The following is a 143137-nucleotide window of genomic DNA, read 5'->3' on the forward strand; positions in this document are numbered from 1 at the left end:
GCACTGGACACGAACGATGCCCTTTCCCGTGAGAAACAAAAGTCACCAGGCCAGGTTCCTGATGTCAGTTTGCAGGAGGCGCTTGGCACTGTCAAACCAGCCACAGTTGCCTGTGGTGGTACTTTCCATCTGGGAGGTATCTTCAACAGTGCGGAATTTCAGCAGGCAGCCAGCCACTCTGGGCCACCCGTCCATGGATAGGAACGAAAGGCTTTCCCCAGAGAAACAAAACTCACCCGGCCAGGTTCCTGATGTCAGTTTGCAGGAGGCACTTGGCACTGTCAAACCAGCCACAGTTGCCTGTGGGGGCACTTTTCATCTGGGAGGCATCCCGATCCATGCGGAATTTCAGCAGGCAGCCGGCCACTCCGGGCCACCAGGCCCTGGACAAGAACCACGGCTTTTCCCTAGGGAAACAAAAGTCACCCGGCCAGGTTCCTGAGGTCAGTTTGCAGGAGGCACTTGGCACTGTCAAACCAGCCACAGGTGCCTGTGGGGGCACCTTGCATCTCGGCGGCATCCTGATCCATGCCGAATTCCAGCAGGCAGCCGGCCACTCCAGGCCATTAGACCTTGGACACGTACAATGTCCTTTCCCCAGAGAAATAAAAGTCACCAGGCCAGGTTCCTGATGTCAGTTTGCAGGAGGCACTTGGCACTGTCAAACCAGCCACAGTTGCCTGTGGGGGCTCCTTTCATCTGGGAGTTATCCGCATCCGTGCGGAATTTCAACAGGCAGCCGGCCACTCCAGGCCACCTGGCCTTGGAGTGGAGCGATGGCTTTTCCCCAGAGAAACAAAAGTCACCCGGCCAGGTTCCTGATGTCAGTTTGCAGGAGGCACTTGGCACTGTCAAACCAGCCACAGTTGCCTGTGGGGGCTCCTTTCATCTGGGAGTTATCCGCATCCGTGCGGAATTTCAACAGGCAGCCGGCCACTCCAGGCCACCTGGCCTTGGAGTGGAGCGATGGCTTTTCCCCAGAGAAACAAAAGTCACCCGGCCAGGTTCCTGATGTCAGTTTGCAGGAGGCACTTGGCACTGTCAAACCAGCCACACGCACCTGTATGGGCACCTTGCATCTGGGAGGTATCCTCATCTGTGCGGAAGTTCAGCAGGCTGCCGGCCACACCAGGCCACCGGGCAATGGACATGAACGATGCCCTTTCCCGTGAGAAACAAAAGTCACCAGGCCAGGTTCCTGATGTCAGTTTGCAGGAGGCGCTTGGCACTGTCAAACCAGCCACAGTTGCCTGTGGTGGTACTTTCCATCTGGGAGGTATCTTCAACAGTGCGGAATTTCAGCAGGCAGCCAGCCACTCTGGGCCACCCGTCCATGGATAGGAACGAAAGGCTTTCCCCAGAGAAACAAAACTCACCCGGCCAGGTTCCTGATGTCAGTTTGCAGGAGGCACTTGGCACTGTCAAACCAGCCACAGGTGCCTGTGGGGGCACTTTTCATCTGGGAGGCATCCTGATCCATGCGGAATTTCAGCAGGCAGCCGGCCACTCCGGGCCACTGGGCTCTGAACAAGAATGATGGCCTTTCCCCAGAGAAACAAAACTCACAAGGCCAGGTTCCTGATGTCAGTTTGCAGGAGGCACTTGGCACTGTCAAACCAGCCACAGTTGCCTGTGGTGGCACCTTACATCTGGGAGGTATCCTGCTCCGTGTGGAATTTCAGCAGGCAGCAGGCAAGTACGGGCCACCGGGCCCTGGACATGAACCATGGCCTTTCCCCAGAGAAAGAAAATCACCAGGCCAGGTTCCTGATGTCAGTTTGCAGGAAGCACTTGGCACTGTCAAACCAGCCACAGTTGCCTGTGGGGGCACTTTTCATCTGGGAGGCATCCCGATCCATGCGGAATTTCAGCAGGCAGCCGGCCACTCCGGGCCACCAGGCCCTGGACAAGAACCACGGCTTTTCCCTAGGGAAACAAAAGTCACCCGGCCAGGTTCCTGATGTCAGTTTGCAGGAGGCACTTGGCACTGTCAAACCAGCCACAGTTGGCTGTGGGGGCACTTTCCATCGGGGAGGCATCCCGATCCATGCGGAATTTCAGCAGGCAGCCGGGCACTCCAGGCCGCAAGGCCCTGGACATGAATCATGGTCTTTCCCCAGAGAAAGGAAAGTCACAAGGCCAGGTTCCTGATGTCATTTTGCAGGAGGCACATGGCACTGTCAAACCAGCCACAGGTGGCTGTGGGGGCACCTTGCATCTCGGCGGCATCCTGATCCATGCCGAATTCCAGCAGGCAGCCGGCCACTCCGGGCCATTAGACCTTGGACACGTACAATGGCCTTTCCCCAGAGAAATAAAAGTCACCAGGCCAGGTTCCTGATGTCAGTTTGCAGGAGGCACTTGGCACTGTCAAACCAGCCACAGTTGCCTGTGGGGGCTCCTTTCATCTGGGAGTTATCCGCATCCGTGCGGAATTTCAACAGGCAGCCGGCCACTCCAGGCCACCTGGCCTTGGAGTGGAGCGATGGCTTTTCCCTAGAGAAACAAAAGTCACCCGGCCAGGTTCCTGATGTCAGTTTGCAGGAGGCACTTGGCACTGTCAAACCAGCCACAGTTACCTGTATGGGCACCTTGCATCTGGGCGGTATCCTCATCTGTGCGGAAGTTCAGCAGGCTGCCGGCCACACCAGGCCACCGGGCACTGGACACGAACGATGCCCTTTCCCGTGAGAAACAAAAGTCACCAGGCCAGGTTCCTGATGTCAGTTTGCAGGAGGCGCTTGGCACTGTCAAACCAGCCACAGTTGCCTGTGGTGGTACTTTCCATCTGGGAGGTATCTTCAACAGTGCGGAATTTCAGCAGGCAGCCAGCCACTCTGGGCCACCCGTCCATGGATAGGAACGAAAGGCTTTCCCCAGAGAAACAAAACTCACCCGGCCAGGTTCCTGATGTCAGTTTGCAGGAGGCACTTGGCACTGTCAAACCAGCCACAGGTGCCTGTGGGGGCACTTTTCATCTGGGAGGCATCCCGATCCATGCGGAATTTCAGCAGGCAGCCGGCCACTCCGGGCCACCAGGCCCTGGACAAGAACCACGGCTTTTCCCTAGGGAAACAAAAGTCACCCGGCCAGGTTCCTGAGGTCAGTTTGCAGGAGGCACTTGGCACTGTCAAACCAGCCACAGGTGCCTGTGGGGGCATCTTGCATCTCGGCGGCATCCTGATCCATGCCGAATTCCAGCAGGCAGCCGGCCACTCCAGGCCATTAGACCTTGGACACGTACAATGGCCTTTCCCCAGAGAAATAAAAGTCACCAGGCCAGGTTCCTGATGTCAGTTTGCAGGAGGCACTTGGCACTGTCAAACCAGCCACAGTTGCCTGTGGGGGCTCCTTTCATCTGGGAGTTATCCGCATCCGTGCGGAATTTCAACAGGCAGCCGGCCACTCCAGGCCACCTGGCCTTGGAGTGGAGCGATGGCTTTTCCCCAGAGAAACAAAAGTCACCTGGCCAGGTTCCTGATGTCAGTTTGCAGGAGGCACTTGGCACTGTCAAACCAGCCACACACACCTGTATGGGCACCTTGCATCTGGGAGGTATCCTCATCTGTGCGGAAGTTCAGCAGGCTGCCGGCCACAGCAGGCCACCGGGCAATGGACATGAACGATGCCCTTTCCCGTGAGAAACAAAAGTCACCAGGCCAGGTTCCTGATGTCAGTTTGCAGGAGGCGCTTGGCACTGTCAAACCAGCCACAGTTGCCTGTGGTGGTACTTTCCATCTGGGAGGTATCTTCAACAGTGCGGAATTTCAGCAGGCAGCCAGCCACTCTGGGCCACCCGTCCATGGATAGGAACGAAAGGCTTTCCCCAGAGAAACAAAACTCACCCGGCCAGGTTCCTGATGTCAGTTTGCAGGAGGCACTTGGCACTGTCAAACCAGCCACAGGTGCCTGTGGGGGCACTTTTCATCTGGGAGGCATCCTGATCCATGCGGAATTTCAGCAGGCAGCCGGCCACTCCGGGCCACTGGGCTCTGAACAAGAATGATGGCCTTTCCCCAGAGAAACAAAACTCACAAGGCCAGGTTCCTGATGTCAGTTTGCAGGAGGCACTTGGCACTCTCAAACCAGCCAGAGTTGCCTGTGGTGGCACCTTACATCTGGGAGGTATCCTGATCCGTGTGGAATTTCAGCAGGCAGCAGGCAAGTACGGGCCACCGGGCCCTGGACATGAACCATGGCCTTTCCCCTGAGAAAGAAAATCACCAGGCCAGGTTTCTGATGTCAGTTTGCAGGAAGCACTTGGCACTGTCAAACCAGCCACAGTTGCCTCTGGGGGCACCTTTCATCTCGGCGGCATCCTGGTCCGTGCAGAATTTCAGCAGGGGGCCGGCCAATCAGGACACCAGGCTCAGGATATGAACCATGGCCTTTCCCCAGAGAAACAAAAGTCACCAGGCCAGGTTCCTGATGTCAGTTTGCAGGAGGCACTTGGCACTGTCAAACCAGCCACAGGTGCCTGTGGGGCACCTTGCATCTCGGAGGTATCCTGAACCGTGCGGAATTTCAGCAGGCAGCCGGCCACTTTGGGCCACAGTTTGTAGGATATGAACCATGGCCTTTCCCCAGAGAAACAAAAGTCACCAGGTCAGGTTCCTGATGTCAGTGTGCAGGAGGCACTTGGCACTGTCAAACCAGCCACAGTTGCCTGTGGGGGCACCTTGCATCTCGGCGGCATCCTGATCCATGCCGAATTCCAGCAGGCAGCCGGCCACTCCGGGCCACCAGGCCCTGGACAAGAACCACGGCTTTTCCCTAGGGAAACAAAAGTCACCCGGCCAGGTTCCTGATGTCAGTTTGCAGGAGGCACTTGGCACTGTCAAACCAGCCACAGTTGGCTGTGGGGGCACTTTCCATCTGGGAGGCATCCCGATCCATGCGGAATTTCAGCAGGCAGCCGGGCACTCCAGGCCGCAAGGCCCTGGACATGAATCATGGTCTTTCCCCAGAGAAAGGAAAGTCACAAGGCCAGGTTCCTGATGTCATTTTGCAGGAGGCACATGGCACTGTCAAACCAGCCACAGGTGCCTGTGGGGGCACCTTGCATCTCGGCGGCATCCTGATCCATGCCGAATTCCAGCAGGCAGCCGGCCACTCCGGGCCATTAGACCTTGGACACGTACAATGGCCTTTCCCCAGAGAAATAAAAGTCACCAGGCCAGGTTCCTGATGTCAGTTTGCAGGAGGCACTTGGCACTGTCAAACCAGCCACAGTTGCCTGTGGGGGCTCCTTTCATCTGGGAGTTATCCGCATCCGTGCGGAATTTCAACAGGCAGCCGGCCACTCCAGGCCACCTGGCCTTGGAGTGGAGCGATGGCTTTTCCCCAGAGAAACAAAAGTCACCCGGCCAGGTTCCTGATGTCAGTTTGCAGGAGGCACTTGGCACTGTCAAACCAGCCACACGCACCTGTATGGGCACCTTGCATCTGGGCGGTATCCTCATCTGTGCGGAAGTTCAGCAGGCTGCCGGCCACACCAGGCCACCGGGCACTGGACACGAACGATGCCCTTTCCCGTGAGAAACAAAAGTCACCAGGCCAGGTTCCTGATGTCAGTTTGCAGGAGGCGCTTGGCACTGTCAAACCAGCCACAGTTGCCTGTGGTGGTACTTTCCATCTGGGAGGTATCTTCAACAGTGCGGAATTTCAGCAGGCAGCCAGCCACTCTGGGCCACCCGTCCATGGATAGGAACGAAAGGCTTTCCCCAGAGAAACAAAACTCACCCGGCCAGGTTCCTGATGTCAGTTTGCAGGAGGCACTTAGCACTGTCAAACCAGCCACAGGTGCCTGTGGGGGCACTTTTCATCTGGGAGGCATCCCGATCCATGCGGAATTTCAGCAGGCAGCCGGCCACTCCGGGCCACCAGGCCCTGGACAAGAACCACGGCTTTTCCCTAGGGAAACAAAAGTCACCCGGCCAGGTTCCTGAGGTCAGTTTGCAGGAGGCACTTGGCACTGTCAAACCAGCCACAGGTGCCTGTGGGGGCATCTTGCATCTCGGCGGCATCCTGATCCATGCCGAATTCCAGCAGGCAGCCGGCCACTCCAGGCCATTAGACCTTGGACACGTACAATGGCCTTTCCCCAGAGAAATAAAAGTCACCAGGCCAGGTTCCTGATGTCAGTTTGCAGGAGGCACTTGGCACTGTCAAACCAGCCACAGTTGCCTGTGGGGGCTCCTTTCATCTGGGAGTTATCCGCATCCGTGCGGAATTTCAACAGGCAGCCGGCCACTCCAGGCCACCTGGCCTTGGAGTGGAGCGATGGCTTTTCCCCAGAGAAACAAAAGTCACCCGGCCAGGTTCCTGATGTCAGTTTGCAGGAGGCACTTGGCACTGTCAAACCAGCCACACACACCTGTATGGGCACCTTGCATCTGGGAGGTATCCTCATCTGTGCGGAAGTTCAGCAGGCTGCCGGCCACAGCAGGCCACCGGGCAATGGACATGAACGATGCCCTTTCCCGTGAGAAACAAAAGTCACCAGGCCAGGTTCCTGATGTCAGTTTGCAGGAGGCGCTTGGCACTGTCAAACCAGCCACAGTTGCCTGTGGTGGTACTTTCCATCTGGGAGGTATCTTCAACAGTGCGGAATTTCAGCAGGCAGCCAGCCACTCTGGGCCACCCGTCCATGGATAGGAACGAAAGGCTTTCCCCAGAGAAACAAAAGTCACCCGGCCAGGTTCCTGATGTCAGTTTGCAGGAGGCACTTGGCACTGTCAAACCAGCCACAGGTGCCTGTGGGGGCACTTTTCATCTGGGAGGCATCCCGATCCATGCGGAATTTCAGCAGGCAGCCGGCCACTCCGGTCCACTGGGCTCTGAACAAGAATGATGGCCTTTCCCCAGAGAAACAAAACTCACAAGGCCAGGTTCCTGATGTCAGTTTGCAGGAGGCACTTGGCACTGTCAAACCAGCCACAGTTGCCTGTGGTGGCACCTTACATCTGGGAGGTATCCTGCTCCGTGTGGAATTTCAGCAGGCAGCAGGCAAGTACGGGCCACCGGGCCCTGGACATGAACCATGGCCTTTCCCCTGAGAAAGAAAATCACCAGGCCAGGTTCCTGATGTCAGTTTGCAGGAAGCACTTGGCACTGTCAAACCAGCCACAGTTGCCTGTGGGGGCACTTTTCATCTGGGAGGCATCCCGATCCATGCGGAATTTCAGCAGGCAGCCGGCCACTCCGGGCCACCAGGCCCTGGACAAGAACCACGGCTTTTCCCTAGGGAAACAAAAGTCACCCGGCCAGGTTCCTGATGTCAGTTTGCAGGAGGCACTTGGCACTGTCAAACCAGCCACAGTTGGCTGTGGGGGCACTTTCCATCTGGGAGGCATCCCGATCCATGCGGAATTTCAGCAGGCAGCCGGGCACTCCAGGCCGCAAGGCCCTGGACATGAATCATGGTCTTTCCCCAGAGAAAGGAAAGTCACAAGGCCAGGTTCCTGATGTCATTTTGCAGGAGGCACATGGCACTGTCAAACCAGCCACAGGTGCCTGTGGGGGCACCTTGCATCTCGGCGGCATCCTGATCCATGCCGAATTCCAGCAGGCAGCCGGCCACTCCGGGCCATTAGACCTTGGACACGTACAATGGCCTTTCCCCAGAGAAATAAAAGTCACCAGGCCAGGTTCCTGATGTCAGTTTGCAGGAGGCACTTGGCACTGTCAAACCAGCCACAGTTGCCTGTGGGGGCTCCTTTCATCTGGGAGTTATCCGCATCCGTGCGGAATTTCAACAGGCAGCCGGCCACTCCAGGCCACCTGGCCTTGGAGTGGAGCGATGGCTTTTCCCCAGAGAAACAAAAGTCACCCGGCCAGGTTCCTGATGTCAGTTTGCAGGAGGCACTTGGCACTGTCAAACCAGCCACACGCACCTGTATGGGCACCTTGCATCTGGGAGGTATCCTCATCTGTGCGGAAGTTCAGCAGGCTGCCGGCCACACCAGGCCACCGGGCAATGGACATGAACGATGCCCTTTCCCGTGAGAAACAAAAGTCACCAGGCCAGGTTCCTGATGTCAGTTTGCAGGAGGCGCTTGGCACTGTCAAACCAGCCACAGTTGCCTGTGGTGGTACTTTCCATCTGGGAGGTATCTTCAACAGTGCGGAATTTCAGCAGGCAGCCAGCCACTCTGGGCCACCCGTCCATGGATAGGAACGAAAGGCTTTCCCCAGAGAAACAAAACTCACCCGGCCAGGTTCCTGATGTCAGTTTGCAGGAGGCACTTGGCACTGTCAAACCAGCCACAGGTGCCTGTGGGGGCACTTTTCATCTGGGAGGCATCCTGATCCATGCGGAATTTCAGCAGGCAGCCGGCCACTCCGGGCCACTGGGCTCTGAACAAGAATGATGGCCTTTCCCCAGAGAAACAAAACTCACAAGGCCAGGTTCCTGATGTCAGTTTGCAGGAGGCACTTGGCACTGTCAAACCAGCCACAGTTGCCTGTGGTGGCACCTTACATCTGGGAGGTATCCTGATCCGTGTGGAATTTCAGCAGGCAGCAGGCAAGTACGGGCCACCGGGCCCTGGACATGAACCATGGCCTTTCCCCTGAGAAAGAAAATCACCAGGCCAGGTTTCTGATGTCAGTTTGCAGGAAGCACTTGGCACTGTCAAACCAGCCACAGTTGCCTCTGGGGGCACCTTTCATCTCGGCGGCATCCTGGTCCGTGCAGAATTTCAGCAGGGGGCCGGCCACTCAGGACACCAGGCTCAGGATATGAACCATGGCCTTTCCCCAGAGAAACAAAAGTCACCAGGCCAGGTTCCTGATGTCAGTTTGCAGGAGGCACTTGGCACTGTCAAACCAGCCACAGTTGCCTGTGGGGGCACCTTTCATCTCGGCGGCATCCTGGTCCGTGCAGAATTTCAGCAGGGGGCCGGCCACTCAGGACACCAGGCTCAGGATATGAACCATGGCCTTTCCCCAGAGAAACAAAAGTCACCAGGCCAGGTTCCTGATGTCAGTTTGCAGGAGGCACTTGGCACTGTCAAACCAGCCACAGGTGCCTGTGGGGCACCTTGCATCTCGGAGGTATCCTGATCCGTGCGGAATTTCAGCAGTCAGCCGGCCACTTTGGGCCACAGTTTGTAGGATATGAACCATGGCCTTTCCCCAGAGAAACAAAAGTCACCAGGTCAGGTTCCTGATGTCAGTGTGCAGGAGGCACTTGGCACTGTCAAACCAGCCACAGTTGCCTGTGGGGGCACCTTGCATCTCGGCGGCATCCTGATCCATGCCGAATTCCAGCAGGCAGCCGGCCACTCCGGGCCATTAGACCTTGGACACGTACAATGGCCTTTCCCCAGAGAAATAAAAGTCACCAGGCCAGGTTCCTGATGTCAGTTTGCAGGAGGCACTTGGCACTGTCAAACCAGCCACAGTTGCCTGTGGGGGCTCCTTTCATCTGGGAGTTATCCGCATCCGTGCGGAATTTCAACAGGCAGCCGGCCACTCCAGGCCACCTGGCCCTGGAGTGGAGCGATGGCTTTTCCCCAGAGAAACAAAAGTCACCCGGCCAGGTTCCTGATGTCAGTTTGCAGGAGGCACTTGGCACTGTCAAACCAGCCACACGCACCTGTATGGGCACCTTGCATCTGGGCGGTATCCTCATCTGTGCGGAAGTTCAGCAGGCTGCCGGCCACACCAGGCCACCGGGCACTGGACATGAACGATGCCCTTTCCCGTGAGAAACAAAAGTCACCAGGCCAGGTTCCTGATGTCAGTTTGCAGGAGGCGCTTGGCACTGTCAAACCAGCCACAGTTGCCTGTGGTGGTACTTTCCATCTGGGAGGTATCTTCAACAGTGCGGAATTTCAGCAGGCAGCCAGCCACTCTGGGCCACCCGTCCATGGATAGGAACGAAAGGCTTTCCCCTGAGAAACAAAAGACACCAGGCCAGGTTCCTGATGTCAGTTTGCAGGAGGCACTTGGCACTGTCAAACCAGCCACAGTTGGCTGTGGGGGCACTTTCCATCTGGGAGGCATCCCGATCCATGCGGAATTTCAGCAGGCAGCCGGGCACTCCAGGCCGCAAGGCCCTGGACATGAATCATGGTCTTTCCCCAGAGAAAGGAAAGTCACAAGGCCAGGTTCCTGATGTCATTTTGCAGGAGGCACATGGCACTGTCAAACCAGCCACAGGTGCCTGTGGGGGCACCTTGCATCTCGGCGGCATCCTGATCCATGCCGAATTCCAGCAGGCAGCCGGCCACTCCGGGCCATTAGACCTTGGACACGTACAATGGCCTTTCCCCAGAGAAATAAAAGTCACCAGGCCAGGTTCCTGATGTCAGTTTGCAGGAGGCACTTGGCACTGTCAAACCAGCCACAGTTGCCTGTGGGCGCACTTTTCATCTGGGAGTTATCCGCATCCGTGCGGAATTTCAACAGGCAGCCGGCCACTCCAGGCCACCTGGCCTTGGAGTGGAGCGATGGCTTTTCCCCAGAGAAACAAAAGTCACCCGGCCAGGTTCCTGATGTCAGTTTGCAGGAGGCACTTGGCACTGTCAAACCAGCCACACGCACCTGTATGGGCACCTTGCATCTGGGAGGTATCCTCATCTGTGCGGAAGTTCAGCAGGCTGCCGGCCACACCAGGCCACCGGGCAATGGACATGAACGATGCCCTTTCCCGTGAGAAACAAAAGTCACCAGGCCAGGTTCCTGATGTCAGTTTGCAGGAGGCGCTTGGCACTGTCAAACCAGCCACAGTTGCCTGTGGTGGTACTTTCCATCTGGGAGGTATCTTCAACAGTGCGGAATTTCAGCAGGCAGCCAGCCACTCTGGGCCACCCGTCCATGGATAGGAACGAAAGGCTTTCCCCAGAGAAACAAAACTCACCCGGCCAGGTTCCTGATGTCAGTTTGCAGGAGGCACTTGGCACTGTCAAACCAGCCACAGGTGCCTGTGGGGGCACTTTTCATCTGGGAGGCATCCTGATCCATGCGGAATTTCAGCAGGCAGCCGGCCACTCCGGGCCACTGGGCTCTGAACAAGAATGATGGCCTTTCCCCTGAGAAACAAAACTCACAAGGCCAGGTTCCTGATGTCAGTTTGCAGGAGGCACTTGGCACTGTCAAACCAGCCACAGTTGCCTGTGGTGGCACCTTACATCTGGGAGGTATCCTGATCCGTGTGGAATTTCAGCAGGCAGCAGGCAAGTACGGGCCACCGGGCCCTGGACATGAACCATGGCCTTTCCCCTGAGAAAGAAAATCACCAGGCCAGGTTTCTGATGTCAGTTTGCAGGAAGCACTTGGCACTGTCAAACCAGCCACAGTTGCCTCTGGGGGCACCTTTCATCTCGGCGGCATCCTGGTCCGTGCAGAATTTCAGCAGGGGGCCGGCCACTCAGGACACCAGGCTCAGGATATGAACCATGGCCTTTCCCCAGAGAAACAAAAGTCACCAGGCCAGGTTCCTGATGTCAGTTTGCAGGAGGCACTTGGCACTGTCAAACCAGCCACAGGTGCCTGTGGGGCACCTTGCATCTCGGAGGTATCCTGATCCGTGCGGAATTTCAGCAGTCAGCCGGCCACTTTGGGCCACAGTTTGTAGGATATGAACCATGGCCTTTCCCCAGAGAAACAGAAGTCACCAGGTCAGGTTCCTGATGTCAGTGTGCAGGAGGCACTTGGCACTGTCAAACCAGCCACAGTTGCCTGTGGGGGCACCTTGCATCTCGGCGGCATCCTGATCCATGCCGAATTCCAGCAGGCAGCCGGCCACTCCGGGCCATTAGACCTTGGACACGTACAATGGCCTTTCCCCAGAGAAATAAAAGTCACCAGGCCAGGTTCCTGATGTCAGTTTGCAGGAGGCACTTGGCACTGTCAAACCAGCCACAGTTGCCTGTGGGGGCTCCTTTCATCTGGGAGTTATCCGCATCCGTGCGGAATTTCAACAGGCAGCCGGCCACTCCAGGCCACCTGGCCCTGGAGTGGAGCGATGGCTTTTCCCCAGAGAAACAAAAGTCACCCGGCCAGGTTCCTGATGTCAGTTTGCAGGAGGCACTTGGCACTGTCAAACCAGCCACACGCACCTGTATGGGCACCTTGCATCTGGGCGGTATCCTCATCTGTGCGGAAGTTCAGCAGGCTGCCGGCCACACCAGGCCACCGGGCACTGGACACGAACGATGCCCTTTCCCGTGAGAAACAAAAGTCACCAGGCCAGGTTCCTGATGTCAGTTTGCAGGAGGCGCTTGGCACTGTCAAACCAGCCACAGTTGCCTGTGGTGGAACTTTCCATCTGGGAGGTATCTTCAACAGTGCGGAATTTCAGCAGGCAGCCAGCCACTCTGGGCCACCCGTCCATGGATAGGAACGAAAGGCTTTCCCCTGAGAAACAAAAGACACCAGGCCAGGTTCCTGATGTCAGTTTGCAGGAGGCACTTGGCACTGTCAAACCAGCCACAGGTGCCTGTGGGGGCACTTTTCATCTGGGAGGCATCCCGATCCATGCGGAATTTCAGCAGGCAGCCGGCCACTCCGGGCCACCAGGCCCTGGACAAGAACCACGGCTTTTCCCTAGGGAAACAAAAGTCACCCGGCCAGGTTCCTGATGTCAGTTTGCAGGAGGCACTTGGCACTGTCAAACCAGCCACAGTTGCCTGTGGGGGCACTTTCCATCTGGGAGGCATCCCGATCCATGCGGAATTTCAGCAGGCAGCCGGGCACTCCAGGCCGCAAGGCCCTGGACATGAATCATGGTCTTTCCCCAGAGAAAGGAAAGTCACAAGGCCAGGTTCCTGATGTCATTTTGCAGGAGGCACTTGGCACTGTCAAACCAGCCACAGGTGCCTGTGGGGGCACCTTGCATCTCGGCGGCATCCTGATCCATGCCGAATTCCAGCAGGCAGCCGGCCACTCCGGGCCATTAGACCTTGGACACGTACAATGGCCTTTCCCCAGAGAAATAAAAGTCACCAGGCCAGGTTCCTGATGTCAGTTTGCAGGAGGCACTTGGCACTGTCAAACCAGCCACAGGTGCCTGTGGGGCACCTTGCATCTCGGAGGTATCCTGATCCGTGCGGAATTTCAGCAGTCAGCCGGCCACTTTGGGCCACAGTTTGTAGGATATGAACCATGGCCTTTCCTCAGAGAAACAAAAGTCACCAGGTCAGGTTCCTGATGTCAGTGTGCAGGAGGCACTTGGCACTGTCAAACCAGCCACAGTTGCCTGTGGGGGCTCCTTTCATCTGGGAGTTATCCGCATCCGTGCGGAATTTCAACAGGCAGCCGGCCACTCCAGGCCACCTGGCCTTGGAGTGGAGCGATGGCTTTTCCCTAGGGAAACAAAAGTCACCCGGCCAGGTTCCTGATGTCAGTTTGCAGGAGGCACTTGGCACTGTCAAACCAGCCACACGCACCTGTATGGGCACCTTGCATCTGGGAGGTATCCTCATCTGTGCGGAAGTTCAGCAGGCTGCCGGCCACACCAGGCCACCGGGCAATGGACATGAACGATGCCCTTTCCCCAGAGAAACAAAAGTCACCAGGCCAGGTTCCTGATGTCAGTTTGCAGGAGGCGCTTGGCACTGTCAAACCAGCCACAGTTGCCTGTGGTGGTACTTTCCATCTGGGAGGTATCTTCAACAGTGCGGAATTTCAGCAGGCAGCCAGCCACTCTGGGCCACCCGTCCATGGATAGGAACGAAAGGCTTTCCCCAGAGAAACAAAACTCACCCGGCCAGGTTCCTGATGTCAGTTTGCAGGAGGCACTTGGCACTGTCAAACCAGCCACAGGTGCCTGTGGGGGCACTTTTCATCTGGGAGGCATCCTGATCCATGCGGAATTTCAGCAGGCAGCCGGCCACTCCGGGCCACTGGGCTCTGAACAAGAATGATGGCCTTTCCCCAGAGAAACAAAACTCACAAGGCCAGGTTCCTGATGTCAGTTTGCAGGAGGCACTTGGCACTGTCAAACCAGCCACAGTTGCCTGTGGTGGCACCTTACATCTGGGAGGTATCCTGATCCGTGTGGAATTTCAGCAGGCAGCAGGCAAGTAGGGGCCACCGGGCCCTGGACATGAACCATGGCCTTTCCCCTGAGAAAGAAAATCACCAGGCCAGGTTTCTGATGTCAGTTTGCAGGAAGCACTTGGCACTGTCAAACCAGCCACAGTTGCCTCTGGGGGCACCTTTCATCTCGGCGGCATCCTGGTCCGTGCAGAATTTCAGCAGGGGGCCGGCCACTCAGGACACCAGGCTCAGGATATGAACCATGGCCTTTCCCCAGAGAAACAAAAGTCACCAGGCCAGGTTCCTGATGTCAGTTTGCAGGAGGCACTTGGCACTGTCAAACCAGCCACAGGTGCCTGTGGGGCACCTTGCATCTCGGAGGTATCCTGATCCGTGCGGAATTTCAGCAGTCAGCCGGCCACTTTGGGCCACAGTTTGTAGGATATGAACCATGGCCTTTCCTCAGAGAAACAAAAGTCACCAGGTCAGGTTCCTGATGTCAGTGTGCAGGAGGCACTTGGCACTGTCAAACCAGCCACAGTTGCCTGTGGGGGCACCTTTCATCTCGGCGGCATCCTGGTCCGTGCAGAATTTCAGCAGGGGGCCGGCCACTCAGGACACCAGGCTCAGGATATGAACCATGGCCTTTCCCCAGAGAAACAAAAGTCACCAGGCCAGGTTCCTGATGTCAGTTTGCAGGAGGCACTTGGCACTGTCAAACCAGCCACAGTTGCCTGTGGGGGCTCCTTTCATCTGGGAGTTATCCGCATCCGTGCGGAATTTCAACAGGCAGCCGGCCACTCCAGGCCACCTGGCCTTGGAGTGGAGCGATGGCTTTTCCCTAGGGAAACAAAAGTCACCCGGCCAGGTTCCTGATGTCAGTTTGCAGGAGGCACTTGGCACTGTCAAACCAGCCACACGCACCTGTATGGGCACCTTGCATCTGGGAGGTATCCTCATCTGTGCGGAAGTTCAGCAGGCTGCCGGCCACACCAGGCCACCGGGCAATGGACATGAACGATGCCCTTTCCCCAGAGAAACAAAAGTCACCAGGCCAGGTTCCTGATGTCAGTTTGCAGGAGGCGCTTGGCACTGTCAAACCAGCTACAGTTGCCTGTGGTGGTACTTTCCATCTGGGAGGTATCTTCAACAGTGCGGAATTTCAGCAGGCAGCCAGCCACTCTGGGCCACCCGTCCATGGATAGGAACGAAAGGCTTTCCCCAGAGAAACAAAACTCACCCGGCCAGGTTCCTGATGTCAGTTTGCAGGAGGCACTTGGCACTGTCAAACCAGCCACAGGTGCCTGTGGGGGCACTTTTCATCTGGGAGGCATCCTGATCCATGCGGAATTTCAGCAGGCAGCCGGCCACTCCGGGCCACTGGGCTCTGAACAAGAATGATGGCCTTTCCCCAGAGAAACAAAACTCACAAGGCCAGGTTCCTGATGTCAGTTTGCAGGAGGCACTTGGCACTGTCAAACCAGCCACAGTTGCCTGTGGTGGCACCTTACATCTGGGAGGTATCCTGATCCGTGTGGAATTTCAGCAGGCAGCAGGCAAGTACGGGCCACCGGGCCCTGGACATGAACCATGGCCTTTCCCCTGAGAAAGAAAATCACCAGGCCAGGTTTCTGATGTCAGTTTGCAGGAAGCACTTGGCACTGTCAAACCAGCCACAGTTGCCTCTGGGGGCACCTTTCATCTCGGCGGCATCCTGGTCCGTGCAGAATTTCAGCAGGGGGCCGGCCACTCAGGACACCAGGCTCAGGATATGAACCATGGCCTTTCCCCAGAGAAACAAAAGTCACCAGGCCAGGTTCCTGATGTCAGTTTGCAGGAGGCACTTGGCACTGTCAAACCAGCCACAGGTGCCTGTGGGGCACCTTGCATCTCGGAGGTATCCTGATCCGTGCGGAATTTCAGCAGTCAGCCGGCCACTTTGGGCCACAGTTTGTAGGATATGAACCATGGCCTTTCCTCAGAGAAACAAAAGTCACCAGGTCAGGTTCCTGATGTCAGTGTGCAGGAGGCACTTGGCACTGTCAAACCAGCCACAGTTGCCTGTGGGGGCTCCTTTCATCTGGGAGTTATCCGCATCCGTGCGGAATTTCAACAGGCAGCCGGCCACTCCAGGCCACCTGGCCTTGGAGTGGAGCGATGGCTTTTCCCTAGGGAAACAAAAGTCACCCGGCCAGGTTCCTGATGTCAGTTTGCAGGAGGCACTTGGCACTGTCAAACCAGCCACACGCACCTGTATGGGCACCTTGCATCTGGGAGGTATCCTCATCTGTGCGGAAGTTCAGCAGGCTGCCGGCCACACCAGGCCACTGGGCAATGGACATGAACGATGCCCTTTCCCCAGAGAAACAAAAGTCACCAGGCCAGGTTCCTGATGTCAGTTTGCAGGAGGCGCTTGGCACTGTCAAACCAGCCACAGTTGCCTGTGGTGGTACTTTCCATCTGGGAGGTATCTTCAACAGTGCGGAATTTCAGCAGGCAGCCAGCCACTCTGGGCCACCCGTCCATGGATAGGAACGAAAGGCTTTCCCCAGAGAAACAAAACTCACCCGGCCAGGTTCCTGATGTCAGTTTGCAGGAGGCACTTGGCACTGTCAAACCAGCCACAGGTGCCTGTGGGGGCACTTTTCATCTGGGAGGCATCCTGATCCATGCGGAATTTCAGCAGGCAGCCGGCCACTCCGGGCCACTGGGCTCTGAACAAGAATGATGGCCTTTCCCCAGAGAAACAAAACTCACAAGGCCAGGTTCCTGATGTCAGTTTGCAGGAGGCACTTGGCACTGTCAAACCAGCCACAGTTGCCTGTGGTGGCACCTTACATCTGGGAGGTATCCTGATCCGTGTGGAATTTCAGCAGGCAGCAGGCAAGTACGGGCCACCGGGCCCTGGACATGAACCATGGCCTTTCCCCTGAGAAAGAAAATCACCAGGCCAGGTTTCTGATGTCAGTTTGCAGGAAGCACTTGGCACTGTCAAACCAGCCACAGTTGCCTCTGGGGGCACCTTTCATCTCGGCGGCATCCTGGTCCGTGCAGAATTTCAGCAGGGGGCCGGCCACTCAGGACACCAGGCTCAGGATATGAACCATGGCCTTTCCCCAGAGAAACAAAAGTCACCAGGCCAGGTTCTTGATGTCAGTTTGCAGGAGGCACTTGGCACTGTCAAGCCAGCCACAGGTGCCTGTGGGGCACCTTGCATCTCGGAGGTATCCTGATCCGTGCGGAATTTCAGCAGTCAGCCGGACACTTTGGGCCACAGTTTGTAGGATATGAACCATGGCCTTTCCTCAGAGAAACAAAAGTCACCAGGTCAGGTTCCTGATGTCAGTGTGCAGGAGGCACTTGGCACTGTCAAACCAGCCACAGTTGCCTGTGGGGGCACCTTTCATCTCGGCGGCATCCTGGTCCGTGCAGAATTTCAGCAGGGGGCCGGCCACTCAGGACACCAGGCTCAGGATATGAACCATGGCCTTTCCCCAGAGAAACAAAAGTCACCAGGCCAGGTTCCTGATGTCAGTTTGCAGGAGGCACTTGGCACTGTCAAACCAGCCACAGTTGCCTGTGGGGGCTCCTTTCTTCTGGGAGTTATCCGCATCCGTGCGGAATTTCAACAGGCAGCCGGCCACTCCAGGCCACCTGGCCTTGGAGTGGAGCGATGGCTTTTCCCTAGGGAAACAAAAGTCACCCGGCCAGGTTCCTGATGTCAGTTTGCAGGAGGCACTTGGCACTGTCAAACCAGCCACACGCACCTGTATGGGCACCTTGCATCTGGGAGGTATCCTCATCTGTGCGGAAGTTCAGCAGGCTGCCGGCCACACCAGGCCACCGGGCAATGGACATGAACGATGCCCTTTCCCCAGAGAAACAAAAGTCACCAGGCCAGGTTCCTGATGTCAGTTTGCAGGAGGCGCTTGGCACTGTCAAACCAGCCACAGTTGCCTGTGGTGGTACTTTCCATCTGGGAGGTATCTTCAACAGTGCGGAATTTCAGCAGGCAGCCAGCCACTCTGGGCCACCCGTCCATGGATAGGAACGAAAGGCTTTCCCCAGAGAAACAAAACTCACCCGGCCAGGTTCCTGATGTCAGTTTGCAGGAGGCACTTGGCACTGTCAAACCAGCCACAGGTGCCTGTGGGGGCACTTTTCATCTGGGAGGCATCCTGATCCATGCGGAATTTCAGCAGGCAGCCGGCCACTCCGGGCCACTGGGCTCTGAACAAGAATGATGGCCTTTCCCCAGAGAAACAAAACTCACAAGGCCAGGTTCCTGATGTCAGTTTGCAGGAGGCACTTGGCACTGTCAAACCAGCCACAGTTGCCTGTGGTGGCACCTTACATCTGGGAGGTATCCTGATCCGTGTGGAATTTCAGCAGGCAGCAGGCAAGTACGGGCCACCGGGCCCTGGACATGAACCATGGCCTTTCCCCTGAGAAAGAAAATCACCAGGCCAGGTTTCTGATGTCAGTTTGCAGGAAGCACTTGGCACTGTCAAACCAGCCACAGTTGCCTCTGGGGGCACCTTTCATCTCGGCGGCATCCTGGTCCGTGCAGAATTTCAGCAGGGGGCCGGCCACTCAGGACACCAGGCTCAGGATATGAACCATGGCCTTTCCCCAGAGAAACAAAAGTCACCAGGCCAGGTTCCTGATGTCAGTTTGCAGGAGGCACTTGGCACTGTCAAACCAGCCACAGGTGCCTGTGGGGCACCTTGCATCTCGGAGGTATCCTGATCCGTGCGGAATTTCAGCAGTCAGCCGGCCACTTTGGGCCACAGTTTGTAGGATATGAACCATGGCCTTTCCTCAGAGAAACAAAAGTCACCAGGTCAGGTTCCTGATGTCAGTGTGCAGGAGGCACTTGGCACTGTCAAACCAGCCACAGTTGCCTGTGGGGGCACCTTTCATCTCGGCGGCATCCTGGTCCGTGCAGAATTTCAGCAGGGGGCCGGCCACTCAGGACACCAGGCTCAGGATATGAACCATGGCCTTTCCCCAGAGAAACAAAAGTCACCAGGCCAGGTTCCTGATGTCAGTTTGCAGGAGGCACTTGGCACTGTCAAACCAGCCACAGTTGCCTGTGGGGGCTCCTTTCATCTGGGAGTTATCCGCATCCGTGCGGAATTTCAACAGGCAGCCGGCCACTCCAGGCCACCTGGCCTTGGAGTGGAGCGATGGCTTTTCCCTAGGGAAACAAAAGTCACCCGGCCAGGTTCCTGATGTCAGTTTGCAGGAGGCACTTGGCACTGTCAAACCAGCCACACGCACCTGTATGGGCACCTTGCATCTGGGAGGTATCCTCATCTGTGCGGAAGTTCAGCAGGCTGCCGGCCACACCAGGCCACCGGGCAATGGACATGAACGATGCCCTTTCCCGTGAGAAACAAAAGTCACCAGGCCAGGTTCCTGATGTCAGTTTGCAGGAGGCGCTTGGCACTGTCAAACCAGCCACAGTTGCCTGTGGTGGTACTTTCCATCTGGGAGGTATCTTCAACAGTGCGGAATTTCAGCAGGCAGCCAGCCACTCTGGGCCACCCGTCCATGGATAGGAACGAAAGGCTTTCCCCAGAGAAACAAAACTCACCCGGCCAGGTTCCTGATGTCAGTTTGCAGGAGGCACTTGGCACTGTCAAACCAGCCACAGGTGCCTGTGGGGGCACTTTTCATCTGGGAGGCATCCTGATCCATGCGGAATTTCAGCAGGCAGCCGGCCACTCCGGGCCACTGGGCTCTGAACAAGAATGATGGCCTTTCCCCAGAGAAACAAAACTCACAAGGCCAGGTTCCTGATGTCAGTTTGCAGGAGGCACTTGGCACTGTCAAACCAGCCACAGTTGCCTGTGGTGGCACCTTACATCTGGGAGGTATCCTGATCCGTGTGGAATTTCAGCAGGCAGCAGGCAAGTACGGGCCACCGGGCCCTGGACATGAACCATGGCCTTTCCCCTGAGAAAGAAAATCACCAGGCCAGGTTTCTGATGTCAGTTTGCAGGAAGCACTTGGCACTGTCAAACCAGCCACAGTTGCCTCTGGGGGCACCTTTCATCTCGGCGGCATCCTGGTCCGTGCAGAATTTCAGCAGGGGGCCGGCCACTCAGGACACCAGGCTCAGGATATGAACCATGGCCTTTCCCCAGAGAAACAAAAGTCACCAGGCCAGGTTCCTGATGTCAGTTTGCAGGAGGCACTTGGCACTGTCAAACCAGCCACAGGTGCCTGTGGGGCACCTTGCATCTCGGAGGTATCCTGATCCGTGCGGAATTTCAGCAGTCAGCCGGCCACTTTGGGCCACAGTTTGTAGGATATGAACCATGGCCTTTCCTCAGAGAAACAAAAGTCACCAGGTCAGGTTCCTGATGTCAGTGTGCAGGAGGCACTTGGCACTGTCAAACCAGCCACAGTTGCCTGTGGGGGCTCCTTTCATCTGGGAGTTATCCGCATCCGTGCGGAATTTCAACAGGCAGCCGGCCACTCCAGGCCACCTGGCCTTGGAGTGGAGCGATGGCTTTTCCCTAGGGAAACAAAAGTCACCCGGCCAGGTTCCTGATGTCAGTTTGCAGGAGGCACTTGGCACTGTCAAACCAGCCACACGCACCTGTATGGGCACCTTGCATCTGGGAGGTATCCTCATCTGTGCGGAAGTTCAGCAGGCTGCCGGCCACACCAGGCCACCGGGCAATGGACATGAACGATGCCCTTTCCCCAGAGAAACAAAAGTCACCAGGCCAGGTTCCTGATGTCAGTTTGCAGGAGGCGCTTGGCACTGTCAAACCAGCCACAGTTGCCTGTGGTGGTACTTTCCATCTGGGAGGTATCTTCAACAGTGCGGAATTTCAGCAGGCAGCCAGCCACTCTGGGCCACCCGTCCATGGATAGGAACGAAAGGCTTTCCCCAGAGAAACAAAACTCACAAGGCCAGGTTCCTGATGTCAGTTTGCAGGAGGCACTTGGCACTGTCAAACCAGCCACAGGTGCCTGTGGGGGCACTTTTCATCTGGGAGGCATCCTGATCCATGCGGAATTTCAGCAGGCAGCCGGCCACTCCGGGCCACTGGGCTCTGAACAAGAATGATGGCCTTTCCCCAGAGAAACAAAACTCACAAGGCCAGGTTCCTGATGTCAGTTTGCAGGAGGCACTTGGCACTGTCAAACCAGCCACAGTTGCCTGTGGTGGCACCTTACATCTGGGAGGTATCCTGATCCGTGTGGAATTTCAGCAGGCAGCAGGCAAGTAGGGGCCACCGGGCCCTGGACATGAACCATGGCCTTTCCCCTGAGAAAGAAAATCACCAGGCCAGGTTTCTGATGTCAGTTTGCAGGAAGCACTTGGCACTGTCAAACCAGCCACAGTTGCCTCTGGGGGCACCTTTCATCTCGGCGGCATCCTGGTCCGTGCAGAATTTCAGCAGGGGGCCGGCCACTCAGGACACCAGGCTCAGGATATGAACCATGGCCTTTCCCCAGAGAAACAAAAGTCACCAGGCCAGGTTCCTGATGTCAGTTTGCAGGAGGCACTTGGCACTGTCAAACCAGCCACAGGTGCCTGTGGGGCACCTTGCATCTCGGAGGTATCCTGATCCGTGCGGAATTTCAGCAGTCAGCCGGCCACTTTGGGCCACAGTTTGTAGGATATGAACCATGGCCTTTCCTCAGAGAAACAAAAGTCACCAGGTCAGGTTCCTGATGTCAGTGTGCAGGAGGCACTTGGCACTGTCAAACCAGCCACAGTTGCCTGTGGGGGCACCTTTCATCTCGGCGGCATCCTGGTCCGTGCAGAATTTCAGCAGGGGGCCGGCCACTCAGGACACCAGGCTCAGGATATGAACCATGGCCTTTCCCCAGAGAAACAAAAGTCACCAGGCCAGGTTCCTGATGTCAGTTTGCAGGAGGCACTTGGCACTGTCAAACCAGCCACAGTTGCCTGTGGGGGCTCCTTTCATCTGGGAGTTATCCGCATCCGTGCGGAATTTCAACAGGCAGCCGGCCACTCCAGGCCACCTGGCCTTGGAGTGGAGCGATGGCTTTTCCCTAGGGAAACAAAAGTCACCCGGCCAGGTTCCTGATGTCAGTTTGCAGGAGGCACTTGGCACTGTCAAACCAGCCACACGCACCTGTATGGGCACCTTGCATCTGGGAGGTATCCTCATCTGTGCGGAAGTTCAGCAGGCTGCCGGCCACACCAGGCCACCGGGCAATGGACATGAACGATGCCCTTTCCCCAGAGAAACAAAAGTCACCAGGCCAGGTTCCTGATGTCAGTTTGCAGGAGGCGCTTGGCACTGTCAAACCAGCCACAGTTGCCTGTGGTGGTACTTTCCATCTGGGAGGTATCTTCAACAGTGCGGAATTTCAGCAGGCAGCCAGCCACTCTGGGCCACCCGTCCATGGATAGGAACGAAAGGCTTTCCCCAGAGAAACAAAACTCACCCGGCCAGGTTCCTGATGTCAGTTTGCAGGAGGCACTTGGCACTGTCAAACCAGCCACAGGTGCCTGTGGGGGCACTTTTCATCTGGGAGGCATCCTGATCCATGCGGAATTTCAGCAGGCAGCCGGCCACTCCGGGCCACTGGGCTCTGAACAAGAATGATGGCCTTTCCCCAGAGAAACAAAACTCACAAGGCCAGGTTCCTGATGTCAGTTTGCAGGAGGCACTTGGCACTGTCAAACCAGCCACAGTTGCCTGTGGTGGCACCTTACATCTGGGAGGTATCCTGATCCGTGTGGAATTTCAGCAGGCAGCAGGCAAGTACGGGCCACCGGGCCCTGGACATGAACCATGGCCTTTCCCCTGAGAAAGAAAATCACCAGGCCAGGTTTCTGATGTCAGTTTGCAGGAAGCACTTGGCACTGTCAAACCAGCCACAGTTGCCTCTGGGGGCACCTTTCATCTCGGCGGCATCCTGGTCCGTGCAGAATTTCAGCAGGGGGCCGGCCACTCAGGACACCAGGCTCAGGATATGAACCATGGCCTTTCCCCAGAGAAACAAAAGTCACCAGGCCAGGTTCCTGATGTCAGTTTGCAGGAGGCACTTGGCACTGTCAAACCAGCCACAGGTGCCTGTGGGGCACCTTGCATCTCGGAGGTATCCTGATCCGTGCGGAATTTCAGCAGGCAGCCGGCCACTTTGGGCCACAGTTTGTAGGATATGAACCATGGCCTTTCCTCAGAGAAACAAAAGTCACCAGGTCAGGTTCCTGATGTCAGTGTGCAGGAGGCACTTGGCACTGTCAAACCAGCCACAGTTGCCTGTGGGGGCTCCTTTCATCTGGGAGTTATCCGCATCCGTGCGGAATTTCAACAGGCAGCCGGCCACTCCAGGCCACCTGGCCTTGGAGTGGAGCGATGGCTTTTCCCTAGGGAAACAAAAGTCACCCGGCCAGGTTCCTGATGTCAGTTTGCAGGAGGCACTTGGCACTGTCAAACCAGCCACACGCACCTGTATGGGCACCTTGCATCTGGGAGGTATCCTCATCTGTGCGGAAGTTCAGCAGGCTGCCGGCCACACCAGGCCACCGGGCAATGGACATGAACGATGCCCTTTCCCCAGAGAAACAAAAGTCACCAGGCCAGGTTCCTGATGTCAGTTTGCAGGAGGCGCTTGGCACTGTCAAACCAGCCACAGTTGCCTGTGGTGGTACTTTCCATCTGGGAGGTATCTTCAACAGTGCGGAATTTCAGCAGGCAGCCAGCCACTCTGGGCCACCCGTCCATGGATAGGAACGAAAGGCTTTCCCCAGAGAAACAAAACTCACCCGGCCAGGTTCCTGATGTCAGTTTGCAGGAGGCACTTGGCACTGTCAAACCAGCCACAGGTGCCTGTGGGGGCACTTTTCATCTGGGAGGCATCCTGATCCATGCGGAATTTCAGCAGGCAGCCGGCCACTCCGGGCCACTGGGCTCTGAACAAGAATGATGGCCTTTCCCCAGAGAAACAAAACTCACAAGGCCAGGTTCCTGATGTCAGTTTGCAGGAGGCACTTGGCACTGTCAAACCAGCCACAGTTGCCTGTGGTGGCACCTTACATCTGGGAGGTATCCTGATCCGTGTGGAATTTCAGCAGGCAGCAGGCAAGTACGGGCCACCGGGCCCTGGACATGAACCATGGCCTTTCCCCTGAGAAAGAAAATCACCAGGCCAGGTTTCTGATGTCAGTTTGCAGGAAGCACTTGGCACTGTCAAACCAGCCACAGTTGCCTCTGGGGGCACCTTTCATCTCGGCGGCATCCTGGTCCGTGCAGAATTTCAGCAGGGGGCCGGCCACTCAGGACACCAGGCTCAGGATATGAACCATGGCCTTTCCCCAGAGAAACAAAAGTCACCAGGCCAGGTTCTTGATGTCAGTTTGCAGGAGGCACTTGGCACTGTCAAACCAGCCACAGGTGCCTGTGGGGCACCTTGCATCTCGGAGGTATCCTGATCCGTGCGGAATTTCAGCAGTCAGCCGGACACTTTGGGCCACAGTTTGTAGGATATGAACCATGGCCTTTCCTCAGAGAAACAAAAGTCACCAGGTCAGGTTCCTGATGTCAGTGTGCAGGAGGCACTTGGCACTGTCAAACCAGCCACAGTTGCCTGTGGGGGCACCTTTCATCTCGGCGGCATCCTGGTCCGTGCAGAATTTCAGCAGGGGGCCGGCCACTCAGGACACCAGGCTCAGGATATGAACCATGGCCTTTCCCCAGAGAAACAAAAGTCACCAGGCCAGGTTCCTGATGTCAGTTTGCAGGAGGCACTTGGCACTGTCAAACCAGCCACACGCACCTGTATGGGCACCTTGCATCTGGGAGGTATCCTCATCTGTGCGGAAGTTCAGCAGGCTGCCGGCCACACCAGGCCACCGGGCAATGGACATGAACGATGCCCTTTCCCCAGAGAAACAAAAGTCACCAGGCCAGGTTCCTGATGTCAGTTTGCAGGAGGCGCTTGGCACTGTCAAACCAGCCACAGTTGCCTGTGGTGGTACTTTCCATCTGGGAGGTATCTTCAACAGTGCGGAATTTCAGCAGGCAGCCAGCCACTCTGGGCCACCCGTCCATGGATAGGAACGAAAGGCTTTCCCCAGAGAAACAAAACTCACCCGGCCAGGTTCCTGATGTCAGTTTGCAGGAGGCACTTGGCACTGTCAAACCAGCCACAGGTGCCTGTGGGGGCACTTTTCATCTGGGAGGCATCCTGATCCATGCGGAATTTCAGCAGGCAGCCGGCCACTCCGGGCCACTGGGCTCTGAACAAGAATGATGGCCTTTCCCCAGAGAAACAAAACTCACAAGGCCAGGTTCCTGATGTCAGTTTGCAGGAGGCACTTGGCACTGTCAAACCAGCCACAGTTGCCTGTGGTGGCACCTTACATCTGGGAGGTATCCTGATCCGTGTGGAATTTCAGCAGGCAGCAGGCAAGTACGGGCCACCGGGCCCTGGACATGAACCATGGCCTTTCCCCTGAGAAAGAAAATCACCAGGCCAGGTTTCTGATGTCAGTTTGCAGGAAGCACTTGGCACTGTCAAACCAGCCACAGTTGCCTGTGGGGGCACCTTTCATCTCGGCGGCATCCTGGTCCGTGCAGAATTTCAGCAGGGGGCCGGCCACTCAGGACACCAGGCTCAGGATATGAACCATGGCCTTTCCCCAGAGAAACAAAAGTCACCAGGCCAGGTTCCTGATGTCAGTTTGCAGGAGGCACTTGGCACTGTCAAACCAGCCACAGGTGCCTGTGGGGCACCTTGCATCTCGGAGGTATCCTGATCCGTGCGGAATTTCAGCAGTCAGCCGGCCACTTTGGGCCACAGTTTGTAGGATATGAACCATGGCCTTTCCTCAGAGAAACAAAAGTCACCAGGTCAGGTTCCTGATGTCAGTGTGCAGGAGGCACTTGGCACTGTCAAACCAGCCACAGTTGCCTGTGGGGGCTCCTTTCATCTGGGAGTTATCCGCATCCGTGCGGAATTTCAACAGGCAGCCGGCCACTCCAGGCCACCTGGCCTTGGAGTGGAGCGATGGCTTTTCCCTAGGGAAACAAAAGTCACCCGGCCAGGTTCCTGATGTCAGTTTGCAGGAGGCACTTGGCACTGTCAAACCAGCCACAGGTGCCTGTGGGGGCACTTTTCATCTGGGAGGCATCCTGATCCATGCGGAATTTCAGCAGGCAGCCGGCCACTCCGGGCCACTGGGCTCTGAACAACAATGATGGCCTTTCCCCAGAGAAACAAAACTCACAAGGCCAGGTTCCTGATGTCAGTTTGCAGGAGGCACTTGGCACTGTCAAACCAGCCACAGTTGCCTGTGGTGGCACCTTACATCTGGGAGGTATCCTGATCCGTGTGGAATTTCAGCAGGCAGCAGGCAAGTACGGGCCACCGGGCCCTGGACATGAACCATGGCCTTTCCCCTGAGAAAGAAAATCACCAGGCCAGGTTTCTGATGTCAGTTTGCAGGAAGCACTTGGCACTGTCAAACCAGCCACAGTTGCCTCTGGGGGCACCTTTCATCTCGGCGGCATCCTGGTCCGTGCAGAATTTCAGCAGGGGGCCGGCCACTCAGGACACCAGGCTCAGGATATGAACCATGGCCTTTCCCCAGAGAAACAAAAGTCACCAGGCCAGGTTCTTGATGTCAGTTTGCAGGAGGCACTTGGCACTGTCAAACCAGCCACAGGTGCCTGTGGGGCACCTTGCATCTCGGAGGTATCCTGATCCGTGCGGAATTTCAGCAGTCAGCCGGACACTTTGGGCCACAGTTTGTAGGATATGAACCATGGCCTTTCCTCAGAGAAACAAAAGTCACCAGGTCAGGTTCCTGATGTCAGTGTGCAGGAGGCACTTGGCACTGTCAAACCAGCCACAGTTGCCTGTGGGGGCACCTTTCATCTCGGCGGCATCCTGGTCCGTGCAGAATTTCAGCAGGGGGCCGGCCACTCAGGACACCAGGCTCAGGATATGAACCATGGCCTTTCCCCAGAGAAACAAAAGTCACCAGGCCAGGTTCCTGATGTCAGTTTGCAGGAGGCACTTGGCACTGTCAAACCAGCCACAGTTGCCTGTGGGGGCTCCTTTCTTCTGGGAGTTATCCGCATCCGTGCGGAATTTCAACAGGCAGCCGGCCACTCCAGGCCACCTGGCCTTGGAGTGGAGCGATGGCTTTTCCCTAGGGAAACAAAAGTCACCCGGCCAGGTTCCTGATGTCAGTTTGCAGGAGGCACTTGGCACTGTCAAACCAGCCACACGCACCTGTATGGGCACCTTGCATCTGGGAGGTATCCTCATCTGTGCGGAAGTTCAGCAGGCTGCCGGCCACACCAGGCCACCGGGCAATGGACATGAACGATGCCCTTTCCCCAGAGAAACAAAAGTCACCAGGCCAGGTTCCTGATGTCAGTTTGCAGGAGGCGCTTGGCACTGTCAAACCAGCCACAGTTGCCTGTGGTGGTACTTTCCATCTGGGAGGTATCTTCAACAGTGCGGAATTTCAGCAGGCAGCCAGCCACTCTGGGCCACCCGTCCATGGATAGGAACGAAAGGCTTTCCCCAGAGAAACAAAACTCACCCGGCCAGGTTCCTGATGTCAGTTTGCAGGAGGCACTTGGCACTGTCAAACCAGCCACAGGTGCCTGTGGGGGCACTTTTCATCTGGGAGGCATCCTGATCCATGCGGAATTTCAGCAGGCAGCCGGCCACTCCGGGCCACTGGGCTCTGAACAAGAATGATGGCCTTTCCCCAGAGAAACAAAACTCACAAGGCCAGGTTCCTGATGTCAGTTTGCAGGAGGCACTTGGCACTGTCAAACCAGCCACAGTTGCCTGTGGTGGCACCTTACATCTGGGAGGTATCCTGATCCGTGTGGAATTTCAGCAGGCAGCAGGCAAGTACGGGCCACCGGGCCCTGGACATGAACCATGGCCTTTCCCCTGAGAAAGAAAATCACCAGGCCAGGTTTCTGATGTCAGTTTGCAGGAAGCACTTGGCACTGTCAAACCAGCCACAGTTGCCTCTGGGGGCACCTTTCATCTCGGCGGCATCCTGGTCCGTGCAGAATTTCAGCAGGGGGCCGGCCACTCAGGACACCAGGCTCAGGATATGAACCATGGCCTTTCCCCAGAGAAACAAAAGTCACCAGGCCAGGTTCCTGATGTCAGTTTGCAGGAGGCACTTGGCACTGTCAAACCAGCCACAGGTGCCTGTGGGGCACCTTGCATCTCGGAGGTATCCTGATCCGTGCGGAATTTCAGCAGTCAGCCGGCCACTTTGGGCCACAGTTTGTAGGATATGAACCATGGCCTTTCCTCAGAGAAACAAAAGTCACCAGGTCAGGTTCCTGATGTCAGTGTGCAGGAGGCACTTGGCACTGTCAAACCAGCCACAGTTGCCTGTGGGGGCACCTTTCATCTCGGCGGCATCCTGGTCCGTGCAGAATTTCAGCAGGGGGCCGGCCACTCACGACACCAGGCTCAGGATATGAACCATGGCCTTTCCCCAGAGAAACAAAAGTCACCAGGCCAGGTTCCTGATGTCAGTTTGCAGGAGGCACTTGGCACTGTCAAACCAGCCACAGGTGCCTGTGGGGCACCTTGCATCTCGGAGGTATCCTGATCCGTGCGGAATTTCAGCAGGCAGCCGGCCACTCCGGGCCATTAGACCTTGGACACGTACAATGGCCTTTCCCCAGAGAAATAAAAGTCACCAGGTCAGGTTCCTGATGTCAGTTTGCAGGAGGCACTTGGCACTGTCAAACCAGCCACAGTTGCCTGTGGGGGCTCCTTTCATCTGGGAGTTATCCGCATCCGTGCGGAATTTCAACAGGCAGCCGGCCACTCCAGGCCACCTGGCCTTGGAGTGGAGCGATGGCTTTTCCCTAGGGAAACAAAAGTCACCCGGCCAGGTTCCTGATGTCAGTTTGCAGGAGGCACTTGGCACTGTCAAACCAGCCACACGCACCTGTATGGGCACCTTGCATCTGGGAGGTATCCTCATCTGTGCGGAAGTTCAGCAGGCTGCCGGCCACACCAGGCCACCGGGCAATGGACATGAACGATGCCCTTTCCCGTGAGAAACAAAAGTCACCAGGCCAGGTTCCTGATGTCAGTTTGCAGGAGGCGCTTGGCACTGTCAAACCAGCCACAGTTGCCTGTGGTGGTACTTTCCATCTGGGAGGTATCTTCAACAGTGCGGAATTTCAGCAGGCAGCCAGCCACTCTGGGCCACCCGTCCATGGATAGGAACGAAAGGCTTTCCCCAGAGAAACAAAACTCACCCGGCCAGGTTCCTGATGTCAGTTTGCAGGAGGCACTTGGCACTGTCAAACCAGCCACAGGTGCCTGTGGGGGCACTTTTCATCTGGGAGGCATCCTGATCCATGCGGAATTTCAGCAGGCAGCCGGCCACTCCGGGCCACTGGGCTCTGAACAAGAATGATGGCCTTTCCCCAGAGAAACAAAACTCACAAGGCCAGGTTCCTGATGTCAGTTTGCAGGAGGCACTTGGCACTGTCAAACCAGCCACAGTTGCCTGTGGTGGCACCTTACATCTGGGAGGTATCCTGATCCGTGTGGAATTTCAGCAGGCAGCAGGCAAGTACGGGCCACCGGGCCCTGGACATGAACCATGGCCTTTCCCCTGAGAAAGAAAATCACCAGGCCAGGTTTCTGATGTCAGTTTGCAGGAAGCACTTGGCACTGTCAAACCAGCCACAGTTGCCTCTGGGGGCACCTTTCATCTCGGCGGCATCCTGGTCCGTGCAGAATTTCAGCAGGGGGCCGGCCACTCAGGACACCAGGCTCAGGATATGAACCATGGCCTTTCCCCAGAGAAACAAAAGTCACCAGGCCAGGTTCCTGATGTCAGTTTGCAGGAGGCACTTGGCACTGTCAAACCAGCCACAGGTGCCTGTGGGGCACCTTGCATCTCGGAGGTATCCTGATCCGTGCAGAATTTCAGCAGTCAGCCGGCCACTTTGGGCCACAGTTTGTAGGATATGAACCATGGCCTTTCCCCAGAGAAACAAAAGTCACCAGGTCAGGTTCCTGATGTCAGTGTGCAGGAGGCACTTGGCACTGTCAAACCAGCCACAGTTGCCTGTGGGGGCACCTTGCATCTCGGCGGCATCCTGATCCATGCCGAATTCCAGCAGGCAGCCGGCCACTCCGGGCCATTAGACCTTGGACACGTACAATGGCCTTTCCCCAGAGAAATAAAAGTCACCAGGCCAGGTTCCTGATGTCAGTTTGCAGGAGGCACTTGGCACTGTCAAACCAGCCACAGTTGCCTGTGGGGGCTCCTTTCATCTGGGAGTTATCCGCATCCGTGCGGAATTTCAACAGGCAGCCGGCCACTCCAGGCCACCTGGCCCTGGAGTGGAGCGATGGCTTTTCCCCAGAGAAACAAAAGTCACCCGGCCAGGTTCCTGATGTCAGTTTGCAGGAGGCACTTGGCACTGTCAAACCAGCCACACGCACCTGTATGGGCACCTTGCATCTGGGCGGTATCCTCATCTGTGCGGAAGTTCAGCAGGCTGCCGGCCACACCAGGCCACCGGGCACTGGACATGAACGATGCCCTTTCCCGTGAGAAACAAAAGTCACCAGGCCAGGTTCCTGATGTCAGTTTGCAGGAGGCGCTTGGCACTGTCAAACCAGCCACAGTTGCCTGTGGTGGTACTTTCCATCTGGGAGGTATCTTCAACAGTGCGGAATTTCAGCAGGCAGCCAGCCACTCTGGGCCACCCGTCCATGGATAGGAACGAAAGGCTTTCCCCTGAGAAACAAAAGACACCAGGCCAGGTTCCTGATGTCAGTTTGCAGGAGGCACTTGGCACTGTCAAACCAGCCACAGGTGCCTGTGGGGGCACTTTTCATCTGGGAGGCATCCCGATCCATGCGGAATTTCAGCAGGCAGCCGGCCACTCCGGGCCACCAGGCCCTGGACAAGAACCACGGCTTTTCCCTAGGGAAACAAAAGTCACCCGGCCAGGTTCCTGATGTCAGTTTGCAGGAGGCACTTGGCACTGTCAAACCAGCCACAGTTGGCTGTGGGGGCACTTTCCATCTGGGAGGCATCCCGATCCATGCGGAATTTCAGCAGGCAGCCGGGCACTCCAGGCCGCAAGGCCCTGGACATGAATCATGGTCTTTCCCCAGAGAAAGGAAAGTCACAAGGCCAGGTTCCTGATGTCATTTTGCAGGAGGCACTTGGCACTGTCAAACCAGCCACAGGTGCCTGTGGGGGCACCTTGCATCTCGGCGGCATCCTGATCCATGCCGAATTCCAGCAGGCAGCCGGCCACTCCGGGCCATTAGACCTTGGACACGTACAATGGCTTTTCCCCAGAGAAACAAAAGTCACCCGGCCAGGTTCCTGATGTCAGTTTGCAGGAGGCACTTGGCACTGTCAAACCAGCCACACGCACCTGTATGGGCACCTTGCATCTGGGAGGTATCCTCATCTGTGCGGAAGTTCAGCAGGCTGCCGGCCACACCAGGCCACCGGGCAATGGACATGAACGATGCCCTTTCCCCAGAGAAACAAAAGTCACCAGGCCAGGTTCCTGATGTCAGTTTGCAGGAGGCGCTTGGCACTGTCAAACCAGCCACAGTTGCCTGTGGTGGTACTTTCCATCTGGGAGGTATCTTCAACAGTGCGGAATTTCAGCAGGCAGCCAGCCACTCTGGGCCACCAGTCCATGGATAGGAACGAAAGGCTTTCCCCAGAGAAACAAAAGTCACCCGGCCAGGTTCCTGATGTCAGTTTGCAGGAGGCACTTGGCACTGTCAAACCAGCCACAGGTGCCTGTGGGGGCACTTTTCATCTGGGAGGCATCCTGATCCATGCGGAATTTCAGCAGGCAGCCGGCCACTCCGGGCCACTGGGCTCTGAACAAGAATGATGGCCTTTCCCCAGAGAAACAAAACTCACAAGGCCAGGTTCCTGATGTCAGTTTGCAGGAGGCACTTGGCACTGTCAAACCAGCCACAGTTGCCTGTGGTGGCACCTTACATCTGGGAGGTATCCTGATCCGTGTGGAATTTCAGCAGGCAGCAGGCAAGTACGGGCCACCGGGCCCTGGACATGAACCATGGCCTTTCCCCTGAGAAAGAAAATCACCAGGCCAGGTTTCTGATGTCAGTTTGCAGGAAGCACTTGGCACTGTCAAACCAGCCACAGTTGCCTCTGGGGGCACCTTTCATCTCGGCGGCATCCTGGTCCGTGCAGAATTTCAGCAGGGGGCCGGCCACTCAGGACACCAGGCTCAGGATATGAACCATGGCCTTTCCCCAGAGAAACAAAAGTCACCAGGCCAGGTTCCTGATGTCAGTTTGCAGGAGGCACTTGGCACTGTCAAACCAGCCACAGGTGCCTGTGGGGCACCTTGCATCTCGGAGGTATCCTGATCCGTGCGGAATTTCAGCAGTCAGCCGGCCACTTTGGGCCACAGTTTGTAGGATATGAACCATGGCCTTTCCTCAGAGAAACAAAAGTCACCAGGTCAGGTTCCTGATGTCAGTGTGCAGGAGGCACTTGGCACTGTCAAACCAGCCACAGTTGCCTGTGGGGGCACCTTTCATCTCGGCGGCATCCTGGTCCGTGCAGAATTTCAGCAGGGGGCCGGCCACTCAGGACACCAGGCTCAGGATATGAACCATGGCCTTTCCCCAGAGAAACAAAAGTCACCAGGCCAGGTTCCTGATGTCAGTTTGCAGGAGGCACTTGGCACTGTCAAACCAGCCACAGGTGCCTGTGGGGCACCTTGCATCTCGGAGGTATCCTGATCCATGCGGAATTTCAGCAGGCAGCCGGCCACTCCGGGCCATTAGACCTTGGACACGTACAATGGCCTTTCCCCAGAGAAATAAAAGTCACCAGGCCAGGTTCCTGATGTCAGTTTGCAGGAGGCACTTGGCACTGTCAAACCAGCCACAGGTGCCTGTGGGGCACCTTGCATCTCGGAGGTATCCTGATCCGTGCGGAATTTCAGCAGTCAGCCGGACACTTTGGGCCACAGTTTGTAGGATATGAACCATGGCCTTTCCCCAGAGAAACAAAAGTCACCAGGTCAGGTTCCTGATGTCAGTGTGCAGGAGGCACTTGGCACTGTCAAACCAGCCACAGTTGCCTGTGGGGGCACCTTGCATCTCGGCGGCATCCTGATCCATGCCGAATTCCAGCAGGCAGCCGGCCACTCCGGGCCATTAGACCTTGGACACGTACAATGGCCTTTCCCCAGAGAAATAAAAGTCACCAGGCCAGGTTCCTGATGTCAGTTTGCAGGAGGCACTTGGCACTGTCAAACCAGCCACAGTTGCCTGTGGGGGCTCCTTTCATCTGGGAGTTATCCGCATCCGTGCGGAATTTCAACAGGCAGCCGGCCACTCCAGGCCACCTGGCCCTGGAGTGGAGCGATGGCTTTTCCCCAGAGAAACAAAAGTCACCCGGCCAGGTTCCTGATGTCAGTTTGCAGGAGGCACTTGGCACTGTCAAACCAGCCACACGCACCTGTATGGGCACCTTGCATCTGGGCGGTATCCTCATCTGTGCGGAAGTTCAGCAGGCTGCCGGCCACACCAGGCCACCGGGCACTGGACACGAACGATGCCCTTTCCCGTGAGAAACAAAAGTCACCAGGCCAGGTTCCTGATGTCAGTTTGCAGGAGGCGCTTGGCACTGTCAAACCAGCCACAGTTGCCTGTGGTGGTACTTTCCATCTGGGAGGTATCTTCAACAGTGCGGAATTTCAGCAGGCAGCCAGCCACTCTGGGCCACCCGTCCATGGATAGGAACGAAAGGCTTTCCCCTGAGAAACAAAAGACACCAGGCCAGGTTCCTGATGTCAGTTTGCAGGAGGCACTTGGCACTGTCAAACCAGCCACAGGTGCCTGTGGGGGCACTTTTCATCTGGGAGGCATCCTGATCCATGCCGAATTCCAGCAGGCAGCCGGCCACTCCGGGCCATTAGACCTTGGACACGTACAATGGCCTTTCCCCAGAGAAATAAAAGTCACCAGGCCAGGTTCCTGATGTCAGTTTGCAGGAGGCACTTGGCACTGTCAAACCAGCCACAGTTGCCTGTGGGGGCTCCTTTCATCTGGGAGTTATCCGCATCCGTGCGGAATTTCAACAGGCAGCCGGCCACTCCAGGCCACCTGGCCCTGGAGTGGAGCGATGGCTTTTCCCCAGAGAAACAAAAGTCACCCGGCCAGGTTCCTGATGTCAGTTTGCAGGAGGCACTTGGCACTGTCAAACCAGCCACACGCACCTGTATGGGCACCTTGCATCTGGGAGGTATCCTCATCTGTGCGGAAGTTCAGCAGGCTGCCGGCCACACCAGGCCACCGGGCAATGGACATGAACGATGCCCTTTCCCCAGAGAAACAAAAGTCACCAGGCCAGGTTCCTGATGTCAGTTTGCAGGAGGCGCTTGGCACTGTCAAACCAGCCACAGTTGCCTGTGGTGGTACTTTCCATCTGGGAGGTATCTTCAACAGTGCGGAATTTCAGCAGGCAGCCAGCCACTCTGGGCCACCAGTCCATGGATAGGAACGAAAGGCTTTCCCCAGAGAAACAAAAGTCACCCGGCCAGGTTCCTGATGTCAGTTTGCAGGAGGCACTTGGCACTGTCAAACCAGCCACAGGTGCCTGTGGGGGCACTTTTCATCTGGGAGGCATCCTGATCCATGCGGAATTTCAGCAGGCAGCCGGCCACTCCGGGCCACTGGGCTCTGAACAAGAATGATGGCCTTTCCCCAGAGAAACAAAACTCACAAGGCCAGGTTCCTGATGTCAGTTTGCAGGAGGCACTTGGCACTGTCAAACCAGCCACAGTTGCCTGTGGTGGCACCTTACATCTGGGAGGTATCCTGATCCGTGTGGAATTTCAGCAGGCAGCAGGCAAGTACGGGCCACTGGGCCCTGGACATGAACCATGGCCTTTCCCCTGAGAAAGAAAATCACCAGGCCAGGTTTCTGATGTCAGTTTGCAGGAAGCACTTGGCACTGTCAAACCAGCCACAGTTGCCTCTGGGGGCACCTTTCATCTCGGCGGCATCCTGGTCCGTGCAGAATTTCAGCAGGGGGCCGGCCACTCAGGACACCAGGCTCAGGATATGAACCATGGCCTTTCCCCAGAGAAACAAAAGTCACCAGGCCAGGTTCCTGATGTCAGTTTGCAGGAGGCACTTGGCACTGTCAAACCAGCCACAGTTGCCTGTGGGGGCTCCTTTCATCTGGGAGTTATCCGCATCCGTGCGGAATTTCAACAGGCAGCCGGCCACTCCAGGCCACCTGGCCCTGGAGTGGAGCGATGGCTTTTCCCCAGAGAAACAAAAGTCACCCGGCCAGGTTCCTGATGTCAGTTTGCAGGAGGCACTTGGCACTGTCAAACCAGCCACACGCACCTGTATGGGCACCTTGCATCTGGGCGGTATCCTCATCTGTGCGGAAGTTCAGCAGGCTGCCGGCCACACCAGGCCACCGGGCACTGGACATGAACGATGCCCTTTCCCGTGAGAAACAAAAGTCACCAGGCCAGGTTCCTGATGTCAGTTTGCAGGAGGCGCTTGGCACTGTCAAACCAGCCACAGTTGCCTGTGGTGGTACTTTCCATCTGGGAGGTATCTTCAACAGTGCGGAATTTCAGCAGGCAGCCAGCCACTCTGGGCCACCCGTCCATGGATAGGAACGAAAGGCTTTCCCCTGAGAAACAAAAGACACCAGGCCAGGTTCCTGATGTCAGTTTGCAGGAGGCACTTGGCACTGTCAAACCAGCCACAGGTGCCTGTGGGGGCACTTTTCATCTGGGAGGCATCCCGATCCATGCGGAATTTCAGCAGGCAGCCGGGCACTCCAGGCCGCAAGGCCCTGGACATGAATCATGGTCTTTCCCCAGAGAAAGGAAAGTCACAAGGCCAGGTTCCTGATGTCATTTTGCAGGAGGCACTTGGCACTGTCAAACCAGCCACAGGTGCCTGTGGGGGCACCTTGCATCTCGGCGGCATCCTGATCCATGCCGAATTCCAGCAGGCAGCCGGCCACTCCGGGCCATTAGACCTTGGACACGTACAATGGCCTTTCCCCAGAGAAATAAAAGTCACCAGGCCAGGTTCCTGATGTCAGTTTGCAGGAGGCACTTGGCACTGTCAAACCAGCCACAGTTGCCTGTGGGGGCTCCTTTCATCTGGGAGTTATCCGCATCCGTGCGGAATTTCAACAGGCAGCCGGCCACTCCAGGCCACCTGGCCCTGGAGTGGAGCGATGGCTTTTCCCCAGAGAAACAAAAGTCACCCGGCCAGGTTCCTGATGTCAGTTTGCAGGAGGCACTTGGCACTGTCAAACCAGCCACACGCACCTGTATGGGCACCTTGCATCTGGGAGGTATCCTCATCTGTGCGGAAGTTCAGCAGGCTGCCGGCCACACCAGGCCACCGGGCAATGGACATGAACGATGCCCTTTCCCCAGAGAAACAAAAGTCACCAGGCCAGGTTCCTGATGTCAGTTTGCAGGAGGCGCTTGGCACTGTCAAACCAGCCACAGTTGCCTGTGGTGGTACTTTCCATCTGGGAGGTATCTTCAACAGTGCGGAATTTCAGCAGGCAGCCAGCCACTCTGGGCCACCAGTCCATGGATAGGAACGAAAGGCTTTCCCCAGAGAAACAAAAGTCACCCGGCCAGGTTCCTGATGTCAGTTTGCAGGAGGCACTTGGCACTGTCAAACCAGCCACAGGTGCCTGTGGGGGCACTTTTCATCTGGGAGGCATCCTGATCCATGCGGAATTTCAGCAGGCAGCCGGCCACTCCGGGCCACTGGGCTCTGAACAAGAATGATGGCCTTTCCCCAGAGAAACAAAACTCACAAGGCCAGGTTCCTGATGTCAGTTTGCAGGAGGCACTTGGCACTGTCAAACCAGCCACAGTTGCCTGTGGTGGCACCTTACATCTGGGAGGTATCCTGATCCGTGTGGAATTTCAGCAGGCAGCAGGCAAGTACGGGCCACCGGGCCCTGGACATGAACCATGGCCTTTCCCCTGAGAAAGAAAATCACCAGGCCAGGTTTCTGATGTCAGTTTGCAGGAAGCACTTGGCACTGTCAAACCAGCCACAGTTGCCTCTGGGGGCACCTTTCATCTCGGCGGCATCCTGGTCCGTGCAGAATTTCAGCAGGGGGCCGGCCACTCAGGACACCAGGCTCAGGATATGAACCATGGCCTTTCCCCAGAGAAACAAAAGTCACCAGGCCAGGTTCCTGATGTCAGTTTGCAGGAGGCACTTGGCACTGTCAAACCAGCCACAGGTGCCTGTGGGGCACCTTGCATCTCGGAGGTATCCTGATCCGTGCGGAATTTCAGCAGTCAGCCGGACACTTTCGGCCACAGTTTGTAGGATATGAACCATGGCCTTTCCTCAGAGAAACAAAAGTCACCAGGTCAGGTTCCTGATGTCAGTGTGCAGGAGGCACTTGGCACTGTCAAACCAGCCACAGTTGCCTGTGGGGGCACCTTTCATCTCGGCGGCATCCTGGTCCGTGCAGAATTTCAGCAGGGGGCCGGCCACTCAGGACACCAGGCTCAGGATATGAACCATGGCCTTTCCCCAGAGAAACAAAAGTCACCAGGCCAGGTTCCTGATGTCAGTTTGCAGGAGGCACTTGGCACTGTCAAACCAGCCACAGGTGCCTGTGGGGCACCTTGCATCTCGGAGGTATCCTGATGCGTGCGGAATTTCAGCAGGCAGCCGGCCACTCCGGGCCATTAGACCTTGGACACGTACAATGGCCTTTCCCCAGAGAAATAAAAGTCACCAGGCCAGGTTCCTGATGTCAGTTTGCAGGAGGCACTTGGCACTGTCAAACCAGCCACAGGTGCCTGTGGGGCACCTTGCATCTCGGAGGTATCCTGATCCGTGCGGAATTTCAGCAGGCAGCCGGCCACTCCGGGCCATTAGACCTTGGACACGTACAATGGCCTTTCCCCAGAGAAATAAAAGTCACCAGGTCAGGTTCCTGATGTCAGTTTGCAGGAGGCACTTGGCACTGTCAAACCAGCCACAGTTGCCTGTGGGGGCTCCTTTCATCTGGGAGTTATCCGCATCCGTGCGGAATTTCAACAGGCAGCCGGCCACTCCAGGCCACCTGGCCTTGGAGTGGAGCGATGGCTTTTCCCTAGGGAAACAAAAGTCACCCGGCCAGGTTCCTGATGTCAGTTTGCAGGAGGCACTTGGCACTGTCAAACCAGCCACACGCACCTGTATGGGCACCTTGCATCTGGGAGGTATCCTCATCTGTGCGGAAGTTCAGCAGGCTGCCGGCCACACCAGGCCACCGGGCAATGGACATGAACGATGCCCTTTCCCGTGAGAAACAAAAGTCACCAGGCCAGGTTCCTGATGTCAGTTTGCAGGAGGCGCTTGGCACTGTCAAACCAGCCACAGTTGCCTGTGGTGGTACTTTCCATCTGGGAGGTATCTTCAACAGTGCGGAATTTCAGCAGGCAGCCAGCCACTCTGGGCCACCCGTCCATGGATAGGAACGAAAGGCTTTCCCCAGAGAAACAAAACTCACCCGGCCAGGTTCCTGATGTCAGTTTGCAGGAGGCACTTGGCACTGTCAAACCAGCCACAGGTGCCTGTGGGGGCACTTTTCATCTGGGAGGCATCCTGATCCATGCGGAATTTCAGCAGGCAGCCGGCCACTCCGGGCCACTGGGCTCTGAACAAGAATGATGGCCTTTCCCCAGAGAAACAAAACTCACAAGGCCAGGTTCCTGATGTCAGTTTGCAGGAGGCACTTGGCACTGTCAAACCAGCCACAGTTGCCTGTGGTGGCACCTTACATCTGGGAGGTATCCTGATCCGTGTGGAATTTCAGCAGGCAGCAGGCAAGTACGGGCCACCGGGCCCTGGACATGAACCATGGCCTTTCCCCTGAGAAAGAAAATCACCAGGCCAGGTTTCTGATGTCAGTTTGCAGGAAGCACTTGGCACTGTCAAACCAGCCACAGTTGCCTCTGGGGGCACCTTTCATCTCGGCGGCATCCTGGTCCGTGCAGAATTTCAGCAGGGGGCCGGCCACTCAGGACACCAGGCTCAGGATATGAACCATGGCCTTTCCCCAGAGAAACAAAAGTCACCAGGCCAGGTTCCTGATGTCAGTTTGCAGGAGGCACTTGGCACTGTCAAACCAGCCACAGGTGCCTATGGGGGCACCTTGCATCTCGGAGGTATCCTGATCCGTGCGGAATTTCAGCAGGCAGCCGGCCACTCCGGGCCATTAGACCTTGGACACGTACAATGGCCTTTCCCCAGAGAAATAAAAGTCACCAGGCCAGGTTCCTGATGTCAGTTTGCAGGAGGCACTTGGCACTGTCAAACCAGCCACAGTTGCCTGTGGGGGCTCCTTTCATCTGGGAGTTATCCGCATCCGTGCGGAATTTCAACAGGCAGCCGGCCACTCCAGGCCACCTGGCCTTGGAGTGGAGCGATGGCTTTTCCCTAGGGAAACAAAAGTCACCCGGCCAGGTTCCTGATGTCAGTTTGCAGGAGGCACTTGGCACTGTCAAACCAGCCACACGCACCTGTATGGGCACCTTGCATCTGGGAGGTATCCTCATCTGTGCGGAAGTTCAGCAGGCTGCCGGCCACACCAGGCCACCGGGCAATGGACACGAACGATGCCCTTTCCCATGAGAAACAAAAGTCACCAGGCCAGGTTCCTGATGTCAGTTTGCAGGAGGCGCTTGGCACTGTCAAACCAGCCACAGTTGCCTGTGGTGGTACTTTCCATCTGGGAGGTATCTTCAACAGTGCGGAATTTCAGCAGGCAGCCAGCCACTCTGGGCCACCCGTCCATGGATAGGAACGAAAGGCTTTCCCCTGAGAAACAAAAGACACCAGGCCAGGTTCCTGATGTCAGTTTGCAGGAGGCACTTGGCACTGTCAAACCAGCCACAGGTGCCTGTGGGGGCACTTTTCATCTGGGAGGCATCCCGATCCATGCGGAATTTCAGCAGGCAGCCGGCCACTCCGGGCCACCAGGCCCTGGACAAGAACCACGGCTTTTCCCTAGGGAAACAAAAGTCACCCGGCCAGGTTCCTGATGTCAGTTTGCAGGAGGCACTTGGCACTGTCAAACCAGCCACAGTTGGCTGTGGGGGCACTTTCCATCTGGGAGGCATCCCGATCCATGCGGAATTTCAGCAGGCAGCCGGGCACTCCAGGCCGCAAGGCCCTGGACATGAATCATGGTCTTTCCCCAGAGAAAGGAAAGTCACAAGGCCAGGTTCCTGATGTCATTTTGCAGGAGGCACTTGGCACTGTCAAACCAGCCACAGGTGCCTGTGGGGGCACCTTGCATCTCGGCGGCATCCTGATCCATGCCGAATTCCAGCAGGCAGCCGGCCACTCCGGGCCATTAGACCTTGGACACGTACAATGGCCTTTCCCCAGAGAAATAAAAGTCACCCGGCCAGGTTCCTGATGTCAGTTTGCAGGAGGCACTTGGCACTGTCAAACCAGCCACAGTTGCCTGTGGGGGCTCCTTTCATCTGGGAGTTATCCGCATCCGTGCGGAATTTCAACAGGCAGCCGGCCACTCCAGGCCACCTGGCCCTGGAGTGGAGCGATGGCTTTTCCCCAGAGAAACAAAAGTCACCCGGCCAGGTTCCTGATGTCAGTTTGCAGGAGGCACTTGGCACTGTCAAACCAGCCACACGCACCTGTATGGGCACCTTGCATCTGGGAGGTATCCTCATCTGTGCGGAAGTTCAGCAGGCTGCCGGCCACACCAGGCCACCGGGCAATGGACATGAACGATGCCCTTTCCCCAGAGAAACAAAAGTCACCAGGCCAGGTTCCTGATGTCAGTTTGCAGGAGGCGCTTGGCACTGTCAAACCAGCCACAGTTGCCTGTGGTGGTACTTTCCATCTGGGAGGTATCTTCAACAGTGCGGAATTTCAGCAGGCAGCCAGCCACTCTGGGCCACCCGTCCATGGATAGGAACGAAAGGCTTTCCCCAGAGAAACAAAACTCACCCGGCCAGGTTCCTGATGTCAGTTTGCAGGAGGCACTTGGCACTGTCAAACCAGCCACAGGTGCCTGTGGGGGCACTTTTCATCTGGGAGGCATCCTGATCCATGCGGAATTTCAGCAGGCAGCCGGCCACTCCGGGCCACTGGGCTCTGAACAAGAATGATGGCCTTTCCCCAGAGAAACAAAACTCACAAGGCCAGGTTCCTGATGTCAGTTTGCAGGAGGCACTTGGCACTGTCAAACCAGCCACAGTTGCCTGTGGTGGCACCTTACATCTGGGAGGTATCCTGATCCGTGTGGAATTTCAGCAGGCAGCAGGCAAGTACGGGCCACCGGGCCCTGGACATGAACCATGGCCTTTCCCCTGAGAAAGAAAATCACCAGGCCAGGTTTCTGATGTCAGTTTGCAGGAAGCACTTGGCACTGTCAAACCAGCCACAGTTGCCTCTGGGGGCACCTTTCATCTCGGCGGCATCCTGGTCCGTGCAGAATTTCAGCAGGGGGCCGGCCACTCAGGACACCAGGCTCAGGATATGAACCATGGCCTTTCCCCAGAGAAACAAAAGTCACCAGGCCAGGTTCCTGATGTCAGTTTGCAGGAGGCACTTGGCACTGTCAAACCAGCCACAGGTGCCTGTGGGGCACCTTGCATCTCGGAGGTATCCTGATCCGTGCGGAATTTCAGCAGTCAGCCGGCCACTTTGGGCCACAGTTTGTAGGATATGAACCATGGCCTTTCCTCAGAGAAACAAAAGTCACCAGGTCAGGTTCCTGATGTCAGTGTGCAGGAGGCACTTGGCACTGTCAAACCAGCCACAGTTGCCTCTGGGGGCACCTTTCATCTCGGCGGCATCCTGGTCCGTGCAGAATTTCAGCAGGGGGCCGGCCACTCAGGACACCAGGCTCAGGATATGAACCATGGCCTTTCCCCAGAGAAATAAAAGTCACCAGGCCAGGTTCCTGATGTCAGTTTGCAGGAGGCACTTGGCACTGTCAAACCAGCCACAGGTGCCTGTGGGGCACCTTGCATCTCGGAGGTATCCTGATCCGTGCGGAATTTCAGCAGGCAGCCGGCCACTCCGGGCCATTAGACCTTGGACACGTACGATGGCCTTTCCCCAGAGAAATAAAAGTCACCAGGCCAGGTTCCTGATGTCAGTTTGCAGGAGGCACTTGGCACTGTCAAACCAGCCACAGTTGCCTGTGGGGGCTCCTTTCATCTGGGAGTTATCCGCATCCGTGCGGAATTTCAACAGGCAGCCGGCCACTCCAGGCCACCTGGCCTTGGAGTGGAGCGATGGCTTTTCCCTAGGGAAACAAAAGTCACCCGGCCAGGTTCCTGATGTCAGTTTGCAGGAGGCACTTGGCACTGTCAAACCAGCCACACGCACCTGTATGGGCACCTTGCATCTGGGAGGTATCCTCATCTGTGCGGAAGTTCAGCAGGCTGCCGGCCACACCAGGCCACCGGGCACTGGACACGAACGATGCCCTTTCCCGTGAGAAACAAAAGTCACCAGGCCAGGTTCCTGATGTCAGTTTGCAGGAGGCGCTAGGCACTGTCAAACCAGCCACAGTTGCCTGTGGTGGTACTTTCCATCTGGGAGGTATCTTCAACAGTGCGGAATTTCAGCAGGCAGCCAGCCACTCTGGGCCACCCGTCCATGGATAGGAACGAAAGGCTTTCCCCTGAGAAACAAAAGACACCAGGCCAGGTTCCTGATGTCAGTTTGCAGGAGGCACTTGGCACTGTCAAACCAGCCACAGGTGCCTGTGGGGGCACTTTTCATCTGGGAGGCATCCCGATCCATGCGGAATTTCAGCAGGCAGCCGGCCACTCCGGGCCACCAGGCCCTGGACAAGAACCACGGCTTTTCCCTAGGGAAACAAAAGTCACCCGGCCAGGTTCCTGATGTCAGTTTGCAGGAGGCACTTGGCACTGTCAAACCAGCCACAGTTGGCTGTGGGGGCACTTTCCATCTGGGAGGCATCCCGATCCATGCGGAATTTCAGCAGGCAGCCGGGCACTCCAGGCCGCAAGGCCCTGGACATGAATCATGGTCTTTCCCCAGAGAAAGGAAAGTCACAAGGCCAGGTTCCTGATGTCATTTTGCAGGAGGCACTTGGCACTGTCAAACCAGCCACAGGTGCCTGTGGGGGCACCTTGCATCTCGGCGGCATCCTGATCCATGCCGAATTCCAGCAGGCAGCCGGCCACTCCGGGCCATTAGACCTTGGACACGTACAATGGCCTTTCCCCAGAGAAATAAAAGTCACCAGGCCAGGTTCCTGATGTCAGTTTGCAGGAGGCACTTGGCACTGTCAAACCAGCCACAGTTGCCTGTGGGGGCTCCTTTCATCTGGGAGTTATCCGCATCCGTGCGGAATTTCAACAGGCAGCCGGCCACTCCAGGCCACCTGGCCCTGGAGTGGAGCGATGGCTTTTCCCCAGAGAAACAAAAGTCACCCGGCCAGGTTCCTGATGTCAGTTTGCAGGAGGCACTTGGCACTGTCAAACCAGCCACACGCACCTGTATGGGCACCTTGCATCTGGGAGGTATCCTCATCTGTGCGGAAGTTCAGCAGGCTGCCGGCCACACCAGGCCACCGGGCAATGGACATGAACGATGCCCTTTCCCGTGAGAAACAAAAGTCACCAGGCCAGGTTCCTGATGTCAGTTTGCAGGAGGCGCTTGGCACTGTCAAACCAGCCACAGTTGCCTGTGCTGGTACTTTCCATCTGGGAGGTATCTTCAACAGTGCGGAATTTCAGCAGGCAGCCAGCCACTCTGGGCCACCCGTCCATGGATAGGAACGAAAGGCTTTCCCCAGAGAAACAAAACTCACCCGGCCAGGTTCCTGATGTCAGTTTGCAGGAGGCACTTGGCACTGTCAAACCAGCCACAGGTGCCTGTGGGGGCACTTTTCATCTGGGAGGCATCCTGATCCATGCGGAATTTCAGCAGGCAGCCGGCCACTCCGGGCCACTGGGCTCTGAACAAGAATGATGGCCTTTCCCCAGAGAAACAAAACTCACAAGGCCAGGTTCCTGATGTCAGTTTGCAGGAGGCACTTGGCACTGTCAAACCAGCCACAGTTGCCTGTGGTGGCACCTTACATCTGGGAGGTATCCTGATCCGTGTGGAATTTCAGCAGGCAGCAGGCAAGTACGGGCCACCGGGCCCTGGACATGAACCATGGCCTTTCCCCTGAGAAAGAAAATCACCAGGCCAGGTTTCTGATGTCAGTTTGCAGGAAGCACTTGGCACTGTCAAACCAGCCACAGTTGCCTCTGGGGGCACCTTTCATCTCGGCGGCATCCTGGTCCGTGCAGAATTTCAGCAGGGGGCCGGCCACTCAGGACACCAGGCTCAGGATATGAACCATGGCCTTTCCCCAGAGAAACAAAAGTCACCAGGCCAGGTTCCTGATGTCAGTTTGCAGGAGGCACTTGGCACTGTCAAACCAGCCACAGGTGCCTGTGGGGCACCTTGCATCTCGGAGGTATCCTGATCTGTGCGGAATTTCAGCAGTCAGCCGGCCACTTTGGGCCACAGTTTGTAGGATATGAACCATGGCCTTTCCTCAGAGAAACAAAAGTCACCAGGTCAGGTTCCTGATGTCAGTGTGCAGGAGGCACTTGGCACTGTCAAACCAGCCACAGTTGCCTGTGGGGGCACCTTTCATCTCGGCGGCATCCTGGTCCGTGCAGAATTTCAGCAGGGGGCCGGCCACTCAGGACACCAGGCTCAGGATATGAACCATGGCCTTTCCCCAGAGAAACAAAAGTCACCAGGCCAGGTTCCTGATGTCAGTTTGCAGGAGGCACTTGGCACTGTCAAACCAGCCACAGGTGCCTGTGGGGCACCTTGCATCTCGGAGGTATCCTGATCCGTGCGGAATTTCAGCAGGCAGCCGGCCACTCCGGGCCATTAGACCTTGGACACGTACAATGGCCTTTCCCCAGAGAAATAAAAGTCACCAGGCCAGGTTCCTGATGTCAGTTTGCAGGAGGCACTTGGCACTGTCAAACCAGCCACAGTTGCCTGTGGGGGCTCCTTTCATCTGGGAGTTATCCGCATCCGTGCGGAATTTCAACAGGCAGCCGGCCACTCCAGGCCACCTGGCCTTGGAGTGGAGCGATGGCTTTTCCCTAGGGAAACAAAAGTCACCCGGCCAGGTTCCTGATGTCAGTTTGCAGGAGGCACTTGGCACTGTCAAACCAGCCACACGCACCTGTATGGGCACCTTGCATCTGGGAGGTATCCTCATCTGTGCGGAAGTTCAGCAGGCTGCCGGCCACACCAGGCCACCGGGCACTGGACACGAACGATGCCCTTTCCCGTGAGAAACAAAAGTCACCAGGCCAGGTTCCTGATGTCAGTTTGCAGGAGGCGCTTGGCACTGTCAAACCAGCCACAGTTGCCTGTGGTGGTACTTTCCATCTGGGAGGTATCTTCAACAGTGCGGAATTTCAGCAGGCAGCCAGCCACTCTGGGCCACCCGTCCATGGATAGGAACGAAAGGCTTTCCCCTGAGAAACAAAAGACACCAGGCCAGGTTCCTGATGTCAGTTTGCAGGAGGCACTTGGCACTGTCAAACCAGCCACAGGTGCCTGTGGGGGCACTTTTCATCTGGGAGGCATCCCGATCCATGCGGAATTTCAGCAGGCAGCCGGCCACTCCGGGCCACCAGGCCCTGGACAAGAACCACGGCTTTTCCCTAGGGAAACAAAAGTCACCCGGCCAGGTTCCTGATGTCAGTTTGCAGGAGGCACTTGGCACTGTCAAACCAGCCACAGGTGCCTGTGGGGGCACTTTCCATCTGGGAGGCATCCCGATCCATGCGGAATTTCAGCAGGCAGCCGGGCACTCCAGGCCGCAAGGCCCTGGACATGAATCATGGTCTTTCCCCAGAGAAAGGAAAGTCACAAGGCCAGGTTCCTGATGTCATTTTGCAGGAGGCACTTGGCACTGTCAAACCAGCCACAGGTGCCTGTGGGGGCACCTTGCATCTCGGCGGCATCCTGATCCATGCCGAATTCCAGCAGGCAGCCGGCCACTCCGGGCCATTAGACCTTGGACACGTACAATGGCCTTTCCCCAGAGAAATAAAAGTCACCAGGCCAGGTTCCTGATGTCAGTTTGCAGGAGGCACTTGGCACTGTCAAACCAGCCACAGTTGCCTGTGGGGGCTCCTTTCATCTGGGAGTTATCCGCATCCGTGCGGAATTTCAACAGGCAGCCGGCCACTCCAGGCCACCTGGCCCTGGAGTGGAGCGATGGCTTTTCCCCAGAGAAACAAAAGTCACCCGGCCAGGTTCCTGATGTCAGTTTGCAGGAGGCACTTGGCACTGTCAAACCAGCCACACGCACCTGTATGGGCACCTTGCATCTGGGAGGTATCCTCATCTGTGCGGAAGTTCAGCAGGCTGCCGGCCACACCAGGCCACCGGGCAATGGACATGAACGATGCCCTTTCCCGTGAGAAACAAAAGTCACCAGGCCAGGTTCCTGATGTCAGTTTGCAGGAGGCGCTTGGCACTGTCAAACCAGCCACAGTTGCCTGTGGTGGTACTTTCCATCTGGGAGGTATCTTCAACAGTGCGGAATTTCAGCAGGCAGCCAGCCACTCTGGGCCACCCGTCCATGGATAGGAACGAAAGGCTTTCCGCTGAGAAACAAAAGTCACCCGGCCAGGTTCCTGATGTCAGTTTGCAGGAGGCACTTGGCACTGTCAAACCAGCCACAGGTGCCTGTGGGGGCACTTTTCATCTGGGAGGCATCCTGATCCATGCGGAATTTCAGCAGGCAGCCGGCCACTCCGGGCCACTGGGCTCTGAACAAGAATGATGGCCTTTCCCCAGAGAAACAAAACTCACAAGGCCAGGTTCCTGATGTCAGTTTGCAGGAGGCACTTGGCACTGTCAAACCAGCCACAGTTGCCTGTGGTGGCACCTTACATCTGGGAGGTATCCTGATCCGTGTGGAATTTCAGCAGGCAGCAGGCAAGTACGGGCCACCGGGCCCTGGACATGAACCATGGCCTTTCCCCTGAGAAAGAAAATCACCAGGCCAGGTTTCTGATGTCAGTTTGCAGGAAGCACTTGGCACTGTCAAACCAGCCACAGTTGCCTCTGGGGGCACCTTTCATCTCGGCGGCATCCTGGTCCGTGCAGAATTTCAGCAGGGGGCCGGCCACTCAGGACACCAGGCTCAGGATATGAACCATGGCCTTTCCCCAGAGAAACAAAAGTCACCAGGCCAGGTTCCTGATGTCAGTTTGCAGGAGGCACTTGGCACTGTCAAACCAGCCACAGGTGCCTGTGGGGCACCTTGCATCTCGGAGGTATCCTGATCCGTGCGGAATTTCAGCAGTCAGCCGGCCACTTTGGGCCACAGTTTGTAGGATATGAACCATGGCCTTTCCTCAGAGAAACAAAAGTCACCAGGTCAGGTTCCTGATGTCAGTGTGCAGGAGGCACTTGGCACTGTCAAACCAGCCACAGTTGCCTGTGGGGGCACCTTTCATCTCGGCGGCATCCTGGTCCGTGCAGAATTTCAGCAGGGGGCCGGCCACTCAGGACACCAGGCTCAGGATATGAACCATGGCCTTTCCCCAGAGAAACAAAAGTCACCAGGCCAGGTTCCTGATGTCAGTTTGCAGGAGGCACTTGGCACTGTCAAACCAGCCACAGGTGCCTGTGGGGCACCTTGCATCTCGGAGGTATCCTGATCCGTGCGGAATTTCAGCAGGCAGCCGGCCACTCCGGGCCATTAGACCTTGGACACGTACAATGGCCTTTCCCCAGAGAAATAAAAGTCACCAGGCCAGGTTCCTGATGTCAGTTTGCAGGAGGCACTTGGCACTGTCAAACCAGCCACAGTTGCCTGTGGGGGCTCCTTTCATCTGGGAGTTATCCGCATCCGTGCGGAATTTCAACAGGCAGCCGGCCACTCCAGGCCACCTGGCCTTGGAGTGGAGCGATGGCTTTTCCCTAGGGAAACAAAAGTCACCCGGCCAGGTTCCTGATGTCAGTTTGCAGGAGGCACTTGGCACTGTCAAACCAGCCACACGCACCTGTATGGGCACCTTGCATCTGGGAGGTATCCTCATCTGTGCGGAAGTTCAGCAGGCTGCCGGCCACACCAGGCCACCGGGCAATGGACACGAACGATGCCCTTTCCCGTGAGAAACAAAAGTCACCAGGCCAGGTTCCTGATGTCAGTTTGCAGGAGGCGCTTGGCACTGTCAAACCAGCCACAGTTGCCTGTGGTGGTACTTTCCATCTGGGAGGTATCTTCAACAGTGCGGAATTTCAGCAGGCAGCCAGCCACTCTGGGCCACCCGTCCATGGATAGGAACGAAAGGCTTTCCCCTGAGAAACAAAAGACACCAGGCCAGGTTCCTGATGTCAGTTTGCAGGAGGCACTTGGCACTGTCAAACCAGCCACAGGTGCCTGTGGGGGCACTTTTCATCTGGGAGGCATCCCGATCCATGCGGAATTTCAGCAGGCAGCCGGCCACTCCGGGCCACCAGGCCCTGGACAAGAACCACGGCTTTTCCCTAGGGAAACAAAAGTCACCCGGCCAGGTTCCTGATGTCAGTTTGCAGGAGGCACTTGGCACTGTCAAACCAGCCACAGTTGCCTGTGGGGGCACTTTCCATCTGGGAGGCATCCCGATCCATGCGGAATTTCAGCAGGCAGCCGGGCACTCCAGGCCGCAAGGCCCTGGACATGAATCATGGTCTTTCCCCAGAGAAAGGAAAGTCACAAGGCCAGGTTCCTGATGTCATTTTGCAGGAGGCACTTGGCACTGTCAAACCAGCCACAGGTGCCTGTGGGGGCACCTTGCATCTCGGCGGCATCCTGATCCATGCCGAATTCCAGCAGGCAGCCGGCCACTCCGGGCCATTAGACCTTGGACACGTACAATGGCCTTTCCCCAGAGAAATAAAAGTCACCAGGCCAGGTTCCTGATGTCAGTTTGCAGGAGGCACTTGGCACTGTCAAACCAGCCACAGTTGCCTGTGGGGGCTCCTTTCATCTGGGAGTTATCCGCATCCGTGCGGAATTTCAACAGGCAGCCGGCCACTCCAGGCCACCTGGCCCTGGAGTGGAGCGATGGCTTTTCCCCAGAGAAACAAAAGTCACCCGGCCAGGTTCCTGATGTCAGTTTGCAGGAGGCACTTGGCACTGTCAAACCAGCCACACGCACCTGTATGGGCACCTTGCATCTGGGAGGTATCCTCATCTGTGCGGAAGTTCAGCAGGCTGCCGGCCACACCAGGCCACCGGGCAATGGACATGAACGATGCCCTTTCCCCAGAGAAACAAAAGTCACCAGGCCAGGTTCCTGATGTCAGTTTGCAGGAGGCGCTTGGCACTGTCAAACCAGCCACAGTTGCCTGTGGTGGTACTTTCCATCTGGGAGGTATCTTCAACAGTGCGGAATTTCAGCAGGCAGCCAGCCACTCTGGGCCACCCGTCCATGGATAGGAACGAAAGGCTTTCCCCAGAGAAACAAAACTCACCCGGCCAGGTTCCTGATGTCAGTTTGCAGGAGGCACTTGGCACTGTCAAACCAGCCACAGGTGCCTGTGGGGGCACTTTTCATCTGGGAGGCATCCTGATCCATGCGGAATTTCAGCAGGCAGCCGGCCACTCCGGGCCACTGGGCTCTGAACAAGAATGATGGCCTTTCCCCAGAGAAACAAAACTCACAAGGCCAGGTTCCTGATGTCAGTTTGCAGGAGGCACTTGGCACTGTCAAACCAGCCACAGTTGCCTGTGGTGGCACCTTACATCTGGGAGGTATCCTGATCCGTGTGGAATTTCAGCAGGCAGCAGGCAAGTACGGGCCACCGGGCCCTGGACATGAACCATGGCCTTTCCCCTGAGAAAGAAAATCACCAGGCCAGGTTTCTGATGTCAGTTTGCAGGAAGCACTTGGCACTGTCAAACCAGCCACAGTTGCCTCTGGGGGCACCTTTCATCTCGGCGGCATCCTGGTCCGTGCAGAATTTCAGCAGGGGGCCGGCCACTCAGGACACCAGGCTCAGGATATGAACCATGGCCTTTCCCCAGAGAAACAAAAGTCACCAGGCCAGGTTCCTGATGTCAGTTTGCAGGAGGCACTTGGCACTGTCAAACCAGCCACAGGTGCCTGTGGGGCACCTTGCATCTCGGAGGTATCCTGATCCGTGCGGAATTTCAGCAGTCAGCCGGCCACTTTGGGCCACAGTTTGTAGGATATGAACCATGGCCTTTCCTCAGAGAAACAAAAGTCACCAGGTCAGGTTCCTGATGTCAGTGTGCAGGAGGCACTTGGCACTGTCAAACCAGCCACAGTTGCCTGTGGGGGCACCTTTCATCTCGGCGGCATCCTGGTCCGTGCAGAATTTCAGCAGGGGGCCGGCCACTCAGGACACCAGGCTCAGGATATGAACCATGGCCTTTCCCCAGAGAAACAAAAGTCACCAGGCCAGGTTCCTGATGTCAGTTTGCAGGAGGCACTTGGCACTGTCAAACCAGCCACAGGTGCCTGTGGGGCACCTTGCATCTCGGAGGTATCCTGATCCGTGCGGAATTTCAGCAGGCAGCCGGCCACTCCGGGCCATTAGACCTTGGACACGTACAATGGCCTTTCCCCAGAGAAATAAAAGTCACCAGGCCAGGTTCCTGATGTCAGTTTGCAGGAGGCACTTGGCACTGTCAAACCAGCCACAGTTGCCTGTGGGGGCTCCTTTCATCTGGGAGTTATCCGCATCCGTGCGGAATTTCAACAGGCAGCCGGCCACTCCAGGCCACCTGGCCTTGGAGTGGAGCGATGGCTTTTCCCTAGGGAAACAAAAGTCACCCGGCCAGGTTCCTGATGTCAGTTTGCAGGAGGCACTTGGCACTGTCAAACCAGCCACACGCACCTGTATGGGCACCTTGCATCTGGGAGGTATCCTCATCTGTGCGGAAGTTCAGCAGGCTGCCGGCCACACCAGGCCACCGGGCAATGGACATGAACGATGCCCTTTCCCCAGAGAAACAAAAGTCACCAGGCCAGGTTCCTGATGTCAGTTTGCAGGAGGCGCTTGGCACTGTCAAACCAGCCACAGTTGCCTGTGGTGGTACTTTCCATCTGGGAGGTATCTTCAACAGTGCGGAATTTCAGCAGGCAGCCAGCCACTCTGGGCCACCCGTCCATGGATAGGAACGAAAGGCTTTCCCCAGAGAAACAAAACTCACCCGGCCAGGTTCCTGATGTCAGTTTGCAGGAGGCACTTGGCACTGTCAAACCAGCCACAGGTGCCTGTGGGGGCACTTTTCATCTGGGAGGCATCCTGATCCATGCGGAATTTCAGCAGGCAGCCGGCCACTCCGGGCCACTGGGCTCTGAACAAGAATGATGGCCTTTCCCCAGAGAAACAAAACTCACAAGGCCAGGTTCCTGATGTCAGTTTGCAGGAGGCACTTGGCACTGTCAAACCAGCCACAGTTGCCTGTGGTGGCACCTTACATCTGGGAGGTATCCTGATCCGTGTGGAATTTCAGCAGGCAGCAGGCAAGTACGGGCCACCGGGCCCTGGACATGAACCATGGCCTTTCCCCTGAGAAAGAAAATCACCAGGCCAGGTTTCTGATGTCAGTTTGCAGGAAGCACTTGGCACTGTCAAACCAGCCACAGTTGCCTCTGGGGGCACCTTTCATCTCGGCGGCATCCTGGTCCGTGCAGAATTTCAGCAGGGGGCCGGCCACTCAGGACACCAGGCTCAGGATATGAACCATGGCCTTTCCCCAGAGAAACAAAAGTCACCAGGCCAGGTTCCTGATGTCAGTTTGCAGGAGGCACTTGGCACTGTCAAACCAGCCACAGGTGCCTGTGGGGCACCTTGCATCTCGGAGGTATCCTGATCCGTGCGGAATTTCAGCAGTCAGCCGGCCACTTTGGGCCACAGTTTGTAGGATATGAACCATGGCCTTTCCTCAGAGAAACAAAAGTCACCAGGTCAGGTTCCTGATGTCAGTGTGCAGGAGGCACTTGGCACTGTCAAACCAGCCACAGTTGCCTGTGGGGGCACCTTTCATCTCGGCGGCATCCTGGTCCGTGCAGAATTTCAGCAGGGGGCCGGCCACTCACGACACCAGGCTCAGGATATGAACCATGGCCTTTCCCCAGAGAAACAAAAGTCACCAGGCCAGGTTCCTGATGTCAGTTTGCAGGAGGCACTTGGCACTGTCAAACCAGCCACAGGTGCCTGTGGGGCACCTTGCATCTCGGAGGTATCCTGATCCGTGCGGAATTTCAGCAGGCAGCCGGCCACTCCGGGCCATTAGACCTTGGACACGTACAATGGCCTTTCCCCAGAGAAATAAAAGTCACCAGGTCAGGTTCCTGATGTCAGTTTGCAGGAGGCACTTGGCACTGTCAAACCAGCCACAGTTGCCTGTGGGGGCTCCTTTCATCTGGGAGTTATCCGCATCCGTGCGGAATTTCAACAGGCAGCCGGCCACTCCAGGCCACCTGGCCTTGGAGTGGAGCGATGGCTTTTCCCTAGGGAAACAAAAGTCACCCGGCCAGGTTCCTGATGTCAGTTTGCAGGAGGCACTTGGCACTGTCAAACCAGCCACACGCACCTGTATGGGCACCTTGCATCTGGGAGGTATCCTCATCTGTGCGGAAGTTCAGCAGGCTGCCGGCCACACCAGGCCACCGGGCAATGGACATGAACGATGCCCTTTCCCGTGAGAAACAAAAGTCACCAGGCCAGGTTCCTGATGTCAGTTTGCAGGAGGCGCTTGGCACTGTCAAACCAGCCACAGTTGCCTGTGGTGGTACTTTCCATCTGGGAGGTATCTTCAACAGTGCGGAATTTCAGCAGGCAGCCAGCCACTCTGGGCCACCCGTCCATGGATAGGAACGAAAGGCTTTCCCCAGAGAAACAAAACTCACCCGGCCAGGTTCCTGATGTCAGTTTGCAGGAGGCACTTGGCACTGTCAAACCAGCCACAGGTGCCTGTGGGGGCACTTTTCATCTGGGAGGCATCCTGATCCATGCGGAATTTCAGCAGGCAGCCGGCCACTCCGGGCCACTGGGCTCTGAACAAGAATGATGGCCTTTCCCCAGAGAAACAAAACTCACAAGGCCAGGTTCCTGATGTCAGTTTGCAGGAGGCACTTGGCACTGTCAAACCAGCCACAGTTGCCTGTGGTGGCACCTTACATCTGGGAGGTATCCTGATCCGTGTGGAATTTCAGCAGGCAGCAGGCAAGTACGGGCCACCGGGCCCTGGACATGAACCATGGCCTTTCCCCTGAGAAAGAAAATCACCAGGCCAGGTTTCTGATGTCAGTTTGCAGGAAGCACTTGGCACTGTCAAACCAGCCACAGTTGCCTCTGGGGGCACCTTTCATCTCGGCGGCATCCTGGTCCGTGCAGAATTTCAGCAGGGGGCCGGCCACTCAGGACACCAGGCTCAGGATATGAACCATGGCCTTTCCCCAGAGAAACAAAACTCACAAGGCCAGGTTCCTGATGTCAGTTTGCAGGAGGCACTTGGCACCGTCAAACCAGCCACAGGTGCCTGTGGGGCACCTTGCATCTCGGAGGTATCCTGATCCGTGCGGAATTTCAGCAGTCAGCCGGCCACTTTGGGCCACAGTTTGTAGGATATGAACCATGGCCTTTCCCCAGAGAAACAAAAGTCACCAGGTCAGGTTCCTGATGTCAGTGTGCAGGAGGCACTTGGCACTGTCAAACCAGCCACAGTTGCCTGTGGGGGCACCTTGCATCTCGGCGGCATCCTGATCCATGCCGAATTCCAGCAGGCAGCCGGCCACTCCGGGCCATTAGACCTTGGACACGTACAATGGCCTTTCCCCAGAGAAATAAAAGTCACCAGGCCAGGTTCCTGATGTCAGTTTGCAGGAGGCACTTGGCACTGTCAAACCAGCCACAGTTGCCTGTGGGGGCTCCTTTCATCTGGGAGTTATCCGCATCCGTGCGGAATTTCAACAGGCAGCCGGCCACTCCAGGCCACCTGGCCCTGGAGTGGAGCGATGGCTTTTCCCCAGAGAAACAAAAGTCACCCGGCCAGGTTCCTGATGTCAGTTTGCAGGAGGCACTTGGCACTGTCAAACCAGCCACACGCACCTGTATGGGCACCTTGCATCTGGGCGGTATCCTCATCTGTGCGGAAGTTCAGCAGGCTGCCGGCCACACCAGGCCACCGGGCACTGGACATGAACGATGCCCTTTCCCGTGAGAAACAAAAGTCACCAGGCCAGGTTCCTGATGTCAGTTTGCAGGAGGCGCTTGGCACTGTCAAACCAGCCACAGTTGCCTGTGGTGGTACTTTCCATCTGGGAGGTATCTTCAACAGTGCGGAATTTCAGCAGGCAGCCAGCCACTCTGGGCCACCCGTCCATGGATAGGAACGAAAGGCTTTCCCCTGAGAAACAAAAGACACCAGGCCAGGTTCCTGATGTCAGTTTGCAGGAGGCACTTGGCACTGTCAAACCAGCCACAGGTGCCTGTGGGGGCACTTTTCATCTGGGAGGCATCCCGATCCATGCGGAATTTCAGCAGGCAGCCGGCCACTCCGGGCCACCAGGCCCTGGACAAGAACCACGGCTTTTCCCTAGGGAAACAAAAGTCACCCGGCCAGGTTCCTGATGTCAGTTTGCAGGAGGCACTTGGCACTGTCAAACCAGCCACAGTTGGCTGTGGGGGCACTTTCCATCTGGGAGGCATCCCGATCCATGCGGAATTTCAGCAGGCAGCCGGGCACTCCAGGCCGCAAGGCCCTGGACATGAATCATGGTCTTTCCCCAGAGAAAGGAAAGTCACAAGGCCAGGTTCCTGATGTCATTTTGCAGGAGGCACTTGGCACTGTCAAACCAGCCACAGGTGCCTGTGGGGGCACCTTGCATCTCGGCGGCATCCTGATCCATGCCGAATTCCAGCAGGCAGCCGGCCACTCCGGGCCATTAGACCTTGGACACGTACAATGGCTTTTCCCCAGAGAAACAAAAGTCACCCGGCCAGGTTCCTGATGTCAGTTTGCAGGAGGCACTTGGCACTGTCAAACCAGCCACACGCACCTGTATGGGCACCTTGCATCTGGGAGGTATCCTCATCTGTGCGGAAGTTCAGCAGGCTGCCGGCCACACCAGGCCACCGGGCAATGGACATGAACGATGCCCTTTCCCCAGAGAAACAAAAGTCACCAGGCCAGGTTCCTGATGTCAGTTTGCAGGAGGCGCTTGGCACTGTCAAACCAGCCACAGTTGCCTGTGGTGGTACTTTCCATCTGGGAGGTATCTTCAACAGTGCGGAATTTCAGCAGGCAGCCAGCCACTCTGGGCCACCAGTCCATGGATAGGAACGAAAGGCTTTCCCCAGAGAAACAAAAGTCACCCGGCCAGGTTCCTGATGTCAGTTTGCAGGAGGCACTTGGCACTGTCAAACCAGCCACAGGTGCCTGTGGGGGCACTTTTCATCTGGGAGGCATCCTGATCCATGCGGAATTTCAGCAGGCAGCCGGCCACTCCGGGCCACTGGGCTCTGAACAAGAATGATGGCCTTTCCCCAGAGAAACAAAACTCACAAGGCCAGGTTCCTGATGTCAGTTTGCAGGAGGCACTTGGCACTGTCAAACCAGCCACAGTTGCCTGTGGTGGCACCTTACATCTGGGAGGTATCCTGATCCGTGTGGAATTTCAGCAGGCAGCAGGCAAGTACGGGCCACCGGGCCCTGGACATGAACCATGGCCTTTCCCCTGAGAAAGAAAATCACCAGGCCAGGTTTCTGATGTCAGTTTGCAGGAAGCACTTGGCACTGTCAAACCAGCCACAGTTGCCTCTGGGGGCACCTTTCATCTCGGCGGCATCCTGGTCCGTGCAGAATTTCAGCAGGGGGCCGGCCACTCAGGACACCAGGCTCAGGATATGAACCATGGCCTTTCCCCAGAGAAACAAAAGTCACCAGGCCAGGTTCCTGATGTCAGTTTGCAGGAGGCACTTGGCACTGTCAAACCAGCCACAGGTGCCTGTGGGGCACCTTGCATCTCGGAGGTATCCTGATCCGTGCGGAATTTCAGCAGTCAGCCGGCCACTTTGGGCCACAGTTTGTAGGATATGAACCATGGCCTTTCCTCAGAGAAACAAAAGTCACCAGGTCAGGTTCCTGATGTCAGTGTGCAGGAGGCACTTGGCACTGTCAAACCAGCCACAGTTGCCTGTGGGGGCACCTTTCATCTCGGCGGCATCCTGGTCCGTGCAGAATTTCAGCAGGGGGCCGGCCACTCAGGACACCAGGCTCAGGATATGAACCATGGCCTTTCCCCAGAGAAACAAAAGTCACCAGGCCAGGTTCCTGATGTCAGTTTGCAGGAGGCACTTGGCACTGTCAAACCAGCCACAGGTGCCTGTGGGGCACCTTGCATCTCGGAGGTATCCTGATCCGTGCGGAATTTCAGCAGGCAGCCGGCCACTCCGGGCCATTAGACCTTGGACACGTACAATGGCCTTTCCCCAGAGAAATAAAAGTCACCAGGCCAGGTTCCTGATGTCAGTTTGCAGGAGGCACTTGGCACTGTCAAACCAGCCACAGGTGCCTGTGGGGCACCTTGCATCTCGGAGGTATCCTGATCCGTGCGGAATTTCAGCAGTCAGCCGGACACTTTGGGCCACAGTTTGTAGGATATGAACCATGGCCTTTCCCCAGAGAAACAAAAGTCACCAGGTCAGGTTCCTGATGTCAGTGTGCAGGAGGCACTTGGCACTGTCAAACCAGCCACAGTTGCCTGTGGGGGCACCTTGCATCTCGGCGGCATCCTGATCCATGCCGAATTCCAGCAGGCAGCCGGCCACTCCGGGCCATTAGACCTTGGACACGTACAATGGCCTTTCCCCAGAGAAATAAAAGTCACCAGGCCAGGTTCCTGATGTCAGTTTGCAGGAGGCACTTGGCACTGTCAAACCAGCCACAGTTGCCTGTGGGGGCTCCTTTCATCTGGGAGTTATCCGCATCCGTGCGGAATTTCAACAGGCAGCCGGCCACTCCAGGCCACCTGGCCCTGGAGTGGAGCGATGGCTTTTCCCCAGAGAAACAAAAGTCACCCGGCCAGGTTCCTGATGTCAGTTTGCAGGAGGCACTTGGCACTGTCAAACCAGCCACACGCACCTGTATGGGCACCTTGCATCTGGGCGGTATCCTCATCTGTGCGGAAGTTCAGCAGGCTGCCGGCCACACCAGGCCACCGGGCACTGGACACGAACGATGCCCTTTCCCGTGAGAAACAAAAGTCACCAGGCCAGGTTCCTGATGTCAGTTTGCAGGAGGCGCTTGGCACTGTCAAACCAGCCACAGTTGCCTGTGGTGGTACTTTCCATCTGGGAGGTATCTTCAACAGTGCGGAATTTCAGCAGGCAGCCAGCCACTCTGGGCCACCCGTCCATGGATAGGAACGAAAGGCTTTCCCCTGAGAAACAAAAGACACCAGGCCAGGTTCCTGATGTCAGTTTGCAGGAGGCACTTGGCACTGTCAAACAGCCACAGGTGCCTGTGGGGGCACTTTTCATCTGGGAGGCATCCTGATCCATGCCGAATTCCAGCAGGCAGCCGGCCACTCCGGGCCATTAGACCTTGGACACGTACAATGGCCTTTCCCCAGAGAAATAAAAGTCACCAGGCCAGGTTCCTGATGTCAGTTTGCAGGAGGCACTTGGCACTGTCAAACCAGCCACAGTTGCCTGTGGGGGCTCCTTTCATCTGGGAGTTATCCGCATCCGTGCGGAATTTCAACAGGCAGCCGGCCACTCCAGGCCACCTGGCCCTGGAGTGGAGCGATGGCTTTTCCCCAGAGAAACAAAAGTCACCCGGCCAGGTTCCTGATGTCAGTTTGCAGGAGGCACTTGGCACTGTCAAACCAGCCACACGCACCTGTATGGGCACCTTGCATCTGGGAGGTATCCTCATCTGTGCGGAAGTTCAGCAGGCTGCCGGCCACACCAGGCCACCGGGCAATGGACATGAACGATGCCCTTTCCCCAGAGAAACAAAAGTCACCAGGCCAGGTTCCTGATGTCAGTTTGCAGGAGGCGCTTGGCACTGTCAAACCAGCCACAGTTGCCTGTGGTGGTACTTTCCATCTGGGAGGTATCTTCAACAGTGCGGAATTTCAGCAGGCAGCCAGCCACTCTGGGCCACCAGTCCATGGATAGGAACGAAAGGCTTTCCCCAGAGAAACAAAAGTCACCCGGCCAGGTTCCTGATGTCAGTTTGCAGGAGGCACTTGGCACTGTCAAACCAGCCACAGGTGCCTGTGGGGGCACTTTTCATCTGGGAGGCATCCTGATCCATGCGGAATTTCAGCAGGCAGCCGGCCACTCCGGGCCACTGGGCTCTGAACAAGAATGATGGCCTTTCCCCAGAGAAACAAAACTCACAAGGCCAGGTTCCTGATGTCAGTTTGCAGGAGGCACTTGGCACTGTCAAACCAGCCACAGTTGCCTGTGGTGGCACCTTACATCTGGGAGGTATCCTGATCCGTGTGGAATTTCAGCAGGCAGCAGGCAAGTACGGGCCACCGGGCCCTGGACATGAACCATGGCCTTTCCCCTGAGAAAGAAAATCACCAGGCCAGGTTTCTGATGTCAGTTTGCAGGAAGCACTTGGCACTGTCAAACCAGCCACAGTTGCCTCTGGGGGCACCTTTCATCTCGGCGGCATCCTGGTCCGTGCAGAATTTCAGCAGGGGGCCGGCCACTCAGGACACCAGGCTCAGGATATGAACCATGGCCTTTCCCCAGAGAAACAAAAGTCACCAGGCCAGGTTCCTGATGTCAGTTTGCAGGAGGCACTTGGCACTGTCAAACCAGCCACAGTTGCCTGTGGGGGCTCCTTTCATCTGGGAGTTATCCGCATCCGTGCGGAATTTCAACAGGCAGCCGGCCACTCCAGGCCACCTGGCCCTGGAGTGGAGCGATGGCTTTTCCCCAGAGAAACAAAAGTCACCCGGCCAGGTTCCTGATGTCAGTTTGCAGGAGGCACTTGGCACTGTCAAACCAGCCACACGCACCTGTATGGGCACCTTGCATCTGGGCGGTATCCTCATCTGTGCGGAAGTTCAGCAGGCTGCCGGCCACACCAGGCCACCGGGCACTGGACATGAACGATGCCCTTTCCCGTGAGAAACAAAAGTCACCAGGCCAGGTTCCTGATGTCAGTTTGCAGGAGGCGCTTGGCACTGTCAAACCAGCCACAGTTGCCTGTGGTGGTACTTTCCATCTGGGAGGTATCTTCAACAGTGCGGAATTTCAGCAGGCAGCCAGCCACTCTGGGCCACCCGTCCATGGATAGGAACGAAAGGCTTTCCCCTGAGAAACAAAAGACACCAGGCCAGGTTCCTGATGTCAGTTTGCAGGAGGCACTTGGCACTGTCAAACCAGCCACAGGTGCCTGTGGGGGCACTTTTCATCTGGGAGGCATCCCGATCCATGCGGAATTTCAGCAGGCAGCCGGGCACTCCAGGCCGCAAGGCCCTGGACATGAATCATGGTCTTTCCCCAGAGAAAGGAAAGTCACAAGGCCAGGTTCCTGATGTCATTTTGCAGGAGGCACTTGGCACTGTCAAACCAGCCACAGGTGCCTGTGGGGGCACCTTGCATCTCGGCGGCATCCTGATCCATGCCGAATTCCAGCAGGCAGCCGGCCACTCCGGGCCATTAGACCTTGGACACGTACAATGGCCTTTCCCCAGAGAAATAAAAGTCACCAGGCCAGGTTCCTGATGTCAGTTTGCAGGAGGCACTTGGCACTGTCAAACCAGCCACAGTTGCCTGTGGGGGCTCCTTTCATCTGGGAGTTATCCGCATCCGTGCGGAATTTCAACAGGCAGCCGGCCACTCCAGGCCACCTGGCCCTGGAGTGGAGCGATGGCTTTTCCCCAGAGAAACAAAAGTCACCCGGCCAGGTTCCTGATGTCAGTTTGCAGGAGGCACTTGGCACTGTCAAACCAGCCACACGCACCTGTATGGGCACCTTGCATCTGGGAGGTATCCTCATCTGTGCGGAAGTTCAGCAGGCTGCCGGCCACACCAGGCCACCGGGCAATGGACATGAACGATGCCCTTTCCCCAGAGAAACAAAAGTCACCAGGCCAGGTTCCTGATGTCAGTTTGCAGGAGGCGCTTGGCACTGTCAAACCAGCCACAGTTGCCTGTGGTGGTACTTTCCATCTGGGAGGTATCTTCAACAGTGCGGAATTTCAGCAGGCAGCCAGCCACTCTGGGCCACCAGTCCATGGATAGGAACGAAAGGCTTTCCCCAGAGAAACAAAAGTCACCCGGCCAGGTTCCTGATGTCAGTTTGCAGGAGGCACTTGGCACTGTCAAACCAGCCACAGGTGCCTGTGGGGGCACTTTTCATCTGGGAGGCATCCTGATCCATGCGGAATTTCAGCAGGCAGCCGGCCACTCCGGGCCACTGGGCTCTGAACAAGAATGATGGCCTTTCCCCAGAGAAACAAAACTCACAAGGCCAGGTTCCTGATGTCAGTTTGCAGGAGGCACTTGGCACTGTCAAACCAGCCACAGTTGCCTGTGGTGGCACCTTACATCTGGGAGGTATCCTGATCCGTGTGGAATTTCAGCAGGCAGCAGGCAAGTACGGGCCACCGGGCCCTGGACATGAACCATGGCCTTTCCCCTGAGAAAGAAAATCACCAGGCCAGGTTTCTGATGTCAGTTTGCAGGAAGCACTTGGCACTGTCAAACCAGCCACAGTTGCCTCTGGGGGCACCTTTCATCTCGGCGGCATCCTGGTCCGTGCAGAATTTCAGCAGGGGGCCGGCCACTCAGGACACCAGGCTCAGGATATGAACCATGGCCTTTCCCCAGAGAAACAAAAGTCACCAGGCCAGGTTCCTGATGTCAGTTTGCAGGAGGCACTTGGCACTGTCAAACCAGCCACAGGTGCCTGTGGGGCACCTTGCATCTCGGAGGTATCCTGATCCGTGCGGAATTTCAGCAGTCAGCCGGCCACTTTGGGCCACAGTTTGTAGGATATGAACCATGGCCTTTCCTCAGAGAAACAAAAGTCACCAGGTCAGGTTCCTGATGTCAGTGTGCAGGAGGCACTTGGCACTGTCAAACCAGCCACAGTTGCCTGTGGGGGCACCTTTCATCTCGGCGGCATCCTGGTCCGTGCAGAATTTCAGCAGGGGGCCGGCCACTCAGGACACCAGGCTCAGGATATGAACCATGGCCTTTCCCCAGAGAAACAAAAGTCACCAGGCCAGGTTCCTGATGTCAGTTTGCAGGAGGCACTTGGCACTGTCAAACCAGCCACAGGTGCCTGTGGGGCACCTTGCATCTCGGAGGTATCCTGATGCGTGCGGAATTTCAGCAGGCAGCCGGCCACTCCGGGCCATTAGACCTTGGACACGTACAATGGCCTTTCCCCAGAGAAATAAAAGTCACCAGGCCAGGTTCCTGATGTCAGTTTGCAGGAGGCACTTGGCACTGTCAAACCAGCCACAGGTGCCTGTGGGGCACCTTGCATCTCGGAGGTATCCTGATCCGTGCGGAATTTCAGCAGGCAGCCGGCCACTCCGGGCCATTAGACCTTGGACACGTACAATGGCCTTTCCCCAGAGAAATAAAAGTCACCAGGTCAGGTTCCTGATGTCAGTTTGCAGGAGGCACTTGGCACTGTCAAACCAGCCACAGTTGCCTGTGGGGGCTCCTTTCATCTGGGAGTTATCCGCATCCGTGCGGAATTTCAACAGGCAGCCGGCCACTCCAGGCCACCTGGCCTTGGAGTGGAGCGATGGCTTTTCCCTAGGGAAACAAAAGTCACCCGGCCAGGTTCCTGATGTCAGTTTGCAGGAGGCACTTGGCACTGTCAAACCAGCCACACGCACCTGTATGGGCACCTTGCATCTGGGAGGTATCCTCATCTGTGCGGAAGTTCAGCAGGCTGCCGGCCACAGCAGGCCACCGGGCAATGGACATGAACGATGCCCTTTCCCGTGAGAAACAAAAGTCACCAGGCCAGGTTCCTGATGTCAGTTTGCAGGAGGCGCTTGGCACTGTCAAACCAGCCACAGTTGCCTGTGGTGGTACTTTCCATCTGGGAGGTATCTTCAACAGTGCGGAATTTCAGCAGGCAGCCAGCCACTCTGGGCCACCCGTCCATGGATAGGAACGAAAGGCTTTCCCCAGAGAAACAAAACTCACCCGGCCAGGTTCCTGATGTCAGTTTGCAGGAGGCACTTGGCACTGTCAAACCAGCCACAGGTGCCTGTGGGGGCACTTTTCATCTGGGAGGCATCCTGATCCATGCGGAATTTCAGCAGGCAGCCGGCCACTCCGGGCCACTGGGCTCTGAACAAGAATGATGGCCTTTCCCCAGAGAAACAAAACTCACAAGGCCAGGTTCCTGATGTCAGTTTGCAGGAGGCACTTGGCACTGTCAAACCAGCCACAGTTGCCTGTGGTGGCACCTTACATCTGGGAGGTATCCTGATCCGTGTGGAATTTCAGCAGGCAGCAGGCAAGTACGGGCCACCGGGCCCTGGACATGAACCATGGCCTTTCCCCTGAGAAAGAAAATCACCAGGCCAGGTTTCTGATGTCAGTTTGCAGGAAGCACTTGGCACTGTCAAACCAGCCACAGTTGCCTCTGGGGGCACCTTTCATCTCGGCGGCATCCTGGTCCGTGCAGAATTTCAGCAGGGGGCCGGCCACTCAGGACACCAGGCTCAGGATATGAACCATGGCCTTTCCCCAGAGAAACAAAAGTCACCAGGCCAGGTTCCTGATGTCAGTTTGCAGGAGGCACTTGGCACTGTCAAACCAGCCACAGGTGCCTATGGGGGCACCTTGCATCTCGGAGGTATCCTGATCCGTGCGGAATTTCAGCAGGCAGCCGGCCACTCCGGGCCATTAGACCTTGGACACGTACAATGGCCTTTCCCCAGAGAAATAAAAGTCACCAGGCCAGGTTCCTGATGTCAGTTTGCAGGAGGCACTTGGCACTGTCAAACCAGCCACAGTTGCCTGTGGGGGCTCCTTTCATCTGGGAGTTATCCGCATCCGTGCGGAATTTCAACAGGCAGCCGGCCACTCCAGGCCACCTGGCCTTGGAGTGGAGCGATGGCTTTTCCCTAGGGAAACAAAAGTCACCCGGCCAGGTTCCTGATGTCAGTTTGCAGGAGGCACTTGGCACTGTCAAACCAGCCACACGCACCTGTATGGGCACCTTGCATCTGGGAGGTATCCTCATCTGTGCGGAAGTTCAGCAGGCTGCCGGCCACACCAGGCCACCGGGCAATGGACACGAACGATGCCCTTTCCCATGAGAAACAAAAGTCACCAGGCCAGGTTCCTGATGTCAGTTTGCAGGAGGCGCTTGGCACTGTCAAACCAGCCACAGTTGCCTGTGGTGGTACTTTCCATCTGGGAGGTATCTTCAACAGTGCGGAATTTCAGCAGGCAGCCAGCCACTCTGGGCCACCCGTCCATGGATAGGAACGAAAGGCTTTCCCCTGAGAAACAAAAGACACCAGGCCAGGTTCCTGATGTCAGTTTGCAGGAGGCACTTGGCACTGTCAAACCAGCCACAGGTGCCTGTGGGGGCACTTTTCATCTGGGAGGCATCCCGATCCATGCGGAATTTCAGCAGGCAGCCGGCCACTCCGGGCCACCAGGCCCTGGACAAGAACCACGGCTTTTCCCTAGGGAAACAAAAGTCACCCGGCCAGGTTCCTGATGTCAGTTTGCAGGAGGCACTTGGCACTGTCAAACCAGCCACAGGTGCCTGTGGGGGCACTTTCCATCTGGGAGGCATCCCGATCCATGCGGAATTTCAGCAGGCAGCCGGGCACTCCAGGCCGCAAGGCCCTGGACATGAATCATGGTCTTTCCCCAGAGAAAGGAAAGTCACAAGGCCAGGTTCCTGATGTCATTTTGCAGGAGGCACTTGGCACTGTCAAACCAGCCACAGGTGCCTGTGGGGGCACCTTGCATCTCGGCGGCATCCTGATCCATGCCGAATTCCAGCAGGCAGCCGGCCACTCCGGGCCATTAGACCTTGGACACGTACAATGGCCTTTCCCCAGAGAAATAAAAGTCACCCGGCCAGGTTCCTGATGTCAGTTTGCAGGAGGCACTTGGCACTGTCAAACCAGCCACAGTTGCCTGTGGGGGCTCCTTTCATCTGGGAGTTATCCGCATCCGTGCGGAATTTCAACAGGCAGCCGGCCACTCCAGGCCACCTGGCCCTGGAGTGGAGCGATGGCTTTTCCCCAGAGAAACAAAAGTCACCCGGCCAGGTTCCTGATGTCAGTTTGCAGGAGGCACTTGGCACTGTCAAACCAGCCACACGCACCTGTATGGGCACCTTGCATCTGGGAGGTATCCTCATCTGTGCGGAAGTTCAGCAGGCTGCCGGCCACACCAGGCCACCGGGCAATGGACATGAACGATGCCCTTTCCCCAGAGAAACAAAAGTCACCAGGCCAGGTTCCTGATGTCAGTTTGCAGGAGGCGCTTGGCACTGTCAAACCAGCCACAGTTGCCTGTGGTGGTACTTTCCATCTGGGAGGTATCTTCAACAGTGCGGAATTTCAGCAGGCAGCCAGCCACTCCGGGCCACTGGGCTCTGAACAAGAATGATGGCCTTTCCCCAGAGAAACAAAACTCACAAGGCCAGGTTCCTGATGTCAGTTTGCAGGAGGCACTTGGCACTGTCAAACCAGCCACAGTTGCCTGTGGTGGCACCTTACATCTGGGAGGTATCCTGATCCGTGTGGAATTTCAGCAGGCAGCAGGCAAGTACGGGCCACCGGGCCCTGGACATGAACCATGGCCTTTCCCCTGAGAAAGAAAATCACCAGGCCAGGTTTCTGATGTCAGTTTGCAGGAAGCACTTGGCACTGTCAAACCAGCCACAGTTGCCTCTGGGGGCACCTTTCATCTCGGCGGCATCCTGGTCCGTGCAGAATTTCAGCAGGGGGCCGGCCACTCAGGACACCAGGCTCAGGATATGAACCATGGCCTTTCCCCAGAGAAACAAAAGTCACCAGGCCAGGTTCCTGATGTCAGTTTGCAGGAGGCACTTGGCACTGTCAAACCAGCCACAGGTGCCTGTGGGGCACCTTGCATCTCGGAGGTATCCTGATCCGTGCGGAATTTCAGCAGTCAGCCGGCCACTTTGGGCCACAGTTTGTAGGATATGAACCATGGCCTTTCCTCAGAGAAACAAAAGTCACCAGGTCAGGTTCCTGATGTCAGTGTGCAGGAGGCACTTGGCACTGTCAAACCAGCCACAGTTGCCTGTGGGGGCACCTTTCATCTCGGCGGCATCCTGGTCCGTGCAGAATTTCAGCAGGGGGCCGGCCACTCAGGACACCAGGCTCAGGATATGAACCATGGCCTTTCCCCAGAGAAACAAAAGTCACCAGGCCAGGTTCCTGATGTCAGTTTGCAGGAGGCACTTGGCACTGTCAAACCAGCCACAGGTGCCTGTGGGGCACCTTGCATCTCGGAGGTATCCTGATCCGTGCGGAATTTCAGCAGGCAGCCGGCCACTCCGGGCCATTAGACCTTGGACACGTACGATGGCCTTTCCCCAGAGAAATAAAAGTCACCAGGCCAGGTTCCTGATGTCAGTTTGCAGGAGGCACTTGGCACTGTCAAACCAGCCACAGTTGCCTGTGGGGGCTCCTTTCATCTGGGAGTTATCCGCATCCGTGCGGAATTTCAACAGGCAGCCGGCCACTCCAGGCCACCTGGCCTTGGAGTGGAGCGATGGCTTTTCCCTAGGGAAACAAAAGTCACCCGGCCAGGTTCCTGATGTCAGTTTGCAGGAGGCACTTGGCACTGTCAAACCAGCCACACGCACCTGTATGGGCACCTTGCATCTGGGAGGTATCCTCATCTGTGCGGAAGTTCAGCAGGCTGCCGGCCACAGCAGGCCACCGGGCACTGGACACGAACGATGCCCTTTCCCGTGAGAAACAAAAGTCACCAGGCCAGGTTCCTGATGTCAGTTTGCAGGAGGCGCTAGGCACTGTCAAACCAGCCACAGTTGCCTGTGGTGGTACTTTCCATCTGGGAGGTATCTTCAACAGTGCGGAATTTCAGCAGGCAGCCAGCCACTCTGGGCCACCCGTCCATGGATAGGAACGAAAGGCTTTCCCCTGAGAAACAAAAGACACCAGGCCAGGTTCCTGATGTCAGTTTGCAGGAGGCACTTGGCACTGTCAAACCAGCCACAGGTGCCTGTGGGGGCACTTTTCATCTGGGAGGCATCCCGATCCATGCGGAATTTCAGCAGGCAGCCGGCCACTCCGGGCCACCAGGCCCTGGACAAGAACCACGGCTTTTCCCTAGGGAAACAAAAGTCACCCGGCCAGGTTCCTGATGTCAGTTTGCAGGAGGCACTTGGCACTGTCAAACCAGCCACAGTTGGCTGTGGGGGCACTTTCCATCTGGGAGGCATCCCGATCCATGCGGAATTTCAGCAGGCAGCCGGGCACTCCAGGCCGCAAGGCCCTGGACATGAATCATGGTCTTTCCCCAGAGAAAGGAAAGTCACAAGGCCAGGTTCCTGATGTCATTTTGCAGGAGGCACTTGGCACTGTCAAACCAGCCACAGGTGCCTGTGGGGGCACCTTGCATCTCGGCGGCATCCTGATCCATGCCGAATTCCAGCAGGCAGCCGGCCACTCCGGGCCATTAGACCTTGGACACGTACAATGGCCTTTCCCCAGAGAAATAAAAGTCACCAGGCCAGGTTCCTGATGTCAGTTTGCAGGAGGCACTTGGCACTGTCAAACCAGCCACAGTTGCCTGTGGGGGCTCCTTTCATCTGGGAGTTATCCGCATCCGTGCGGAATTTCAACAGGCAGCCGGCCACTCCAGGCCACCTGGCCCTGGAGTGGAGCGATGGCTTTTCCCCAGAGAAACAAAAGTCACCCGGCCAGGTTCCTGATGTCAGTTTGCAGGAGGCACTTGGCACTGTCAAACCAGCCACACGCACCTGTATGGGCACCTTGCATCTGGGAGGTATCCTCATCTGTGCGGAAGTTCAGCAGGCTGCCGGCCACACCAGGCCACCGGGCAATGGACATGAACGATGCCCTTTCCCGTGAGAAACAAAAGTCACCAGGCCAGGTTCCTGATGTCAGTTTGCAGGAGGCGCTTGGCACTGTCAAACCAGCCACAGTTGCCTGTGCTGGTACTTTCCATCTGGGAGGTATCTTCAACAGTGCGGAATTTCAGCAGGCAGCCAGCCACTCTGGGCCACCCGTCCATGGATAGGAACGAAAGGCTTTCCCCAGAGAAACAAAACTCACCCGGCCAGGTTCCTGATGTCAGTTTGCAGGAGGCACTTGGCACTGTCAAACCAGCCACAGGTGCCTGTGGGGGCACTTTTCATCTGGGAGGCATCCTGATCCATGCGGAATTTCAGCAGGCAGCCGGCCACTCCGGGCCACTGGGCTCTGAACAAGAATGATGGCCTTTCCCCAGAGAAACAAAACTCACAAGGCCAGGTTCCTGATGTCAGTTTGCAGGAGGCACTTGGCACTGTCAAACCAGCCACAGTTGCCTGTGGTGGCACCTTACATCTGGGAGGTATCCTGATCCGTGTGGAATTTCAGCAGGCAGCAGGCAAGTACGGGCCACCGGGCCCTGGACATGAACCATGGCCTTTCCCCTGAGAAAGAAAATCACCAGGCCAGGTTTCTGATGTCAGTTTGCAGGAAGCACTTGGCACTGTCAAACCAGCCACAGTTGCCTCTGGGGGCACCTTTCATCTCGGCGGCATCCTGGTCCGTGCAGAATTTCAGCAGGGGGCCGGCCACTCAGGACACCAGGCTCAGGATATGAACCATGGCCTTTCCCCAGAGAAACAAAAGTCACCAGGCCAGGTTCCTGATGTCAGTTTGCAGGAGGCACTTGGCACTGTCAAACCAGCCACAGGTGCCTGTGGGGCACCTTGCATCTCGGAGGTATCCTGATCTGTGCGGAATTTCAGCAGTCAGCCGGCCACTTTGGGCCACAGTTTGTAGGATATGAACCATGGCCTTTCCTCAGAGAAACAAAAGTCACCAGGTCAGGTTCCTGATGTCAGTGTGCAGGAGGCACTTGGCACTGTCAAACCAGCCACAGTTGCCTGTGGGGGCACCTTTCATCTCGGCGGCATCCTGGTCCGTGCAGAATTTCAGCAGGGGGCCGGCCACTCAGGACACCAGGCTCAGGATATGAACCATGGCCTTTCCCCAGAGAAACAAAAGTCACCAGGCCAGGTTCCTGATGTCAGTTTGCAGGAGGCACTTGGCACTGTCAAACCAGCCACAGGTGCCTGTGGGGCACCTTGCATCTCGGAGGTATCCTGATCCGTGCGGAATTTCAGCAGGCAGCCGGCCACTCCGGGCCATTAGACCTTGGACACGTACGATGGCCTTTCCCCAGAGAAATAAAAGTCACCAGGCCAGGTTCCTGATGTCAGTTTGCAGGAGGCACTTGGCACTGTCAAACCAGCCACAGTTGCCTGTGGGGGCTCCTTTCATCTGGGAGTTATCCGCATCCGTGCGGAATTTCAACAGGCAGCCGGCCACTCCAGGCCACCTGGCCTTGGAGTGGAGCGATGGCTTTTCCCTAGGGAAACAAAAGTCACCCGGCCAGGTTCCTGATGTCAGTTTGCAGGAGGCACTTGGCACTGTCAAACCAGCCACACGCACCTGTATGGGCACCTTGCATCTGGGAGGTATCCTCATCTGTGCGGAAGTTCAGCAGGCTGCCGGCCACAGCAGGCCACCGGGCACTGGACACGAACGATGCCCTTTCCCGTGAGAAACAAAAGTCACCAGGCCAGGTTCCTGATGTCAGTTTGCAGGAGGCGCTAGGCACTGTCAAACCAGCCACAGTTGCCTGTGGTGGTACTTTCCATCTGGGAGGTATCTTCAACAGTGCGGAATTTCAGCAGGCAGCCAGCCACTCTGGGCCACCCGTCCATGGATAGGAACGAAAGGCTTTCCCCTGAGAAACAAAAGACACCAGGCCAGGTTCCTGATGTCAGTTTGCAGGAGGCACTTGGCACTGTCAAACCAGCCACAGGTGCCTGTGGGGGCACTTTTCATCTGGGAGGCATCCCGATCCATGCGGAATTTCAGCAGGCAGCCGGCCACTCCGGGCCACCAGGCCCTGGACAAGAACCACGGCTTTTCCCTAGGGAAACAAAAGTCACCCGGCCAGGTTCCTGATGTCAGTTTGCAGGAGGCACTTGGCACTGTCAAACCAGCCACAGTTGGCTGTGGGGGCACTTTCCATCTGGGAGGCATCCCGATCCATGCGGAATTTCAGCAGGCAGCCGGGCACTCCAGGCCGCAAGGCCCTGGACATGAATCATGGTCTTTCCCCAGAGAAAGGAAAGTCACAAGGCCAGGTTCCTGATGTCATTTTGCAGGAGGCACTTGGCACTGTCAAACCAGCCACAGGTGCCTGTGGGGGCACCTTGCATCTCGGCGGCATCCTGATCCATGCCGAATTCCAGCAGGCAGCCGGCCACTCCGGGCCATTAGACCTTGGACACGTACAATGGCCTTTCCCCAGAGAAATAAAAGTCACCAGGCCAGGTTCCTGATGTCAGTTTGCAGGAGGCACTTGGCACTGTCAAACCAGCCACAGTTGCCTGTGGGGGCTCCTTTCATCTGGGAGTTATCCGCATCCGTGCGGAATTTCAACAGGCAGCCGGCCACTCCAGGCCACCTGGCCCTGGAGTGGAGCGATGGCTTTTCCCCAGAGAAACAAAAGTCACCCGGCCAGGTTCCTGATGTCAGTTTGCAGGAGGCACTTGGCACTGTCAAACCAGCCACACGCACCTGTATGGGCACCTTGCATCTGGGAGGTATCCTCATCTGTGCGGAAGTTCAGCAGGCTGCCGGCCACACCAGGCCACCGGGCAATGGACATGAACGATGCCCTTTCCCGTGAGAAACAAAAGTCACCAGGCCAGGTTCCTGATGTCAGTTTGCAGGAGGCGCTTGGCACTGTCAAACCAGCCACAGTTGCCTGTGCTGGTACTTTCCATCTGGGAGGTATCTTCAACAGTGCGGAATTTCAGCAGGCAGCCAGCCACTCTGGGCCACCCGTCCATGGATAGGAACGAAAGGCTTTCCCCAGAGAAACAAAACTCACCCGGCCAGGTTCCTGATGTCAGTTTGCAGGAGGCACTTGGCACTGTCAAACCAGCCACAGGTGCCTGTGGGGGCACTTTTCATCTGGGAGGCATCCTGATCCATGCGGAATTTCAGCAGGCAGCCGGCCACTCCGGGCCACTGGGCTCTGAACAAGAATGATGGCCTTTCCCCAGAGAAACAAAACTCACAAGGCCAGGTTCCTGATGTCAGTTTGCAGGAGGCACTTGGCACTGTCAAACCAGCCACAGTTGCCTGTGGTGGCACCTTACATCTGGGAGGTATCCTGATCCGTGTGGAATTTCAGCAGGCAGCAGGCAAGTACGGGCCACCGGGCCCTGGACATGAACCATGGCCTTTCCCCTGAGAAAGAAAATCACCAGGCCAGGTTTCTGATGTCAGTTTGCAGGAAGCACTTGGCACTGTCAAACCAGCCACAGTTGCCTCTGGGGGCACCTTTCATCTCGGCGGCATCCTGGTCCGTGCAGAATTTCAGCAGGGGGCCGGCCACTCAGGACACCAGGCTCAGGATATGAACCATGGCCTTTCCCCAGAGAAACAAAAGTCACCAGGCCAGGTTCCTGATGTCAGTTTGCAGGAGGCACTTGGCACTGTCAAACCAGCCACAGGTGCCTGTGGGGCACCTTGCATCTCGGAGGTATCCTGATCTGTGCGGAATTTCAGCAGTCAGCCGGCCACTTTGGGCCACAGTTTGTAGGATATGAACCATGGCCTTTCCTCAGAGAAACAAAAGTCACCAGGTCAGGTTCCTGATGTCAGTGTGCAGGAGGCACTTGGCACTGTCAAACCAGCCACAGTTGCCTGTGGGGGCACCTTTCATCTCGGCGGCATCCTGGTCCGTGCAGAATTTCAGCAGGGGGCCGGCCACTCAGGACACCAGGCTCAGGATATGAACCATGGCCTTTCCCCAGAGAAACAAAAGTCACCAGGCCAGGTTCCTGATGTCAGTTTGCAGGAGGCACTTGGCACTGTCAAACCAGCCACAGGTGCCTGTGGGGCACCTTGCATCTCGGAGGTATCCTGATCCGTGCGGAATTTCAGCAGGCAGCCGGCCACTCCGGGCCATTAGACCTTGGACACGTACAATGGCCTTTCCCCAGAGAAATAAAAGTCACCAGGCCAGGTTCCTGATGTCAGTTTGCAGGAGGCACTTGGCACTGTCAAACCAGCCACAGTTGCCTGTGGGGGCTCCTTTCATCTGGGAGTTATCCGCATCCGTGCGGAATTTCAACAGGCAGCCGGCCACTCCAGGCCACCTGGCCTTGGAGTGGAGCGATGGCTTTTCCCTAGGGAAACAAAAGTCACCCGGCCAGGTTCCTGATGTCAGTTTGCAGGAGGCACTTGGCACTGTCAAACCAGCCACACGCACCTGTATGGGCACCTTGCATCTGGGAGGTATCCTCATCTGTGCGGAAGTTCAGCAGGCTGCCGGCCACACCAGGCCACCGGGCACTGGACACGAACGATGCCCTTTCCCGTGAGAAACAAAAGTCACCAGGCCAGGTTCCTGATGTCAGTTTGCAGGAGGCGCTTGGCACTGTCAAACCAGCCACAGTTGCCTGTGGTGGTACTTTCCATCTGGGAGGTATCTTCAACAGTGCGGAATTTCAGCAGGCAGCCAGCCACTCTGGGCCACCCGTCCATGGATAGGAACGAAAGGCTTTCCCCTGAGAAACAAAAGACACCAGGCCAGGTTCCTGATGTCAGTTTGCAGGAGGCACTTGGCACTGTCAAACCAGCCACAGGTGCCTGTGGGGGCACTTTTCATCTGGGAGGCATCCCGATCCATGCGGAATTTCAGCAGGCAGCCGGCCACTCCGGGCCACCAGGCCCTGGACAAGAACCACGGCTTTTCCCTAGGGAAACAAAAGTCACCCGGCCAGGTTCCTGATGTCAGTTTGCAGGAGGCACTTGGCACTGTCAAACCAGCCACAGGTGCCTGTGGGGGCACTTTCCATCTGGGAGGCATCCCGATCCATGCGGAATTTCAGCAGGCAGCCGGGCACTCCAGGCCGCAAGGCCCTGGACATGAATCATGGTCTTTCCCCAGAGAAAGGAAAGTCACAAGGCCAGGTTCCTGATGTCATTTTGCAGGAGGCACTTGGCACTGTCAAACCAGCCACAGGTGCCTGTGGGGGCACCTTGCATCTCGGCGGCATCCTGATCCATGCCGAATTCCAGCAGGCAGCCGGCCACTCCGGGCCATTAGACCTTGGACACGTACAATGGCCTTTCCCCAGAGAAATAAAAGTCACCAGGCCAGGTTCCTGATGTCAGTTTGCAGGAGGCACTTGGCACTGTCAAACCAGCCACAGTTGCCTGTGGGGGCTCCTTTCATCTGGGAGTTATCCGCATCCGTGCGGAATTTCAACAGGCAGCCGGCCACTCCAGGCCACCTGGCCCTGGAGTGGAGCGATGGCTTTTCCCCAGAGAAACAAAAGTCACCCGGCCAGGTTCCTGATGTCAGTTTGCAGGAGGCACTTGGCACTGTCAAACCAGCCACACGCACCTGTATGGGCACCTTGCATCTGGGAGGTATCCTCATCTGTGCGGAAGTTCAGCAGGCTGCCGGCCACACCAGGCCACCGGGCAATGGACATGAACGATGCCCTTTCCCGTGAGAAACAAAAGTCACCAGGCCAGGTTCCTGATGTCAGTTTGCAGGAGGCGCTTGGCACTGTCAAACCAGCCACAGTTGCCTGTGCTGGTACTTTCCATCTGGGAGGTATCTTCAACAGTGCGGAATTTCAGCAGGCAGCCAGCCACTCTGGGCCACCCGTCCATGGATAGGAACGAAAGGCTTTCCCCAGAGAAACAAAAGTCACCCGGCCAGGTTCCTGATGTCAGTTTGCAGGAGGCACTTGGCACTGTCAAACCAGCCACAGGTGCCTGTGGGGGCACTTTTCATCTGGGAGGCATCCTGATCCATGCGGAATTTCAGCAGGCAGCCGGCCACTCCGGGCCACTGGGCTCTGAACAAGAATGATGGCCTTTCCCCAGAGAAACAAAACTCACAAGGCCAGGTTCCTGATGTCAGTTTGCAGGAGGCACTTGGCACTGTCAAACCAGCCACAGTTGCCTGTGGTGGCACCTTACATCTGGGAGGTATCCTGATCCGTGTGGAATTTCAGCAGGCAGCAGGCAAGTACGGGCCACCGGGCCCTGGACATGAACCATGGCCTTTCCCCTGAGAAAGAAAATCACCAGGCCAGGTTTCTGATGTCAGTTTGCAGGAAGCACTTGGCACTGTCAAACCAGCCACAGTTGCCTCTGGGGGCACCTTTCATCTCGGCGGCATCCTGGTCCGTGCAGAATTTCAGCAGGGGGCCGGCCACTCAGGACACCAGGCTCAGGATATGAACCATGGCCTTTCCCCAGAGAAACAAAAGTCACCAGGCCAGGTTCCTGATGTCAGTTTGCAGGAGGCACTTGGCACTGTCAAACCAGCCACAGGTGCCTGTGGGGCACCTTGCATCTCGGAGGTATCCTGATCCGTGCGGAATTTCAGCAGTCAGCCGGCCACTTTGGGCCACAGTTTGTAGGATATGAACCATGGCCTTTCCTCAGAGAAACAAAAGTCACCAGGTCAGGTTCCTGATGTCAGTGTGCAGGAGGCACTTGGCACTGTCAAACCAGCCACAGTTGCCTGTGGGGGCACCTTTCATCTCGGCGGCATCCTGGTCCGTGCAGAATTTCAGCAGGGGGCCGGCCACTCAGGACACCAGGCTCAGGATATGAACCATGGCCTTTCCCCAGAGAAACAAAAGTCACCAGGCCAGGTTCCTGATGTCAGTTTGCAGGAGGCACTTGGCACTGTCAAACCAGCCACAGGCACCTGTATGGGCACCTTGCATCTCGGAGGTATCCTGATCCGTGCGGAATTTCAGCAGGCAGCCGGCCACTCCGGGCCATTAGACCTTGGACACGTACAATGGCCTTTCCCCAGAGAAATAAAAGTCACCAGGCCAGGTTCCTGATGTCAGTTTGCAGGAGGCACTTGGCACTGTCAAACCAGCCACAGTTGCCTGTGGGGGCTCCTTTCATCTGGGAGTTATCCGCATCCGTGCGGAATTTCAACAGGCAGCCGGCCACTCCAGGCCACCTGGCCTTGGAGTGGAGCGATGGCTTTTCCCTAGGGAAACAAAAGTCACCCGGCCAGGTTCCTGATGTCAGTTTGCAGGAGGCACTTGGCACTGTCAAACCAGCCACACGCACCTGTATGGGCACCTTGCATCTGGGAGGTATCCTCATCTGTGCGGAAGTTCAGCAGGCTGCCGGCCACACCAGGCCACCGGGCAATGGACACGAACGATGCCCTTTCCCGTGAGAAACAAAAGTCACCAGGCCAGGTTCCTGATGTCAGTTTGCAGGAGGCGCTTGGCACTGTCAAACCAGCCACAGTTGCCTGTGGTGGTACTTTCCATCTGGGAGGTATCTTCAACAGTGCGGAATTTCAGCAGGCAGCCAGCCACTCTGGGCCACCCGTCCATGGATAGGAACGAAAGGCTTTCCCCTGAGAAACAAAAGACACCAGGCCAGGTTCCTGATGTCAGTTTGCAGGAGGCACTTGGCACTGTCAAACCAGCCACAGGTGCCTGTGGGGGCACTTTTCATCTGGGAGGCATCCCGATCCATGCGGAATTTCAGCAGGCAGCCGGCCACTCCGGGCCACCAGGCCCTGGACAAGAACCACGGCTTTTCCCTAGGGAAACAAAAGTCACCCGGCCAGGTTCCTGATGTCAGTTTGCAGGAGGCACTTGGCACTGTCAAACCAGCCACAGTTGGCTGTGGGGGCACTTTCCATCTGGGAGGCATCCCGATCCATGCGGAATTTCAGCAGGCAGCCGGGCACTCCAGGCCGCAAGGCCCTGGACATGAATCATGGTCTTTCCCCAGAGAAAGGAAAGTCACAAGGCCAGGTTCCTGATGTCATTTTGCAGGAGGCACTTGGCACTGTCAAACCAGCCACAGGTGCCTGTGGGGGCACCTTGCATCTCGGCGGCATCCTGATCCATGCCGAATTCCAGCAGGCAGCCGGCCACTCCGGGCCATTAGACCTTGGACACGTACAATGGCCTTTCCCCAGAGAAATAAAAGTCACCAGGCCAGGTTCCTGATGTCAGTTTGCAGGAGGCACTTGGCACTGTCAAACCAGCCACAGTTGCCTGTGGGGGCTCCTTTCATCTGGGAGTTATCCGCATCCGTGCGGAATTTCAACAGGCAGCCGGCCACTCCAGGCCACCTGGCCCTGGAGTGGAGCGATGGCTTTTCCCCAGAGAAACAAAAGTCACCCGGCCAGGTTCCTGATGTCAGTTTGCAGGAGGCACTTGGCACTGTCAAACCAGCCACACGCACCTGTATGGGCACCTTGCATCTGGGAGGTATCCTCATCTGTGCGGAAGTTCAGCAGGCTGCCGGCCACACCAGGCCACCGGGCAATGGACATGAACGATGCCCTTTCCCCAGAGAAACAAAACTCACCAGGCCAGGTTCCTGATGTCAGTTTGCAGGAGGCGCTTGGCACTGTCAAACCAGCCACAGTTGCCTGTGGTGGTACTTTCCATCTGGGAGGTATCTTCAACAGTGCGGAATTTCAGCAGGCAGCCAGCCACTCTGGGCCACCCGTCCATGGATAGGAACGAAAGGCTTTCCCCAGAGAAACAAAACTCACCCGGCCAGGTTCCTGATGTCAGTTTGCAGGAGGCACTTGGCACTGTCAAACCAGCCACAGGTGCCTGTGGGGGCACTTTTCATCTGGGAGGCATCCTGATCCATGCGGAATTTCAGCAGGCAGCCGGCCACTCCGGGCCACTGGGCTCTGAACAAGAATGATGGCCTTTCCCCAGAGAAACAAAACTCACAAGGCCAGGTTCCTGATGTCAGTTTGCAGGAGGCACTTGGCACTGTCAAACCAGCCACAGTTGCCTGTGGTGGCACCTTACATCTGGGAGGTATCCTGATCCGTGTGGAATTTCAGCAGGCAGCAGGCAAGTACGGGCCACCGGGCCCTGGACATGAACCATGGCCTTTCCCCTGAGAAAGAAAATCACCAGGCCAGGTTTCTGATGTCAGTTTGCAGGAAGCACTTGGCACTGTCAAACCAGCCACAGTTGCCTCTGGGGGCACCTTTCATCTCGGCGGCATCCTGGTCCGTGCAGAATTTCAGCAGGGGGCCGGCCACTCAGGACACCAGGCTCAGGATATGAACCATGGCCTTTCCCCAGAGAAACAAAAGTCACCAGGCCAGGTTCCTGATGTCAGTTTGCAGGAGGCACTTGGCACTGTCAAACCAGCCACAGGTGCCTGTGGGGCACCTTGCATCTCGGAGGTATCCTGATCCGTGCGGAATTTCAGCAGTCAGCCGGCCACTTTGGGCCACAGTTTGTAGGATATGAACCATGGCCTTTCCTCAGAGAAACAAAAGTCACCAGGTCAGGTTCCTGATGTCAGTGTGCAGGAGGCACTTGGCACTGTCAAACCAGCCACAGTTGCCTGTGGGGGCACCTTTCATCTCGGCGGCATCCTGGTCCGTGCAGAATTTCAGCAGGGGGCCGGCCACTCAGGACACCAGGCTCAGGATATGAACCATGGCCTTTCCCCAGAGAAACAAAAGTCACCAGGCCAGGTTCCTGATGTCAGTTTGCAGGAGGCACTTGGCACTGTCAAACCAGCCACAGGTGCCTGTGGGGCACCTTGCATCTCGGAGGTATCCTGATCCGTGCGGAATTTCAGCAGTCAGCCGGACACTTTGGGCCACAGTTTGTAGGATATGAACCATGGCCTTTCCCCAGAGAAACAAAAGTCACCAGGTCAGGTTCCTGATGTCAGTGTGCAGGAGGCACTTGGCACTGTCAAACCAGCCACAGTTGCCTGTGGGGGCACCTTGCATCTCGGCGGCATCCTGATCCATGCCGAATTCCAGCAGGCAGCCGGCCACTCCGGGCCATTAGACCTTGGACACGTACAATGGCCTTTCCCCAGAGAAACAAAAGTCACCAGGCCAGGTTCCTGATGTCAGTTTGCAGGAGGCACTTGGCACTGTCAAACCAGCCACAGTTGCCTGTGGGGGCTCCTTTCATCTGGGAGTTATCCGCATCCGTGCGGAATTTCAACAGGCAGCCGGCCACTCCAGGCCACCTGGCCTTGGAGTGGAGCGATGGCTTTTCCCTAGGGAAACAAAAGTCACCCGGCCAGGTTCCTGATGTCAGTTTGCAGGAGGCACTTGGCACTGTCAAACCAGCCACACGCACCTGTATGGGCACCTTGCATCTGGGAGGTATCCTCATCTGTGCGGAAGTTCAGCAGGCTGCCGGCCACACCAGGCCACCGGGCAATGGACATGAACGATGCCCTTTCCCGTGAGAAACAAAAGTCACCAGGCCAGGTTCCTGATGTCAGTTTGCAGGAGGCGCTTGGCACTGTCAAACCAGCCACAGTTGCCTGTGGTGGTACTTTCCATCTGGGAGGTATCTTCAACAGTGCGGAATTTCAGCAGGCAGCCAGCCACTCTGGGCCACCCGTCCATGGATAGGAACGAAAGGCTTTCCCCAGAGAAACAAAACTCACCCGGCCAGGTTCCTGATGTCAGTTTGCAGGAGGCACTTGGCACTGTCAAACCAGCCACAGGTGCCTGTGGGGGCACTTTTCATCTGGGAGGCATCCTGATCCATGCGGAATTTCAGCAGGCAGCCGGCCACTCCGGGCCACTGGGCTCTGAACAAGAATGATGGCCTTTCCCCAGAGAAACAAAACTCACAAGGCCAGGTTCCTGATGTCAGTTTGCAGGAGGCACTTGGCACTGTCAAACCAGCCACAGTTGCCTGTGGTGGCACCTTACATCTGGGAGGTATCCTGATCCGTGTGGAATTTCAGCAGGCAGCAGGCAAGTACGGGCCACCGCGCCCTGGACATGAACCATGGCCTTTCCCCTGAGAAAGAAAATCACCAGGCCAGGTTTCCGATGTCAGTTTGCAGGAAGCACTTGGCACTGTCAAACCAGCCACAGTTGCCTCTGGGGGCACCTTTCATCTCGGCGGCATCCTGGTCCGTGCAGAATTTCAGCAGGGGGCCGGCCACTCAGGACACCAGGCTCAGGATATGAACCATGGCCTTTCCCCAGAGAAACAAAAGTCACCAGGCCAGGTTCCTGATGTCAGTTTGCAGGAGGCACTTGGCACTGTCAAACCAGCCACAGGTGCCTGTGGGGCACCTTGCATCTCGGAGGTATCCTGATCCGTGCGGAATTTCAGCAGTCAGCCGGCCACTTTGGGCCACAGTTTGTAGGATATGAACCATGGCCTTTCCCCAGAGAAACAAAAGTCACCAGGTCAGGTTCCTGATGTCAGTGTGCAGGAGGCACTTGGCACTGTCAAACCAGCCACAGTTGCCTGTGGGGGCACCTTGCATCTCGGCGGCATCCTGATCCATGCCGAATTCCAGCAGGCAGCCGGCCACTCCGGGCCATTAGACCTTGGACACGTACAATGGCCTTTCCCCAGAGAAATAAAAGTCACCAGGCCAGGTTCCTGATGTCAGTTTGCAGGAGGCACTTGGCACTGTCAAACCAGCCACAGTTGCCTGTGGGGGCTCCTTTCATCTGGGAGTTATCCGCATCCGTGCGGAATTTCAACAGGCAGCCGGCCACTCCAGGCCACCTGGCCCTGGAGTGGAGCGATGGCTTTTCCCCAGAGAAACAAAAGTCACCCGGCCAGGTTCCTGATGTCAGTTTGCAGGAGGCACTTGGCACTGTCAAACCAGCCACACGCACCTGTATGGGCACCTTGCATCTGGGCGGTATCCTCATCTGTGCGGAAGTTCAGCAGGCTGCCGGCCACACCAGGCCACCGGGCACTGGACACGAACGATGCCCTTTCCCGTGAGAAACAAAATCACCAGGCCAGGTTCCTGATGTCAGTTTGCAGGAGGCGCTTGGCACTGTCAAACCAGCCACAGTTGCCTGTGGTGGTACTTTCCATCTGGGAGGTATCTTCAACAGTGCGGAATTTCAGCAGGCAGCCAGCCACTCTGGGCCACCCGTCCATGGATAGGAACGAAAGGCTTTCCCCTGAGAAACAAAAGACACCAGGCCAGGTTCCTGATGTCAGTTTGCAGGAGGCACTTGGCACTGTCAAACCAGCCACAGGTGCCTGTGGGGGCACTTTTCATCTGGGAGGCATCCCGATCCATGCGGAATTTCAGCAGGCAGCCGGCCACTCCAGGCCACCAGGCCCTGGACAAGAACCACGGCTTTTCCCTAGGGAAACAAAAGTCACCCGGCCAGGTTCCTGATGTCAGTTTGCAGGAGGCACTTGGCACTGTCAAACCAGCCACAGTTGGCTGTGGGGGCACTTTCCATCTGGGAGGCATCCCGATCCATGCGGAATTTCAGCAGGCAGCCGGGCACTCCAGGCCGCAAGGCTCTGGACATGAATCATGGTCTTTCCCCAGAGAAAGGAAAGTCACAAGGCCAGGTTCCTGATGTCATTTTGCAGGAGGCACTTGGCACTGTCAAACCAGCCACAGGTGCCTGTGGGGGCACCTTGCATCTCGGCGGCATCCTGATCCATGCCGAATTCCAGCAGGCAGCCGGCCACTCCGGGCCATTAGACCTTGGACACGTACAATGGCCTTTCCCCAGAGAAATAAAAGTCACCAGGCCAGGTTCCTGATGTCAGTTTGCAGGAGGCACTTGGCACTGTCAAACCAGCCACAGTTGCCTGTGGGGGCTCCTTTCATCTGGGAGTTATCCGCATCCGTGCGGAATTTCAACAGGCAGCCGGCCACTGCAGGCCACCTGGCCCTGGAGTGGAGCGATGGCTTTTCCCCAGAGAAACAAAAGTCACCCGGCCAGGTTCCTGATGTCAGTTTGCAGGAGGCACTTGGCACTGTCAAACCAGCCACAGTTGCCTCTGGGGGCACCTTTCATCTCGGCGGCATCCTGGTCCGTGCAGAATTTCAGCAGGGGGCCGGCCACTCAGGACACCAGGCTCAGGATATGAACCATGGCCTTTCCCCAGAGAAACAAAAGTCACCAGGCCAGGTTCCTGATGTCAGTTTGCAGGAGGCACTTGGCACTGTCAAACCAGCCACAGGTGCCTGTGGGGCACCTTGCATCTCGGAGGTATCCTGATCCGTGCGGAATTTCAGCAGTCAGCCGGCCACTTTGGGCCACAGTTTGTAGGATATGAACCATGGCCTTTCCTCAGAGAAACAAAAGTCACCAGGTCAGGTTCCTGATGTCAGTGTGCAGGAGGCACTTGGCACTGTCAAACCAGCCACAGTTGCCTGTGGGGGCACCTTTCATCTCGGCGGCATCCTGGTCCGTGCAGAATTTCAGCAGGGGGCCGGCCACTCAGGACACCAGGCTCAGGATATGAACTATGGCCTTTCCCCAGAGAAACAAAGTCACCAGGCCAGGTTCCTGATGTCAGTTTGCAGGAGGCACTTGGCACTGTCAAACCAGCCACAGGTGCCTGTGGGGCACCTTGCATCTCGGAGGTATCCTGATCCGTGCGGAATTTCAGCAGGCAGCCGGCCACTCCGGGCCATTAGACCTTGGACACGTACAATGGCCTCTCCCCAGAGAAATAAAAGTCACCAGGCCAGGTTCCTGATGTCAGTTTGCAGGAGGCACTTGGCACTGTCAAACCAGCCACAGTTGCCTGTGGGGGCTCCTTTCATCTGGGAGTTATCCGCATCCGTGCGGAATTTCAACAGGCAGCCGGCCACTCCAGGCCACCTGGCCTTGGAGTGGAGCGATGGCTTTTCCCTAGGGAAACAAAAGTCACCCGGCCAGGTTCCTGATGTCAGTTTGCAGGAGGCACTTGGCACTGTCAAACCAGCCACACGCACCTGTATGGGCACCTTGCATCTGGGAGGTATCCTCATCTGTGCGGAAGTTCAGCAGGCTGCCGGCCACACCAGGCCACCGGGCAATGGACATGAACGATGCCCTTTCCCGTGAGAAACAAAAGTCACCAGGCCAGGTTCCTGATGTCAGTTTGCAGGAGGCGCTTGGCACTGTCAAACCAGCCACAGTTGCCTGTGGTGGTACTTTCCATCTGGGAGGTATCTTCAACAGTGCGGAATTTCAGCAGGCAGCCAGCCACTCTGGGCCACCCGTCCATGGATAGGAACGAAAGGCTTTCCCCAGAGAAACAAAACTCACCCGGCCAGGTTCCTGATGTCAGTTTGCAGGAGGCACTTGGCACTGTCAAACCAGCCACAGGTGCCTGTGGGGGCACTTTTCATCTGGGAGGCATCCTGATCCATGCGGAATTTCAGCAGGCAGCCGGCCACTCCGGGCCACTGGGCTCTGAACAAGAATGATGGCCTTTCCCCAGAGAAACAAAACTCACAAGGCCAGGTTCCTGATGTCAGTTTGCAGGAGGCACTTGGCACTGTCAAACCAGCCACAGTTGCCTGTGGTGGCACCTTACATCTGGGAGGTATCCTGATCCGTGTGGAATTTCAGCAGGCAGCAGGCAAGTACGGGCCACCGCGCCCTGGACATGAACCATGGCCTTTCCGCTGAGAAAGAAAATCACCAGGCCAGGTTTCTGATGTCAGTTTGCAGGAAGCACTTGGCACTGTCAAACCAGCCACAGTTGCCTCTGGGGGCACCTTTCATCTCGGCGGCATCCTGGTCCGTGCAGAATTTCAGCAGGGGGCCGGCCACTCAGGACACCAGGCTCAGGATATGAACCATGGCCTTTCCCCAGAGAAACAAAAGTCACCAGGCCAGGTTCCTGATGTCAGTTTGCAGGAGGCACTTGGCACTGTCAAACCAGCCACAGGTGCCTGTGGGGCACCTTGCATCTCGGAGGTATCCTGATCCGTGCGGAATTTCAGCAGTCAGCCGGACACTTTGGGCCACAGTTTGTAGGATATGAACCATGGCCTTTCCCCAGAGAAACAAAAGTCACCAGGTCAGGTTCCTGATGTCAGTGTGCAGGAGGCACTTGGCACTGTCAAACCAGCCACAGTTGCCTGTGGGGGCACCTTGCATCTCGGCGGCATCCTGATCCATGCCGAATTCCAGCAGGCAGCCGGCCACTCCGGGCCATTAGACCTTGGACACGTACAATGGCCTTTCCCCAGAGAAACAAAAGTCACCAGGCCAGGTTCCTGATGTCAGTTTGCAGGAGGCACTTGGCACTGTCAAACCAGCCACAGGTGCCTGTGGGGCACCTTGCATCTCGGAGGTATCCTGATCCGTGCGGAATTTCAGCAGGCAGCCGGCCACTCCGGGCCATTAGACCTTGGACACGTACAATGGCCTTTCCCCAGAGAAATAAAAGTCACCAGGCCAGGTTCCTGATGTCAGTTTGCAGGAGGCACTTGGCACTGTCAAACCAGCCACAGTTGCCTGTGGGGGCTCCTTTCATCTGGGAGTTATCCGCATCCGTGCGGAATTTCAACAGGCAGCCGGCCACTCCAGGCCACCTGGCCTTGGAGTGGAGCGATGGCTTTTCCCTAGGGAAACAAAAGTCACCCGGCCAGGTTCCTGATGTCAGTTTGCAGGAGGCACTTGGCACTGTCAAACCAGCCACACGCACCTGTATGGGCACCTTGCATCTGGGAGGTATCCTCATCTGTGCGGAAGTTCAGCAGGCTGCCGGCCACAGCAGGCCACCGGGCAATGGACATGAACGATGCCCTTTCCCGTGAGAAACAAAAGTCACCAGGCCAGGTTCCTGATGTCAGTTTGCAGGAGGCGCTTGGCACTGTCAAACCAGCCACAGTTGCCTGTGGTGGTACTTTCCATCTGGGAGGTATCTTCAACAGTGCGGAATTTCAGCAGGCAGCCAGCCACTCTGGGCCACCCGTCCATGGATAGGAACGAAAGGCTTTCCCCAGAGAAACAAAACTCACCCGGCCAGGTTCCTGATGTCAGTTTGCAGGAGGCACTTGGCACTGTCAAACCAGCCACAGGTGCCTGTGGGGGCACTTTTCATCTGGGAGGCATCCTGATCCATGCGGAATTTCAGCAGGCAGCCGGCCACTCCGGGCCACTGGGCTCTGAACAAGAATGATGGCCTTTCCCCAGAGAAACAAAACTCACAAGGCCAGGTTCCTGATGTCAGTTTGCAGGAGGCACTTGGCACTGTCAAACCAGCCACAGTTGCCTGTGGTGGCACCTTACATCTGGGAGGTATCCTGATCCGTGTGGAATTTCAGCAGGCAGCAGGCAAGTACGGGCCACCGCGCCCTGGACATGAACCATGGCCTTTCCCCTGAGAAAGAAAATCACCAGGCCAGGTTTCCGATGTCAGTTTGCAGGAAGCACTTGGCACTGTCAAACCAGCCACAGTTGCCTCTGGGGGCACCTTTCATCTCGGCGGCATCCTGGTCCGTGCAGAATTTCAGCAGGGGGCCGGCCACTCAGGACACCAGGCTCAGGATATGAACCATGGCCTTTCCCCTGAGAAACAAAAGTCACCAGGCCAGGTTCGTGATGTCAGTTTGCAGGAGGCACTTGGCACTGTCAAACCAGCCACAGGTGCCTGTGGGGCACCTTGCATCTCGGAGGTATCCTGATCCGTGCGGAATTTCAGCAGTCAGCCGGCCACTTTGGGCCACAGTTTGTAGGATATGAACCATGGCCTTTCCCCAGAGAAACAAAAGTCACCAGGTCAGGTTCCTGATGTCAGTGTGCAGGAGGCACTTGGCACTGTCAAACCAGCCACAGTTGCCTGTGGGGGCACCTTGCATCTCGGCGGCATCCTGGTCCGTGCAGAATTTCAGCAGGGGGCCGGCCACTCAGGACACCAGGCTCAGGATATGAACCATGGCCTTTCCCCAGAGAAACAAAAGTCACCAGGCCAGGTTCCTGATGTCAGTTTGCAGGAGGCACTTGGCACTGTCAAACCAGCCACAGGTGCCTGTGGGGCACCTTGCATCTCGGAGGTATCCTGATCCGTGCGGAATTTCAGCAGGCAGCCGGCCACTCCGGGCCATTAGACCTTGGACACGTACAATGGCCTTTCCCCAGAGAAATAAAAGTCACCAGGCCAGGTTCCTGATGTCAGTTTGCAGGAGGCACTTGGCACTGTCAAACCAGCCACAGTTGCCTGTGGGGGCTCCTTTCATCTGGGAGTTATCCGCATCCGTGCGGAATTTCAACAGGCAGCCGGCCACTCCAGGCCACCTGGCCTTGGAGTGGAGCGATGGCTTTTCCCTAGGGAAACAAAAGTCACCCGGCCAGGTTCCTGATGTCAGTTTGCAGGAGGCACTTGGCACTGTCAAACCAGCCACACGCACCTGTATGGGCACCTTGCATCTGGGAGGTATCCTCATCTGTGCGGAAGTTCAGCAGGCTGCCGGCCACACCAGGCCACCGGGCAATGGACATGAACGATGCCCTTTCCCCAGAGAAACAAAAGTCACCAGGCCAGGTTCCTGATGTCAGTTTGCAGGAGGCGCTTGGCACTGTCAAACCAGCCACAGTTGCCTGTGGTGGTACTTTCCATCTGGGAGGTATCTTCAACAGTGCGGAATTTCAGCAGGCAGCCAGCCACTCTGGGCCACCCGTCCATGGATAGGAACGAAAGGCTTTCCCCAGAGAAACAAAACTCACCCGGCCAGGTTCCTGATGTCAGTTTGCAGGAGGCACTTGGCACTGTCAAACCAGCCACAGGTGCCTGTGGGGGCACTTTTCATCTGGGAGGCATCCTGATCCATGCGGAATTTCAGCAGGCAGCCGGCCACTCCGGGCCACTGGGCTCTGAACAAGAATGATGGCCTTTCCCCAGAGAAACAAAACTCACAAGGCCAGGTTCCTGATGTCAGTTTGCAGGAGGCACTTGGCACTGTCAAACCAGCCACAGTTGCCTGTGGTGGCACCTTACATCTGGGAGGTATCCTGATCCGTGTGGAATTTCAGCAGGCAGCAGGCAAGTACGGGCCACCGCGCCCTGGACATGAACCATGGCCTTTCCGCTGAGAAAGAAAATCACCAGGCCAGGTTTCTGATGTCAGTTTGCAGGAAGCACTTGGCACTGTCAAACCAGCCACAGTTGCCTCTGGGGGCACCTTTCATCTCGGCGGCATCCTGGTCCGTGCAGAATTTCAGCAGGGGGCCGGCCACTCAGGACACCAGGCTCAGGATATGAACCATGGCCTTTCCCCAGAGAAACAAAAGTCACCAGGCCAGGTTCCTGATGTCAGTTTGCAGGAGGCACTTGGCACTGTCAAACCAGCCACAGGTGCCTGTGGGGCACCTTGCATCTCGGAGGTATCCTGATCCGTGCGGAATTTCAGCAGTCAGCCGGACACTTTGGGCCACAGTTTGTAGGATATGAACCATGGCCTTTCCCCAGAGAAACAAAAGTCACCAGGTCAGGTTCCTGATGTCAGTGTGCAGGAGGCACTTGGCACTGTCAAACCAGCCACAGTTGCCTGTGGGGGCACCTTGCATCTCGGCGGCATCCTGATCCATGCCGAATTCCAGCAGGCAGCCGGCCACTCCGGGCCATTAGACCTTGGACACGTACAATGGCCTTTCCCCAGAGAAACAAAAGTCACCAGGCCAGGTTCCTGATGTCAGTTTGCAGGAGGCACTTGGCACTGTCAAACCAGCCACAGGTGCCTGTGGGGCACCTTGCATCTCGGAGGTATCCTGATCCGTGCGGAATTTCAGCAGGCAGCCGGCCACTCCGGGCCATTAGACCTTGGACACGTACAATGGCCTTTCCCCAGAGAAATAAAAGTCACCAGGCCAGGTTCCTGATGTCAGTTTGCAGGAGGCACTTGGCACTGTCAAACCAGCCACAGTTGCCTGTGGTGGCACCTTACATCTGGGAGGTATCCTGATCCGTGTGGAATTTCAGCAGGCAGCAGGCAAGTACGGGCCACCGGGCCCTGGACATGAACCATGGCCTTTCCGCTGAGAAAGAAAATCACCAGGCCAGGTTTCTGATGTCAGTTTGCAGGAAGCACTTGGCACTGTCAAACCAGCCACAGTTGCCTCTGGGGGCACCTTTCATCTCGGCGGCATCCTGGTCCGTGCAGAATTTCAGCAGGGGGCCGGCCACTCAGGACACCAGGCTCAGGATATGAACCATGGCCTTTCCCCAGAGAAACAAAAGTCACCAGGCCAGGTTCCTGATGTCAGTTTGCAGGAGGCACTTGGCACTGTCAAACCAGCCACAGGTGCCTGTGGGGCACCTTGCATCTCGGAGGTATCCTGATCCGTGCGGAATTTCAGCAGTCAGCCGGACACTTTGGGCCACAGTTTGTAGGATATGAACCATGGCCTTTCCCCAGAGAAACAAAAGTCACCAGGTCAGGTTCCTGATGTCAGTGTGCAGGAGGCACTTGGCACTGTCAAACCAGCCACAGGTGCCTGTGGGGGCACTTTTCATCTGGGAGGCATCCTGATCCATGCGGAATTTCAGCAGGCAGCCGGCCACTCCGGGCCACTGGGCTCTGAACAAGAATGATGGCCTTTCCCCAGAGAAACAAAACTCACAAGGCCAGGTTCCTGATGTCAGTTTGCAGGAGGCACTTGGCACTGTCAAACCAGCCACAGTTGCCTGTGGTGGCACCTTACATCTGGGAGGTATCCTGATCCGTGTGGAATTTCAGCAGGCAGCAGGCAAGTACGGGCCACCGCGCCCTGGACATGAACCATGGCCTTTCCCCTGAGAAAGAAAATCACCAGGCCAGGTTTCCGATGTCAGTTTGCAGGAAGCACTTGGCACTGTCAAACCAGCCACAGTTGCCTCTGGGGGCACCTTTCATCTCGGCGGCATCCTGGTCCGTGCAGAATTTCAGCAGGGGGCCGGCCACTCAGGACACCAGGCTCAGGATATGAACCATGGCCTTTCCCCAGAGAAACAAAAGTCACCAGGCCAGGTTCGTGATGTCAGTTTGCAGGAGGCACTTGGCACTGTCAAACCAGCCACAGGTGCCTGTGGGGCACCTTGCATCTCGGAGGTATCCTGATCCGTGCGGAATTTCAGCAGTCAGCCGGCCACTTTGGGCCACAGTTTGTAGGATATGAACCATGGCCTTTCCCCAGAGAAACAAAAGTCACCAGGTCAGGTTCCTGATGTCAGTGTGCAGGAGGCACTTGGCACTGTCAAACCAGCCACAGTTGCCTGTGGGGGCACCTTGCATCTCGGCGGCATCCTGGTCCGTGCAGAATTTCAGCAGGGGGCCGGCCACTCAGGACACCAGGCTCAGGATATGAACCATGGCCTTTCCCCAGAGAAACAAAAGTCACCAGGCCAGGTTCCTGATGTCAGTTTGCAGGAGGCACTTGGCACTGTCAAACCAGCCACAGGTGCCTGTGGGGCACCTTGCATCTCGGAGGTATCCTGATCCGTGCGGAATTTCAGCAGGCAGCCGGCCACTCCGGGCCATTAGACCTTGGACACGTACAATGGCCTTTCCCCAGAGAAATAAAAGTCACCAGGCCAGGTTCCTGATGTCAGTTTGCAGGAGGCACTTGGCACTGTCAAACCAGCCACAGTTGCCTGTGGGGGCTCCTTTCATCTGGGAGTTATCCGCATCCGTGCGGAATTTCAACAGGCAGCCGGCCACTCCAGGCCACCTGGCCTTGGAGTGGAGCGATGGCTTTTCCCTAGGGAAACAAAAGTCACCCGGCCAGGTTCCTGATGTCAGTTTGCAGGAGGCACTTGGCACTGTCAAACCAGCCACACGCACCTGTATGGGCACCTTGCATCTGGGAGGTATCCTCATCTGTGCGGAAGTTCAGCAGGCTGCCGGCCACACCAGGCCACCGGGCAATGGACATGAACGATGCCCTTTCCCGTGAGAAACAAAAGTCACCAGGCCAGGTTCCTGATGTCAGTTTGCAGGAGGCGCTTGGCACTGTCAAACCAGCCACAGTTGCCTGTGGTGGTACTTTCCATCTGGGAGGTATCTTCAACAGTGCGGAATTTCAGCAGGCAGCCAGCCACTCTGGGCCACCCGTCCATGGATAGGAACGAAAGGCTTTCCCCAGAGAAACAAAACTCACCCGGCCAGGTTCCTGATGTCAGTTTGCAGGAGGCACTTGGCACTGTCAAACCAGCCACAGGTGCCTGTGGGGGCACTTTTCATCTGGGAGGCATCCTGATCCATGCGGAATTTCAGCAGGCAGCCGGCCACTCCGGGCCACTGGGCTCTGAACAAGAATGATGGCCTTTCCCCAGAGAAACAAAACTCACAAGGCCAGGTTCCTGATGTCAGTTTGCAGGAGGCACTTGGCACTGTCAAACCAGCCACAGTTGCCTGTGGTGGCACCTTACATCTGGGAGGTATCCTGATCCGTGTGGAATTTCAGCAGGCAGCAGGCAAGTACGGGCCACCGCGCCCTGGACATGAACCATGGCCTTTCCGCTGAGAAAGAAAATCACCAGGCCAGGTTTCTGATGTCAGTTTGCAGGAAGCACTTGGCACTGTCAAACCAGCCACAGTTGCCTCTGGGGGCACCTTTCATCTCGGCGGCATCCTGGTCCGTGCAGAATTTCAGCAGGGGGCCGGCCACTCAGGACACCAGGCTCAGGATATGAACCATGGCCTTTCCCCAGAGAAACAAAAGTCACCAGGCCAGGTTCCTGATGTCAGTTTGCAGGAGGCACTTGGCACTGTCAAACCAGCCACAGGTGCCTGTGGGGCACCTTGCATCTCGGAGGTATCCTGATCCGTGCGGAATTTCAGCAGTCAGCCGGACACTTTGGGCCACAGTTTGTAGGATATGAACCATGGCCTTTCCCCAGAGAAACAAAAGTCACCAGGTCAGGTTCCTGATGTCAGTGTGCAGGAGGCACTTGGCACTGTCAAACCAGCCACAGTTGCCTGTGGGGGCACCTTGCATCTCGGCGGCATCCTGATCCATGCCGAATTCCAGCAGGCAGCCGGCCACTCCGGGCCATTAGACCTTGGACACGTACAATGGCCTTTCCCCAGAGAAACAAAAGTCACCAGGCCAGGTTCCTGATGTCAGTTTGCAGGAGGCACTTGGCACTGTCAAACCAGCCACAGGTGCCTGTGGGGCACCTTGCATCTCGGAGGTATCCTGATCCGTGCGGAATTTCAGCAGGCAGCCGGCCACTCCGGGCCATTAGACCTTGGACACGTACAATGGCCTTTCCCCAGAGAAATAAAAGTCACCAGGCCAGGTTCCTGATGTCAGTTTGCAGGAGGCACTTGGCACTGTCAAACCAGCCACAGTTGCCTGTGGTGGCACCTTACATCTGGGAGGTATCCTGATCCGTGTGGAATTTCAGCAGGCAGCAGGCAAGTACGGGCCACCGGGCCCTGGACATGAACCATGGCCTTTCCGCTGAGAAAGAAAATCACCAGGCCAGGTTTCTGATGTCAGTTTGCAGGAAGCACTTGGCACTGTCAAACCAGCCACAGTTGCCTCTGGGGGCACCTTTCATCTCGGCGGCATCCTGGTCCGTGCAGAATTTCAGCAGGGGGCCGGCCACTCAGGACACCAGGCTCAGGATATGAACCATGGCCTTTCCCCAGAGAAACAAAAGTCACCAGGCCAGGTTCCTGATGTCAGTTTGCAGGAGGCACTTGGCACTGTCAAACCAGCCACAGGTGCCTGTGGGGCACCTTGCATCTCGGAGGTATCCTGATCCGTGCGGAATTTCAGCAGTCAGCCGGACACTTTGGGCCACAGTTTGTAGGATATGAACCATGGCCTTTCCCCAGAGAAACAAAAGTCACCAGGTCAGGTTCCTGATGTCAGTGTGCAGGAGGCACTTGGCACTGTCAAACCAGCCACAGTTGCCTGTGGGGGCACCTTGCATCTCGGCGGCATCCTGATCCATGCCGAATTCCAGCAGGCAGCCGGCCACTCCGGGCCATTAGACCTTGGACACGTACAATGGCCTTTCCCCAGAGAAACAAAAGTCACCAGGCCAGGTTCCTGATGTCAGTTTGCAGGAGGCACTTGGCACTGTCAAACCAGCCACAGGTGCCTGTGGGGCACCTTGCATCTCGGAGGTATCCTGATCCGTGCGGAATTTCAGCAGGCAGCCGGCCACTCCGGGCCATTAGACCTTGGACACGTACAATGGCCTTTCCCCAGAGAAATAAAAGTCACCAGGCCAGGTTCCTGATGTCAGTTTGCAGGAGGCACTTGGCACTGTCAAACCAGCCACAGTTGCCTGTGGGGGCTCCTTTCATCTGGGAGTTATCCGCATCCGTGCGGAATTTCAACAGGCAGCCGGCCACTCCAGGCCACCTGGCCTTGGAGTGGAGCGATGGCTTTTCCCTAGGGAAACAAAAGTCACCCGGCCAGGTTCCTGATGTCAGTTTGCAGGAGGCACTTGGCACTGTCAAACCAGCCACACGCACCTGTATGGGCACCTTGCATCTGGGAGGTATCCTCATCTGTGCGGAAGTTCAGCAGGCTGCCGGCCACAGCAGGCCACCGGGCAATGGACATGAACGATGCCCTTTCCCGTGAGAAACAAAAGTCACCAGGCCAGGTTCCTGATGTCAGTTTGCAGGAGGCGCTTGGCACTGTCAAACCAGCCACAGTTGCCTGTGGTGGTACTTTCCATCTGGGAGGTATCTTCAACAGTGCGGAATTTCAGCAGGCAGCCAGCCACTCTGGGCCACCCGTCCATGGATAGGAACGAAAGGCTTTCCCCAGAGAAACAAAACTCACCCGGCCAGGTTCCTGATGTCAGTTTGCAGGAGGCACTTGGCACTGTCAAACCAGCCACAGGTGCCTGTGGGGGCACTTTTCATCTGGGAGGCATCCTGATCCATGCGGAATTTCAGCAGGCAGCCGGCCACTCCGGGCCACTGGGCTCTGAACAAGAATGATGGCCTTTCCCCAGAGAAACAAAACTCACAAGGCCAGGTTCCTGATGTCAGTTTGCAGGAGGCACTTGGCACTGTCAAACCAGCCACAGTTGCCTGTGGTGGCACCTTACATCTGGGAGGTATCCTGATCCGTGTGGAATTTCAGCAGGCAGCAGGCAAGTACGGGCCACCGCGCCCTGGACATGAACCATGGCCTTTCCCCTGAGAAAGAAAATCACCAGGCCAGGTTTCCGATGTCAGTTTGCAGGAAGCACTTGGCACTGTCAAACCAGCCACAGTTGCCTCTGGGGGCACCTTTCATCTCGGCGGCATCCTGGTCCGTGCAGAATTTCAGCAGGGGGCCGGCCACTCAGGACACCAGGCTCAGGATATGAACCATGGCCTTTCCCCAGAGAAACAAAAGTCACCAGGCCAGGTTCGTGATGTCAGTTTGCAGGAGGCACTTGGCACTGTCAAACCAGCCACAGGTGCCTGTGGGGCACCTTGCATCTCGGAGGTATCCTGATCCGTGCGGAATTTCAGCAGTCAGCCGGCCACTTTGGGCCACAGTTTGTAGGATATGAACCATGGCCTTTCCCCAGAGAAACAAAAGTCACCAGGTCAGGTTCCTGATGTCAGTGTGCAGGAGGCACTTGGCACTGTCAAACCAGCCACAGTTGCCTGTGGGGGCACCTTGCATCTCGGCGGCATCCTGATCCATGCCGAATTCCAGCAGGCAGCCGGCCACTCCGGGCCATTAGACCTTGGACACGTACAATGGCCTTTCCCCAGAGAAACAAAAGTCACCAGGCCAGGTTCCTGATGTCAGTTTGCAGGAGGCACTTGGCACTGTCAAACCAGCCACAGTTGCCTGTGGGGGCTCCTTTCATCTGGGAGTTATCCGCATCCGTGCGGAATTTCAACAGGCAGCCGGCCACTCCAGGCCACCTGGCCCTGGAGTGGAGCGATGGCTTTTCCCCAGAGAAACAAAAGTCACCCGGCCAGGTTCCTGATGTCAGTTTGCAGGAGGCACTTGGCACTGTCAAACCAGCCACACGCACCTGTATGGGCACCTTGCATCTGGGCGGTATCCTCATCTGTGCGGAAGTTCAGCAGGCTGCTGGCCACACCAAGCCACCGGGCACTGGACACGAACGATGCCCTTTCCCGTGAGAAACAAAATCACCAGGCCAGGTTCCTGATGTCAGTTTGCAGGAGGCGCTTGGCACTGTCAAACCAGCCACAGTTGCCTGTGGTGGTACTTTCCATCTGGGAGGTATCTTCAACAGTGCGGAATTTCAGCAGGCAGCCAGCCACTCTGGGCCACCCGTCCATGGATAGGAACGAAAGGCTTTCCCCTGAGAAACAAAAGACACCAGGCCAGGTTCCTGATGTCAGTTTGCAGGAGGCACTTGGCACTGTCAAACCAGCCACAGGTGCCTGTGGGGGCACTTTTCATCTGGGAGGCATCCCGATCCATGCGGAATTTCAGCAGGCAGCCGGCCACTCCGGGCCACCAGGCCCTGGACAAGAACCACGGCTTTTCCCTAGGGAAACAAAAGTCACCCGGCCAGGTTCCTGATGTCAGTTTGCAGGAGGCACTTGGCACTGTCAAACCAGCCACAGTTGGCTGTGGGGGCACTTTCCATCTGGGAGGCATCCCGATCCATGCGGAATTTCAGCAGGCAGCCGGGCACTCCAGGCCGCAAGGCCCTGGACATGAATCATGGTCTTTCCCCAGAGAAAGGAAAGTCACAAGGCCAGGTTCCTGATGTCATTTTGCAGGAGGCACTTGGCACTGTCAAACCAGCCACAGGTGCCTGTGGGGGCACCTTGCATCTCGGCGGCATCCTGATCCATGCCGAATTCCAGCAGGCAGCCGGCCACTCCGGGCCATTAGACCTTGGACACGTACAATGGCCTTTCCCCAGAGAAATAAAAGTCACCAGGCCAGGTTCCTGATGTCAGTTTGCAGGAGGCACTTGGCACTGTCAAACCAGCCACAGTTGCCTGTGGGGGCTCCTTTCATCTGGGAGTTATCCGCATCCGTGCGGAATTTCAACAGGCAGCCGGCCACTCCAGGCCACCTGGCCCTGGAGTGGAGCGATGGCTTTTCCCCAGAGAAACAAAAGTCACCCGGCCAGGTTCCTGATGTCAGTTTGCAGGAGGCACTTGGCACTGTCAAACCAGCCACACGCACCTGTATGGGCACCTTGCATCTGGGAGGTATCCTCATCTGTGCGGAAGTTCAGCAGGCTGCCGGCCACACCAGGCCACCGGGCAATGGACATGAACGATGCCCTTTCCCGTGAGAAACAAAAGTCACCAGGCCAGGTTCCTGATGTCAGTTTGCAGGAGGCGCTTGGCACTGTCAAACCAGCCACAGTTGCCTGTGGTGGTACTTTCCATCTGGGAGGTATCTTCAACAGTGCGGAATTTCAGCAGGCAGCCAGCCACTCTGGGCCACCCGTCCATGGATAGGAACGAAAGGCTTTCCCCAGAGAAACAAAACTCACCCGGCCAGGTTCCTGATGTCAGTTTGCAGGAGGCACTTGGCACTGTCAAACCAGCCACAGGTGCCTGTGGGGGCACTTTTCATCTGGGAGGCATCCTGATCCATGCGGAATTTCAGCAGGCAGCCGGCCACTCCGGGCCACTGGGCTCTGAACAAGAATGATGGCCTTTCCCCAGAGAAACAAAACTCACAAGGCCAGGTTCCTGATGTCAGTTTGCAGGAGGCACTTGGCACTGTCAAACCAGCCACAGTTGCCTGTGGTGGCACCTTACATCTGGGAGGTATCCTGATCCGTGTGGAATTTCAGCAGGCAGCAGGCAAGTACGGGCCACCGGGCCCTGGACATGAACCATGGCCTTTCCCCTGAGAAAGAAAATCACCAGGCCAGGTTTCTGATGTCAGTTTGCAGGAAGCACTTGGCACTGTCAAACCAGCCACAGTTGCCTCTGGGGGCACCTTTCATCTCGGCGGCATCCTGGTCCGTGCAGAATTTCAGCAGGGGGCCGGCCACTCAGGACACCAGGCTCAGGATATGAACCATGGCCTTTCCCCAGAGAAACAAAAGTCACCAGGCCAGGTTCCTGATGTCAGTTTGCAGGAGGCACTTGGCACTGTCAAACCAGCCACAGGTGCCTGTGGGGCACCTTGCATCTCGGAGGTATCCTGATCCGTGCGGAATTTCAGCAGTCAGCCGGCCACTTCGGGCCACAGTTTGTAGGATATGAACCATGGCCTTTCCTCAGAGAAACAAAAGTCACCAGGTCAGGTTCCTGATGTCAGTGTGCAGGAGGCACTTGGCACTGTCAAACCAGCCACAGTTGCCTGTGGGGGCACCTTTCATCTCGGCGGCATCCTGGTCCGTGCAGAATTTCAGCAGGGGGCCGGCCACTCAGGACACCAGGCTCAGGATATGAACCATGGCCTTTCCCCAGAGAAACAAAAGTCACCAGGCCAGGTTCCTGATGTCAGTTTGCAGGAGGCACTTGGCACTGTCAAACCAGCCACAGGTGCCTGTGGGGCACCTTGCATCTCGGAGGTATCCTGATCCGTGCGGAATTTCAGCAGGCAGCCGGCCACTCCGGGCCATTAGACCTTGGACACGTACAATGGCCTTTCCCCAGAGAAATAAAAGTCACCAGGCCAGGTTCCTGATGTCAGTTTGCAGGAGGCACTTGGCACTGTCAAACCAGCCACAGTTGCCTGTGGGGGCTCTTTTCATCTGGGAGTTATCCGCATCCGTGCGGAATTTCAACAGGCAGCCGGCCACTCCAGGCCACCTGGCCTTGGAGTGGAGCGATGGCTTTTCCCTAGGGAAACAAAAGTCACCCGGCCAGGTTCCTGATGTCAGTTTGCAGGAGGCACTTGGCACTGTCAAACCAGCCACACGCACCTGTATGGGCACCTTGCATCTGGGAGGTATCCTCATCTGTGCGGAAGTTCAGCAGGCTGCCGGCCACACCAGGCCACCGGGCAATGGACATGAACGATGCCCTTTCCCCAGAGAAACAAAAGTCACCAGGCCAGGTTCCTGATGTCAGTTTGCAGGAGGCGCTTGGCACTGTCAAACCAGCCACAGTTGCCTGTGGTGGTACTTTCCATCTGGGAGGTATCTTCAACAGTGCGGAATTTCAGCAGGCAGCCAGCCACTCTGGGCCACCCGTCCATGGATAGGAACGAAAGGCTTTCCCCAGAGAAACAAAACTCACCCGGCCAGGTTCCTGATGTCAGTTTGCAGGAGGCACTTGGCACTGTCAAACCAGCCACAGGTGCCTGTGGGGGCACTTTTCATCTGGGAGGCATCCTGATCCATGCGGAATTTCAGCAGGCAGCCGGCCACTCCGGGCCACTGGGCTCTGAACAAGAATGATGGCCTTTCCCCAGAGAAACAAAACTCACAAGGCCAGGTTCCTGATGTCAGTTTGCAGGAGGCACTTGGCACTGTCAAACCAGCCACAGTTGCCTGTGGTGGCACCTTACATCTGGGAGGTATCCTGATCCGTGTGGAATTTCAGCAGGCAGCAGGCAAGTACGGGCCACCGCGCCCTGGACATGAACCATGGCCTTTCCGCTGAGAAAGAAAATCACCAGGCCAGGTTTCTGATGTCAGTTTGCAGGAAGCACTTGGCACTGTCAAACCAGCCACAGTTGCCTCTGGGGGCACCTTTCATCTCGGCGGCATCCTGGTCCGTGCAGAATTTCAGCAGGGGGCCGGCCACTCAGGACACCAGGCTCAGGATATGAACCATGGCCTTTCCCCAGAGAAACAAAAGTCACCAGGCCAGGTTCCTGATGTCAGTTTGCAGGAGGCACTTGGCACTGTCAAACCAGCCACAGGTGCCTGTGGGGCACCTTGCATCTCGGAGGTATCCTGATCCGTGCGGAATTTCAGCAGTCAGCCGGACACTTTGGGCCACAGTTTGTAGGATATGAACCATGGCCTTTCCCCAGAGAAACAAAAGTCACCAGGTCAGGTTCCTGATGTCAGTGTGCAGGAGGCACTTGGCACTGTCAAACCAGCCACAGTTGCCTGTGGGGGCACCTTGCATCTCGGCGGCATCCTGATCCATGCCGAATTCCAGCAGGCAGCCGGCCACTCCGGGCCATTAGACCTTGGACACGTACAATGGCCTTTCCCCAGAGAAACAAAAGTCACCAGGCCAGGTTCCTGATGTCAGTTTGCAGGAGGCACTTGGCACTGTCAAACCAGCCACAGGTGCCTGTGGGGCACCTTGCATCTCGGAGGTATCCTGATCCGTGCGGAATTTCAGCAGGCAGCCGGCCACTCCGGGCCATTAGACCTTGGACACGTACAATGGCCTTTCCCCAGAGAAATAAAAGTCACCAGGCCAGGTTCCTGATGTCAGTTTGCAGGAGGCACTTGGCACTGTCAAACCAGCCACAGTTGCCTGTGGGGGCTCCTTTCATCTGGGAGTTATCCGCATCCGTGCGGAATTTCAACAGGCAGCCGGCCACTCCAGGCCACCTGGCCTTGGAGTGGAGCGATGGCTTTTCCCTAGGGAAACAAAAGTCACCCGGCCAGGTTCCTGATGTCAGTTTGCAGGAGGCACTTGGCACTGTCAAACCAGCCACACGCACCTGTATGGGCACCTTGCATCTGGGAGGTATCCTCATCTGTGCGGAAGTTCAGCAGGCTGCCGGCCACACCAGGCCACCGGGCAATGGACATGAACGATGCCCTTTCCCGTGAGAAACAAAAGTCACCAGGCCAGGTTCCTGATGTCAGTTTGCAGGAGGCGCTTGGCACTGTCAAACCAGCCACAGTTGCCTGTGGTGGTACTTTCCATCTGGGAGGTATCTTCAACAGTGCGGAATTTCAGCAGGCAGCCAGCCACTCTGGGCCACCCGTCCATGGATAGGAACGAAAGGCTTTCCCCAGAGAAACAAAACTCACCCGGCCAGGTTCCTGATGTCAGTTTGCAGGAGGCACTTGGCACTGTCAAACCAGCCACAGGTGCCTGTGGGGGCACTTTTCATCTGGGAGGCATCCTGATCCATGCGGAATTTCAGCAGGCAGCCGGCCACTCCGGGCCACTGGGCTCTGAACAAGAATGATGGCCTTTCCCCAGAGAAACAAAACTCACAAGGCCAGGTTCCTGATGTCAGTTTGCAGGAGGCACTTGGCACTGTCAAACCAGCCACAGTTGCCTGTGGTGGCACCTTACATCTGGGAGGTATCCTGATCCGTGTGGAATTTCAGCAGGCAGCAGGCAAGTACGGGCCACCGCGCCCTGGACATGAACCATGGCCTTTCCCCTGAGAAAGAAAATCACCAGGCCAGGTTTCCGATGTCAGTTTGCAGGAAGCACTTGGCACTGTCAAACCAGCCACAGTTGCCTCTGGGGGCACCTTTCATCTCGGCGGCATCCTGGTCCGTGCAGAATTTCAGCAGGGGGCCGGCCACTCAGGACACCAGGCTCAGGATATGAACCATGGCCTTTCCCCAGAGAAACAAAAGTCACCAGGCCAGGTTCCTGATGTCAGTTTGCAGGAGGCACTTGGCACTGTCAAACCAGCCACAGGTGCCTGTGGGGCACCTTGCATCTCGGAGGTATCCTGATCCGTGCGGAATTTCAGCAGTCAGCCGGCCACTTTGGGCCACAGTTTGTAGGATATGAACCATGGCCTTTCCCCAGAGAAACAAAAGTCACCAGGTCAGGTTCCTGATGTCAGTGTGCAGGAGGCACTTGGCACTGTCAAACCAGCCACAGGTGCCTGTGGGGGCACCTTGCATCTCGGCGGCATCCTGATCCATGCCGAATTCCAGCAGGCAGCCGGCCACTCCGGGCCATTAGACCTTGGACACGTACAATGGCCTTTCCCCAGAGAAATAAAAGTCACCAGGCCAGGTTCCTGATGTCAGTTTGCAGGAGGCACTTGGCACTGTCAAACCAGCCACAGTTGCCTGTGGGGGCTCCTTTCATCTGGGAGTTATCCGCATCCGTGCGGAATTTCAACAGGCAGCCGGCCACTCCAGGCCACCTGGCCCTGGAGTGGAGCGATAGCTTTTCCCCAGAGAAACAAAAGTCACCCGGCCAGGTTCCTGATGTCAGTTTGCAGGAGGCACTTGGCACTGTCAAACCAGCCACACGCACCTGTATGGGCACCTTGCATCTGGGCGGTATCCTCATCTGTGCGGAAGTTCAGCAGGCTGCCGGCCACACCAGGCCACCGGGCACTGGACACGAACGATGCCCTTTCCCGTGAGAAACAAAATCACCAGGCCAGGTTCCTGATGTCAGTTTGCAGGAGGCGCTTGGCACTGTCAAACCAGCCACAGTTGCCTGTGGTGGTACTTTCCATCTGGGAGGTATCTTCAACAGTGCGGAATTTCAGCAGGCAGCCAGCCACTCTGGGCCACCCGTCCATGGATAGGAACGAAAGGCTTTCCCCTGAGAAACAAAAGACACCAGGCCAGGTTCCTGATGTCAGTTTGCAGGAGGCACTTGGCACTGTCAAACCAGCCACAGGTGCCTGTGGGGGCACTTTTCATCTGGGAGGCATCCCGATCCATGCGGAATTTCAGCAGGCAGCCGGCCACTCCGGGCCACCAGGCCCTGGACAAGAACCACGGCTTTTCCCTAGGGAAACAAAAGTCACCCGGCCAGGTTCCTGATGTCAGTTTGCAGGAGGCACTTGGCACTGTCAAACCAGCCACAGTTGGCTGTGGGGGCACTTTCCATCTGGGAGGCATCCCGATCCATGCGGAATTTCAGCAGGCAGCCGGGCACTCCAGGCCGCAAGGCCCTGGACATGAATCATGGTCTTTCCCCAGAGAAAGGAAAGTCACAAGGCCAGGTTCCTGATGTCATTTTGCAGGAGGCACTTGGCACTGTCAAACCAGCCACAGGTGCCTGTGGGGGCACCTTGCATCTCGGCGGCATCCTGATCCATGCCGAATTCCAGCAGGCAGCCGGCCACTCCGGGCCATTAGACCTTGGACACGTACAATGGCCTTTCCCCAGAGAAATAAAAGTCACCAGGCCAGGTTCCTGATGTCAGTTTGCAGGAGGCACTTGGCACTGTCAAACCAGCCACAGTTGCCTGTGGGGGCTCCTTTCATCTGGGAGTTATCCGCATCCGTGCGGAATTTCAACAGGCAGCCGGCCACTCCAGGCCACCTGGCCCTGGAGTGGAGCGATGGCTTTTCCCCAGAGAAACAAAAGTCACCCGGCCAGGTTCCTGATGTCAGTTTGCAGGAGGCACTTGGCACTGTCAAACCAGCCACACGCACCTGTATGGGCACCTTGCATCTGGGAGGTATCCTCATCTGTGCGGAAGTTCAGCAGGCTGCCGGCCACACCAGGCCACCGGGCAATGGACATGAACGATGCCCTTTCCCCAGAGAAACAAAAGTCACCAGGCCAGGTTCCTGATGTCAGTTTGCAGGAGGCGCTTGGCACTGTCAAACCAGCCACAGTTGCCTGTGGTGGTACTTTCCATCTGGGAGGTATCTTCAACAGTGCGGAATTTCAGCAGGCAGCCAGCCACTCTGGGCCACCCGTCCATGGATAGGAACGAAAGGCTTTCCCCAGAGAAACAAAACTCACCCGGCCAGGTTCCTGATGTCAGTTTGCAGGAGGCACTTGGCACTGTCAAACCAGCCACAGGTGCCTGTGGGGGCACTTTTCATCTGGGAGGCATCCTGATCCATGCGGAATTTCAGCAGGCAGCCGGCCACTCCGGGCACTGGGCTCTGAACAAGAATGATGGCCTTTCCCCAGAGAAACAAAACTCACAAGGCCAGGTTCCTGATGTCAGTTTGCAGGAGGCACTTGGCACTGTCAAACCAGCCACAGTTGCCTGTGGTGGCACCTTACATCTGGGAGGTATCCTGATCCGTGTGGAATTTCAGCAGGCAGCAGGCAAGTACGGGCCACCGGGCCCTGGACATGAACCATGGCCTTTCCCCTGAGAAAGAAAATCACCAGGCCAGGTTTCTGATGTCAGTTTGCAGGAAGCACTTGGCACTGTCAAACCAGCCACAGTTGCCTCTGGGGGCACCTTTCATCTCGGCGGCATCCTGGTCCGTGCAGAATTTCAGCAGGGGGCCGGCCACTCAGGACACCAGGCTCAGGATATGAACCATGGCCTTTCCCCAGAGAAACAAAAGTCACCAGGCCAGGTTCCTGATGTCAGTTTGCAGGAGGCACTTGGCACTGTCAAACCAGCCACAGGTGCCTGTGGGGCACCTTGCATCTCGGAGGTATCCTGATCCGTGCGGAATTTCAGCAGTCAGCCGGCCACTTCGGGCCACAGTTTGTAGGATATGAACCATGGCCTTTCCTCAGAGAAACAAAAGTCACCAGGTCAGGTTCCTGATGTCAGTGTGCAGGAGGCACTTGGCACTGTCAAACCAGCCACAGTTGCCTCTGGGGGCACCTTTCATCTCGGCGGCATCCTGGTCCGTGCAGAATTTCAGCAGGGGGCCGGCCACTCAGGACACCAGGCTCAGGATATGAACCATGGCCTTTCCCCAGAGAAACAAAAGTCACCAGGCCACGTTCCTGATGTCAGTTTGCAGGAGGCACTTGGCACTGTCAAACCAGCCACAGGTGCCTGTGGGGGCACCTTGCATCTCGGCGGCATCCTGATCCATGCCGAATTCCAGCAGGCAGCCGGCCACTCCGGGCCATTAGACCTTGGACACGTACAATGGCCTTTCCCCAGAGAAATAAAAGTCACCAGGCCAGGTTCCTGATGTCAGTTTGCAGGAGGCACTTGGCACTGTCAAACCAGCCACAGTTGCCTGTGGGGGCTCCTTTCATCTGGGAGTTATCCGCATCCGTGCGGAATTTCAACAGGCAGCCGGCCACTCCAGGCCACCTGGCCCTGGAGTGGAGCGATGGCTTTTCCCCAGAGAAACAAAAGTCACCCGGCCAGGTTCCTGATGTCAGTTTGCAGGAGGCACTTGGCACTGTCAAACCAGCCACACGCACCTGTATGGGCACCTTGCATCTGGGAGGTATCCTCATCTGTGCGGAAGTTCAGCAGGCTGCCGGCCACACCAGGCCACCGGGCAATGGACATGAACGATGCCCTTTCCCCAGAGAAACAAAAGTCACCAGGCCAGGTTCCTGATGTCAGTTTGCAGGAGGCGCTTGGCACTGTCAAACCAGCCACAGTTGCCTGTGGTGGTACTTTCCATCTGGGAGGTATCTTCAACAGTGCGGAATTTCAGCAGGCAGCCAGCCACTCTGGGCCACCCGTCCATGGATAGGAACGAAAGGCTTTCCCCAGAGAAACAAAACTCACCCGGCCAGGTTCCTGATGTCAGTTTGCAGGAGGCACTTGGCACTGTCAAACCAGCCACAGGTGCCTGTGGGGGCACTTTTCATCTGGGAGGCATCCTGATCCATGCGGAATTTCAGCAGGCAGCCGGCCACTCCGGGCCACTGGGCTCTGAACAAGAATGATGGCCTTTCCCCAGAGAAACAAAACTCACAAGGCCAGGTTCCTGATGTCAGTTTGCAGGAGGCACTTGGCACTGTCAAACCAGCCACAGTTGCCTGTGGTGGCACCTTACATCTGGGAGGTATCCTGATCCGTGTGGAATTTCAGCAGGCAGCAGGCAAGTACGGGCCACCGGGCCCTGGACATGAACCATGGCCTTTCCGCTGAGAAAGAAAATCACCAGGCCAGGTTTCTGATGTCAGTTTGCAGGAAGCACTTGGCACTGTCAAACCAGCCACAGTTGCCTCTGGGGGCACCTTTCATCTCGGCGGCATCCTGGTCCGTGCAGAATTTCAGCAGGGGGCCGGCCACTCAGGACACCAGGCTCAGGATATGAACCATGGCCTTTCCCCAGAGAAACAAAAGTCACCAGGCCAGGTTCCTGATGTCAGTTTGCAGGAGGCACTTGGCACTGTCAAACCAGCCACAGGTGCCTGTGGGGCACCTTGCATCTCGGAGGTATCCTGATCCGTGCGGAATTTCAGCAGTCAGCCGGCCACTTCGGGCCACAGTTTGTAGGATATGAACCATGGCCTTTCCTCAGAGAAACAAAAGTCACCAGGTCAGGTTCCTGATGTCAGTGTGCAGGAGGCACTTGGCACTGTCAAACCAGCCACAGTTGCCTGTGGGGGCACCTTTCATCTCGGCGGCATCCTGGTCCGTGCAGAATTTCAGCAGGGGGCCGGCCACTCAGGACACCAGGCTCAGGATATGAACCATGGCCTTTCCCCAGAGAAACAAAAGTCACCAGGCCAGGTTCCTGATGTCAGTTTGCAGGAGGCACTTGGCACTGTCAAACCAGCCACAGGTGCCTGTGGGGCACCTTGCATCTCGGAGGTATCCTGATCCGTGCGGAATTTCAGCAGGCAGCCGGCCACTCCGGGCCATTAGACCTTGGACACGTACAATGGCCTTTCCCCAGAGAAATAAAAGTCACCAGGCCAGGTTCCTGATGTCAGTTTGCAGGAGGCACTTGGCACTGTCAAACCAGCCACAGTTGCCTGTGGGGGCTCCTTTCATCTGGGAGTTATCCGCATCCGTGCGGAATTTCAACAGGCAGCCGGCCACTCCAGGCCACCTGGCCTTGGAGTGGAGCGATGGCTTTTCCCTAGGGAAACAAAAGTCACCCGGCCAGGTTCCTGATGTCAGTTTGCAGGAGGCACTTGGCACTGTCAAACCAGCCACACGCACCTGTATGGGCACCTTGCATCTGGGAGGTATCCTCATCTGTGCGGAAGTTCAGCAGGCTGCCGGCCACACCAGGCCACCGGGCAATGGACATGAACGATGCCCTTTCCCCAGAGAAACAAAAGTCACCAGGCCAGGTTCCTGATGTCAGTTTGCAGGAGGCGCTTGGCACTGTCAAACCAGCCACAGTTGCCTGTGGTGGTACTTTCCATCTGGGAGGTATCTTCAACAGTGCGGAATTTCAGCAGGCAGCCATCCACTCTGGGCCACCCGTCCATGGATAGGAACGAAAGGCTTTCCCCAGAGAAACAAAAGTCACCCGGCCAGGTTCCTGATGTCAGTTTGCAGGAGGCACTTGGCACTGTCAAACCAGCCACAGGTGCCTGTGGGGGCACTTTTCATCTGGGAGGCATCCTGATCCATGCGGAATTTCAGCAGGCAGCCGGCCACTCCGGGCCACTGGGCTCTGAACAAGAATGATGGCCTTTCCCCAGAGAAACAAAACTCACAAGGCCAGGTTCCTGATGTCAGTTTGCAGGAGGCACTTGGCACTGTCAAACCAGCCACAGTTGCCTGTGGTGGCACCTTACATCTGGGAGGTATCCTGATCCGTGTGGAATTTCAGCAGGCAGCAGGCAAGTACGGGCCACCGCGCCCTGGACATGAACCATGGCCTTTCCGCTGAGAAAGAAAATCACCAGGCCAGGTTTCCGATGTCAGTTTGCAGGAAGCACTTGGCACTGTCAAACCAGCCACAGTTGCCTCTGGGGGCACCTTTCATCTCGGCGGCATCCTGGTCCGTGCAGAATTTCAGCAGGGGGCCGGCCACTCAGGACACCAGGCTCAGGATATGAACCATGGCCTTTCCCCAGAGAAACAAAAGTCACCAGGCCAGGTTCCTGATGTCAGTTTGCAGGAGGCACTTGGCACTGTCAAACCAGCCACAGGTGCCTGTGGGGCACCTTGCATCTCGGAGGTATCCTGATCCGTGCGGAATTTCAGCAGTCAGCCGGACACTTTGGGCCACAGTTTGTAGGATATGAACCATGGCCTTTCCCCAGAGAAACAAAAGTCACCAGGTCAGGTTCCTGATGTCAGTGTGCAGGAGGCACTTGGCACTGTCAAACCAGCCACAGTTGCCTGTGGGGGCACCTTGCATCTCGGCGGCATCCTGATCCATGCCGAATTCCAGCAGGCAGCCGGCCACTCCGGGCCATTAGACCTTGGACACGTACAATGGCCTTTCCCCAGAGAAACAAAAGTCACCAGGCCAGGTTCCTGATGTCAGTTTGCAGGAGGCACTTGGCACTGTCAAACCAGCCACAGGTGCCTGTGGGGGCACTTTTCATCTGGGAGGCATCCCGATCCATGCGGAATTTCAGCAGGCAGCCGGCCACTCCGGGCCACCAGGCCCTGGACAAGAACCACGGCTTTTCCCTAGGGAAACAAAAGTCACCCGGCCAGGTTCCTGATGTCAGTTTGCAGGAGGCACTTGGCACTGTCAAACCAGCCACAGTTGGCTGTGGGGGCACTTTCCATCTGGGAGGCATCCCGATCCATGCGGAATTTCAGCAGGCAGCCGGGCACTCCAGGCCGCAAGGCCCTGGACATGAATCATGGTCTTTCCCCAGAGAAAGGAAAGTCACAAGGCCAGGTTCCTGATGTCATTTTGCAGGAGGCACTTGGCACTGTCAAACCAGCCACAGGTGCCTGTGGGGGCACCTTGCATCTCGGCGGCATCCTGATCCATGCCGAATTCCAGCAGGCAGCCGGCCACTCCGGGCCATTAGACCTTGGACACGTACAATGGCCTTTCCCCAGAGAAATAAAAGTCACCAGGCCAGGTTCCTGATGTCAGTTTGCAGGAGGCACTTGGCACTGTCAAACCAGCCACAGTTGCCTGTGGGGGCTCCTTTCATCTGGGAGTTATCCGCATCCGTGCGGAATTTCAACAGGCAGCCGGCCACTCCAGGCCACCTGGCCCTGGAGTGGAGCGATGGCTTTTCCCCAGAGAAACAAAAGTCACCCGGCCAGGTTCCTGATGTCAGTTTGCAGGAGGCACTTGGCACTGTCAAACCAGCCACACGCACCTGTATGGGCACCTTGCATCTGGGAGGTATCCTCATCTGTGCGGAAGTTCAGCAGGCTGCCGGCCACACCAGGCCACCGGGCAATGGACATGAACGATGCCCTTTCCCCAGAGAAACAAAAGTCACCAGGCCAGGTTCCTGATGTCAGTTTGCAGGAGGCGCTTGGCACTGTCAAACCAGCCACAGTTGCCTGTGGTGGTACTTTCCATCTGGGAGGTATCTTCAACAGTGCGGAATTTCAGCAGGCAGCCAGCCACTCTGGGCCACCCGTCCATGGATAGGAACGAAAGGCTTTCCCCAGAGAAACAAAACTCACCCGGCCAGGTTCCTGATGTCAGTTTGCAGGAGGCACTTGGCACTGTCAAACCAGCCACAGGTGCCTGTGGGGGCACTTTTCATCTGGGAGGCATCCTGATCCATGCGGAATTTCAGCAGGCAGCCGGCCACTCCGGGCCACTGGGCTCTGAACAAGAATGATGGCCTTTCCCCAGAGAAACAAAACTCACAAGGCCAGGTTCCTGATGTCAGTTTGCAGGAGGCACTTGGCACTGTCAAACCAGCCACAGTTGCCTGTGGTGGCACCTTACATCTGGGAGGTATCCTGATCCGTGTGGAATTTCAGCAGGCAGCAGGCAAGTACGGGCCACCGGGCCCTGGACATGAACCATGGCCTTTCCGCTGAGAAAGAAAATCACCAGGCCAGGTTTCTGATGTCAGTTTGCAGGAAGCACTTGGCACTGTCAAACCAGCCACAGTTGCCTCTGGGGGCACCTTTCATCTCGGCGGCATCCTGGTCCGTGCAGAATTTCAGCAGGGGGCCGGCCACTCAGGACACCAGGCTCAGGATATGAACCATGGCCTTTCCCCAGAGAAACAAAAGTCACCAGGCCAGGTTCCTGATGTCAGTTTGCAGGAGGCACTTGGCACTGTCAAACCAGCCACAGGTGCCTGTGGGGCACCTTGCATCTCGGAGGTATCCTGATCCGTGCGGAATTTCAGCAGTCAGCCGGCCACTTCGGGCCACAGTTTGTAGGATATGAACCATGGCCTTTCCTCAGAGAAACAAAAGTCACCAGGTCAGGTTCCTGATGTCAGTGTGCAGGAGGCACTTGGCACTGTCAAACCAGCCACAGTTGCCTGTGGGGGCACCTTTCATCTCGGCGGCATCCTGGTCCGTGCAGAATTTCAGCAGGGGGCCGGCCACTCAGGACACCAGGCTCAGGATATGAACCATGGCCTTTCCCCAGAGAAACAAAAGTCACCAGGCCAGGTTCCTGATGTCAGTTTGCAGGAGGCACTTGGCACTGTCAAACCAGCCACAGGTGCCTGTGGGGCACCTTGCATCTCGGAGGTATCCTGATCCGTGCGGAATTTCAGCAGGCAGCCGGCCACTCCGGGCCATTAGACCTTGGACACGTACAATGGCCTTTCCCCAGAGAAATAAAAGTCACCAGGCCAGGTTCCTGATGTCAGTTTGCAGGAGGCACTTGGCACTGTCAAACCAGCCACAGTTGCCTGTGGGGGCTCCTTTCATCTGGGAGTTATCCGCATCCGTGCGGAATTTCAACAGGCAGCCGGCCACTCCAGGCCACCTGGCCTTGGAGTGGAGCGATGGCTTTTCCCTAGGGAAACAAAAGTCACCCGGCCAGGTTCCTGATGTCAGTTTGCAGGAGGCACTTGGCACTGTCAAACCAGCCACACGCACCTGTATGGGCACCTTGCATCTGGGAGGTATCCTCATCTGTGCGGAAGTTCAGCAGGCTGCCGGCCACACCAGGCCACCGGGCAATGGACATGAACGATGCCCTTTCCCGTGAGAAACAAAAGTCACCAGGCCAGGTTCCTGATGTCAGTTTGCAGGAGGCGCTTGGCACTGTCAAACCAGCCACAGTTGCCTGTGGTGGTACTTTCCATCTGGGAGGTATCTTCAACAGTGCGGAATTTCAGCAGGCAGCCAGCCACTCTGGGCCACCCGTCCATGGATAGGAACGAAAGGCTTTCCCCAGAGAAACAAAACTCACCCGGCCAGGTTCCTGATGTCAGTTTGCAGGAGGCACTTGGCACTGTCAAACCAGCCACAGGTGCCTGTGGGGGCACTTTTCATCTGGGAGGCATCCTGATCCATGCGGAATTTCAGCAGGCAGCCGGCCACTCCGGGCCACTGGGCTCTGAACAACAATGATGGCCTTTCCCCAGAGAAACAAAAGTCACCAGGCCAGGTTCCTGATGTCAGTTTGCAGGAGGCACTTGGCACTGTCAAACCAGCCACAGTTGCCTGTGGTGGCACCTTACATCTGGGAGGTATCCTGATCCGTGTGGAATTTCAGCAGGCAGCAGGCAAGTACGGGCCACCGGGCCCTGGACATGAACCATGGCCTTTCCCCTGAGAAAGAAAATCACCAGGCCAGGTTTCTGATGTCAGTTTGCAGGAAGCACTTGGCACTGTCAAACCAGCCACAGTTGCCTCTGGGGGCACCTTTCATCTCGGCGGCATCCTGGTCCGTGCAGAATTTCAGCAGGGGGCCGGCCACTCAGGACACCAGGCTCAGGATATGAACCATGGCCTTTCCCCAGAGAAACAAAAGTCACCAGGCCAGGTTCGTGATGTCAGTTTGCAGGAGGCACTTGGCACTGTCAAACCAGCCACAGGTGCCTGTGGGGCACCTTGCATCTCGGAGGTATCCTGATCCGTGCGGAATTTCAGCAGTCAGCCGGACACTTTGGGCCACAGTTTGTAGGATATGAACCATGGCCTTTCCCCAGAGAAACAAAAGTCACCAGGTCAGGTTCCTGATGTCAGTGTGCAGGAGGCACTTGGCACTGTCAAACCAGCCACAGTTGCCTGTGGGGGCACCTTGCATCTCGGCGGCATCCTGATCCATGCCGAATTCCAGCAGGCAGCCGGCCACTCCGGGCCATTAGACCTTGGACACGTACAATGGCCTTTCCCCAGAGAAACAAAAGTCACCAGGCCAGGTTCCTGATGTCAGTTTGCAGGAGGCACTTGGCACTGTCAAACCAGCCACAGGTGCCTGTGGGGCACCTTGCATCTCGGAGGTATCCTGATCCGTGCGGAATTTCAGCAGGCAGCCGGCCACTCCGGGCCATTAGACCTTGGACACGTACAATGGCCTTTCCCCAGAGAAATAAAAGTCACCAGGCCAGGTTCCTGATGTCAGTTTGCAGGAGGCACTTGGCACTGTCAAACCAGCCACAGTTGCCTGTGGGGGCTCCTTTCATCTGGGAGTTATCCGCATCCGTGCGGAATTTCAACAGGCAGCCGGCCACTCCAGGCCACCTGGCCTTGGAGTGGAGCGATGGCTTTTCCCTAGGGAAACAAAAGTCACCAGGTCAGGTTCCTGATGTCAGTGTGCAGGAGGCACTTGGCACTGTCAAACCAGCCACACGCACCTGTATGGGAACCTTGCATCTGGGCGGTATCCTCATCTGTGCGGAAGTTCAGCAGGCTGCCGGCCACACCAGGCCACCGGGCACTGGACACGAACGATGCCCTTTCCCGTGAGAAACAAAAGTCACCAGGCCAGGTTCCTGATGTCAGTTTGCAGGAGGCGCTTGGCACTGTCAAACCAGCCACAGTTGCCTGTGGTGGTACTTTCCATCTGGGAGGTATCTTCAACAGTGCGGAATTTCAGCAGGCAGCCAGCCACTCTGGGCCACCCGTCCATGGATAGGAACGGAAGGCTTTCCCCAGAGAAACAAAACTCACAAGGCCAGGTTCCTGATGTCAGTTTGCAGGAGGCACTTGGCACTGTCAAACCAGCCACAGGTGCCTGTGGGGGCACTTTTCATCTCGGCGGCATCCTGGTCCGTGCAGAATTTCAGCAGGGGGCCGGCCACTCAGGACACCAGGCTCAGGATATGAACCATGGCCTTTCCCCAGAGAAACAAAAGTCACCAGGCCAGGTTCGTGATGTCAGTTTGCAGGAGGCACTTGGCACTGTCAAACCAGCCACAGGTGCCTGTGGGGCACCTTGCATCTCGGAGGTATCCTGATCCGTGCGGAATTTCAGCAGTCAGCCGGACACTTTGGGCCACAGTTTGTAGGATATGAACCATGGCCTTTCCCCAGAGAAACAAAAGTCACCAGGTCAGGTTCCTGATGTCAGTGTGCAGGAGGCACTTGGCACTGTCAAACCAGCCACAGTTGCCTGTGGGGGCACCTTGCATCTCGGCGGCATCCTGATCCATGCCGAATTCCAGCAGGCAGCCGGCCACTCCGGGCCATTAGACCTTGGACACGTACAATGGCCTTTCCCCAGAGAAACAAAAGTCACCAGGCCAGGTTCCTGATGTCAGTTTGCAGGAGGCACTTGGCACTGTCAAACCAGCCACAGGTGCCTGTGGGGCACCTTGCATCTCGGAGGTATCCTGATCCGTGCGGAATTTCAGCAGGCAGCCGGCCACTCCGGGCCATTAGACCTTGGACACGTACAATGGCCTTTCCCCAGAGAAATAAAAGTCACCAGGCCAGGTTCCTGATGTCAGTTTGCAGGAGGCACTTGGCACTGTCAAACCAGCCACAGTTGCCTGTGGGGGCTCCTTTCATCTGGGAGTTATCCGCATCCGTGCGGAATTTCAACAGGCAGCCGGCCACTCCAGGCCACCTGGCCTTGGAGTGGAGCGATGGCTTTTCCCTAGGGAAACAAAAGTCACCCGGCCAGGTTCCTGATGTCAGTTTGCAGGAGGCACTTGGCACTGTCAAACCAGCCACACGCACCTGTATGGGCACCTTGCATCTGGGAGGTATCCTCATCTGTGCGGAAGTTCAGCAGGCTGCCGGCCACACCAGGCCACCGGGCAATGGACATGAACGATGCCCTTTCCCGTGAGAAACAAAAGTCACCAGGCCAGGTTCCTGATGTCAGTTTGCAGGAGGCGCTTGGCACTGTCAAACCAGCCACAGTTGCCTGTGGTGGTACTTTCCATCTGGGAGGTATCTTCAACAGTGCGGAATTTCAGCAGGCAGCCAGCCACTCTGGGCCACCCGTCCATGGATAGGAACGAAAGGCTTTCCCCAGAGAAACAAAACTCACCCGGCCAGGTTCCTGATGTCAGTTTGCAGGAGGCACTTGGCACTGTCAAACCAGCCACAGGTGCCTGTGGGGGCACTTTTCATCTGGGAGGCATCCTGATCCATGCGGAATTTCAGCAGGCAGCCGGCCACTCCGGGCCACTGGGCTCTGAACAAGAATGATGGCCTTTCCCCAGAGAAACAAAACTCACAAGGCCAGGTTCCTGATGTCAGTTTGCAGGAGGCACTTGGCACTGTCAAACCAGCCACAGTTGCCTGTGGTGGCACCTTACATCTGGGAGGTATCCTGATCCGTGTGGAATTTCAGCAGGCAGCAGGCAAGTACGGGCCACCGGGCCCTGGACATGAACCATGGCCTTTCCCCTGAGAAAGAAAATCACCAGGCCAGGTTTCCGATGTCAGTTTGCAGGAAGCACTTGGCACTGTCAAACCAGCCACAGTTGCCTCTGGGGGCACCTTTCATCTCGGCGGCATCCTGGTCCGTGCAGAATTTCAGCAGGGGGCCGGCCACTCAGGACACCAGGCTCAGGATATGAACCATGGCCTTTCCCCAGAGAAACAAAAGTCACCAGGCCAGGTTCCTGATGTCAGTTTGCAGGAGGCACTTGGCACTGTCAAACCAGCCACAGGTGCCTGTGGGGCACCTTGCATCTCGGAGGTATCCTGATCCGTGCGGAATTTCAGCAGTCAGCCGGACACTTTGGGCCACAGTTTGTAGGATATGAACCATGGCCTTTCCCCAGAGAAACAAAAGTCACATGGCCAGGTTCCTGATGTCAGTTTGCAGGAGGCACTTGGCACTGTCAAACCAGCCACACGCACCTGTATGGGAACCTTGCATCTGGGCGGTATCCTCATCTGTGCGGAAGTTCAGCAGGCTGCCGGCCACACCAGGCCACCGGGCACTGGACACGAACGATGCCCTTTCCCGTGAGAAACAAAAGTCACCAGGCCAGGTTCCTGATGTCAGTTTGCAGGAGGCGCTTGGCACTGTCAAACCAGCCACAGTTGCCTGTGGTGGTACTTTCCATCTGGGAGGTATCTTCAACAGTGCGGAATTTCAGCAGGCAGCCAGCCACTCTGGGCCACCCGTCCATGGATAGGAACGAAAGGCTTTCCCCTGAGAAACAAAAGACACCAGGCCAGGTTCCTGATGTCAGTTTGCAGGAGGCACTTGGCACTGTCAAACCAGCCACAGGTGCCTGTGGGGGCACTTTTCATCTGGGAGGCATCCCGATCCATGCGGAATTTCAGCAGGCAGCCGGCCACTCCGGGCCACCAGGCCCTGGACAAGAACCACGGCTTTTCCCTAGGGAAACAAAAGTCACCCGGCCAGGTTCCTGATGTCAGTTTGCAGGAGGCACTTGGCACTGTCAAACCAGCCACAGGTGCCTGTGGGGGCACTTTCCATCTGGGAGGCATCCCGATCCATGCGGAATTTCAGCAGGCAGCCGGGCACTCCAGGCCGCAAGGCCCTGGACATGAATCATGGTCTTTCCCCAGAGAAAGGAAAGTCACAAGGCCAGGTTCCTGATGTCATTTTGCAGGAGGCACTTGGCACTGTCAAACCAGCCACAGGTGCCTGTGGGGGCACCTTGCATCTCGGCGGCATCCTGATCCATGCCGAATTCCAGCAGGCAGCCGGCCACTCCGGGCCATTAGACCTTGGACACGTACAATGGCCTTTCCCCAGAGAAATAAAAGTCACCAGGCCAGGTTCCTGATGTCAGTTTGCAGGAGGCACTTGGCACTGTCAAACCAGCCACAGTTGCCTGTGGGGGCTCCTTTCATCTGGGAGTTATCCGCATCCGTGCGGAATTTCAACAGGCAGCCGGCCACTCCAGGCCACCTGGCCCTGGAGTGGAGCGATGGCTTTTCCCCAGAGAAACAAAAGTCACCCGGCCAGGTTCCTGATGTCAGTTTGCAGGAGGCACTTGGCACTGTCAAACCAGCCACACGCACCTGTATGGGCACCTTGCATCTGGGAGGTATCCTCATCTGTGCGGAAGTTCAGCAGGCTGCCGGCCACACCAGGCCACCGGGCAATGGACATGAACGATGCCCTTTCCCGTGAGAAACAAAAGTCACCAGGCCAGGTTCCTGATGTCAGTTTGCAGGAGGCGCTTGGCACTGTCAAACCAGCCACAGTTGCCTGTGGTGGTACTTTCCATCTGGGAGGTATCTTCAACAGTGCGGAATTTCAGCAGGCAGCCAGCCACTCTGGGCCACCCGTCCATGGATAGGAACGAAAGGCTTTCCCCAGAGAAACAAAACTCACCCGGCCAGGTTCCTGATGTCAGTTTGCAGGAGGCACTTGGCACTGTCAAACCAGCCACAGGTGCCTGTGGGGGCACTTTTCATCTGGGAGGCATCCTGATCCATGCGGAATTTCAGCAGGCAGCCGGCCACTCCGGGCCACTGGGCTCTGAACAAGAATGATGGCCTTTCCCCAGAGAAACAAAACTCACAAGGCCAGGTTCCTGATGTCAGTTTGCAGGAGGCACTTGGCACTGTCAAACCAGCCACAGTTGCCTGTGGTGGCACCTTACATCTGGGAGGTATCCTGATCCGTGTGGAATTTCAGCAGGCAGCAGGCAAGTACGGGCCACCGGGCCCTGGACATGAACCATGGCCTTTCCCCTGAGAAAGAAAATCACCAGGCCAGGTTTCTGATGTCAGTTTGCAGGAAGCACTTGGCACTGTCAAACCAGCCACAGTTGCCTCTGGGGGCACCTTTCATCTCGGCGGCATCCTGGTCCGTGCAGAATTTCAGCAGGGGGCCGGCCACTCAGGACACCAGGCTCAGGATATGAACCATGGCCTTTCCCCAGAGAAACAAAAGTCACCAGGCCAGGTTCCTGATGTCAGTTTGCAGGAGGCACTTGGCACTGTCAAACCAGCCACAGGTGCCTGTGGGGCACCTTGCATCTCGGAGGTATCCTGATCCGTGCGGAATTTCAGCAGTCAGCCGGCCACTTTGGGCCACAGTTTGTAGGATATGAACCATGGCCTTTCCTCAGAGAAACAAAAGTCACCAGGTCAGGTTCCTGATGTCAGTGTGCAGGAGGCACTTGGCACTGTCAAACCAGCCACAGTTGCCTGTGGGGGCACCTTTCATCTCGGCGGCATCCTGGTCCGTGCAGAATTTCAGCAGGGGGCCGGCCACTCAGGACACCAGGCTCAGGATATGAACCATGGCCTTTCCCCAGAGAAACAAAAGTCACCAGGCCAGGTTCCTGATGTCAGTTTGCAGGAGGCACTTGGCACTGTCAAACCAGCCACAGGTGCCTGTGGGGCACCTTGCATCTCGGAGGTATCCTGATCCGTGCGGAATTTCAGCAGGCAGCCGGCCACTCCGGGCCATTAGACCTTGGACACGTACAATGGCCTTTCCCCAGAGAAATAAAAGTCACCAGGCCAGGTTCCTGATGTCAGTTTGCAGGAGGCACTTGGCACTGTCAAACCAGCCACAGTTGCCTGTGGGGGCTCCTTTCATCTGGGAGTTATCCGCATCCGTGCGGAATTTCAACAGGCAGCCGGCCACTCCAGGCCACCTGGCCTTGGAGTGGAGCGATGGCTTTTCCCTAGGGAAACAAAAGTCACCCGGCCAGGTTCCTGATGTCAGTTTGCAGGAGGCACTTGGCACTGTCAAACCAGCCACACGCACCTGTATGGGCACCTTGCATCTGGGAGGTATCCTCATCTGTGCGGAAGTTCAGCAGGCTGCCGGCCACACCAGGCCACCGGGCAATGGACATGAACGATGCCCTTTCCCCAGAGAAACAAAAGTCACCAGGCCAGGTTCCTGATGTCAGTTTGCAGGAGGCGCTTGGCACTGTCAAACCAGCCACAGTTGCCTGTGGTGGTACTTTCCATCTGGGAGGTATCTTCAACAGTGCGGAATTTCAGCAGGCAGCCAGCCACTCTGGGCCACCCGTCCATGGATAGGAACGAAAGGCTTTCCCCAGAGAAACAAAACTCACCCGGCCAGGTTCCTGATGTCAGTTTGCAGGAGGCACTTGGCACTGTCAAACCAGCCACAGGTGCCTGTGGGGGCACTTTTCATCTGGGAGGCATCCTGATCCATGCGGAATTTCAGCAGGCAGCCGGCCACTCCGGGCCACTGGGCTCTGAACAAGAATGATGGCCTTTCCCCAGAGAAACAAAACTCACAAGGCCAGGTTCCTGATGTCAGTTTGCAGGAGGCACTTGGCACTGTCAAACCAGCCACAGTTGCCTGTGGTGGCACCTTACATCTGGGAGGTATCCTGATCCGTGTGGAATTTCAGCAGGCAGCAGGCAAGTACGGGCCACCGGGCCCTGGACATGAACCATGGCCTTTCCCCTGAGAAAGAAAATCACCAGGCCAGGTTTCTGATGTCAGTTTGCAGGAAGCACTTGGCACTGTCAAACCAGCCACAGTTGCCTCTGGGGGCACCTTTCATCTCGGCGGCATCCTGGTCCGTGCAGAATTTCAGCAGGGGGCCGGCCACTCAGGACACCAGGCTCAGGATATGAACCATGGCCTTTCCCCAGAGAAACAAAAGTCACCAGGCCAGGTTCCTGATGTCAGTTTGCAGGAGGCACTTGGCACTGTCAAACCAGCCACAGGTGCCTGTGGGGCACCTTGCATCTCGGAGGTATCCTGATCCGTGCGGAATTTCAGCAGTCAGCCGGCCACTTTGGGCCACAGTTTGTAGGATATGAACCATGGCCTTTCCCCAGAGAAACAAAAGTCACCAGGTCAGGTTCCTGATGTCAGTGTGCAGGAGGCACTTGGCACTGTCAAACCAGCCACAGTTGCCTGTGGGGGCACCTTGCATCTCGGCGGCATCCTGATCCATGCCGAATTCCAGCAGGCAGCCGGCCACTCCGGGCCATTAGACCTTGGACACGTACAATGGCCTTTCCCCAGAGAAATAAAAGTCACCAGGCCAGGTTCCTGATGTCAGTTTGCAGGAGGCACTTGGCACTGTCAAACCAGCCACAGTTGCCTGTGGGGGCTCCTTTCATCTGGGAGTTATCCGCATCCGTGCGGAATTTCAACAGGCAGCCGGCCACTCCAGGCCACCTGGCCTTGGAGTGGAGCGATGGCTTTTCCCCAGAGAAACAAAAGTCACCCGGCCAGGTTCCTGATGTCAGTTTGCAGGAGGCACTTGGCACTGTCAAACCAGCCACACGCACCTGTATGGGCACCTTGCATCTGGGCGGTATCCTCATCTGTGCGGAAGTTCAGCAGGCTGCCGGCCACACCAGGCCACCGGGCACTGGACACGAACGATGCCCTTTCCCGTGAGAAACAAAAGTCACCAGGCCAGGTTCCTGATGTCAGTTTGCAGGAGGCGCTTGGCACTGTCAAACCAGCCACAGTTGCCTGTGGTGGTACTTTCCATCTGGGAGGTATCTTCAACAGTGCGGAATTTCAGCAGGCAGCCAGCCACTCTGGGCCACCCGTCCATGGATAGGAACGAAAGGCTTTCCCCTGAGAAACAAAAGACACCAGGCCAGGTTCCTGATGTCAGTTTGCAGGAGGCACTTGGCACTGTCAAACCAGCCACAGGTGCCTGTGGGGGCACTTTTCATCTGGGAGGCATCCCGATCCATGCGGAATTTCAGCAGGCAGCCGGCCACTCCGGGCCACCAGGCCCTGGACAAGAACCACGGCTTTTCCCTAGGGAAACAAAAGTCACCCGGCCAGGTTCCTGATGTCAGTTTGCAGGAGGCACTTGGCACTGTCAAACCAGCCACAGTTGGCTGTGGGGGCACTTTCCATCTGGGAGGCATCCCGATCCATGCGGAATTTCAGCAGGCAGCCGGGCACTCCAGGCCGCAAGGCCCTGGACATGAATCATGGTCTTTCCCCAGAGAAACAAAAGTCACAAGGCCAGGTTCCTGATGTCATTTTGCAGGAGGCACTTGGCACTGTCAAACCAGCCACAGGTGCCTGTGGGGGCACCTTGCATCTCGGTGGCATCCTGATCCATGCCGAATTCCAGCAGGCAGCCGGCCACTCCGGGCCATTAGACCTTGGACACGTACAATGGCCTTTCCCCAGAGAAATAAAAGTCACCAGGCCAGGTTCCTGATGTCAGTTTGCAGGAGGCACTTGGCACTGTCAAACCAGCCACAGTTGCCTGTGGGGGCTCCTTTCATCTGGGAGTTATCCGCATCCGTGCGGAATTTCAACAGGCAGCCGGCCACTCCAGGCCACCTGGCCCTGGAGTGGAGCGATGGCTTTTCCCCAGAGAAACAAAAGTCACCCGGCCAGGTTCCTGATGTCAGTTTGCAGGAGGCACTTGGCACTGTCAAACCAGCCACACGCACCTGTATGGGCACCTTGCATCTGGGAGGTATCCTCATCTGTGCGGAAGTTCAGCAGGCTGCCGGCCACACCAGGCCACCGGGCAATGGACATGAACGATGCCCTTTCCCGTGAGAAACAAAAGTCACCAGGCCAGGTTCCTGATGTCAGTTTGCAGGAGGCGCTTGGCACTGTCAAACCAGCCACAGTTGCCTGTGGTGGTACTTTCCATCTGGGAGGTATCTTCAACAGTGCGGAATTTCAGCAGGCAGCCAGCCACTCTGGGCCACCCGTCCATGGATAGGAACGAAAGGCTTTCCCCAGAGAAACAAAACTCACCCGGCCAGGTTCCTGATGTCAGTTTGCAGGAGGCACTTGGCACTGTCAAACCAGCCACAGGTGCCTGTGGGGGCACTTTTCATCTGGGAGGCATCCTGATCCATGCGGAATTTCAGCAGGCAGCCGGCCACTCCGGGCCACTGGGCTCTGAACAAGAATGATGGCCTTTCCCCAGAGAAACAAAACTCACAAGGCCAGGTTCCTGATGTCAGTTTGCAGGAGGCACTTGGCACTGTCAAACCAGCCACAGTTGCCTGTGGTGGCACCTTACATCTGGGAGGTATCCTGATCCGTGTGGAATTTCAGCAGGCAGCAGGCAAGTACGGGCCACCGCGCCCTGGACATGAACCATGGCCTTTCCCCTGAGAAAGAAAATCACCAGGCCAGGTTTCTGATGTCAGTTTGCAGGAAGCACTTGGCACTGTCAAACCAGCCACAGTTGCCTGTGGGGGCACCTTGCATCTCGGCGGCATCCTGGTCCGTGCAGAATTTCAGCAGGGGGCCGGCCACTCAGGACACCAGGCTCAGGATATGAACCATGGCCTTTCCCCAGAGAAACAAAAGTCACCAGGCCAGGTTCCTGATGTCAGTTTGCAGGAGGCACTTGGCACTGTCAAACCAGCCACAGGTGCCTGTGGGGCACCTTGCATCTCGGAGGTATCCTGATCCGTGCGGAATTTCAGCAGTCAGCCGGCCAATTTGGGCCACAGTTTGTAGGATATGAACCATGGCCTTTCCCCAGAGAAACAAAAGTCACCAGGTCAGGTTCCTGATGTCAGTGTGCAGGAGGCACTTGGCACTGTCAAACCAGCCACAGTTGCCTGTGGGGGCACCTTGCATCTCGGCGGCATCCTGATCCATGCCGAATTCCAGCAGGCAGCCGGCCACTCCGGGCCATTAGACCTTGGACACGTACAATGGCCTTTCCCCAGAGAAATAAAAGTCACCAGGCCAGGTTCCTGATGTCAGTTTGCAGGAGGCACTTGGCACTGTCAAACCAGCCACAGTTGCCTGTGGGGGCTCCTTTCATCTGGGAGTTATCCGCATCCGTGCGGAATTTCAACAGGCAGCCGGCCACTCCAGGCCACCTGGCCCTGGAGTGGAGCGATGGCTTTTCCCCAGAGAAACAAAAGTCACCCGGCCAGGTTCCTGATGTCAGTTTGCAGGAGGCACTTGGCACTGTCAAACCAGCCACACGCACCTGTATGGGCACCTTGCATCTGGGAGGTATCCTCATCTGTGCGGAAGTTCAGCAGGCTGCCGGCCACACCAGGCCACCGGGCAATGGACATGAACGATGCCCTTTCCCGTGAGAAACAAAAGTCACCAGGCCAGGTTCCTGATGTCAGTTTGCAGGAGGCGCTTGGCACTGTCAAACCAGCCACAGTTGCCTGTGGTGGTACTTTCCATCTGGGAGGTATCTTCAACAGTGCGGAATTTCAGCAGGCAGCCAGCCACTCTGGGCCACCCGTCCATGGATAGGAACGAAAGGCTTTCCCCAGAGAAACAAAACTCACCCGGCCAGGTTCCTGATGTCAGTTTGCAGGAGGCACTTGGCACTGTCAAACCAGCCACAGGTGCCTGTGGGGGCACTTTTCATCTGGGAGGCATCCTGATCCATGCGGAATTTCAGCAGGCAGCCGGCCACTCCGGGCCACTGGGCTCTGAACAAGAATGATGGCCTTTCCCCAGAGAAACAAAACTCACAAGGCCAGGTTCCTGATGTCAGTTTGCAGGAGGCACTTGGCACTGTCAAACCAGCCACAGTTGCCTGTGGTGGCACCTTACATCTGGGAGGTATCCTGATCCGTGTGGAATTTCAGCAGGCAGCAGGCAAGTACGGGCCACCGGGCCCTGGACATGAACCATGGCCTTTCCCCTGAGAAAGAAAATCACCAGGCCAGGTTTCTGATGTCAGTTTTCAGGAAGCACTTGGCACTGTCAAACCAGCCACAGTTGCCTCTGGGGGCACCTTTCATCTCGGCGGCATCCTGGTCCGTGCAGAATTTCAGCAGGGGGCCGGCCACTCAGGACACCAGGCTCAGGATATGAACCATGGCCTTTCCCCAGAGAAACAAAAGTCACCAGGCCAGGTTCCTGATGTCAGTTTGCAGGAAGCACTTGGCACTGTCAAACCAGCCACAGGTGCCTGTGGGGCACCTTGCATCTCGGAGGTATCCTGATCCGTGCGGAATTTCAGCAGTCAGCCGGCCAATTTGGGCCACAGTTTGTAGGATATGAACCATGGCCTTTCCCCAGAGAAACAAAAGTCACCAGGTCAGGTTCCTGATGTCAGTGTGCAGGAGGCACTTGGCACTGTCAAACCAGCCACAGTTGCCTGTGGGGGCACCTTGCATCTCGGCGGCATCCTGATCCATGCCGAATTCCAGCAGGCAGCCGGCCACTCCGGGCCATTAGACCTTGGACACGTACAATGGCCTTTCCCCAGAGAAATAAAAGTCACCAGGCCAGGTTCCTGATGTCAGTTTGCAGGAGGCACTTGGCACTGTCAAACCAGCCACAGTTGCCTGTGGGGGCTCCTTTCATCTGGGAGTTATCCGCATCCGTGCGAAATTTCAACAGGCAGCCGGCCACTCCGGGCCATTAGACCTTGGACACGTACAATGGCCTTTCCCCAGAGAAATAAAAGTCACCAGGCCAGGTTCCTGATGTCAGTTTGCAGGAGGCACTTGGCACTGTCAAACCAGCCACAGTTGCCTGTGGGGGCTCCTTTCATCTGGGAATTATCCGCATCCGTGCGGAAGTTCAGCAGGCTGCCGGCCACACCAGGCCACCGGGCAATGGACATGAACGATGCCCTTTCCCGTGAGAAACAAAAGTCACCAGGCCAGGTTCCTGATGTCAGTTTGCAGGAGGCGCTTGGCACTGTCAAACCAGCCACAGTTGCCTGTGGTGGTACTTTCCATCTGGGAGGTATCTTCAACAGTGCGGAATTTCAGCAGGCAGCCAGCCACTCTGGGCCACCCGTCCATGGATAGGAACGAAAGGCTTTCCCCAGAGAAACAAAACTCACCCGGCCAGGTTCCTGATGTCAGTTTGCAGGAGGCACTTGGCACTGTCAAACCAGCCACAGGTGCCTGTGGGGGCACTTTTCATCTGGGAGGCATCCTGATCCATGCGGAATTTCAGCAGGCAGCCGGCCACTCCGGGCCACTGGGCTCTGAACAAGAATGATGGCCTTTCCCCAGAGAAACAAAACTCACAAGGCCAGGTTCCTGATGTCAGTTTGCAGGAGGCACTTGGCACTGTCAAACCAGCCACAGTTGCCTGTGGTGGCACCTTACATCTGGGAGGTATCCTGATCCGTGTGGAATTTCAGCAGGCAGCAGGCAAGTAGGGGCCACCGGGCCCTGGACATGAACCATGGCCTTTCCCCTGAGAAAGAAAATCACCAGGCCAGGTTTCTGATGTCAGTTTGCAGGAAGCACTTGGCACTGTCAAACCAGCCACAGTTGCCTCTGGGGGCACCTTTCATCTCGGCGGCATCCTGGTCCGTGCAGAATTTCAGCAGGGGGCCGGCCACTCAGGACACCAGGCTCAGGATATGAACCATGGCCTTTCCCCAGAGAAACAAAAGTCACCAGGCCAGGTTCCTGATGTCAGTTTGCAGGAGGCACTTGGCACTGTCAAACCAGCCACAGGTGCCTGTGGGGCACCTTGCATCTCGGAGGTATCCTGATCCGTGCGGAATTTCAGCAGTCAGCCGGCCAATTTGGGCCACAGTTTGTAGGATATGAACCATGGCCTTTCCCCAGAGAAACAAAAGTCACCAGGTCAGGTTCCTGATGTCAGTGTGCAGGAGGCACTTGGCACTGTCAAACCAGCCACAGTTGCCTGTGGGGGCACCTTGCATCTCGGCGGCATCCTGATCCATGCCGAATTCCAGCAGGCAGCCGGCCACTCCGGGCCATTAGACCTTGGACACGTACAATGGCCTTTCCCCAGAGAAATAAAAGTCACCAGGCCAGGTTCCTGATGTCAGTTTGCAGGAGGCACTTGGCACTGTCAAACCAGCCACAGTTGCCTGTGGGGGCTCCTTTCATCTGGGAGTTATCCGCATCCGTGCGGAATTTCAACAGGCAGCCGGCCACTCCAGGCCACCTGGCCCTGGAGTGGAGCGATGGCTTTTCCCCAGAGAAACAAAAGTCACCCGGCCAGGTTCCTGATGTCAGTTTGCAGGAGGCACTTGGCACTGTCAAACCAGCCACACGCACCTGTATGGGCACCTTGCATCTGGGAGGTATCCTCATCTGTGCGGAAGTTCAGCAGGCTGCCGGCCACACCAGGCCACCGGGCAATGGACATGAACGATGCCCTTTCCCGTGAGAAACAAAAGTCACCAGGCCAGGTTCCTGATGTCAGTTTGCAGGAGGCGCTTGGCACTGTCAAACCAGCCACAGTTGCCTGTGGTGGTACTTTCCATCTGGGAGGTATCTTCAACAGTGCGGAATTTCAGCAGGCAGCCAGCCACTCTGGGCCACCCGTCCATGGATAGGAACGAAAGGCTTTCCCCAGAGAAACAAAACTCACCCGGCCAGGTTCCTGATGTCAGTTTGCAGGAGGCACTTGGCACTGTCAAACCAGCCACAGGTGCCTGTGGGGGCACTTTTCATCTGGGAGGCATCCTGATCCATGCGGAATTTCAGCAGGCAGCCGGCCACTCCGGGCCACTGGGCTCTGAACAAGAATGATGGCCTTTCCCCAGAGAAACAAAACTCACAAGGCCAGGTTCCTGATGTCAGTTTGCAGGAGGCACTTGGCACTGTCAAACCAGCCACAGTTGCCTGTGGTGGCACCTTACATCTGGGAGGTATCCTGATCCGTGTGGAATTTCAGCAGGCAGCAGGCAAGTACGGGCCACCGGGCCCTGGACATGAACCATGGCCTTTCCCCTGAGAAAGAAAATCACCAGGCCAGGTTTCTGATGTCAGTTTGCAGGAAGCACTTGGCACTGTCAAACCAGCCTCAGTTGCCTCTGGGGGCACCTTTCATCTCGGCGGCATCCTGGTCCGTGCAGAATTTCAGCAGGGGGCCGGCCACTCAGGACACCAGGCTCAGGATATGAACCATGGCCTTTCCCCAGAGAAACAAAAGTCACCAGGCCAGGTTCCTGATGTCAGTTTGCAGGAGGCACTTGGCACTGTCAAAACAGCCACAGGTGCCTGTGGGGCACCTTGCATCTCGGAGGTATCCTGATCCGTGCGGAATTTCAGCAGTCAGCCGGCCAATTTGGGCCACAGTTTGTAGGATATGAACCATGGCCTTTCCCCAGAGAAACAAAAGTCACCAGGTCAGGTTCCTGATGTCAGTGTGCAGGAGGCACTTGGCACTGTCAAACCAGCCACAGTTGCCTGTGGGGGCACCTTGCATCTCGGCGGCATCCTGATCCATGCCGAATTCCAGCAGGCAGCCGGCCACTCCGGGCCATTAGACCTTGGACACGTACAATGGCCTTTCCCCAGAGAAATAAAAGTCACCAGGCCAGGTTCCTGATGTCAGTTTGCAGGAGGCACTTGGCACTGTCAAACCAGCCACAGTTGCCTGTGGGGGCTCCTTTCATCTGGGAGTTATCCGCATCCGTGCGGAATTTCAACAGGCAGCCGGCCACTCCAGGCCACCTGGCCCTGGAGTGGAGCGATGGCTTTTCCCCAGAGAAACAAAAGTCACCCGGCCAGGTTCCTGATGTCAGTTTGCAGGAGGCACTTGGCACTGTCAAACCAGCCACACGCACCTGTATGGGCACCTTGCATCTGGGCGGTATCCTCATCTGTGCGGAAGTTCAGCAGGCTGCCGGCCACACCAGGCCACCGGGCACTGGACACGAACGATGCCCTTTCCCGTGAGAAACAAAAGTCACCAGGCCAGGTTCCTGATGTCAGTTTGCAGGAGGCGCTTGGCACTGTCAAACCAGCCACAGTTGCCTGTGGTGGTACTTTCCATCTGGGAGGTATCTTCAACAGTGCGGAATTTCAGCAGGCAGCCAGCCACTCTGGGCCACCCGTCCATGGATAGGAACGAAAGGCTTTCCCCAGAGAAACAAAACTCACCAGGCCAGGTTCCTGATGTCAGTTTGCAGGAGGCACTTGGCACTGTCAAACCAGCCACAGGTGCCTGTGGGGCACCTTGCATCTCGGAGGTATCCTGATCCGTGCGGAATTTCAGCAGTCAGCCGGCCAATTTGGGCCACAGTTTGTAGGATATGAACCATGGCCTTTCCCCAGAGAAACAAAAGTCACCAGGTCAGGTTCCTGATGTCAGTGTGCAGGAGGCACTTGGCACTGTCAAACCAGCCACAGTTGCCTGTGGGGGCACCTTGCATCTCGGCGGCATCCTGATCCATGCCGAATTCCAGCAGGCAGCCGGCCACTCCGGGCCATTAGACCTTGGACACGTACAATGGCCTTTCCCCAGAGAAATAAAAGTCACCAGGCCAGGTTCCTGATGTCAGTTTGCAGGAGGCACTTGGCACTGTCAAACCAGCCACAGTTGCCTGTGGGGGCTCCTTTCATCTGGGAGTTATCCGCATCCGTGCGGAATTTCAACAGGCAGCCGGCCACTCCAGGCCACCTGGCCCTGGAGTGGAGCGATGGCTTTTCCCCAGAGAAACAAAAGTCACCCGGCCAGGTTCCTGATGTCAGTTTGCAGGAGGCACTTGGCACTGTCAAACCAGCCACACGCACCTGTATGGGCACCTTGCATCTGGGAGGTATCCTCATCTGTGCGGAAGTTCAGCAGGCTGCCGGCCACACCAGGCCACCGGGCAATGGACATGAACGATGCCCTTTCCCGTGAGAAACAAAAGTCACCAGGCCAGGTTCCTGATGTCAGTTTGCAGGAGGCGCTTGGCACTGTCAAACCAGCCACAGTTGCCTGTGGTGGTACTTTCCATCTGGGAGGTATCTTCAACAGTGCGGAATTTCAGCAGGCAGCCAGCCACTCTGGGCCACCCGTCCATGGATAGGAACGAAAGGCTTTCCCCAGAGAAACAAAACTCACCCGGCCAGGTTCCTGATGTCAGTTTGCAGGAGGCACTTGGCACTGTCAAACCAGCCACAGGTGCCTGTGGGGGCACTTTTCATCTGGGAGGCATCCTGATCCATGCGGAATTTCAGCAGGCAGCCGGCCACTCCGGGCCACTGGGCTCTGAACAAGAATGATGGCCTTTCCCCAGAGAAACAAAACTCACAAGGCCAGGTTCCTGATGTCAGTTTGCAGGAGGCACTTGGCACTGTCAAACCAGCCACAGTTGCCTGTGGTGGCACCTTACATCTGGGAGGTATCCTGATCCGTGTGGAATTTCAGCAGGCAGCAGGCAAGTAGGGGCCACCGGGCCCTGGACATGAACCATGGCCTTTCCCCTGAGAAAGAAAATCACCAGGCCAGGTTTCTGATGTCAGTTTGCAGGAAGCACTTGGCACTGTCAAACCAGCCACAGTTGCCTCTGGGGGCACCTTTCATCTCGGCGGCATCCTGGTCCGTGCAGAATTTCAGCAGGGGGCCGGCCACTCAGGACACCAGGCTCAGGATATGAACCATGGCCTTTCCCCAGAGAAACAAAAGTCACCAGGCCAGGTTCCTGATGTCAGTTTGCAGGAGGCACTTGGCACTGTCAAACCAGCCACAGGTGCCTGTGGGGCACCTTGCATCTCGGAGGTATCCTGATCCGTGCGGAATTTCAGCAGTCAGCCGGCCAATTTGGGCCACAGTTTGTAGGATATGGACCATGGCCTTTCCCCAGAGAAACAAAAGTCACCAGGTCAGGTTCCTGATGTCAGTGTGCAGGAGGCACTTGGCACTGTCAAACCAGCCACAGTTGCCTGTGGGGGCACCTTGCATCTCGGCGGCATCCTGATCCATGCCGAATTCCAGCAGGCAGCCGGCCACTCCGGGCCATTAGACCTTGGACACGTACAATGGCCTTTCCCCAGAGAAATAAAAGTCACCAGGCCAGGTTCCTGATGTCAGTTTGCAGGAGGCACTTGGCACTGTCAAACCAGCCACAGTTGCCTGTGGGGGCTCCTTTCATCTGGGAGTTATCCGCATCCGTGCGGAATTTCAACAGGCAGCCGGCCACTCCAGGCCACCTGGCCCTGGAGTGGAGCGATGGCTTTTCCCCAGAGAAACAAAAGTCACCCGGCCAGGTTCCTGATGTCAGTTTGCAGGAGGCACTTGGCACTGTCAAACCAGCCACACGCACCTGTATGGGCACCTTGCATCTGGGAGGTATCCTCATCTGTGCGGAAGTTCAGCAGGCTGCCGGCCACACCAGGCCACCGGGCAATGGACATGAACGATGCCCTTTCCCGTGAGAAACAAAAGTCACCAGGCCAGGTTCCTGATGTCAGTTTGCAGGAGGCGCTTGGCACTGTCAAACCAGCCACAGTTGCCTGTGGTGGTACTTTCCATCTGGGAGGTATCTTCAACAGTGCGGAATTTCAGCAGGCAGCCAGCCACTCTGGGCCACCCGTCCATGGATAGGAACGAAAGGCTTTCCCCAGAGAAACAAAACTCACCCGGCCAGGTTCCTGATGTCAGTTTGCAGGAGGCACTTGGCACTGTCAAACCAGCCACAGGTGCCTGTGGGGGCACTTTTCATCTGGGAGGCATCCTGATCCATGCGGAATTTCAGCAGGCAGCCGGCCACTCCGGGCCACTGGGCTCTGAACAAGAATGATGGCCTTTCCCCAGAGAAACAAAACTCACAAGGCCAGGTTCCTGATGTCAGTTTGCAGGAGGCACTTGGCACTGTCAAACCAGCCACAGTTGCCTGTGGTGGCACCTTACATCTGGGAGGTATCCTGATCCGTGTGGAATTTCAGCAGGCAGCAGGCAAGTACGGGCCACCGGGCCCTGGACATGAACCATGGCCTTTCCCCTGAGAAAGAAAATCACCAGGCCAGGTTTCTGATGTCAGTTTGCAGGAAGCACTTGGCACTGTCAAACCAGCCACAGTTGCCTCTGGGGGCACCTTTCATCTCGGCGGCATCCTGGTCCGTGCAGAATTTCAGCAGGGGGCCGGCCACTCAGGACACCAGGCTCAGGATATGAACCATGGCCTTTCCCCAGAGAAACAAAAGTCACCAGGCCAGGTTCCTGATGTCAGTTTGCAGGAGGCACTTGGCACTGTCAAACCAGCCACAGGTGCCTGTGGGGCACCTTGCATCTCGGAGGTATCCTGATCCGTGCGGAATTTCAGCAGTCAGCCGGCCAATTTGGGCCACAGTTTGTAGGATATGAACCATGGCCTTTCCCCAGAGAAACAAAAGTCACCAGGTCAGGTTCCTGATGTCAGTGTGCAGGAGGCACTTGGCACTGTCAAACCAGCCACAGTTGCCTGTGGGGGCACCTTGCATCTCGGCGGCATCCTGATCCATGCCGAATTCCAGCAGGCAGCCGGCCACTCCGGGCCATTAGACCTTGGACACGTACAATGGCCTTTCCCCAGAGAAATAAAAGTCACCAGGCCAGGTTCCTGATGTCAGTTTGCAGGAGGCACTTGGCACTGTCAAACCAGCCACAGTTGCCTGTGGGGGCTCCTTTCATCTGGGAGTTATCCGCATCCGTGCGGAATTTCAACAGGCAGCCGGCCACTCCAGGCCACCTGGCCCTGGAGTGGAGCGATGGCTTTTCCCCAGAGAAACAAAAGTCACCCGGCCAGGTTCCTGATGTCAGTTTGCAGGAGGCACTTGGCACTGTCAAACCAGCCACACGCACCTGTATGGGCACCTTGCATCTGGGAGGTATCCTCATCTGTGCGGAAGTTCAGCAGGCTGCCGGCCACACCAGGCCACCGGGCAATGGACATGAACGATGCCCTTTCCCGTGAGAAACAAAAGTCACCAGGCCAGGTTCCTGATGTCAGTTTGCAGGAGGCGCTTGGCACTGTCAAACCAGCCACAGTTGCCTGTGGTGGTACTTTCCATCTGGGAGGTATCTTCAACAGTGCGGAATTTCAGCAGGCAGCCAGCCACTCTGGGCCACCCGTCCATGGATAGGAACGAAAGGCTTTCCCCAGAGAAACAAAACTCACCCGGCCAGGTTCCTGATGTCAGTTTGCAGGAGGCACTTGGCACTGTCAAACCAGCCACAGGTGCCTGTGGGGGCACTTTTCATCTGGGAGGCATCCTGATCCATGCGGAATTTCAGCAGGCAGCCGGCCACTCCGGGCCACTGGGCTCTGAACAAGAATGATGGCCTTTCCCCAGAGAAACAAAACTCACAAGGCCAGGTTCCTGATGTCAGTTTGCAGGAGGCACTTGGCACTGTCAAACCAGCCACAGTTGCCTGTGGTGGCACCTTACATCTGGGAGGTATCCTGATCCGTGTGGAATTTCAGCAGGCAGCAGGCAAGTACGGGCCACCGGGCCCTGGACATGAACCATGGCCTTTCCCCTGAGAAAGAAAATCACCAGGCCAGGTTTCTGATGTCAGTTTGCAGGAAGCACTTGGCACTGTCAAACCAGCCACAGTTGCCTCTGGGGGCACCTTTCATCTCGGCGGCATCCTGGTCCGTGCAGAATTTCAGCAGGGGGCCGGCCACTCAGGACACCAGGCTCAGGATATGAACCATGGCCTTTCCCCAGAGAAACAAAAGTCACCAGGCCAGGTTCCTGATGTCAGTTTGCAGGAGGCACTTGGCACTGTCAAACCAGCCACAGGTGCCTGTGGGGCACCTTGCATCTCGGAGGTATCCTGATCCGTGCGGAATTTCAGCAGTCAGCCGGCCAATTTGGGCCACAGTTTGTAGGATATGAACCATGGCCTTTCCCCAGAGAAACAAAAGTCACCAGGTCAGGTTCCTGATGTCAGTGTGCAGGAGGCACTTGGCACTGTCAAACCAGCCACAGTTGCCTGTGGGGGCACCTTGCATCTCGGCGGCATCCTGATCCATGCCGAATTCCAGCAGGCAGCCGGCCACTCCGGGCCATTAGACCTTGGACACGTACAATGGCCTTTCCCCAGAGAAATAAAAGTCACCAGGCCAGGTTCCTGATGTCAGTTTGCAGGAGGCACTTGGCACTGTCAAACCAGCCACAGTTGCCTGTGGGGGCTCCTTTCATCTGGGAGTTATCCGCATCCGTGCGGAATTTCAACAGGCAGCCGGCCACTCCAGGCCACCTGGCCCTGGAGTGGAGCGATGGCTTTTCCCCAGAGAAACAAAAGTCACCCGGCCAGGTTCCTGATGTCAGTTTGCAGGAGGCACTTGGCACTGTCAAACCAGCCACACGCACCTGTATGGGCACCTTGCATCTGGGAGGTATCCTCATCTGTGCGGAAGTTCAGCAGGCTGCCGGCCACACCAGGCCACCGGGCAATGGACATGAACGATGCCCTTTCCCGTGAGAAACAAAAGTCACCAGGCCAGGTTCCTGATGTCAGTTTGCAGGAGGCGCTTGGCACTGTCAAACCAGCCACAGTTGCCTGTGGTGGTACTTTCCATCTGGGAGGTATCTTCAACAGTGCGGAATTTCAGCAGGCAGCCAGCCACTCTGGGCCACCCGTCCATGGATAGGAACGAAAGGCTTTCCCCAGAGAAACAAAACTCACCCGGCCAGGTTCCTGATGTCAGTTTGCAGGAGGCACTTGGCACTGTCAAACCAGCCACAGGTGCCTGTGGGGGCACTTTTCATCTGGGAGGCATCCTGATCCATGCGGAATTTCAGCAGGCAGCCGGCCACTCCGGGCCACTGGGCTCTGAACAAGAATGATGGCCTTTCCCCAGAGAAACAAAACTCACAAGGCCAGGTTCCTGATGTCAGTTTGCAGGAGGCACTTGGCACTGTCAAACCAGCCACAGTTGCCTGTGGTGGCACCTTACATCTGGGAGGTATCCTGATCCGTGTGGAATTTCAGCAGGCAGCAGGCAAGTAGGGGCCACCGGGCCCTGGACATGAACCATGGCCTTTCCCCTGAGAAAGAAAATCACCAGGCCAGGTTTCTGATGTCAGTTTGCAGGAAGCACTTGGCACTGTCAAACCAGCCACAGTTGCCTCTGGGGGCACCTTTCATCTCGGCGGCATCCTGGTCCGTGCAGAATTTCAGCAGGGGGCCGGCCACTCAGGACACCAGGCTCAGGATATGAACCATGGCCTTTCCCCAGAGAAACAAAAGTCACCAGGCCAGGTTCCTGATGTCAGTTTGCAGGAGGCACTTGGCACTGTCAAACCAGCCACAGGTGCCTGTGGGGCACCTTGCATCTCGGAGGTATCCTGATCCGTACGGAATTTCAGCAGTCAGCCGGCCACTTTGGGCCACAGTTTGTAGGATATGAACCATGGCCTTTCCCCAGAGAAACAAAAGTCACCAGGTCAGGTTCCTGATGTCAGTGTGCAGGAGGCACTTGGCACTGTCAAACCAGCCACAGTTGCCTGTGGGGGCACCTTGCATCTCGGCGGCATCCTGATCCATGCCGAATTCCAGCAGGCAGCCGGCCACTCGGGGCCATTAGACCTTGGACACGTACAATGGCCTTTCCCCAGAGAAATAAAAGTCACCAGGCCAGGTTCCTGATGTCAGTTTGCAGGAGGCACTTGGCACTGTCAAACCAGCCACAGTTGCCTGTGGGGGCTCCTTTCATCTGGGAGTTATCCGCATCCGTGCGGAATTTCAACAGGCAGCCGGCCACTCCAGGCCACCTGGCCCTGGAGTGGAGCGATGGCTTTTCCCCAGAGAAACAAAAGTCACCCGGCCAGGTTCCTGATGTCAGTTTGCAGGAGGCACTTGGCACTGTCAAACCAGCCACACGCACCTGTATGGGCACCTTGCATCTGGGCGGTATCCTCATCTGTGCGGAAGTTCAGCAGGCTGCCGGCCACACCAGGCCACCGGGCACTGGACACGAACGATGCCCTTTCCCGTGAGAAACAAAAGTCACCAGGCCAGGTTCCTGATGTCAGTTTGCAGGAGGCACTTGGCACTGTCAAACCAGCCACAGTTGCCTGTGGTGGTACTTTCCATCTGGGAGGTATCTTCAACAGTGCGGAATTTCAGCAGGCAGCCAGCCACTCTGGGCCACCCGTCCATGGATAGGAACGAAAGGCTTTCCCCTGAGAAACAAAAGACACCAGGCCAGGTTCCTGATGTCAGTTTGCAGGAGGCACTTGGCACTGTCAAACCAGCCACAGGTGCCTGTGGGGGCACTTTTCATCTGGGAGGCATCCCGATCCATGCGGAATTTCAGCAGGCAGCCGGCCACTCCGGTCCACCAGGCCCTGGACAAGAACCACGGCTTTTCCCTAGGGAAACAAAAGTCACCCGGCCAGGTTCCTGATGTCAGTTTGCAGGAGGCACTTGGCACTGTCAAACCAGCCACAGTTGCCTCTGGGGGCACTTTCCATCTGGGAGGCATCCTGATCCATGCGGAATTTCAGCAGGCAGCCGGGCACTCCAGGCCGCAAGGCCCTGGACATGAATCATGGTCTTTCCCCAGAGAAAGGAAAGTCACAAGGCCAGGTTCCTGATGTCATTTTGCAGGAGGCACATGGCACTGTCAAACCAGCCACAGGTGCCTGTGGGGGCACCTTGCATCTCGGCGGCATCCTGATCCATGCCGAATTCCAGCAGGCAGCCGGCCACTCCGGGCCATTAGACCTTGGACACGTACAATGGCCTTTCCCCAGAGAAATAAAAGTCACCAGGCCAGGTTCCTGATGTCAGTTTGCAGGAGGCACTTGGCACTGTCAAACCAGCCACAGTTGCCTGTGGGGGCTCCTTTCATCTGGGAGTTATCCGCATCCGTGCGGAATTTCAACAGGCAGCCGGCCACTCCAGGCCACCTGGCCTTGGAGTGGAGCGATGGCTTTTCCCCAGAGAAACAAAAGTCACCAGGCCAGGTTCCTGATGTCAGTTTGCAGGAGGCACTTGGCACTGTCAAACCAGCCACACGCACCTGTATGGGCACCTTGCATCTGGGAGGTATCCTCATCTGTGCGGAAGTTCAGCAGGCTGCCGGCCACACCAGGCCACCGGGCAATGGACATGAACGATGCCCTTTCCCCAGAGAAACAAAAGTCACCAGGCCAGGTTCCTGATGTCAGTTTGCAGGAGGCGCTTGGCACTGTCAAACCAGCCACAGTTGCCTGTGGTGGTACTTTCCATCTGGGAGGTATCTTCAACAGTGCGGAATTTCAGCAGGCAGCCAGCCACTCTGGGCCACCCGTCCATGGATAGGAACGAAAGGCTTTCCCCAGAGAAACAAAACTCACAAGGCCAGGTTCCTGATGTCAGTTTGCAGGAGGCACTTGGCACTGTCAAACCAGCCACAGGTGCCTGTGGGGGCACCTTACATCTGGGAGGTATCCTGATCCGTGTGGAATTTCAGCAGGCAGCAGGCAAGTACGGGCCACCGGGCCCTGGACATGAACCATGGCCTTTCCGCTGAGAAAGAAAATCACCAGGCCAGGTTCCTGATGTCAGTTTGCAGGAAGCACTTGGCACTGTCAAACCAGCCACAGGTGCCTGTGGGGCACCTTGCATCTCGGAGGTATCCTGATCCGTGCGGAATTTCAGCAGGCAGCCGGCCACTCCGGGCCATTAGACCTTGGACACGTACAATGGCCTTTCCCCAGAGAAATAAAAGTCACCAGGCCAGGTTCCTGATGTCAGTTTGCAGGAGGCACTTGGCACTGTCAAACCAGCCACAGTTGCCTGTGGGGGCTCCTTTCATCTGGGAGTTATCCGCATCCGTGCGGAATTTCAACAGGCAGCCGGCCACTCCAGGCCACCTGGCCTTGGAGTGGAGCGATGGCTTTTCCCTAGGGAAACAAAAGTCACCCGGCCAGGTTCCTGATGTCAGTTTGCAGGAGGCACTTGGCACTGTCAAACCAGCCACACGCACCTGTATGGGCACCTTGCATCTGGGAGGTATCCTCATCTGTGCGGAAGTTCAGCAGGCTGCCGGCCACACCAGGCCACCGGGCAATGGACATGAACGATGCCCTTTCCCCAGAGAAACAAAAGTCACCAGGCCAGGTTCCTGATGTCAGTTTGCAGGAGGCGCTTGGCACTGTCAAACCAGCCACAGTTGCCTGTGGTGGTACTTTCCATCTGGGAGGTATCTTCAACAGTGCGGAATTTCAGCAGGCAGCCAGCCACTCTGGGCCACCCGTCCATGGATAGGAACGAAAGGCTTTCCCCAGAGAAACAAAACTCACCCGGCCAGGTTCCTGATGTCAGTTTGCAGGAGGCACTTGGCACTGTCAAACCAGCCACAGGTGCCTGTGGGGGCACTTTTCATCTGGGAGGCATCCTGATCCATGCGGAATTTCAGCAGGCAGCCGGCCACTCCGGGCCACTGGGCTCTGAACAAGAATGATGGCCTTTCCCCAGAGAAACAAAACTCACAAGGCCAGGTTCCTGATGTCAGTTTGCAGGAGGCACTTGGCACTGTCAAACCAGCCACAGTTGCCTGTGGTGGCACCTTACATCTGGGAGGTATCCTGATCCGTGTGGAATTTCAGCAGGCAGCAGGCAAGTACGGGCCACCGGGCCCTGGACATGAACCATGGCCTTTCCCCTGAGAAAGAAAATCACCAGGCCAGGTTTCTGATGTCAGTTTGCAGGAAGCACTTGGCACTGTCAAACCAGCCACAGTTGCCTCTGGGGGCACCTTTCATCTCGGCGGCATCCTGGTCCGTGCAGAATTTCAGCAGGGGGCCGGCCACTCAGGACACCAGGCTCAGGATATGAACCATGGCCTTTCCCCAGAGAAACAAAAGTCACCAGGCCAGGTTCCTGATGTCAGTTTGCAGGAGGCACTTGGCACTGTCAAACCAGCCACAGGTGCCTGTGGGGCACCTTGCATCTCGGAGGTATCCTGATCCGTGCGGAATTTCAGCAGTCAGCCGGCCACTTTGGGCCACAGTTTGTAGGATATGAACCATGGCCTTTCCCCAGAGAAACAAAAGTCACCAGGTCAGGTTCCTGATGTCAGTGTGCAGGAGGCACTTGGCACTGTCAAACCAGCCACAGTTGCCTGTGGGGGCACCTTGCATCTCGGCGGCATCCTGATCCATGCCGAATTCCAGCAGGCAGCCGGCCACTCCGGGCCATTAGACCTTGGACACGTACAATGGCCTTTCCCCAGAGAAATAAAAGTCACCAGGCCAGGTTCCTGATGTCAGTTTGCAGGAGGCACTTGGCACTGTCAAACCAGCCACAGTTGCCTGTGGGGGCTCCTTTCATCTGGGAGTTATCCGCATCCGTGCGGAATTTCAACAGGCAGCCGGCCACTCCAGGCCACCTGGCCCTGGAGTGGAGCGATGGCTTTTCCCCAGAGAAACAAAAGTCACCCGGCCAGGTTCCTGATGTCAGTTTGCAGGAGGCACTTGGCACTGTCAAACCAGCCACACGCACCTGTATGGGCACCTTGCATCTGGGCGGTATCCTCATCTGTGCGGAAGTTCAGCAGGCTGCCGGCCACACCAGGCCTCCGGGCACTGGACACGAACGATGCCCTTTCCCGTGAGAAACAAAAGTCACCAGGCCAGGTTCCTGATGTCAGTTTGCAGGAGGCGCTTGGCACTGTCAAACCAGCCACAGTTGCCTGTGGTGGTACTTTCCATCTGGGAGGTATCTTCAACAGTGCGGAATTTCAGCAGGCAGCCAGCCACTCTGGGCCACCCGTCCATGGATAGGAACGAAAGGCTTTCCCCAGAGAAACAAAACTCACCAGGCCAGGTTCCTGATGTCAGTTTGCAGGAGGCACTTGGCACTGTCAAACCAGCCACAGGTGCCTGTGGGGCACCTTGCATCTCGGAGGTATCCTGATCCATGCAGAATTTCAGCAGTCAGCCGGCCACTTTGGGCCACAGTTTGTAGGATATGAACCATGGCCTTTCCCCAGAGAAACAAAAGTCACCAGGTCAGGTTCCTGATGTCAGTGTGCAGGAGGCACTTGGCACTGTCAAACCAGCCACAGTTGCCTGTGGGGGCACCTTGCATCTCGGCGGCATCCTGATCCATGCCGAATTCCAGCAGGCAGCCGGCCACTCCGGGCCATTAGACCTTGGACACGTACAATGGCCTTTCCCCAGAGAAATAAAAGTCACCAGGCCAGGTTCCTGATGTCAGTTTGCAGGAGGCACTTGGCACTGTCAAACCAGCCACAGTTGCCTGTGGGGGCTCCTTTCATCTGGGAGTTATCCGCATCCGTGCGAAATTTCAACAGGCAGCCGGCCACTCCAGGCCACCTGGCCCTGGAGTGGAGCGATGGCTTTTCCCCAGAGAAACAAAAGTCACCCGGCCAGGTTCCTGATGTCAGTTTGCAGGAGGCACTTGGCACTGTCAAACCAGCCACACGCACCTGTATGGGCACCTTGCATCTGGGAGGTATCCTCATCTGTGCGGAAGTTCAGCAGGCTGCCGGCCACACCAGGCCACCGGGCAATGGACATGAACGATGCCCTTTCCCGTGAGAAACAAAAGTCACCAGGCCAGGTTCCTGATGTCAGTTTGCAGGAGGCGCTTGGCACTGTCAAACCAGCCACAGTTGCCTGTGGTGGTACTTTCCATCTGGGAGGTATCTTCAACAGTGCGGAATTTCAGCAGGCAGCCAGCCACTCTGGGCCACCCGTCCATGGATAGGAACGAAAGGCTTTCCCCAGAGAAACAAAACTCACCCGGCCAGGTTCCTGATGTCAGTTTACAGGAGGCACTTAGCACTGTCAAACCAGCCACAGGTGCCTGTGGGGGCACTTTTCATCTGGGAGGCATCCTGATCCATGCGGAATTTCAGCAGGCAGCAGGCAAGTACGGGCCACCGGGCCCTGGACATGAACCATGGCCTTTCCCCTGAGAAAGAAAATCACCAGGCCAGGTTTCTGATGTCAGTTTGCAGGAAGCACTTGGCACTGTCAAACCAGCCACAGTTGCCTCTGGGGGAACCTTTCATCTCGGCGGCATCCTGGTCCGTGCAGAATTTCAGCAGGGGGCCGGCCACTCAGGACACCAGGCTCAGGATATGAACCATGGCCTTTCCCCAGAGAAACAAAAGTCACCAGGCCAGGTTCCTGATGTCAGTTTGCAGGAGGCACTTGGCACTGTCAAACCAGCCACAGGTGCCTGTGGGGCACCTTGCATCTCGGAGGTATCCTGATCCGTGCGGAATTTCAGCAGGCAGCCGGCCAATTTGGGCCACAGTTTGTAGGATATGAACCATGGCCTTTCCCCAGAGAAACAAAAGTCACCAGGTCAGGTTCCTGATGTCAGTGTGCAGGAGGCACTTGGCACTGTCAAACCAGCCACAGTTGCCTGTGGGGGCACCTTGCATCTCGGCGGCATCCTGATCCATGCCGAATTCCAGCAGGCAGCCGGCCACTCCGGGCCATTAGACCTTGGACACGTACAATGGCCTTTCCCCAGAGAAATAAAAGTCACCAGGCCAGGTTCCTGATGTCAATTTGCAGGAGGCACTTGGCACTGTCAAACCAGCCACAGTTGCCTCTGGGGCCACTTTCCATCTGGGAGGTATCCTCAACCGTGTGGAATTTCAGCAGGCAGCCGGCCACTCCAGGCCGCAAGGCCCTGGACATGAATCATGGTCTTTCCCCAGAGAAAGGAAAGTCACCAGGCCAGGTTCCTGATGTCAGTTTGCAGGAGGCACTTGGCACTGTCAAACCAGCCACAGGTGCCTGTGGGGGCGCTTTTCATCTGGGAGGCATCCTGATCAGTGAGGAATTTCAGCAGGCGGCCGGCCACTCCGGGCCACCAGGCCCTGGACAAGAACCACGGCTTTTCCCTAGGGAAACAGAAGTCAGCCGGCCAGGTTCCTGATGTCATTTTGCAGGAGGCACATGACACTGTCAAACCAGCCACAGTTGCCTGTGGGGGCACCTTGCATCTGGGAGGTTTCCTCAACCTTGTGGAATTTCAGCAGGCAGCCGGCCACTCCGGGCCGGCGGGCCCCGAACAAGAACCATTGCCTTTCCCCAGAGAAACAAAACTTACCAGGCCAGGTTCCTGATGTCAGTTTGCAGGAGGCACCTGGCACTGTCAAACCAGCCACAGCGGCCTATGATTTTAGTTTCGGTCTGGGAGGTATCCTGATCCGCGCGGAATTTCAGCAGGCTGCCGGCCACTCCGGGCCAGCGGGCCCTGGAGAGGAACGATGGCCTTTCCCCAGAGAAACAAAAGTCACCAGGCCAGGTTCCTGATGTCAATTTGCAGGAGGCACTTGGCACTGTCAAACCAGCCACAGGTGCCTGTGGGGGCACCTTGCATCTGGGTGCTATCCTGATCTGTGCGGTATTTCAGCAGGCAGCCGGCCACTCCGAGCCACTTGGCTCTGAAGAAGAATAATAACATTTCCCCTGAGAAACAAAAGTCACCAGGCCAGGTTCCTGATGTCAGTTTGCAGGAGGCGCTTGGCACTGTCAAACCAGCCACAGTTGCCTGTGGCGGCACCTTGCATCTGGGAGGTATCCGGATCCGTGTGGAATTTCATCAGGCAGCAGGCAACTGCGAGCCACCGGGCCCTGGACATGAACCATGGCCTTTCCCCTGAGAAAGAAAATCACCAGGCCAGGTTTCTGATGTCAGTTTGCAGGAAGCACTTGGCACTGTCAAACCAGCCACAGTTGCCTCTGGGGGCACCTTGCATCTTGGCGGTATCCTGGCCCGTCCAGAATTTTAGCAGGCAGACGGCCACTCCAGGATACCAGGCTCAGGATACCAACCATGGCCTTTCCCCAGAGAAACAAAAGTCACCAGGCCAGGTTCCTGATGTCCGTTTGCAGGAGGCACTTGTACTGTCAAACCAGCCACAGGTGCCTGTGGGGGCACCTTGCATCTCGGTGGCATCCTGATCCATGCAGAATTCCAGCAAGCAGCCGGCCACTCCGGGCCACTAGGCCTTGGACACGTACAATGGCCTTTCCCCAGAGAAATAAATGTCACCAGGCAGGTTCCTGATGTCAGTTTGCAGGAGGCACTTGGCACTGTCAAACCAGCTACAGTTGGCTGTGGGGGCACTTTCCATCTGGGAGGCATCCTGATCCATGCGGAATTTCAGCAGGCAGCCGGGCACTCCAGGCCGCAAGGCCCTGGACATGAATCATGGTCTTTCTCCAGAGAAACGAATGTCACCGGGTCAGGTTCCTGATGTCAGTTTGCAGGAGGCACATGGCACTGTCAAACCAGCCACAGTTGCCTGTGGGGGCAACTTGCATCTGGGAGGTATCCTCAACCGTGTGAAATTTCAGCAGGCAGCCGGCCACTCCGGGCTGACGGGCCCCAGAGAAGAACGATGGCCTTTCCCCAGAGAAACAAAACTTACCAGGCCAGGTTCCTGATGTCTGTTTGCAGGAGGCACTTGGCACTGTCAAACCAGCCACAGTTGCCTATGGTTTTAGTTTCGGTGTGGGAGGTATCCTGATCCGTGCGGAATTTCAGCAGGCTGCTGGCCACTCCGGGCCACCAGGCCTCGGAAAAGAATGATGGTCTTTCCGCAGAGAAACAAAACTCACCCGGCCAGGTTCCTGATGTCAGTTTGCAGGAGGCACTTGGCACTGTCAAACCAGCCACAGGTGCCTGTGGGGGCACTTTTCATCTGGGAGGCATCCTGATCCATGCGGAATTTCAGCAGGCGGCCGGCCACTCCGGGCCACCAGGCCCTGGACAAGAACCACGGCTTTTCCCTAGGGAAACAAAAGTCACCCGGCCAGGTTCCTGATGTCAGTTTGCAGGAGGCACTTGGCACTGTCAAACCAGCCACAGTTGCCTCTGGGGGCACTATCCATCTGGGAGGCATCCCGATCCATGCGGAATTTCAGCAGGCAGCCGGGCACTCCAGGCCGCAAGGCCGTGGACATGAATCATGGTCTTTCCCCAGAGAAAGGAAAGTCACAAGGCCAGGTTCCTGATGTCATTTTGCAGGAGGCACATGGCACTGTCAAACCAGCCACAGTTGCCTGTGGGGGCACCTTGCATCTGGGAGGTATCCTCAACCGTGTGGAATTTCAGCAGGCAGTCGGCCACTCCGGACTACGGGCCCTGGAGATGAACGATGGCTTTTCCCCAGAGAAACAAAAGTCACCAGGCCAGGTTCCTGATGGCAGTTGGCAGGAGGCACTTGGCACTGTCAAACCAGCCACAGGTGCCTGTGGGGGCACCTTGCATCTGGGTGCTATCCTGATCTGTGCGGTATTTCAGCAGGCAGCCGGCCACTCCTGGCCTCCGAGTACGGGACACGAACGATGGCACTTCCCCAGAGAAACAAAAGTCACCAGGCCAGGTTCCTGATGTCAGTTTGCAGGAGGCACTTGGCACTGTGAAACCAGCCACAGTTGCCTGTGGCGGCACCTTGAACCTGGGAGGTATCCTGATCCATGCGGAATTTCAGCAGGCAGCCGGCCACTCCGAGCCACAGGGCTCTGAACAAGAATAATAACCTTTCCCCAGAGAAACAATAGTCACCAGGCCAGGTTCCTGATGTCAATTTGCAGGACGCACTTGGCACTGTCAAACCAGCCAAAGTTGCCTGTGGGGGCACCTTGCATCTGGGAGGTATCCGGATCCGTGTGGAATTTCAGCAGGCAGCAGGCAACTGCGAGCCACCGGGCCCTGGACATGAACCATGGCCTTTCCCCTGACAAAGAAAATCACCAGGCCAGGTTTCTGATGTCAGTTTGCAGGAGGCACTTGGCACTGTCAAACCAGCCACAGGTGCCTGTGGGGGCACCTTGCATCTCGGCGGCATCCTGATCCATGCAGAATTCCAGCAAGCAGCCGGCCACTCCGGGCCACTAGGCCTTGGACACGTACAATGGCCTTTCCCCAGAGAAATAAATGTCACCAGGCAGGTTCCTGATGTCAGTTTGCAGGAGGCACTTGGCACTGTCAAACCAGACACAGTTGTCTCTGGGGGCACCTTGCATATGGGAGGCATCCTGGTCCGTCCAGAATTTTAGCAGGCAGACGGCCACTCCAGGACACCAGGCTCAGGATAACAACCATGGCCTTTCCCCAGAGAAACAAAAGTCACCAGGCCAGGTTCTTGATGTCAGTTGGCAGGAGGCACTTGGCACTGTCAAACCAGCCACAGTTGCCTGTGGGGGCACCTTGCATCTGGGAGGTATCCTGATCCGTGCCGAATTTTAGCAGGCAGCCGGCCACGCTGGGCCTCAGTTTGTAGGATATGAACCATGGCCTTTCCCCAGAGAAACAAAAGTCACCAGGCCAGGTTCCTGATGTCAGTTTGCAGGAGGCACTTGGCACTGTCAAACCAGCCACAGGTGCCTGTGGAGGCACCTTGCATCTCGGCGGTATCCTGAGCCATGCAGAATTGCAGCAAGCACCCGGCCACTCCGGGCCACTAGGCCTTGGACACGTACAATGGCCTTTCCCCAGAGAAATAAATGTCACCAGGCCAGGTCCCTGATGTCAGTTTGCAGGAGGCACTTGGCACTGTCAAACCAGCCACAGTTGGTTGTGGGGGCACTTTCCATCTGGGAGGCATCCTGATCCATTCGGAATTTCAGCAGGCAGCCGGACACTCCAGGCCGCAAGGCCCTGGACATGAATCATGGTCTTTCTCCAGAGAAACGAATGTCACCGGGTCAGGTTCCTGATGTCAGTTTGCAGGAGGCACATGGCACTGTCAAACCAGCCACAGTTGCCTGTGGGGGCAACTTGCATCTGGGAGGTATCCTCAACCGTGAGAAATTTCAGCAGGAAGCCGGCCATTCCGGGCTGGCGGGCCCCGGACAAGAACGGTGGCCTTTCCCCAGAGAAACAAAACTTACCAGGCCAGGTTCCTGATGTCAGTTTGCAGGAGGCACTTGGCACTGTCAAACCAGCCACAGTTGCCTATGGTTTTAGTTTTGGTCTGGGAGGTATCCTGATCCGTTCGGAATTTCAGCAGTGTGCTGGCCACTATGGGCCACCAGGCCTCGGAAAAGAATGATGGCCTTTCCCCAGAGAAACAAAAGTCACCAGGCCAGGTTCCTGATGTCAGTTTGCAGGAGGCACTTGGCACTGTCAAACCAGCCACAGTTGCCTGTGGGGGCACTTTTCATGTGGGAGGCATCCTGAACCGTGCGGAATTTCAGCAGGCAGCCGGCCACTCCGGGCCACAAGGCCGTGGACATGAACTATGGTCTTTCCGCAGAGAAACAAAAGTCACCAGGCCAGGTTCCTGATGTCAGTTTGCAGGAGGCACTTGGCACTGTCAAACCAGCCACAGGTGCCTGTGGGGGCACCTTTCATCTGGGAGGTATCCTCAACCGTGAGGAATTTCAGCAGGCGGCCGGCCACTACGGGCCACCAGGCCCTGGACAAGAACCACGGCTTTTCCCTAGGGAAACAAAAGTCACCCGGCCAGGTTCCTGATGTCAGTTTGCAGGAGGCACTTGGCACTGTCAAACCAGCCACAGTTGCCTGTGGGGCCACTTTCCATCTGGGAGGCATCCCGATCCATGCGGAATTTCAGCAGGCAGCCGGGCACTCCAGGCCGCAAGGCCCTGGACATGAATCATGGTCTTTCCCCAGAGAAAGGAAAGTCACAAGGCCAGGTTCCTGATGGCAGTTTGCAGGAGGCACTTGGCACTGTCAAACCAGCCACAGGTGCCTGTGGGGGCACCTTGCATCTGGGTGCTATCCTGATCTGTGCGGTATTTCAGCAGGCAGCCGGCCACTCCTGGCCTCCGAGTACGGGACACGAACGATGGCACTTCCCATGAGAAACAAAAGTCACCAGGCCAGGTTCCTGATGTCAGTTTGCAGGAGGCACTTGGCACTGTCAAACCAGCCACAGTTGCCTGTGGCGGCACCTTGAACCTGGGAGGTATCCTGATCCATGCGGAATTTCAGCAGGCAGCCGGCCACTCCGAGCCACAGGGCTCTGAACAAGAATAATAACCTTTCCCCAGAGAAACAATAGTCACCAGGCCAGGTTCCAGATGTCAATTTGCAGGACGCACTTGGCACTGTCAAACCAGCCAAAGTTGCCTGTGGGGGCACCTTGCATCTGGGAGGTATCCGGATCCGTGTGGAATTTCAGCAGGCAGCAGGCAACTGCGAGCCACCGGGCCCTGGACATGAACCATGGCCTTTCCCCTGACAAAGAAAATCACCAGGCCAGGTTTCTGATGTCAGTTTGCAGGAGGCACTTGGCACTGTCAAACCAGCCACAGGTGCCTGTGGGGGCACCTTGCATCTCGGCGGCATCCTGATCCATGCAGAATTCCAGCAAGCACCCGGCCACTCCGGGCCACTAGGCCTTGGACACGTACAATGGCCTTTCCCCAGAGAAATAAATGTCACCAGGCCAGGTCCCTGATGTCAGTTTGCAGGAGGCACTTGGCACTGTCAAACCAGCCACAGTTGGTTGTGGGGGCACTTTCCATCTGGGAGGCATCCTGATCCATTCGGAATTTCATCAGGCAGCCGGGCACTCCAGGCCGCAAGGCCCTGGACATGAATCATGGTCTTTCTCCAGAGAAACGAATGTCACCGGGTCAGGTTCCTGATGTCAGTTTGCAGGAGGCACATGGCACTGTCAAACCAGCCACAGTTTCCCGTGGGGCACCTTGCATCTGGGAGGTATCCTGATCCGTGCCGAATTTTAGCAGGCAGCCGGCCACGCTGGGCCACAGTTTGTAGGATATGAACCATGGCCTTTCCCCAGAGAAACAAAAGTCACCAGGCCAGGTTCCTGATGTCAGTTTGCAGGAGGCACTTGGCACTGTCAAACCAGCCACAGGTGCCTGTGGAGGCACCTTGCATCTCGGCGGTATCCTGAGCCATGCAGAATTCCAGCAAGCACCCGGCCACTCCGGGCCACTAGGCCTTGGACACGTACAATGGCCTTTCCCCAGAGAAATAAATGTCACCAGGCCAGGTCCCTGATGTCAGTTTGCAGGAGGCACTTGGCACTGTCAAACCAGCCACAGTTGCCTGTGGGGGCACTTTCCATCTGGGAGGCATCCTGATCCATTCGGAATTTCAGCAGGCAGCCGGGCACTCCAGGCCGCAAGGCCCTGGACATGAATCATGGTCTTTCTCCAGAGAAACGAATGTCACCGGGTCAGGTTCCTGATGTCAGTTTGCAGGAGGCACATGGCACTGTCAAACCAGCCACAGTTGCCTGTGGGGGCACCTTGCATCTGGGAGGTATCCTCAACCGTGAGAAATTTCAGCAGGAAGCCGGCCATTCCGGGCTGGCGGGCCCCGGACAAGAACGGTGGCCTTTCCCCAGAGAAACAAAACTTACCAGGCCAGGTTCCTGATGTCTGTTTGCAGGAGGCACTTGGCACTGTCAAACCAGCCACAGTTGCCTATGGTTTTAGTTTTGGTCTGGGAGGTATCCTGATCCGTTCGGAATTTCAGCAGGGTGCTGGCCACTACGGGCCACCAGGCCTCGGAAAAGAATGATGGCCTTTCCCCAGAGAAACAAAAGTCACCAGGCCAGGTTCCTGATGTCAGTTTGCAGGAGGCACTTGGCACTGTCAAACCAGCCACAGTTGCCTGTGGGGGCACTTTTCATGTGGGAGGCATCCTGAACCGTGCGGAATTTCAGCAGGCAGCCGGCCACTCCGGGCCACAAGGCCGTGGACTTGAACTATGGTCTTTCCGCAGAGAAACAAAAGTCACCAGGCCAGGTTCCTGATGTCAGTTTGCAGGAGGCACTTGGCACTGTCAAACCAGCCACAGTTGCCTGTGGGGGCACCTTGCATCTGGGAGGTATCCTCAACCGTGAGGAATTTCAGCAGGTGGCCGGCCACTCCGGGCCACCAGGCCCTGGACAAGAACCACGGCTTTTCCCTAGGGAAACAAAAGTCACCCGGCCAGGTTCCTGATGTCAGTTTGCAGGAGGCACTTGGCACTGTCAAACCAGCCACAGTTGCCTGTGGGGCCACTTTCCATCTGGGAGGCATCCCGATCCATGCGGAATTTCAGCAGGCAGCCGGGCACTCCAGGCCGCAAGGCCCTGGACATGAATCATGGTCTTTCCCCAGAGAAAGGAAAGTCACAAGGCCAGTTTCCTGATGTCAGTTTGCAGGAGGCACTTGGCACTGTCAAACCAGCCACAGGTGCCTCTGGGGGCACCTTGCATCTGGGTGCTATCCTGATCTGTGCGGTATTTCAGCAGGCAGCCGGCCACTCCTGGCCTCCGAGTACGGGACACGATCGATGGCACTTCCCATGAGAAACAAAAGTCACCAGGCCAGGTTCCTGATGTCAGTTTGCAGGAGGCACTTGGCACTGTCAAACCAGCCACAGTTGCCTGTGGCGGCACCTTGAACCTGGGAGGTATCCTGATCCATGCGGAATTTCAGCAGGCAGCCGGCCACTCCGAGCCACAGGGCTCTGAACAAGAATAATAACCTTTCCCCAGAGAAACAATAGTCACCAGGCCAGGTTCCTGATGTCAGTTTGCAGGAGGCACTTGGCACTGTCGAAGCAGCCACAGGTGCCTGTGGGAGCATCTTGCATCTCGGCGGCATCCTGATCAGTGAGGAATTTCAACAGGCAGCTGGCCTCTCCGGTCCTAGGGATCCAGGATATGAACCATGGCCTTTCCCCAGAGAAACAAAAGTCACCAGGCCAGGTTCCTGATGTCAGTTTGCAGGAGGCACATGGCACTGTCAAACCAGCCACAGTTGGTTGTGGGGGCACTTTCCATCTGGGAGGCATTCTGATCCATGC

The sequence above is a fragment of the Passer domesticus genome, chromosome 7 (genome assembly GCF_036417665.1).
Source record: "Passer domesticus isolate bPasDom1 chromosome 7, bPasDom1.hap1, whole genome shotgun sequence".
In the NCBI taxonomy this organism is placed as follows: domain Eukaryota; kingdom Metazoa; phylum Chordata; class Aves; order Passeriformes; family Passeridae; genus Passer; species Passer domesticus.